Source organism: Triturus cristatus, chromosome 6 (assembly GCF_964204655.1).
Source record: "Triturus cristatus chromosome 6, aTriCri1.1, whole genome shotgun sequence".
NCBI classification, from domain to species: Eukaryota; Metazoa; Chordata; class Amphibia; order Caudata; family Salamandridae; genus Triturus; species Triturus cristatus.
This window is the reverse complement of record NC_140589.1, coordinates 1,867,338,801-1,867,482,979: the sequence shown is the minus strand read 5'-3', so window position 1 is coordinate 1,867,482,979 and position 144,179 is coordinate 1,867,338,801. Positions and strand designations below refer to the sequence as shown.

At 45.3% G+C, this 144,179-nt stretch overlaps 1 long non-coding RNA gene across 1 annotated transcript; it reads right to left on the bottom strand.

Annotated features, from left to right (window-relative positions):
• Nucleotides 1-28,631: 28,631 nt before the first annotated feature.
• Nucleotides 28,632-119,961, bottom strand: LOC146822230 (uncharacterized). Its single transcript, XR_014962824.1, has 3 exons — nucleotides 119,666-119,961; nucleotides 54,588-54,655; nucleotides 28,632-29,052 (listed from the first exon to the last, which is right to left on the bottom strand). It is a non-coding gene; the product is annotated as an uncharacterized LOC146822230 (long non-coding RNA).
• Between the last annotated feature and the right edge of the window lie 24,218 nt (nucleotides 119,962-144,179).

The following is a 144,179-nucleotide window of genomic DNA, read 5'->3' as shown; positions in this document are numbered from 1 at the left end:
TAGGTGTACATGTTCTTTGTCATGTTGTATGTGATTATATAAGGTAGCACGTTTATTCACGAGCAGTGGTTTCTCCCATTTACATATCGCTGTCTTAAAGAGGATACCGAAGTTTTTCTCACAGGTGAAAAGTGGGACCACAATGGCAATCATTCATCACTATGCAAGAATGTCCAACTGCACGACGCTTCTAAGCTTACAGCCCCCAATTGTGCGTGCTTTCTTAAAAACACGCCAACTCCCACAATCAGACCAACATTCACACAGCTTTCTAACGGCAGTTATCTCCTTCTTAATAAGATGTACTGCTATGCAATGTGAGCTGGCATACCGTATGTCCTTACTGTTTCAAACCGGATAACTTTCTCTTGCAATCTCTATCCCCACCCACACAAAGTAACTCCCAAAGTTCAACTTGGCCTTCAATACCTACTTTGAAAACAGATTTTATTAAACGGAGCAAATACTTCTCCAAAAGTAATTTATCAACTGCAGATAGCACGAACTTCAAGTAAAATACACTCCCTTTTAAAAACGAACCTCCCATTACACTTTGTGAATTGTTACACAATTTTCAACACATCTGACATTTAAGGTCTGGCACACTTTTTAACATTGTCTCCTCCGGCCTTCTTACAGGCTTTCAAACTGTTTTTAGTCTAATACCAGACTTCATTCATTCGATCATCTCTGGAATAACAGGAACAGTGCCCATAATTCTCGCTCTGTTTGCAGCCATCCTACTATTATTTTTGCTTGTAAAAAATGGCGGCGCTCCCTGTGGTAACAATCATGTCCAACAGAATACGCCTCTATGTGAAGCTATCAATATCGTGAAAAAATGGAACGACTTTTCGGCTGTCTGCCTCTAACTATTATCAGAGCCAGCTACAACATGACATTTATTTACACATAAGCAATCTGTGTGCAACCATCTTTTTATTGCAAAACTTGCCCATTCGACTGGCAAATGGATCTATGCATTGCCAACATCCCAACAATCGCTCCCGATATCCTGTAGGTAATGGAGTATCTTGAAAACCATGAACTTGATTGTTCGGGCAGTGGAGCGATGGCGGATGCAACGTAAAAAGGTATCCAGGCGGAATGGGATTCCTGCGCAGCCGCGAAAGATCTCCTGCAATGTGCAACCTTTGACAACATCGTAGATTGCCTGCCAATTCAAATTGCCGCTCCAACTTTCGAGGAACATTACTGCCCCTTCGAGGATATGAATTGGATTGATTCATTTTTCTCACACGATGGCTACAATCGCATCTTGGAACAATACGCATGTCAAGCCGCTGAAGAACTTCCGGACTGCAATCTCCAAGACTTGTAAGAAATTCACGTTATCCTTGGATTTACTTTTTCCAACCTTTTTGACATTTTCCTATACATTTTTTTAATACACTTCAATTGAACTATTTTCATATAATAACTTTCTAAGTATACTCAGGCATTTGAACTCTGTTTTCATTATTGACCCTTACGTCTCCAGACTAACCAGGGATGGGTGATGTACGGCCTATGCAAATACGCTATATACTTGCTTAATAAGCCTAAACCCGACATCCATTTTGAAACCAAGTCTATTCTTTGTGCACCTGTGTCACATGCTGTCCTGACTCTGCCTGAGCATCATCCTCCCCTGTGGACTGTGTATCAACCTCCAGTGGTGGCAGTGGTGCCACAATGGTGCGCTTTCTCAGTTGGATAGGTGTGGTCTCTGTGGTATCGTCGGAGTCCCCCTGCCCTGCCTGCTCATCCATATGTTCAACCTCCTCAGCTCCTGCACTGTCATCCTGTGTCCTATGTTGTGCTGTGGATGGAAAGGGGCATTTTGATTTTGTGACATTGTCTGCATTTCTCACTCAATAAAGATTTCTCAATTTGTATTGGCTAACTGCTATCTATTGCTTTTTCCCTTCACAGGAATTCACATACTGCTTCAACATTGCTGTGTCTCATTGCCCCACTGTTATGCATCTGACTACGTCTCCCATGATGCATTGCTGTGTGTGCTGGAAAAAGTGGACCGGAGTGCAATGTGTAGTTTGTGTTTGGTGCATTCCTGACTGTGTGAATGGGATGGTGATGTGTGCGGCTGCATTTGGCATGCATCTTACCTTGGCTGGTGGTTGCAGGGTCGGAGCTGTCTATGTCAGTCACACTACTGACGCTCTCGGGCAGGAGGGTGGACTCCAACTCCTCATGGGGTGTTGAGTCGGTTGCAGTTGATGTTCCACCCCCAGTCTTCTTGGCCTCTGCCAGCCTGGCTTCCACCTTTTCCTTGGACCTTTGGCGCATGTGATACCATCTCTTCCTTAGCTCCTCAACCATGCGCTGGGTCACACCAACAGCATTGACCTTCTCCTGTATATCCAGCCAGATCTTCCTTTTTCTGGCCTCAGGTACACGGAATGCCTTTTTGCCAAATAGGAGTTCCTGGCTACACACCATCTCCTCAATCAGCACCTCCTGCTACTTCTCGCTGAAATTGTACTTCCTCTTTCTCCCCGCCACCTCCTTGTCCTTCTGTTTGTCCTGTGACTCCATTGTAGCTGTTTGGTAATGCTATGCTCACTCCTCTGCCCCTTCTCACAGCCTCTGACTCTGCCTCAGGCAATCAGGTGCAGCATCACACTCCCACTTCCTGGGTGTGATGTCATCCATCTGCACCTGAATTGCAGATTCCCTAAATTTGCGATATTTTATTTGTAAATTTTGCAAATAAGGAATCACAAAAACAGGATTTGCTTTATATTCTGCGATATTTTTAGAAATCGCAAAATGTTTGCAACTTTTTATTTACATTGCGATTCTCAAAATGCAATTCAGTTTTTTGATACATATGCCCCTTAGAGACATATATAAATACAACTCTGCGCCTTCCACCGGATGCAACTCCATATGTAATTAAACTGAGAAATGTCCCTAAATGAATTCCCTGTGTAACAGAAACATGGATTGAACTTAAAAAGAAGGTGATTCACTGGCTAGCCAAACAGTTTTCGAGTACAAACTCCCTTTTCCAAAAAGTAATAAAGGTCGGAAGAGTCGTTTGGCTAGGCCCCTCTGGGAATATTGGTCAAGGCAATTGTATCGTTGGAAGTTTTCAATCACCTAAGTTGACAAAAACTTTACTCTTTGGTTTGAGTTGTAGGTTACGTCCTGAGAATGCTAGACAGAACATTTTTGCTGAACCCCTTGGCTTTTTTTATAGACCAGGAATGTTTTCTGATAGGGGTAGTACTCCCCCCCCCCAAATAGGGATATCAGCAAACCAGAACACTTCCCAAAAGCAAATAAAATCGAACCACAGACCATTAACAGTCACAACTACAAATAGGTTCTCTACCCTCTCCAATGACGATAAAAAGGATTGACAACCGGGTGGGGAGGGAAGGAAGGGTCATAATCCAACTGATACACACAATGTAGATTGTGAATCACAGAAGATAGATAGGGGTATACTGACCTGTACAAAAAAAATGCAAGCATTGACTTCGTAATTAAGACTTGGAATGTTGCGGGAGTAAAAAATAAACTAGTGGCTGGAGACAATCAGTCAAACTTAGTCTGCCTACAAGAGACATGGACAACTGACAACTTTCATGTGGAGGGCTTTACTTCACTTCTAACCCCAGCAAACCCATCAGAGGGAAAGCGGTGTAAGTGGGGCATCGCCTTTTTAATATCTAAAACAATACCTCTGAAATTGAGTTCCTATACGTCTTTCCCCTACTTTCAACTATTCCATCTGCAAATGGAGGAAAAGTGAAATCTGGCTTTAATTAACTTTTATAACAATGTTTTCGACAAAACCAAAGTTAATGTTATTATGGATTTAAGTAGGGAGACTGGATCTTTCATTAATCATATTAAGGAAGAATATCTACTAATATGGTTAGGGGATTTTAATATAAGCTAATGTAATCGGATGGGATCTAAAAACTGTGGCTATAAACAGTGGCGGCTCCTCGAGGGAGTGCTGCAGATTGGTGAGACTGTCTTTTTATAGTCCTTCCTAGCGCTCTGGACCAAGTGGCAATCTCATTTTTTAACAGCAGCTATCAGGGTACATTTGTTTTGTCTACACGCCGAGTTATACCATAAACATGAGACTTTAAGGGACTTATTGAAATTACTAGAGGTTGGTGATGCCACAAAAAAAGAACCCATTGACTCAACTCTCCAGATAGATATTCCCAATATTAGGGGGTCCACCCACGACGCTACATACTGTGTGCAGTTCCTTGGTTTTAGCCCGCAGGACATTTTTTATAGCATTCAGTTTTTGAGCATCACAGACAATTTTCGGCCATTACAGATACCTCCTGCAGTTAGAAGGAACTACCTCTTTTGAAGACATGATGCGATCAGAACAATAATGAGAGAAATCAGAAGACCATGGATTCTTCATAGACAAACATAGAGAATTTTGATCACTTTCAGTGGTAGGAACTATGACCAGATCCACTAAATATCTCCATAATCTACGATCAATTAGGATATAATCGAGATGGGCATGATACTCTATTGAAGGTGTTAGCACCAGGGGTATCAGAAGGCATTCTGCCGTTAGCAGCTCTTAGGCCAAATTCAAGTGATAGAGCGTTCATTTGGATGGCCTGCTGCGTCCACTTCTTGATTGGCGGTAAAGTGAGTGATGGTATGCCCCACCTGGTATCCTCAACCTCTGTCTCTAGCAGATCTTCTGATGCCAAAGGTTCGAAGGTGCAGTTCATATCCCCTGCCACCAAAATTAATGAGTCAGGCGGATAGGAGGTAAGTTCGTCACCCAGAGCTGTAACAAGTGGCGACTTCTGACCACCCTTCGTACCTCTGACATAAACATTAAAAAGCTCGATGACAGGACCCCCTCTTGACCCTGTCAATGTTAGCCGCATCAAATCCTAAGATGTAGTCTGAAGATGTTTTGCTCTACAATTAAGGTTAATACTAACCCAGACAATGAGGCCCCCCGAAGGTCGCCCACGACCAATAGAAGTTGCTGGTAAAAAAAAACAAGTAAAGCCGGATTTATATAATGGCACAAGGCTCCAGGTCTCCTGAAAAATACATATATCTTGTTCTTCGATATAATTATTCCAGTCTGGCAACAACAATTTATTACATAAACCCGCAATATTCCATGAAATTATTTTAAGATTTGAAGTGGAGAGCATTAAGATGTCATCAACATGATCAGACATTTCACACGATAAAGAATCACTACATCCATCACCATTATCCTCACAGAAAGTGCGGGGTATAACTATGTTGTTATGGGGTTGAGCTAATGGAATAACAATATTAGAATGCGCAACTAAGGATACAGAAGTAAGTCAATCATTGTTGTCAAGAGTAGATTGGCCCTCTTTCAATGGATCTGGTTCAAAGCCCCTTGATGTTAGTGGTTCAACAAGAGGAAAACGCCTAAACTGAATAGGCGAGGAACCTGGAGAAGAAGTTCTAAATTCCAGTGCCAAGAGACCCTCAGCCAATGGGTGACTGGCCAAGGTAAGTTTGATAGTATCAGTAGAATTATCTTCAGATCTATACCTTTGGGCTCTAACTATATCCTCCCTTATTAAAGACCGGCAGCCCCTAACGTGGCGGATCCAATGTGTAACCTTGTTTATAAGAGAACCTTCATCTTCACCTCCCGTGTAAATAGGAACACGAACCATGAATACAGTAGGCTGCTTGGGGACAATAGGGATCTGGTTCTTAAGAAAGGGAAAGGAGGAAGAAGGCTCAGAAGGCTCAGAAGTGTCACTAGATAGTTTAAGCGGTCTGGACAAATTTGTCGTGCTAGAAGACAGAGAAGGCTTCATAATTGGTTTGGGGGGGTAAACCCTCGAGTTACCTATATGCCTTTAGTCTTTCTTACCATTGCTAGATGAAATAACAGAGGGGAACTCTTTGCCAGCGTGATTTGGAAGTAAGAAGTGAGATTGTAAAGAGGAGGTAGAGGAGGGCCCCCTAGACTGGGATCAGAAGTATTCAAGTGTTTTTTTTTTCACAATAGTCAGCAATTCTAGGATCAGTAACTTCATCTCGCCAACTTCTTGCCTATGGGAAGCAATAATTTCCATAACATCAGATGCTTCCCTTCCACCCACATCAGGGAGATTCCCCACCACACCCCTGAAAACCGTAGCTCGTGGATCTAAATCCTTAACTTGTTCAGAATCATCTGATACATCAAGAGTATCAAGTGCATCAGCCAAAACCGCTTAGCGGTTTGCACACACAACGACTAATGGTTCAAGGGGTATGTGATTATTACCATCTAAAGTTGTATTAGGGACAGGAGAAGCTACCTTGGGGGAAATCACATTTTCACACATATCTTCATTACTAGAGGCTGGATGGCGGGATGGCAATTTACAAAACATTTGCAGAATTGTCACTGAACGGAGTGGACTTTTGCTCAAACATACGCCAGTAGCTACATTATTCAACAACGGGTGTTGATCAGAATCAAGAATCACTTCACAATCATTAACCAATGACTCGATACGGTCCATTGTCCCAGTAGAAGTTTGTTTTTTAGTAGGCTTCCTTGCCTTTATCCTTTTGGCAGCCCCACCGATGTTACTAGGGGCTCTATCAGATGCCTCTGGCGATTTCCTTTTTTCCATTATAAACAACCACTCTTAAAAAGGACAATACAACACCCGCCACCAAGAACAGGGTCTATCACAAGACCTCACTGGTAACTGGACTGTATGGATACAATGGCCCTCACGTACAACAATAAAGTACCTCTCTCTGTGGTCGTATACGGCTACAGATGATAAGCACAAAGCACACTTGAAAGAGGTGTGGCCCAGTCCAGCCTCAGACAGCCCCTGACGGCAACAGACGGCCCGCCCTGGTCCCGGGCTTCACCCGGCACGTCCCGCGCGCTTCCCGCGGGACGAGGATCCAACCAGTCCTTTATGCGCCTCCTGGTGCTACCAGATGGCGTTTGCGGCGTCCTCGCCAGGGGATGACGGGAAATGTAGTGCCAAGGAGAACGGCGGAGCCAAACCCGGCCCGGAGTTCTGCGCCAAGAGGAAAGCAGAGAGCAGGAAACAGCTGAAGGTGAGCCAGGGGTCCAGGGATCACGGGTAAAAACTAGGCGAATCCAACCCGGCCCAGGAGAACGGCGGAGCAAAGCCCGGCCAGCAGCAGAACCCCCAGGAAAAGTAAAAGAATCGCGAAGGACTCAGCCCCAACCAGTCCTTTATGCGCCTTCTGGCGCTACCAGATGGCTTTTGCAGCGTCCTCGCCAAGGGGATGACGGGAAATGTAGTGCCAAGGAGAGCGGCGGAGCCAGGCCAGGGCCTTAGTTCTGCGCCAAGCAGAAAGCAGAGAGCAGGAAGCAGCTGCAGGTGAGCCAGGGGTCCAGGGATCGCGGGTACAAACTAGGCGGAGTCCAACCCGGCCCAGGAGAACGGCGGAGCAAAGCCCGGCCAGCAGCACAACCCCCAGGAAAAGTAAAAGAATTGCGCGTGTGTATCATTGTAGGCTTTTGTAAAATAAAGGCAGAAATATCTGAAAAACTAAGCTACACCACCAGAAGCAAAGGAAATAAAAGTCAGGGTTGATTTGATAAGTATTGTTCCCAGACCAACAAAAAACTGAGAAAAACCTTACGGGATGCCCCGAGAGATAGGGACACAATTAGCTGGCTAAGAGCCAAGTACAAATCTGCCCGGGATAAAAGGAACAGAGAGATGAAAGATAAGATCTGGGATGATCTATTACAGGCTAATGATAATATCCTTTTTTGGAGGACAATAAACTAGCCCTTCTTGAATGATATAGCGGATCCTAGGGTAGAGGTATTTTTACAACAGAGGGACTTCATAGAACATTTTGGGTCTATTTGTAATCCTCTATAGAGCTACCCACCACAACTCTATATTCCTCTAAATATCCCATCAATAGGTTTAGAAGACGTCATTAATGCCCTAAATAAAGCAGCTAACGGAAAGGCTTCAGGCCCCGATGGAGTCCCAATAGATACCTTTTAAGATACATAGCACTTTATGGGCCCCTTTGCTAACACAAGTGTGTAACACAACAGTTAAAGGTTTCCTCCCTTCTACTTTGGACAGAAAGCACAATTGTTCCAAAATTCTAAAAAGGATACAGAGGGGACCCAAGATGCTACCGCCAAATATTCCTCCTGGACTCCAGTGCCAAGTTAATGGGTAGAATTCTCTTGGAAAGTCTGGAACAGTGGGTAGAGGAAAAACATATCCTCACTGATACCCACTACAGGTTCAAGAGGGATGTTGGCTGGATATAACAATGTGTTAACTTGCATCTGCTTGTTAAGAAATATGCAGTCTCAAAAGAGAGGCATGTCTATGACTTAAGCAGTGCGTTCGGGTAAACCATAATAAACTACGAAAAACTCTCTTGGACATGGGTGTCCCAATAGGTATTATTATTTATCTGTGTCAATTGTATTCCCATCTGACTGCACAGGTACGCTATGGACCGAAAGGGGAATGTACCCAAAGATTTAATGTTGCTCAGGGGATTACACAGGGGTGTGTCCTTGCTTCTCTGCTCTTTTCACTCTATATAAATGGGGTGGTTGAGACTACAGAAAATGTAGGCCGACGCTCCCAAGGTTGGATCTCGCCCAGCTCCAATACTACTAAATGCAGACGATGCTGTCCTAGAACAGCAAACGGTTTGTAGCTCCTGATTGCTAACGGTGGAAAATAAAGATAAGAAAATAAATCTAGAGAAAACATTTATCATGGTGAGTGGAAAAGGAAGGGCAAAATACAGGACACACCATCTTAGGGAGGAGAAAATAGCCGAGACCCAATTATTTTTAGATTTAGAAGTCCAAATTACTGCATCAGGGCACTGGGAAAGCCAAATAAATACCTCCAAAATGAAATTCCTGAGAGCCACAGAATCCATCTTTATCTTTGTGACTAAAGTAGGTCACAAACTGATTAGGGAAATACTCATGTTATATAAAAGTAAATGCCTCCCAAGTGCTGGTTACAGTTTTGCACTGTTGGGGTGGATACATTGTGCCCCTTTGCAAACCTTAGAGAACCTGTTTATAGCTCGATTACTGGCTGTGCCAAAAACTTGTTCATCTTATATTACTAATACAAAAGTAGTAGTTCCTTTTCTAGAGGATCAATCAATCAATCAATCATAGCATTTGTAAAGCGCACTACATAAAAGCTGCTACTGTTCAAAGAACCAGGTCTTGAGGAGTCTCCTGAAGAATAGAAGGTCTTCGGTCTGCCGCAGGCGGATGGGGAGGGTGTTCCACGTCTTGGCGGCGAGGTGGGAGAATGATCTGCCGCCGCCGGTCACTCTTCGGATGCGGGGGATGGTGGCAAGAGCATGGTCTGTGGAGCTGAGCTGGCGGGCGGGTGGGGGTGTAGAGGCTAAGTCGTCTATTGAGGTGCGCTGGTCCTGTGTCGTGGAGTGCCTTGTGTGCGTGGGTGAGGAGCTTGAAGGTTATCCTCTTGTTGATGGGGAACCAGTGCAGGTCTTTCAGGTGGGATGTGATGTGACTGCGGCGGGGGATGTCCAGGATCAGGCGAGCGGAGGCATTCTGGATGCGTTGGAGTCGTTTCAGGAGTTCGGCCGGGGCTCCTGCGTAGAGTGCATTGCCGTAGTCAAGTCTCCTGCTGACGAGGGCCTGGGTGACCGTCATTCTAGTTTTGGTGGGGATCCACTTGAAGATTCTGTGAAGCATGCAGAGGGTGTTGAAGCAGGAGGAGGAGATGGCGTTGACCTGCTTTGTCATGGAGAGTGTGGAGTCGAGGATGACCCCTAGGTTTTGTGCGTGGTTGGTGGGTGTAGGGGGTGTTCCTAGTGCCGTCGGCCATCAGGAGTCATCGCAGGCCGAGGGGGTGGAGCTGAGGATGAGGACCTCCGTCTTGTCCGAGTTCAGCTTCAGTCGGCTGTTCCTCATCCAGTCGGCGACTGCCTTCATTCCTTCATGGACGTTGGTTTTGGCAGTGTGGGGTGAGCAAGAGGATCAGCTGGGTGTCGTCGGCGTAGGAGAAGATGTTTAGGTCGTGCAGTCGGGCGTCGTGGGCGAGTGGTGCCATGTAGATGTTGAATAACGTTTGGTTGAGAGATGAGCCTTGGGGTATGCCACAGATGATCTTGGTGGCTTTGGAGGGGAAGAGGGGTAGGCGGGCACTCTGGGTTCTTCCGGAGAGGAAGGAGGTGGTCCAGTCCAGGGCCTTCTCTTGGATTCTGGCGTCGTGGAGGCATGCTCTTAGTGTGCGGTGGCAGACTGTGTCGAAGGCGGCTGACAGGTCCAGGAGGATCAGGGCTGCGGTTTCTCCATTGTCGAGCATGATCCTGATGTCGTCGGTGGCAGCAATGAGGGCAGTTTGGGTGCTGTGGCTGCTTTAGAACCCTGACTGGGTTGGGTCCAGGATGTTGTTCTCTTCGAGGAAGCTGGTCAGTTATTTGTTGACCTTCGCCGGGAACGGGAGCAGGGAGATGGGTTGGAAGTTCTTGAGGTCCTTGGGGTCCACCTTGGGTTTCTTTAGTAAGGCGTTGATCTCTGCGTGCTTCCAGCTCTCTGGGAAGGTCGCTGTCTCGAAGGAGATGTTGATGGTTTTCCGAAGGTGGGGTGCGATGGTCCTACTGGCTTTGTTGAAAATGTGGTGTGGGCAGGGGTCTTCCGGGGATCCAGAGTGGACGGTGTTCATGATCTTGATGGTGTTGTCGTTGGTGTTGGTCCAGGCGAGCAGGCGGTTGGTGTGGGTGGTGGTCGTGGGAGCGGGGGTGTCGGCTGTTGTCAGGGTTGTGATGGCGTCGAAGCTGTCGTGGATGTCTGCGGTCTTGCGGTGGAAGAAGGTGGCCAGCGAGTCGCACAGTTCTTGTGACGGTGGGATGTCGTTGGTGTTGGAGCTGGGGTTGGAGAGTTCCTTCACAATGCTGAAGAGCTCTTTGCTGTTTGTGCGTTGTTGTCGAGGCAGTCTCTGAAGGCAGACCTTTTGGCGGATCTGATGAGTTGGTGATGTCGGCGGGTGGCGTTCCTGTGGGCTGTGTAGCTTTCCGGTGTTCTTTCGCGGGTCCAGTTTTTTTCTAGTTTTCGGCAGGTTCGCTTGGTGGCCTGGAGGTCTTCAGTGAACCAGCTGTCTCTCCTGCTGGTGTGGGTGTTGTGGGGGTTTCTTGAGCGAGGCGAGGCGAGGGAGTTGGCGCAGTTGTTGATCCATTGTTTGAGGTTGCGGGCTGCGGTGTCGGGGTCAGTTGGGTCTGTGGGTGGGCTCTGGGCGAGGGTGGCGGTTAGCTGGTCCTCGGTGATCTTGCCCCAGCTGCGGCGAGGCATCTGCTGGGTGTGGTGGTATGTGGTGGGTTTCCGGAAGGTGAAGTGCATGCAGCAGTGGTCGGTCCAGTGGAGTTCGGTGGTGCGGTCGAAGAAGACGTGGGTGCTCGCTGAGAAGATGGGGTCAAGCGTTTGGCTGGCAGAGTGTGTGGGTGCTGTGACGAGTTGTCTGAGTCCGAGGTTGTTCTCGAGGTGGAAGTTCAGGTCCCTGAGGAGGATGTAGTCCGTGGAGGCAAGGGCGTGTGTGCGGACGAGGTCGGTGATGGAGTCGCTGAACTGTGGTCGGGGTCTGTAGATGAGGGTGCCTCTGAGGGTGGTGTTGGGGTCGGTGTGGATCTGGAAGTGCAGGTGTTCAGCGGTGCTGAGGGTGTCGTCGGCGTGTGTTGAGATTTTGAAAGTGTTCCTGTGGACGATGGCGATTCCTCCTCCTGTTCCATTCGTGCGGTCCTTGCGGGTGATCTTGTAGCCTTCCAGGATGGCTATGGCGATGCCGGGTGCCGAGGAGGGGGTCAGACAGGTCTCCGTCAGGAAGGCGACGTCTGGGGAGGTGGAGTCGAGTAGGTCCCAGAGTTCAATGGTGTGTTTGCGGGCAGAGCGGGTGTTGAGCAGGATACATCTGAGGAAGTTGGCTTCCATGTTGGGTGGGTTGGCGGGCTGGATGCCTGTGAAGCTGCAGTTCTGGTAGGAGAAGGGTCCTTGGGTGTGCTTCGGAACGGCCAGGCAGCAGGTGCGTGATCGCCCGGCGTTGAGTGCGTGGAGGGTGCTGGAGTCGTAGCGGAGGCGGGCGTTGTGGTCCGTGCCGGGGCCAGGGTTCCTGGCGCTGGGCGTGGACGGGCACAGACGGGCTTGCCTTAGGCATGCCTTCACCGCGCGTCCACTGCGCAGCCGTGCAGTGTCCGGCATATATGGGGAGGTGGGAGGGAGGACAGCTGGGAGGTGGGATTAGCGAATGGGCAGTGGGCAGTCAGGGGGACAGGGCCGCAGGGTGCACAGCGGCGGGGGAGACGAGGGCACAGAAAGCAAAATGGGGCACAAAAGAGGGGAAAAAACAGTGGCACAGAAGGCAAAAATCAGGGCAGCAAGGGGAAAAACAGTGGCACAGAAGGCAAAAATCAGGGCAGCAAAGGGAGAAAAACAGTGGCACAGAAGGCAAAAATCGGGGCACCAAAGGGGGAAAAAAAGTGTCACATAAGGCAAAAATCGGGGCACCAAAGGGGGAAAAACAGTGGCACAGAAGGCAGAAATCGGGGCACCAAAGGGGGAAAAACAGTGGCACAGAAGCAAAACAACGGGGCACCAAAACGGAGGAAGCACACTTACGGGCGAGATCTTAGCAGCGGCAGTTGGGGCAGGAGTGCACAGGCGGAGCTGTGCGGAGGGGGAGCGACCTACCAGGAGGGTCAGGGGTCAGAGAATGCCCTACATGCCTGCCCTGTCCTTTTTTGGTGCAACATTTGGAGCAAAGTAAGGACAGAGTTTACAAAGGATATAATATCAGACTGCCTAACTTTAGACGCATGGAGAAAAATAAGATGGCTGACTTCTATAGACAACCACCTACGAAAAGTGGATAGCAGTATTGGAGCCATGGATTCAGTTAAAATTTTACAATACAGCAAAACTTAGGTCAAATCCATACTCTGTAGAGAGAGAGAGATAGAAAGAGATACTCATCTCTACAGTGTGTAGATACCTGTCATGCCCCAAACAAGTCGGCCTGCAAAACTATCTGTTAATGGTGAAGAACACCCAACATAGGTTCAACCTCACCAGATTACATCTAGGAACATTGTACTTGAGGGTCGCCTTTACAAAAATAGCGGCCCGGGTTGATATATTACCAAAATGACCATGTTATGGTTGAACCGGCCAAAGCACAATGCACTTTATTCTGTTTTGTACCTTTTATAAGGCTCTTAGGAAACAATTCCTAGCGCCATTTTTTAAAACTGGTAAATTGATTTACTATCAGAATGTTTCAAATTATTTATGTGCCTGAGAAAATGTGGACATTTGTCTTTCTATTATTTCATTCATTATATTTGCCCTGGGTAGAAGGAAACATCTTGCACATTTTGAAGTTCTTATTATTGAGACCGCATTATAGATCCTTTGAAGATACCTCATATGTGCCTCTTAAAAGACTTTGTTTCTAGTAGAACTTTTGAATTCAATCAATCTTTGTATAGCCTTACATTCAGTGGATTATTCATCCCTTTTAATACGGATGCCTCTATCTAGAGCAAAGAAACGGCCATTATATGTTGCTCTCGATATAAATATAGTTAATCCACACACATTTGAGCAGCTTCTGACTAATGAAAGGAGAAAGTGAGTGAAATGTCTTTTAATTGACACAAATGTTTAAAATTATTAGATTATTTGTTGGATTTTGGTGTCTCCGATTATAATGATATCTGATTGATTGAGCAAATTTATTTGAACATGCAAGGAGAGCGCCGGGGGATTATAACCATCAATATGGCAGACCACTAAGTAGGTTTTTGTCTTAGGTATGGAGAGCCTGTGCTGCTATATACAAATGTTATAGGTTCTGTCGTTGGGAGTAGGTATTGAGACATGAGCTATGTCTCCTATTTTAATTTACCAATTGTATTGCTTTTATTGTGTAGTTTTATGGTATTATATATGTAAACCAAATAAAGAAATAAAATCAAAAGATTAGAATACTGTGCAATTACACAAGATTGCAGGGTGAATTAGACTCAAATCTGCAATCGGAACCCCAGAACCAGGTGAAAGGTCCCCCGCCTTCTGAAATAGCTACTGCCATGTAGTTCCTACAAATCTGTAGGATCTGCGCATTGTTTAGACAACATAAGCCAAGAGTTTTGTGCCTAGACTGATTCCAGCACTCCCACAGGATATTTTGTCCTATAGACCAGCCAGCTCACAGTGCCACAATATGCCCCCCTAACGTGACCAGGGAGCAAATGGTCTCTGGCAACCATTGAACATGACAACACTGATCCTTCATGGAAACAGTATAGAACCTTTCACTTAGTAGCTTGTGCTTACCTAATTCTCAGAGAAATATACAGAGAATACACAGTGCGACGTTTTCAATATATTTATTGAATTTATTGTATAAAATATATTTGCTGCAATGATTAAGGAGACAGAAGCAAGTAAAAGTGATTAGGAGCCTCCAAAAGAGTGAAGAGTAGATACATTTCTACCATGGTGCGGCAGAAATTAATATATATGCAGGCTGTATGCAAAATAGTAATCTAACTTACACCTATGCTGCGGACCCTACTCTAAGTGTAATGAGTACAGGCCCCAGCTAGGCCCGCAAGTACAAAGGGTTCGCCCTTTTGTGTACAAAGTACTAGAGGGAAGTTGGCACGGAAACTGCAAATACAAAGACAAAGTTTATTAACCTTCAAAGGTGGTCCTACAACCTATACAACACTTTACAGTATTGCACAGAGTAGCACAAAGAACTTGTGCACATGGTCCCCTTTTATACACAATAGGGGGGGCTCATAAGTAGGCGGATACAACATGAAGCAAGATTTATGGCCTTATATGGACATGTTCAGTGCATGATCAATACATGGGTGGAGTTAACAGTTCCTGAGACCCGCGAAAACACATTCAAGCAAAGCCTAATCAGTGACAGTTGTGGTCAGTTCTGAGCATGCACTAAACGCATAAAGGAGTTATTCATAGACTGTTGCTAGGCAGGTCTCGGGAGTGACTAATGAAGAGGTAAGAACCTTCTCGTGCAGAGCACGTGGTTTCATGGCCATGCAAAATGGCAGATGGCTAAGCAAAATGGAGTCTGAACATTAGTCAATATAAAGCAGAAAACGTAATTCAGACGTGAAGAGCACATGTCTTCAGTGAATTCTTAATCATATCGCTGTTTTATTTACAACAGACGACCCTTTCAGCATTTCCTGAAGACATTCGGCTTGCTAGGATAATCGAGATAATCATCATTTATATCGATTCTCATCATCTCAGTTATTTCCTTGTTTATGCTCTTTTGATAGGTGACATCGGCAACAGCTTTCTTATTGGGGATACAGAATGAAACACATAGGGAACATATCATAGGACCACATTGAATACACATACAACATGTGAACAAAATTGCTACAATAATACATAGACCAGTAAGAACTTTCCATCCCCATGTAGTAATTAAGGTCCAAAACCATCCAGAAAAGGTCCAAGTGCCATTTTCTGTATGAAGGTCAGCAGCAATTTTATGCAATTTATTAATAGCTTTATAAACTGATGGTGTGTGATCAGGGATGAACACACAACAACTACTTCCTATAATTCTACATGCTCCACCTCTATCTGCTAACATAACGTCTAATACCATACGGTTCTCTAATGCAACAATTCTGGTGATCTGCAATTCTTCCGTAATGTTCCCGAGAGCAGCAGCAGTTTGATTCGTCACAGCCTCTACAACCCTAGTTAATCGTCGAACCTTCCTACTATTCAGGGCAGCTCCAACAAAGAAAAACAGTCCTAGATTGAAATCAATATACTGTTGCAAACTGGTATCCGTCTGGTCAACGTCATCAACAGATAGAGTGCGTTTATACCTATGTACGGTTACATTGTTTAATAACTTAAAGTCTTTATGATAAGATGCAGGTGCTAAGAATACAGGGGGTAATAAAAATGCCACATAACATACCCCGGACCATCCGGCAGGCAAACGATAGTAACCTTTATTACCACACACAAAATAGGTATTGTGGGAGGCCAGAAATGTACTGTTATTTAATCTGTCTATATTTAGTACAACAATACAATCACTGACACCAACAGGAATATGACCAACGCTTTGGATACACATGTCCACTTGGGCTTGTGCCACTGAAATTACAAATTTCTCGTTTCCATTAGTGTCTCTAGTATTCGTAAAGATGTAGGGAATCGATTCATTGTCTGGTCGATATTCTTCCCATTCCCTTATTGTTCCATTGGCTTGTGGGTAGCCTTCTTTATCCTGATGACACTCTTTGTTAAGTCTGAAGAGTAATCGTCCCACTGTAGGTTTTTGTGTGGCAAAAAGCAAAGTGTACCATGCTCTACAAGAGCCATTATGGGAGAAAGGGAGAGGTATAAATGGTGTTCCCCCTTTCTTCTCATGGGCTGGCATCATACCACATATCCAACAGTTTGTAGCATTTGTAGCAACGTGGGTATGATGCAGCATCTGGATGAAAGTATTATTCAGATAGGACTGGCGATGCTTCAATTCTTGGTATGGAAGGGTGTAGAAGTAGTGCTCCTCAGGCACTGGAGTAGACACAACAAGCAACTCACGGGCAGGAATTACATCCTCAACAAACCACGTGGTTGTAGCAGCAATTGCTATAACGAAACCTGTCGCACAAAAATTTTTCTTCTTCTCCATTTTCAAACAAATATCAATATCTTCCTGAAACTAGAAAGGTTGTCAGAACTCTACCCCCTAGGCAGCGGTTGATTTCTTCACCATCGGGCCAAGACGGGTGTCGCTACACTAATGCAGGGCTGATCCCCCCCCTTGCCTCATCGGCTCTCCGTTTCACTAACCCAGGGGCTGCTCTGACAACGTATTTTGATACTCAGAAATTCACTTCCTCGGTCTGAGGTGATATCTTCTTACTTCAGGGGTCGCTTGGTCCGGGAAGAGCTCCTCAGTGTCATCCGGTTCCACAGCACGGCCTTTCTTCGCAGTCAGGATTTCTCGATGGTCGGTCAATACAGCAGGCTCCACCAATCCGGGTGGCACTCTACGACAGTGTATAGAGTGGATCCAATTTTTACGGTTGGAGACCCGGACAGCCGTTCTTGTGGCAAGCAAGACCTGCTCGGGACCGCACCACCTCGGCTCTAGACTGCTCGCTCTCTCAAACGATTTCACCAAAACAAAATCTCCGGGCCAGAGATCGTGGCCTTCACCTGTGGACCGGTCAGGGAGCGCTTCTCGAACCTGTTGATGAATAGAGACCAACTTATCAGTTAACTGTGCCAGATAATCACTCATCATTACACAAGGTACATCATACACTGACTTTGGTTTCGGTGGGCCCCAAATGTTCATCGGACGTCCAAACACGATCTCATATGGCGTGAGACCGGTTCGAAAATGCGGTACTGATCTGATTGACAATAATGCCAGAGGTAAAGCATCCGGCCAAGTCAGAGAAGTGGAAGCTTGTATTTTCGCTATCTTAAGCTTCAGAGTGCCATTATACTTCTCAACCAATTCCGCAGACTGAGGGTGAAACACTGCGTGGAATTTCTGTGTGATTCCCAATCCTCTCAGGACATACTTGATAACGTCTGCTATAAAATGAGGTCCGTTATCACTCCATAACAATCTACAAACCCCATATCGAGGGAAGTGGGTGTTCGCAAATCCTCCTGCTGGAGTTCGTGTCCCTTTTCCTGGATTGTACTTTAGGCAAATCATGCAAGTCTGCACCACTCTCTTTGCCGTGCTAGCAATCTCTGGATGCTCCCAAACTCGTGTGAGCAATTTTATAATTGCGGAAGCTCCAACATGAGCTAGCCCATGTGCCATCTGAACCATAGGTTGTACAAAAGCTATGGGTAACTTCCATTTATCCATCTGCTTATTTCTCCAACAACCTTCATCGTCCAATTCTCCGTCATTAGACCATTGCTCCCAATCTTTATCGGAAGCTGTCCTCTGTATCTCTAACACTTCTCTCCTAGCATCGTGCCATCTTTCTGCCTGTGACTTCACAACATACATTGCAGTGGAGTCAGGCTGCATCGCAGTATCTCGTGCTACTCGATCTGCCAGAGCATTCCCTTCTCCCACTTTATCTATCACTTTTTTATGTGCATTGCATTTAACTATGGCAATCTTCTTTGGATATGTTAATGCAGTCAAGAGGTTGTGAACTAACTCTCCGTTCATTATCTGTGCTCCATGTGACGTTAGAAACCCTCTCTCCTTCCAGAGTAGGCCAAAATCGTGCGCTACCCCGAAGGCATAGCGGCTATCTGTATAGACATTCACACACAATCCTGCACTAAGCTCACATGCTCGTGTTAATGCTATCAGTTCCGCTGCTTGAGCTGATTTCTGTGGTATGCGTGCTGTCTCCACTACTGTTTGTAATGTGGTGATTGCATACGCCGCTGAAGTCGTAACATCTGGTAGCTTCAGGCACAACCCATCCACCCACAGTTCTCCATCTACATATGTAAAGGGTGTATCCTGGAGATCAATGCGACCCTTTGTCTGTTCCTCAGTTACAAAGATGCAATCATGTGCTTCTTGTGCCTCTGGCTGAGTCTCCGGAAATGGCAACAATGTGGCTGGGTTTAGTGTTGCGCATCTCTTCAATGTGATATGAGGAGCCAACAACGTCAGCTCATATCCTATTAGACGAGCACTAGTTAAGTGCTGCGTCTTTGTCTGATTCAACAGGGCATCAACAGCATGGGGGACCAGCACCAATAGCTTATGAGATAACACAATTCCTTCGCTTTGGCGTATTGACACAGCTGTTGCCGCAACCGAGCGAAAACAACAAGGCAAGGCTCGGGCAACAGGATCAAGTACTGCCGAGAAATATGCACAAGGGCGCTGCTTGTCGCCGTGCATCTGCACTAAAACTGATAACGCACATCCATCTCTTTCATGTACATACAATGTAAAGGGCTTCATATAATCAGGGGTGCCTAACACTGGTGCTGAACAAAGGGCTTGTCGTAATTGTTGAAAAGCATTTCCACACTCGTCTGACCAGGGAAGGGGAATTGGAGTGTCTTTCGTCAGAAGTGCCAACAGCGGTTTAACTATGTGTGAAAAACCCAGTATCCATTGCCTACAAAAAGAAGTGAGTCCCAAAAATGCACGCACGTCCTTCTGTGTGGAAGGTACTGGTGTGTCCAAAATTGCTTCAATGCGATCTAATGTGAGTTCAACCCCCTCCTTAGACAAAAGGTGACCTAGGTAGGTTACCTTTGGTCTACAGAATTGTAATTTTTTCTTTGATACTTTGTGATTGTGCGATGCCAAAAAGGAAAGCAAGGATAACGTGCACTTTTCACATTGCTCAGGAGTATCGGCCGCCAACAAGATGTCATCGACATATTGTATGAGGGCCACCCCTTCAGGTAAAACAAAGGAATCCAACTGTCGTTTCAATGCTTGACTGTAAATGCTAGGACTTTCTGTGTAGCCTTGAGGAACTCTACAAAATCGATATGAACGATTATTCAAAGTGAAGCCGAAAAGGTTTCGGCTATCAGGATGAATAGGAATCGAAAAGAAAGCATTTTTCAAGTCAATAACAGAGAACGTGGTCGCCGTTGGCGGGACCACAGTAAGCAATGTCGTGATGTCAGAAACCACTGGGTATTGAGGGATCACTATCTTATTCACCTCCCTCAAATCAATAAAAAACGATAAATCCTAGTATCAGTGTCTTTCTTCAAAATCGGAAGGATAGGACTATTGCAGACATTGTATGGAACTTCCTCCACCACCCCCAACCTTAATGAGATCCTGCACTATCTGCGTGAGTGCCTCCTCCCCCTCCTGTGAAATGCGATATTGAGGTAGGCGTGGTAACGCAGCTCCCTCCTTCACCCTAATGTGTACTGGTGGGATAACATCTGTCCCACATCAGTGTCCGAGGTGGCCCACAGAGTACGGGGTAGAGAAGCCAATGCGGTATCCTCTGCCACCACACACATCCTTCCTGTCATGGGATAGTTATCGTTTAAAATCACATGCACTCCTTCAGGGGAGCAACGGATTGTGGCTCTGAAATGTTTGAGCATATCCAGACCCACAATGTTATCAGGCGTGTTCGGGGAAAGCAAAAACGGACAGAGTGTAGAAAACTTATTAACATGAAAGGCAAGGGGTTGTGATAATGGGCTATGTGAAGGTGTGCCATCGAACCCTATCGATGTAACCGTTAAGCCAGACAGGGGAGCCCTCGGAACCAATTGTTTGGACAGAGCGCTACGAGTAGCTCCTGTATCAACCAAAAAACGATCAGTAGAACCCAAAACATGTGCTGTAACATAAGAACCCCTCTGATCTACTGGCACTTCAACTGATTCCTACCCCCATCCTACGCAATCCTATGCATGTTGCGAATCGTGATACCCAGGGCGTTCATAATCGGACATTTGATACTGGTTTCGTCGATCAAACACATTAGACCCATCACGTGGCCGCATATTAGAATCAAATCGAGCACGATCATTTGAATGTCCTCTAGGGCCCGAAAAACCCCCTCTACCTCTCACCGGCCCCTAGCCACGCCCCTGGCGCTGTGCGTGTAATACCGGACAATCCCTGGCCCAATGACCCAACTGTTTGCAATACGCACATTGATCCTTAGTTACATCTGGGCGACCAAAAGGGGGGCCCAAAAATCCTCTTCCACCTCTCTCAGAACCCCGGCGAGGCGGACCATACACTTGCGCAAACATCACCTTTGTTTTTAAATCTTTCGACTTCTTCTCTTCGTTACCCTATGCTTCTTGTTCCTGACGCTCGTAATACTGAGCCATCGTCAGGAGGGATGCCGGAGACAATGTTGTCCAAGAGCTTTCACTCGTTTTTAATCGAGCTGCTACTCCTGGCAATAAATTCGTCACATATTTATCAACAAAAAGATGTCGACCCGTATCATCCGTAAGTGACTGACCGCTAAAATCATGAAATGTTTCCTCAAACCGCGTAAAGAAATCAGAAACTGATTCATTAACCTTCTGTTTGCATGAGGCTAGTATATTCCAATGGATCTTTTTAGGGGGGTAATCGTTTTTAACTTAGTCAAAATAGCAGCTGGGAGATCTAAAATAACCTGGGGCGGCTTTTGCGCGGGTTTTCTCTCTCTCTCCTCATCTTCAATGTCAGACCATTTCGCTTTAAAAACAGCTAGATCATCTACTTTTCGTACGGATCTCCACATATCCAGTGGTAAAATAAGCCCAAAGAACAAATCTATATCTGCTAAGGTCATAGTACAAGAATTTAAAGCTCCCTCAACTTCCTCATAAAAGGCGGCAGGATTCTTTCGGGGATCGGGTAGTGCATTCTTCAATGCCATAACATCAGCCCTATGCCAAGGAGTATAAACCCAATTGTACACAAAATATCCTCTAGCATCGGGAGAAGACATATCCGAACTAGTTCCCGCTCCCTTAGGAGGAACGTACAGAGGCGCTGCCTCTCGCATCGGCTTAGCATGCACTAGTTCAATCTTATCTGAATGAATGATAGACGACTGCTTTCCGCCTGCATTTGGATTCGATTGCTGCTCCTCCTCTTTTTTTTGGCGCGCTTTTTCTTTGAGTTGAAACATCGCGTCCCGTAACGCAAACAGACATCGAACCGCATCGGGTACCTTAGAGGGATAAAGGACACCGTTACGTAATGCTTTAGAATCTAATACTATATCATCAGGCTCAAAAACATCAGAGTATTTCCGAAAAGCAGTAACCACTTCATCTGAAAAGGTTTCAGCAAAGTATAACTTTTCCCTATCCTGCCATCCTTCCAAAGACGACAATAATTCAGCGAGAGATAGTTTATTTTCAAGCGCACGCAAATAAACTTTCCGAAGCTCACCCATGCGATGAGTTGATAATATGGACCGCGTGTCTACCTTCTCCTTGAGCAATCCAGAATCCTTGACTCCCGGAGCGGACGGGCCAACATAAGGTGGCGGAGAACGATCTAATAGAGAAAAATCATCTTCAAGATTAGTAAGGACAGGATAAAGAGGCTGCCGAACAGCATATTGACCCGATATTTGCAACCTGTGCTCTTTCTCCTGTTTTTCCCCCCATTCTTTTTCCTCACGCTTTTTCGCTTCCTGTGCTTTCACATGGTCCTTTTTCTGTTGTTCTTTGTCACTCAGCGCTTTTTCACGTTTCTCGCGCTCACGCACTTCTTTCACCCACAATCGTATACATTCAAAGATGTCTTGTCTTGCACGCCACTTACATATACACTGTTCCACATACTCAATCTTACGCATATCAAACGATCCATACAAAGGCCATCGCAACTCAGGATCCTTCTTGGTATATTTCCTCCACAATGTGCTGTACATTATAGGGGAAAGACCGTGCTTCACGTACATGTCCCTATTAGGAGTCCCCTCTGGGGGGAAGTGGTTCAGATTCCTCAAGACTTAACCGGTTTCCAAAGCAGCAGCACCACTTACGGAGTGCGCTCAAAGCAGGCATGTTCAAGAATAGTGCAAAATATGCAATATTATCCCAAAAATGGCACTTAAACGTTGCGCCGTTCAAATTCAAACAACCCTGGAGAAATATCTCCACATTACCTGGCTATATGTGTTGCAACGCATATATTTTCACATTACTTATTTCAAAATATGACCGGTCATCACAAATCAAATCCTTGCCAACCCAGGCTTCACAAAAGCTCGCAGCAAGTACCGTACAGCGGTTCTTACCAATCAAGAGCGTCCAGATTCCAACTGCCAAGTTCCAAATTCGCCCAAAACGGCCATTGCACGGCAAAACCGACAGAAGGGGTCTCAGTCGAGGACCAGCGCCACCCAGATGGTCAGCTCGGAAGGAAGAAAGCCTCTGGATGCCAGGACTAAAGACGCCGCTGGCAGTGATCACCTCCCCGGCAAGGTTCCACTCCTTCGTCACGACCAGTCCTTCGAGCATCCGAGTCACCGATGAGCCCCACTTGACGGGCGCCAACTGATGAGTACAGGCCCCCGCTAGGCCCGCAAGTACAAAGGGTTCGCCCTTTTGTGTACAAAGTACTAGAGGGAAGTTGGCACGGAAACTGCAAATACAAAGACAACGTTTATTAACCTTCAAAGGTGGTCCTACAACCTATACAACACTTTACAGTATTGCACAGAGTAGCACAAAGAACTTGTGCACATGGTCCCCTTTTATACACAATAGGGGGGCTCATAAGTAGGCGGATACAACATGAAGCAAGATTTATGGCCTTATATGGACATGTTCAGTGCATGATCAATACATGGGTGGAGTTAACAGTTCCTGAGAACCGCGAAAACACATTCAAGCAAAGCCTAATCAGTGACAGATGTGGTCAGTTCTGAACATGCACTAAATGCACAAAGGAGTTATTCATAGACTGTTGCTAGGCAGATCTCGGGAGTGACTAATGAAGAGGTAAGACTCTCTTCGTGCAGAGCACGTGGTTTCATGGCCATGCAAAATGGCGGATGGCTAAGCAAAATGGAGTCTGAACATTAGTCAATATAAAGCAGAAAACGTAATTCAGACGTGAAGAGCACATGTCTTCAGTGAATGCTTAATCATATCGCTGTTTTATTTACAACAAGTGTGCCTAGAGTCTGTGCAGGTGTAGATCCAAGAATCCCCCCAAGGGAAATCCAACCCAATTACCTGATGGGAGAGAGTGAAGGACCCTGTCCTGGTCTCAAGTTGGACACTCCTCACGGAATGTCAAACCGGTGGGGATGACTTCTCAGCAAATAAAGACCTTTGGTGTCAGCACAAGGGCTGCCTTTACCAATCTATCAGGATGCTCATTATTTATGATAAAAAGCAGCCATGCGCTGTGCACGTTAGATTAGTAATGTTGTGGATATGTAGATAGCGTTGTTACCTCATGGATGAAGATAGGATGACTTTTGTACCTAGGGCCCAATTGCAAATCATCGTTAGAAAATGCAGCTGAGTGCTCTAGGGCAGCAAGCAAATTATGGATAGTTTAAATGTCCCAATCAACAGAGAGTGTACTAGAGATGATGATATCACTTAAAGAAATTTGAAACAAATATCAAACTTGCAAACATTTGGTAGAACTATACACATCATACGATACCCTGCCCCACACTATTCCTTCAGGAACTGGAACTGCTGTAATGTTGAGCAGGGACAGGTCCCTCAGTTCACGGTGTGATGATGCATGTGGTTTCAGAACCAAGGTTATAAGTTGGACTGTAGAGCGTTCTGGGAGATAGTGTCCATTTAGAAGTAGGAAAAAGACAGTTACCAAACGAATCCAGAGTACCAAGAAAAGTAATCCAAATGTAATTTGAGTGATATATCCAGGGAGCAACAAAGTATGTATTTTTCAGCCAAAAATAGAGAGAATAAACTCGTAGCTTCAAAGGGAGTGGTTGTGTTGGCAATTCAGGTTCACTTGGATCCGATGCAAAGTCATCATAATGCACAAAGTTGCTAGACGCCGTCTGGTCTATTCTTGGCAGCTCAGCATGTTTTATACAACCAGAACGTGACTCGATATGCAGAGTATTCATGTAGATATTGATTTGTTAAAGATATATTGCTAGTTGATTGCACAGTTTTAGTTGTTTTAAGAGGGAGAAGTATAGTTTCAGTGCTGTTCACTGCTTCTCTTTGGAGAATTAATTTTTAATTAAAGCTTCCATCTGAACTTCCTTTACGGTAGTGAGAGTACGGTGGCTATGCAGGAGCCCACATGTCCTACCTTTGAGAATCGGCCACATAATGGGGTTTGATCAAATCAATGGAGACTCACCTAATGCCTCAGCGGCAGGTAAGAGGCATCAGAGGTACAGTTCTGGTACCTTCAACAGCCAGGACAGGTACAGGCGCTCTGTGACATAACCCAAATTCTTTCTTGTTCACTATCGTTTCTTTGACCAGGTCCCCAATCTTCAGGCCTAGGTGGGACTTGACAATACTGCTTTCACTTCCCCAGTGGTGATGTGTTTTACTTGGATATTGCTTTGTAAAGCTTGGTATTCTTTTAGGTCCTGTAGAACATCCAAACGAATGTTGATGTCAAATGGGGTTTAAGCCAGCACTGTGCTGACACTGTCAAGGCCTGATACCCACATTATCACCCCAAACAGGAGTTTATAAGGTGTATGACCCCCAGGGATTTTCTTGGCATGTTATTGAGTGTCCACTGGACCCCATATAGGTGATTGACCCAACTGCGTCCCAAGCCTAATACTCTTGCTGTTGTGGACGCTTTAAGTCACGGTTCTTCCTCTCGACTACCAAAACCGAGGAGTACTGCAAGTCCACACCCAAACTTAGCGTGACTTCTTTGTAAGCCTGAGCGCTAAACCCCAGACTCTGGTTAGAATGAAGTGTGCCAATTGCATATGTCCTGATAAAAACATGCACATTTTATAACAGTTTGATCGTCAGCCCTGTGGCCAAACCCACAGGAATCTGGAGCATGAATCTACTGCCACCAAGAAGTACTTGGAAGCCCTGTCGGAGTGTAAGGGGCCACAGTGATCCAACTAGATACATGTGAGAGGTTTGTCGGAGATCAATAAAGGTGTTTGTGGTAGACGTGCTATGGTAGAGCCTTTCATCTGCTGACAGAATTAACATATGGGTACAAAGTCCTTGATCTGTTTAGTAAGACATGGCCACCAATAGTGCTGCTTTAGTACGGATACTGTAGCAGTAATCCCCTGCATTTTCTGCACCCAAACCCTCATGTGCTGCTAGTATTAATCTCAGTCTACGGTTAGTGTTTGGTATTACTCTATTCCCCACTCCTATAATCTGAGTTTACGGAATATTTTGTGCAGCTAACTTGTAGGAGTACTTGAGTGGAGAGCCTCTCTGCAGTGCTGAGCTGTTGCGCATGGCATTGACAGCTATAATAGTTGTTTCACCTATCCTCGTACTAGATCGAGTGATTACAGCAACAAAAGCAGTATGCACTGTTGCCTTGGCAGCTTTATCGGTCATAAAATTCCCTTGAACATGAACACCAACACGCTGATGACTCAATATATAAATAACATGAGCCCGTGGCAGGTCTTCTTTCAGCTTCGCCACCTGTTCCCAAAGCAACTTGTGCTTGATTGTACAACCCTTGGAATCTGGAAATCCCTTTTTGCCCAAATAGTGAAGATATTCATTATAAAAATGGACACAGTAAAATTAACCATAGACAATAAGTGTGAGGAATGCGCGATCGTAAATTTGTAGTGCCAGTATCAGGCCATTTAATTCTGCCAACTGCACTGTGCGAGTGTGTTTTTCATTAGGCAGAGGATATTCTTTTCAGTACTGCAGGAATACTTGTGTTTGTAATGTAGAGTCAAATCTGCAATCTACATCTGTTGCAGTGAGAGAGCCCATTGAATCCATCTTGGACGTGAAGCTTTAGCATTTGGAATGGTTGCTTTTGTAACAGCCTCTTACTGGGGTAACGACAATTATTTGTTTACCCTGAGCCAGTACTCTCTCTCTCACTACAGCAGTCTTACCGCTGTGAGAATTTTCTCAGTGGGTGAAAACGCTTTTCAGAATTTGTGTACAAATGTGATTTTTATGCTAAAGGTACTGCATCAACTTAATTGAAAGTGGTATAGGTGTACCCGGTTGGTCTAGCGATTACATGGATCACCAGTTTAGGAAGCTGTTATACCAGCTTGTATAGAACGTACAATATCTGTATGTTCCTGTGTCCGATGATGCACTGAAAAATCAGATCTATTTAAGTGGTAGAATGGCCTTACGTTTTCTGCGTAATCCAAAATGTAAGTTCTGCAAAAATTTAAAAATCCTAAAATGTCTTTCATCGTTGTCCGAGGTTGGCCCAATGCACATTTTTCTACAAAATGTTTTGCCAGGCTCTTGCATTCATTTGATAACTCATATCCCACGAACATTTAATTTTTGTAATCGAATACTGGACTATATGAATTATCGGGTTTCATTATGGGAAACGAAGGATTATTCTTTGGTGAGGTGTAAATCTCTATTACACTCTGGTACTCAAGTTGATCTAAGATCTTCCTGACTTGTTTCTTTGCCTCATATTTTATTGGGTACTGTCTCTGTGGTTGAGGAACGGATTTTAATGGGATTCCATGATGAGATGACTCATCATCTCAGCCACCATAATTGTGGTAATGTGCAGGAGCTAAGGCTAATATCCACTCCTGACCGTATGAATTTTTAACTGATTCTAGTACAAGGTTGGAGAAGGCAGGTAAATTACCTCTTGCCCCATTGGGCATTCCATTATGAACTCAGGTGGGCAATCTTTTTCAGCCAAAATAATATTGTAACCATATGTCAGGTCCTCCTAAAAGAGACCCTTTTCTAGTCTTTGTATGTTCCCCTCCATTTGGAGCGGTATGTCATACAAATGATGTGGGACACTTACTCTTGTATCTGTGCTGTCCAGCATCGTCACTCCCAATTCCCCATTCAGAAGCAGTGTCCTCCGCAGCCTGGGCATTTCTAATCTTTATCCCGGGTACCTTCTCCTTTTTTAAATGAGGTTTTGTGGATTTTAGGGCCATATGTATCAAACCCCCCTTTAGCGAATCTCAATTTGTGATTTTTAGCGAATTGCAAGTTGAGAATCGCAAAACGGGATGTAAATAAAAAAATCACAATTAAATAGTGATTCCGTAAAAATCGCTATTTAATTGCGAGATTTTAAATAGCGATTCCTTATCTTTAAAAATCGCAAATTAGCGAAATTCGCAAATTAGAGAATCGGAAACTCAGGTGCAGCATGATGACATCACAACCAGGAATTGTGAGTACCCATGCTGTACCTGAGTTTCTGAAGCACAGTGTGAGAGAAGGAGTGGAGGTGAGGGAACTCTGCAGTGCAAGAACCAATGGCAGACACTGGAGACATGGCCAGCCAGGACAAACAGCAGCAGGGGGAAACACCCAGTATACGTTTTCTGAAATTGGACTGGAGGTCCTGATACAGGAAATGGTGGTAAGCCATGAACTGCTCTTTGGCAAGATGTCCCTGAGGGTGCCGGAGACACGCAAGCGTAGGATCTGGTCGGACATCCAGCGCAAAGTCAATGCAGTAGGCATCACCCACAGGAGCGTGGAAGATCTAAGAAAGCGCTGGTATGGTATGCGCCAGCACTCCAAGGAGAAGGTGGCTGCCAGGTTGGAGCAAGCAAAAAAGACTGGTGCTGGGACCTCCACCACCACTGACTCCACACCACTTGAGGAACTGTTTGAGGGGACCCTGCTACCAGAGAGTGTGATGGGCGTGTCTGACCTGGACAGCTCCGACCCCCCGGCACCAAGACAAGGTAAGAAGCATGCCATCACCCCCCTGATCCCCACCAACTACCCCACACATCCAGTAGCGACCTATGGGCAGAACAAAACAAAAACTCCACTGCAGGTACCCAAGCACACACAGAAATGCATTATGGGAGATGTAGTCACATGCACATTACAGTGGTGCATTTACACCCAGCCAGTCCCTAACAGCATATGCCCATCAGGAAAGGCAAAATACAGACAGACAGGACCCATGTAATTCCAAACAGTGAAATTTAATACATTACAAGTGCAAGTCTGGACAGAAAATTAATGTGTGCATTTACGTCCACAGCACCATCAGAAACACAGGGGGTAGTCAGAGGAGGAGAGGACGAATCACCAAACCCAGAGGCAGCAGGGCAAGAGGATGAAACGGAGCAGATGGACAGTCCAGTAATCCCTCCAAAACGCCTAAGGCGTATTGTACTGCCACCACTGCCCCATTGGAGGATGAAGGCCAGGACACAGATGGCGATGTACAACCAGTCCCAGCACAGCCAGAGCCACAACACCATGCTGATCCGATCCCGCCAGTTCCATCAAGGTGCAGGGCACGTACATCCACCAGTCGAGCAGCCCCAAGAGTGGACCCAGTCTTCGGCAGACTGGAGGGGCAAATGTTGGCGGTACAGCGCCTGCAGGCGAAAAACATACGTTCATTACAGAGGAAGGTCAGGGCTGGCTTCATGGGCATGACAGGTGCCCTGGAGGCACTCTGTGTGGAACTGAGGGCAGATCGTGCTGCTAGGCACGGGGAGATGCAGCATCTAGACCTGTACACACGGGCAGTTAACCGGCTGTCCTCAGCAACAAATGTGCTGTCACGGCGAAGCATGTGTATGCAGCGTGAGGTGGCACACAACAGCCAGGACATGGCAAGGGCCCTGGTACAGATCACATCTGCTGTGGATGAGCTGCGGGCAGCTCTCACTACTGGAGCAGGAGTCGTCACTCCAACAGATGAGGACGCACAATCAGGCAGGAGCAGCATCACCCCCCTGCCGCTCCCGGAGAGGTGCCGTAGTGGGTGTCACAGCAGGGCTACTGGGACATGTGAGGAGGGCACTGTGCACCCCCTGCCAGGGGCTCCGGCACGACAGCGCCGCGCTTGAGCTGTACTAAGTTGGACCAGGAGTTGGGTGCCTCAGCCCAGTTCACATGGACACTTGCTCCTGATTGTGCAATCGCACTGTGATTATAACATGTGCTGTGCATTTGACTATACATTGTGTGGACCACAGGCTGTGTGCCATCATTTATCCTGAAGTTAAGGAAATAAAACACTGCCTCACAACTGATATTTAGCATTGTGTCATATATTCTTACCTAGAAATAGTTGCGTGTAATCTCATCTCACCTCTGGCGCCCAGCAGCTGCACCAACTAAACCGGCTGGCATGCGTCCTGGCGCTGGCCCCTCATTATCGGATGAATCCGATTCACTTAGCTCCACTGGGGTGCCTTTCCTGGTGGCGATGTTGTGCAGCATGGCACATGCTACCACTATCTTGCAACAGGTCTGTGGGCTGTATTGTAGTGCCCCTCCACTCCTATGTAAGCATCTGAATCTGCTCTTGAGTATCCCGAAGGTCCACTCAATGGTACATCTGGTTGCTATGTGGGCACTGTTGTACCTCCGCCCCCCATCGTTGGCAGGATTCAGGTAGGGAGTCAGAATGAAATCACGGACCGCATACGCACTGTCACCTGTGGAGTGGGAGGAATATGGTTAAACACTGTCCTGCCAATGCTATCCTTTACTAGTGTGCCCTTTGTACAAATGCATTTACCTAGTAGGTATCCCTCACCAAACTCCCCACTTGTGAGTCGACGGTGTATCCCATTGTGGCGGAAGATGAAGGCGTTGTGCGTGCTGCCTGGGTATTTTGTGACAATGTCGGTGATGATGTGCTTGGCATTACACACCACCTGTATGTTCAGGGAATGGTAGGATTTGCGATTCCTGAACACATACTCGTTCTGTGAAGGGGGGGATATTGCGACATGTGTCCCATCTATGCATCCAATGACGTGGGGAAATGGGGCTATTTGATAGAACTCCTGCTTGGTCTGGTCTTGTGCCTGTGGTGTGCTGGGGAAGTGGATGTGGTGATGCAGCCTCTGGAGCATGGCATCAAGGAACGCGTGGAAAAAGCACGACAATGCACTCTGTGAGACCCCTCCTGCTGAGGCTATCACCCCCTGGAAGCTACCTGATGCCAAGAGGTGCAGTAAGCACAGGACCTGGATGTGGATGGGGATGGTGTGTGTCCTTTGTGTGCTGGTTTCAAGGATAGGTTTGAGCTCCTCAATTAAATCAAGAATGCTCTCTTCATCCAGCCTGTAGTTTGTATGGATCTCCTCCTGGAACAGGGTTATGCGCGCACAAAAGATCCCATTCTGGCGTCTCCTCCTCTGTGCAGCAGCTCTGATTCGCATCCTCCTAGCTATCACATACAGCACAGCCATTGTGGAAAAATCTGTTGCATTGTGGGCCTCCTTAAATAGTTTGCACCCGGTTACCACCTGTTCAGAGTTGGTGGTAATTGCGATTCTCTAATTTGCGATTATGATGAACTCGCAATTTGCGATTTTTTCATACATTTCATTGCGATTACCAAAAAAGCGATTTTTCATATAGCGATTTTCGCATGGTGCAAATCGCTATTTTGGAACTCGCACCAATATTCGCAGAATTTCTGATTCGTAGTGTGATTAATCACTATTTTAGCGATTCCTTATATTTGCGATGCGCATCGCGCATTCTGCTGTTTTTTTGCGATTCGCAGCGTTTGCGAGTAAAATTTAGCTTCATACATATGGCCCTTAGTTTCTCTTCTTGTGTGATAATCTAGTCTGAAGTGCGATGTGACTCTCCAGCTTGACTCACTCGTCTGATCTTTGCTCTGACCGTCTGCCTCTTTCCCCCCAAAATTTGGATTGATCCTGAAAGGAGCAAGAGGAACATTTATCAGTATCCTGATACCCGTCAGGCTTCCTAATATTATCACGGTTTCTTAAATTATATCTTGGTGTGTTCCTGTTGAGGAGAAGCACCCCGTGACTGTTGTTTGTATTTTTTTTTTTGTTATCCCCTTTCTTCTTAGAAGAAACAGGTGCTTGCTTAGAGCTATCCTTTTCAGAACTGCTCTTAACCATTGGTTTCCCAGGTCTCGCTTCCAGATTATCTCTACCCAATGAAGCGCATGTTTCTTTGATAATCTTGGGCAACTCTCGCAACTGTTATATAGGAGAGAATTTCCTCAAGTGTTGGCGTATAGCCACTGCTGCTGCCTCCCCTTTTATGTTACTTAACATAATTGCATAAACCTGGGCAAAATTACCTATTAGTTTCATCCCCAAGTCCAGGGCAGGTTCTGCCCCGTAATCATTCTGTATTTGTTTCAATACCTCTGGTATTACCGTTATTGAAGGGGTACCATGAGTTTTGATATAAACAGCACGCAGATTGTTAAAATTCAGTGTTTTTCCTGCAGGCCCATATGGGGAAATACTGCTTCAAGCTGTGCTGTTTTTTGTGCTATCCAGAATGGGATTTGCTCCTGACTAGTGGGAGTTTTTCCCATGATAACATTCAGTGTTTAAGGGCTAATACCTCTAATAGTCAATTGAGGTTGTGCAGCCTGAGCAGTCTTCGCAGGTTGAACTGTGAGTGTTTGCATTATGAACTGTGTAAGATTTCAGTAAATGTTTACTAAATCTTTGTATAGCGTCTACAGTTGGTAAAGTATGAATTCCTGGATCTGGTGTACAAGAAGCTAAGACCGGCTTGATCACTCCTTCCTTACTGACTGCACCGAGTCTCACATTTTCTACAATGTGGGGGACGGCACCTTTAAACCAATTCATGTGCTCTTGGTAAGTTATCGGGACTTCTATGTCCACATATGCAAAATATTCATCTGGCGTCTCATCTTCAATGTAAGTGTGAAACAATGTTGTTCGTACATCTGCATCGGGGAATCTAACCCAAGAGTAGAATACTACTGTCCTGAATGTTTCATGTGTATCGACCACTAAGATAACATCTCCAACCGTTGCCAGGAGACCATGTTGTAGTAATTTAATAGTAACTGCCTGTCTGCTATTTTCTATTTAGAGCAGCTACTTGATCTTCTCCATGTTCGGACATTGTTAAAGAAAAATAAGGTATTTTTAATAAAAATGAATTTATTGAGATTTGCTTTGTACAATGTACGCTACATCTGATCAATCATGACTGGTGCAGATCACCTGCCTGGGAAGAAAGTTCCCAATATATATAAGAATTGGGTGAAATTGCATATTGGAACGGTTTGGCAGGTTTCTACTTGTGATGACTGAGTGATATCAGAGAATGACATTGCTTTCTGTTTGTTTTGTATTAATGAGCTTTTTCTCAAAAAAATGAATGTCTGCACACTAAACACAGGAAGGAGTTATTAATGTGCTTTTGACATGCTCTAAGGTCCTTTTGATTGTTGCTCTGTTTGTGTTCTGTAGGGATTAATTTCCTCACTACAGAAAATTTCAGTGCCTGCAATTGGTCACTTCCTGATGTTCTGTGGCCGTGATATTCATCAGGTGATGATTTTAGACACATTTGGGCCACATATACGTAGGTTTCGTTTTGTGAAATTGATAACAGTGGATTTTTTTGATCTGCTATTGGGAAATCGCAAACACCTATGTCCTAATGTGTCCTTGACACATTTAGTGATTCCTAATGGGTTCGCAATTGACCTACCTCAATAATTTTCATGAGTTAGGTCGCAATTTGCAGCCCAATGGGTATCACTAAAAACACAGCGATGATGGCCTGCTGGGGACAACAGACCACCATATCTGTGCTTGCTTTTAAATAAAGCACTATTTTTTTTTAATTCAGACAATTTTTCTTGAAGGACCACTGTCTGGTCTTAAAAAGCGTTTCTACATAACACTGCGAGCCACTAATAATAAAGGGATGCCCTTAACATGCCGCTTCCTAATACTGAATCACTAATCCATTTTACTAATCAGAAAATGGGTTTGGTACATGGGAAAATTCTTTTTCAGGTCACAAACAGCCCCATTTGCAACTGGGAAAAACTCTATATAGATGTGGCCCTTGGTCCTGAAGAGGAGTGAAGGAAAAATTAAGACTTGGTAACAGCAGGTGGGCGGAACAGGACTCAGGTATTACACTTGGTAGCTTTCAAGAAGAGATTAGAAAGTTTAACAGTGTGTTCAGAGGGACCGGACTGTGCTTGTATATGTTGTTGACGTCCTCACTACAAAAGTCAAACTCAGAATGTTCATTTGTACTTTAAAAGTGAAAAAGAGAACAATGATAAGAATTTGCAACTTATTTATTTTTAGAAGAACGCTTCGACTGTTCTACAAGATAATTCATATGTAAGTACTGTTATAGTAAGTTGGATGATAATAAAATGTTAACAACAACAAGTTAGAACTAGTTTCAATTAAAAAAGAACTTCAAGATTTAATTGTATATAAATCAATTCTCATCCAATGTAAACATCGATTTCAAGCTATGATCCGTATGGAGCCAAAGACAGGGAAGTTACCTCCAACTGAGTTCCAGAACGGTCTTAAAGGTAGAGTTGTGTATTTCACATTAGATTTCAAGCAGAATATTGAAACTGTAGGGGTGCAGAGAGATTTGGAAGGAGGACTTGTAACTTCAGTCAATGGTCTCCCCACCAACAAGTCATTAGATGTTAGTAAATGTACAAAATCAACATTATATCTTGTACAAAATAACATTTACTATAAAAATGTAGATTTTCTTCAAGATATTACACATATGGAGGATGACATATTACCATCAAGAGGTCAGACTGAAAAAGTGTATTGTTCCAGGAGGGAAGAAATGTATGAACACTACAGTATTCATCCTCTACATTTTAAAGAGGTTATTGCTGGGGCGTGGCCAAGATGGCGGCTCAGTAGGACATGAAACTCTGTCCCTATGGCCTCGCCGATCCATAGCATTGTAATTGCACCATCCCCCGGTACTCCGATAGTCGAACACGGAGTAGAACCGGTTTGTGCTTTCTCCGGTGCAAGTGCCTAGGATCTCAGCGGCCGTCTCAGCGCTCCTGATGAGGTGCCCGCCTTGACCGTGCCGGAGCTGGAGCGGGTGCGGTTTCATCGGCAGCAGCGCCTCTGGTGAGGCTCGAGGGAGCACTGTACCAGCACCGAGTGGGCGTGCATCAGAGACACAGACGAGAGCTGGACCCGCCCAGAGACTCGGCCGCAGACAGCAGAGGGTGAGCGGTCTTGCCACGTTGAGCGCTGTTCCTGGCTGGTGGGTGGCTTGTCCATTGTCCGCCATCTTGCCTCTCCTCTGCACGGGCCGGCACTTGTGTGTGATCCGCCCAGGGTTCTGCTATTCCAGCCACGGGGCCTGTGGGTGCACCTGGTCCGGCGACCCACCCTGCTTTGCATGAAGCCTGATGCCTGACACGGCAGGGGTCTGCAGTGACTCCTCAGAGAGAGGCCGGCCTCCCGTCCGCCATTTTGTCCCCTCTCCTGGCCCTACTGGGCCGATGCGCTCTTGACTGTGTAGCCTGGGGACTTCTGCACACGGAGCACATGAGAGCAACTGCCCCATCAGCTCACCCAGCTGGGAGTGATGCTTGGCTCCAGCTGATGCTGAGAACAGGCTGACGAGCACCACACCAGCCCTCTGGACCCCCGGTGAGTGCAGCCTACACCCCCACAGTGAGCCTGCCAGCACTTATCTGATATCAGCACGACGCAGCAGCGGACACCCGTAGACCCATTGAGCACCCCGTTCAGCTGTTGGTGGTGGAATTCCTGGTCATGATGGCTGGCCCAACTGGGGGTACAAACTGGCGCAATCCCACGCAATTGACAGGGTGGTAAGTCCCACACTGTCCATCTAACCAGGGACGTCAGTCGTAGATACGCAGTGACTACCTGCGCAGATGTGGGCTGCTACCTGGGGAGAGGGCTCATGCAGTAAATGAACCCTTTCACGAGAGGGGCTCCAACAGCATCTTAGCTAGGCAACAGACTGGCAACTGACTGTCTGACCCAGCGTTGGAGCGGGCACCCGCAGTTGGGGCTGCTCTTTGAGGGAATACCGCTTTGACCACCATCATTAACAGCGGGGGAAGACATGGCAGCCACCCTCGAGTCTGGCCTGGGCAGGGGACGGCTTACATTAAGCACCTGGCTTTAACCGTGGGGGCAATGCAGCTGGCACCCAGACGCCCCCCAGAGCCTCTAACGACTGTTCATAGCCACCATCTGGGAGACGGTTCCCCTGGACAGGGGGAGGCTTGCCCTGCCGGGGAGTGGACTGGGAACGACACCTGGACACTGTACCAGCCACCCGTTTGCCTCCGACACCACAAGGCCCCTCCTGTGCTTGCGGCCCAAAACGGGCATGGGTTCTTCTACTCACCACCCTGTCACGCGAGTGCTGGGTTTAGTGGACCAGGAACATCACGCTGGACACGCACAGCCCGGCGGGAAAAGGCTGGAGAGTTTATCCACTGCATACCCCCAATCTACAGTGACGCTCGCTGCCGCTGCGGTCCCTAGGCGTGGACCCCGGCCTGTGCCTCGATACTCTCGCACCCCTGTGCCTGGTGGACTGCTGGGCGTCATCCTAACGGACCTCCCGTTGCCCCCCCTGCGAATCCAGCCCACAATATGACACAGCCATGGCGAAGAGGGAGAAGAACATCAGGACTTGCTACTGAAACAGTCCTCGGGCCCAGACATAGCATCCACAGCACCCCGGGACTTGGGGCATCCGGAGCAAATAGAAGGCGGGGACGGTCCAGCCACAAAGACCTTCATGATCGAGCTGTTCTCCACCATTAAAGAGGACATATTAGATTTGAGGGGTCAACTCTTGACCAATCTCAAAGAAGTCCGACGAGATGTAGATGAAGTGGGAGAGAGAGGGGCTTTTCTCGAGGACCACGAGCAATGCCGTGAAAAAGACCTGCACCAGCTACAGCAGGAAGTGCTCCGGCTGCGAGACCAAAATTTAGACCTCCAGGCCCACGCGGAGGATCTGGAGAATCGCTCCCGAAGGAACAATATCCGCATTCGAGCGATTCCATGGTGAGCAGAGGGGGATGACCTGAGATCCTATGACCTGTCTCTCTTTCGCCAGATCCTAGGGGACGACGGCCTGCAAGAAATACAGATGGACAGGGTGCATAACGTGGGTCCGCCCAGGGGAGAGAAGCCCCCCCCAGATGTGCTCGTCAGTGTGCACGTCTTCCAGCTGAAGGAGCAGATCCTCCCCAAGGTTTGAGCGACTCAGCCGCTCCAGTTCCAGGGGCACTCCCCGGCCCTCTTCCAGGATCTCGCCGCGTCCACTCTAGCCAAATGGAGAGACTTTTGAGTAGTCACCTCCGTGACAATGGAATTCCCTACTTACGGGGCCATCCCTTTTGCATCGTATTCAAACACCTAGGGAAATTGCACCAGATCCGCTCTCTTACTGAGGCTCTTGAGTTGCTTCGACTGGACAACGTAGCGGACGCCGAGCGAAACCAGACACGGTGGAGATGGCGAAGGAACGGGAAGCAGTGGTTTCCTCTCTCTCGCAGCCACACAACCGTCCCTGTTCCCCTTGAGCACCCCAGTTACACATATCGGGATGGGTGTCATGGAGTGAGACTGGAGGGGCTCCTGGGACGATCATCCTTTTTCACTCAGTGGAATGCCCCTCTACTGTTCATGGTTTTCCAGACTTTACCTTACAGACGGACTTATGTCAAATGTTCCCTTATGGGACTGAGTTATCTTGGATTGTTTTTTTTTGCTTACGCGTTGAGGTTCTTTCGGAGTTGCCTTTTAGTTTTTGGGATGCGGAGGGTTCCCTCTCCAGTGAGCCTTTTTTTTCTTAGCCTTTCCTCTTATCCGACGGGATCGGCCTCCGTCCCCCATGGGGCCTCTCCCCCAGTCTTGCCCTCCTGTGCTTCACCCATGGCCTTCATAGTTACACTAGCTGGCTTGTCCCCTACAAATGGAGCTCAAGGTTGTTAGCTTCAATTCCCAGGGTCTTAATAACCCCGTCAAACAGAAGGCGGTTCTTTCCCTGCTTGAGCACTCGGGTGGGGATGTTTGCCTTCTTCGAGAAACCCATTTGCTTCATAATGACACACACAGCATGCACCACAGCCACTTTCCCTTACAATGTTGGCCCTCTGGGAATAATAAATGGGGTGGGGTAGCTATCCTACTCTCCAAACGCTTCAGGGGTTCTGTGGTGGGTCTCATTGCTGAGATCAAGGAACGCCTCTCAGCGCTGCGCTTCTGTATGGGGCATTTTCACCTCACTATAGCATTTATTTTTTCCCCAAAGTAACGACCGGAGAAATTCCTATTAGATGCCTATGCTGACGTTCTACACATGCCCGACCCTATAGTGGTGGTGAGGGGCGACCTCAATTTGGTGATGGATGCTGGATTGGACCTTTCGGGCTCGTGAACCGGGGGTGCGGCGGCCCTGTTGGCGGGCAGGGGGACTGGCTATGCGATGCACGGATTTGAGACGCCTGCTGCTGCTTACACCCCGACGAGCGGGACTTTTCATACTACTCAGCGGCCCACAAGACCTATCCATGCCTTGATCACTTCCTTGTTACTCCACACATTACTTTGACCATGCGTTTTCCCTCAGTACAATCCTCCCCCACTGCACACTAGCGCTTGCAAGATTCATTGCTCCGGTCCCCAATTGTGCTAGAAGACATCAGACGTTGCCTGACTGAATATTTAGTGACAAATGATGTTGGGTCTACACCACTAGCCTCCGAGTGAGAATCACTTAAATTGGTAGCAAGGGAGGCACTCATAGCCAAAGCAGCTTATCAAAACAAGACCAGACAGTCGAAGCGCACACTCTTAGAAGCTGCGGTTAGGGAGCTGGAAGCTATTCACAAATGCACGGGTGCTCCTAGAATGTGGCGGCAGCTAGAAAAAGAACGCCTTCAGCTAGGGCGCCTAGACCTTGACCGAGCGGAGCATGCAGTGGTACGACTGAAGCACAAATACTACGTGGGTTCTAATAAAGGGGGACGCATGCTAGCTCATTGCTTGTGCAGCCAGCATGCAGCGCAGGCTATCACAGCGATTTGGGAAGAGAGCGGGTCGGCGATCACGGATGATGTCAGAATACAAGTGGCCTTACGCTCTTTTTACAAAACTCTCTATGCTGCTGACCCTTCCCTGCTAACTGACCCCACTGAGTACCTCCAAGAAGCGGCGGTCACTCCTCTGCCTCCGGGAGAGGCAGAAGCCTTGGAGGCCCCTATATGCATTGAGGAGGTGATTTCTGCTATCACCTGACTAAAGACCATGAAAGCTCCGGGCCCTGACGGTTTTAGCGCTCTGTTTTTTAAGACCTTCTGTGTCGAGCTAGCCCCGCTGCTTATCCACTTGTTCAACTCCTTCGCTGATTTGGGGTCCCTTCCAGCCTCAATGTTACAGGCCTCTATCTCGGTCATCCCCAAACCGGGTAAGGACCCGGAGCTTTGTAGTTCCTATTGCCCAATTTCACTATTGAATCTAGATGCAAAGCTGTTCTCTAGCATTTTAGCGTACCGGTTGAACCCTCGTATGCAGGGTTTGGTCGACCGGACCAATCAGGTTTCATCCCGGGTCGGCAGTGTGGGGACAATACCAAACGACTGTCACTTAATCGACAAGGTGCAGCAGTCCAAAGAAGAAGCCCTATTGCTAGCGGTCGATGCCAAAAAGGCTTTTGACCGTGTGCATTGGCCATATTTATTTGCTGCTATTGAGCGTTTCAGGCTTGGGCCTCGTTTTCGTCAGTGGACCGCAAGCATCTATAGTGCCCCGACAGCAGCTGTTCGGGTCAATGGTCTGCTTTCACATGGCTTTGCGGTGGAGAGGGGGAAGAGGCAGGGCTACCACCTCTCCCCATTGCTCTTCACCCTGTATATGGAGCCCTTCGCTCTAACACTTTGGGACAACCCCACAGAGCAAGGTGTCCCCTTCTGCTTAGACCACCATCTCGTCTGTCTCTATGCAGATGATGTCATCTTTTCGGTGGCTCATTCCTTGACCTCATTGTCGGCTATTGTGGATGACCTACGTACCTTCAGCCAGGTCTCTGGCTTTAAAATTAACATGCAGAAACCACAAATTCTCAACCTCACCACAGCCCAGCCTACGGTCGACGCCTTACAGGAGAGCTCCGACTTAGACTGGGTGACGGACGGGATTACGTATCTTTGATTGGTCCTCCACAAAAGCCTTGCAAAAACAGCAGACGTGAACTATGCGACCCTTCTTTTGCGCGTGGTTTGGTAGGTTGTCTGCTGTGAAAATGAACGTATTGCCACGGGCTCTGTATTTGTTTCAAACTCTCCCCTTAGAGCCCCCACCGCATTCGCTTCGTCATACTCAGGCCGCGATCGAGTGCTTTGTGTGGGGTCCGATCTCCACTTGTTTGCAGAAGACTTTACTACAACGCCTTAAGAAGGAGGGCGGCCTCGCCGTCCCTAACATCACCCGTTAATTCCAAGCGTCACTACTACAGTACCTCATGGAATGGAATCATCCTATGACGGAGAAATACTGGGTCTTCATTGACCTGATGTTGGCAGTGCACCACATCTGGTGTTATGCCTGGCTACTCGTGCCTGGGGGCTCTACTCCTCACCTGTCACCTCTCTACTAGTCTGGGACAGGGTCTCACTGCTGGCTAATTTGACTATGTTTCCCTCACCAATGACTCAGATTTTCTTGAATCCTGCCTTCCCGCCTGGGATAGAAAAAAGATTGCGGCGTGTTGGTTAGAGGGTGGTTGCAAGCGCGCAGGGCATCTTTTCGACATCTAGGGTCTCATTCCCTTTAAGGACCTCCAGGAGGACTATGGCCTCCTGAGCTCTGATCTTTTCATCCATTCCCAAATGACACATTGGATATCAGGAGCCACAACACACCCCCTGGCACACCGACCAAAGTGACCGTTCAAGAGATGGCTCACTAGTAAAAAGACTATCATGGTTATCTCTGAAATCTACCCTTTTCTCACTCTAGGCATCCAGAAAGTCCATACTGTGGGACAGACACTGGGAGGCGGAACTGGGGCGCAAACTGTCCAATAAGGAATGGGAATATATTTTCAATAGTATTCGTCACACAGCATACTCCATGGGTCACACCGAAACGGCCTTTAAGATTGTATCCTATTGGTACTATGCCCCACCCCTCGTAGCTTAGTGGCACTCTCGCTGTGACAGCCTCTGCTGACGTGGTTGTAGTAGCCCTGGTAACCTCCTCTATCTGTTGTGGCACTCCCCAAAGCTTACGCGTTACTGGGAGAGAATACTGGATGACATTGATAGGGCCTTCCACACCACCATCCCCAGGCTTCCGGCTTACACTCTCTTAGGCCTCCCCAATGCACTGACCTTCCCCCTGCACTCTATTAGAGGGAGACAGATAGCGCTTGCGTTGAATGCCGCACACTGGGTGATTCTGGCTGGGTAGAAATCACATAGGACCCCGGACCACACACAATGGTTGCATCAACTCTGGTATCTTTTAGGTATGGAGAGACTCTCGATGGCCACCTTGGGAAACTGCGCAAGTTATGCATAGATTAGGGCCCCCTTCATAGCTATCCTCTCCACTGAATTCCGGGAACTTAACTACCCTATCTATCTCCGGATCCTGAAATTGATTCCTGAGGACCATACCCCCACCTAATCCGGTAGCCCCCGCTGGACTTATAAATCCATTGAACTAGTACAGGTCCCGCATTCTACAGTATCTACAGGCTGGACACTTCCCTTTTTGCTTGTTTCTTGCTCACTGGGGACGGGGGGAGGGGGTGGGAAAGCGTGTTGACTTTTTCTTTCAGTTATTCTTTGTCTTTTGTCAAAAGCAGAACCACCACTAAGCTTCGATCTGTCACAGGCTGTTGGCTCCTATTGCTCACATGCTTGGCAACACACTGGACCATGTGACTATCCATCCGTAGGGGAGGTGGTTGCCGACTACCCCTCCTTTTTACAGATGCGGCCGGCCCTCTCCGGGTTGTAGGCGACATGCTGTGTTAACTAACAGTTGGTTTGCTTCTATTCACTGTCTCGGTGTCATGACCTGTTCAAATGTTAGCCGGCCTGCTGGGTTGTAGGTGCCATTGTCTTTGCTTTGCCTTGCCTTGGGTTCTGCCAATAAAAATTGATTTAATACTAAAGAGATTTTTGCTGCTGCTATTGATCTCTTTCAAATGAAAGGAGCTCCCTTAAGTGTGTGGGAAAAAAGTTTCGAAACTCGCTGTTTTTCACATCTGTTTCCAACTGGAGTAGGTGATAGGTATGATAACCAGTCTGTGAAAATACAAAAAGCTGTAGAGAACAACTAGACTTTATTCAGAAGCACCTACATTTCGCCAGGGTATCCCCAATACATTTCATCTACTATTTGAGGGCTATCTTGTGCAGTAAATCACATTCTCATAACAGGACGCATCCAGTAATTCTGCCCCATGCGTAAACAACTAGGGCCAGAATATTCAACAGAACTCGTAATCAGGCCCCTAATGTGCTATTTAGTGCATGTGCTTAATCCCCCACCCTGCAGGACTGCTCTGCTGCTTGATCCCAGGATTACCAGAGTGACTTCAAGAGTTAGTTGGCTCACCTCCTGATAAAAGCCTCAGGGGCAGAAAAAGCTCCAACTATCTTCAACCCACACCTGGACCCAGCCTGAGTGAGTCCTAATTCCCCAAGAGGTTCCCTTCCAGTTCTGGATCTGTGGTGATGTTAAAGGTACCCAGATAGCCGGAACCTAAAACTTGAGAGTTATAACATTTTTGGCTAAAAACTGCTCTGAGAACCGAAAGAAGATCGGTAACAACCTGCTTGTCTATCAGCCCAAAGTGCATCGCCAGTCAGCCTACTTTGCAGCAGCCCCTGCTACATTCCTGCTACGTTCTTGTCTGAACCAGCCAATTCTGTTCAGCGGGCGATTGCCAAAAGGTTAGCCGGCTTGTGGAACTCTTATTGGCTACAGCCTCCAGCTTCGTCCCGCTAGAAATTTGTGACTTCCAAAAAAGAACATGGAAATCTTCACTGCAAATTCGCCCATGTGGAGGGGGGTCGTCTGCCCTTGGAGGGAGGGAGAATGCTGCGTATGCTTGGCAGCAGGTAGTGAGTTGACATAGTTAGGAATTCTAATAAAATCCTACTTTACGTTAAAAAACCCTAGCAATTCACTAAAAAGCCCAAAGATAAAAGTGATGTAGTAGTTTAGTTGTTACATTTAATGCATCAATAATGTAACATTAGTCTTTGTTTTTTTTCAGTAATACGAGTCCCTACAAAACTTATTTATTGTGACCTTTTTCAGCATTGGTTGATGATGAAAAGTTTTGCAGTGATTAGTTAAGAGGTGCAATCTAAAATGGGGGACCCAAAACACATTTTTCCAATGCATTTTCCATATACTTTTTCATCACACTTAGAGCTGAAAAAGAAGGAACAGATTTTGATAAAAATGTACAGGAATATAGCTTATTGTGTGGAAAGGGTCCTTTTTGTTGTTTGAAGTAATTTTATTCAGTAGTTGTTACGTAATAATACTAAGGGCAGTATACCCCTGTACATGGCAAGGATGACAAAACCCTATGGGACATATTCATGCTTTTAGTGGCACAGTGCAGTGCAGAAAGTCACCTTGCTGTGCTGCCCCATTACAGGGAAAGGGCAGAATGTACCTTATTTGTCTGATACAGCGCATTCCTCTGCTTTTTCCTTGTGCTGGTCCCATTTTGGCAGCCTAATGCTAACACAGACCCCTTTGCACCAGGGTGCAAGGGAGTCTGTCTTTTAGGCAGGATTTCTTTTGCAGGAAGGGGCACCTTCCTGTATGAAAACAATCCTGAGAGGCATTTTTCTTTTGCTTTGTGTGCTGAGAATGCAGCACACATAAAAAGAGGTAGTCACGAAGAAAAATAAAGATATTTCCTCTTATTACGCCTCTCCTGGGGATGCATCTCTTTTGGGCGCGTTCCAAGGTTTGCAAGGTCTTATACATCAGGGAATGCGTAAAAAACAATGAGTCGCGTAGGAATAATTAAGAAAGAAAGAGTATGCTGTTCCTCCTGGTCAGGGGAGGTTGTGTGAAGTATACACTCTACCCCAAGGTGAAGACAAAGTGAAAGAAAATGTCTAAACAGCCTGAGGACTTGAAGCACGTGGTGGGTGGGGGGACCCACACTGGTGGAACTAAAACCCTCACACACCCAGCAAGCTAGGTGTCATGCTTCATCATCTGGGTTTTGCTCCTCGTCGGGTCGGCGCTGCAATTCCCAACGGGCACCCAAAGATGGGGCTCTTTATCGGAGATCTTTTGTTCCTCGCCGAAAGTTGAGTGCAAGTGAGGGCCAGGTAAGTGTAGACATTGGTGGGTGTATTTTAAAACAGGGTTGGTTAGTCTGAATAACGAGTAAACCACCCTATTAAAAACGATATGAATGGCGGTAGTCTGGACACAGTGGGTCAAAGACTCGCTCCGCTCAACTCAGATGGTCAACATGTTTCTCGCCTAATGGTCAGGAGGATCCAACGGCAATTCATCAGGACCAATGTGGTGTAAACTATCTACAAACGTGAGGGTGTATAACAGGATATCAAATTATTGTGTTTGTGCCTGGACAAATCTACCCTATGAAAGTGTGGAAAAATCTAACACTTCCGCATAGGAGTGGCCTAAAGGAAAGGGAGAAAAGAAGCATAACAGGCCAACACGAAACATTAAAATACACTTTGTCGTTTATATACATGGTAATATGGAGCCGAAGACTCCTCGTATGCATATCCTATACATGAAGCAATTGTGCTCGAATATAGTGATCATGCATAAGTGGATGCAGTGTCAAACAACGTGTCAAGTGATCTAAAAGACTTCAATCCAGGGCACCCTGGATTATAGTAACGAGGTCTAAAACGCTCACCTAAGGATTGAGCTAGTGCCGCTCCAGTCGGTGCGTGGCGAGCCTCTTGGGATGGCATAGTAGCCTGCTGTAATGTGCATTAAAACAAGAGACTCAACTAGGTAGGTATATAAATACAATACACCTGCTGGGTGCTAGGTGCTATCAAGGGAACAGGTAGGCACGATCCCCCGGATCCCCGGTAACCGGGAACCACCGCTCGAGGAACGACCCACCCCTGAGCCTAATGTGCCGCCCACAGAAGTCGGCAGCCCATGTCAGCGTTAGGGTCGGTCAGTCACAAAAACAGCGGTCACCCGTCCACCAGCGTCTAGGGAATCCCAGACCGTTCGATCATTGTTACGTGATCCAGTTAGTAGTTTACTTACGGTTCTGTTGCCCAAGGGTGGTTTGTAAACCTACCCCGCTCCGCCGAAACCGGGAAGTGGTGTTCACTATCCAATGCTCCAATAAGAACTGGTTCGGTCAAGTGTAGGCGTACACTGATTGGGCGTCTAGTGTCAAATGACTCGTGTCGGAAGACCCACCCCAGCATTGTAACTATGGGCGCCATCTTGGAACGGGGTGCTAGTTCAGTATCAGGTCGTAATTGGTATTTCTCAGGGCTAAAAGGACCCCAGAAGGAGTAATGATACTCACTTCACTATGGTCCTGTGTTATATAATTTATAGGGTAAAGGTCAACTCGACAGAGTAGGTAATGTGGGTTGTATGCATCGTGGAGAGGACCATGTAATGCGAGTTGTACCAAGGTATCTCCGGAGTTACTGTTATATTGTTCACGCACCAGGGGAGTCCAAATATTGGTGCGGGACATTAGGGGGTCACTGCCGTGACAGTCAATAATTCAGTCCACCCATTATCTGTCAGGGGCGGTGCAGGGCTGTAGGGTCATTGACAATACTGTGGAAGATTGTTGATATATCAGTGTGTTAGTGTACCCCACGGTATATCTTCATTCAAACCTCTCGTATCAGATGAAAGTCTGTACACCCATCTTTGTTCGAGTCTAAACTAAGGGTGGGCGTAGTGGGCGTAGTGGGGCTACGTGAAGCAGCACGTAGTGTGCCCAAATCTACGCACACTACGCGCTTCGCGTAGCCCCACTACGTGCCACCCACCTCCCGCCCGCCCTTCTTTTAAATAATATCAGCAATATAAAATAAATTAAAGTAAAGCGACTTACCGTAAGCGCGGCGTCTCCGGGGCTCCCTCTTCTTCGTTTCTAATTTCTTCTGACAAATGCGCATGCGCGGACGCCCGCGCATGCGCATTTCTCGCGAGAAATGCGCATGCGCGGGTGTCCGCGCATGCGCATTTGCCAGAAGAAATTAGAAACAGAAAGAGGGAGCCCCGGAGACGCCGCGCTTACGGTAAGTCGACTTACTTTAATTTATTTTTCATTGCTTATATTATTAAAAGGAGGGCAGGCGGGAGGTGGGTGGCGGGTGGCAAGCAGCTACGCTTCGCCCTCGGCGTGTGCGTAGCGCTGCCCTGCTTCGCCTACTTCGGAAAGTGCGAAGCAGGCAGCGCTACGTACACTACGTGGGCGAAGCGTAGTGCTACGCCCGGGGTTAGTCTAAACAGTGCTTGTGCAGTGATTCTCGGATGTGACTCCAAAACGAGCCATCTAAGGGAGTCTGGTGTATGGTGTAAACTCTTAAAGTGGGTATACAGTTTTGTGGTCTCCTTCAAGCATCTTATATTACTTTTATGCTCGGTGATGCGTGTTTTAATAGCTCGTGTCGTCATCCCTATGTAGATCAGTGTACAGGGGCATTGTAATAGGTAAATGCAGTTGGTGGAGTTACAATTCGTGTGGCGTGTCAGTGACCAAGTGAGGGTGTCGGACAAGGTAACCTCCTTGGTAGTGATCGTCTGTTTACAGGATGTACAATTACCACAGGGGAAGTGTCCAACAACAGGTGGAAGCCCCCATAGAGTGCCCTGGGGGTTCTGTGTTTCTTTTCTGGCAGGTCTGGTATGGATCAATATGTCTTTCAGATTCTGTGTCCTCTTAAAGGCGAATCTGGGTTGAGGTAAAGAAAGTTCACCAGAAGCTAGGATACCCCAATGTTTTTTGATCACCTTTTTCATTTTATTTGAAGAAGGGGTAAATGAGGTAACGCAGGTCAGGATGTCAGTGTTTTCCCTAGTCCTGGTCTCAAGCAGTGCTTCTCTGGGATTATTCCTAGCGCGTTTCATAGCTCTTGTAATTGTGTTAGTTGGATAACCTCTTTCTTTTAAATTGTTTGCTAGGATATCCGCCTCTTTTTTGTAGTCCACTATTGAGCTACAGTTTCTCCTCAACCGGAGAAACTGACCGAAAGGTAAGTTATCCCTCAATGCCTTGGGATGGTGACTGCTGTAGAGCAAGAGGCTATTCCTGTCGGTTGGTTTTTTGTAAAGGCTGGTTGACAGAACCCCAGAAGCCAATCTGATGTCTGGGTCCAGAAATGCTATGTGAGTCGTGGAGATGTGATTGGTAAATTTCAAATAAGGGTTCTGCACATTAATCCATTGACAGAAATCATCACATAGTGTACACGGTCCTTTCCACAAGATGAGGACATCATCTATAAAGCGTCTCCACATGATCAAGTTATCACCAAAAGGATTGGTGGGGCTCTGGATGATCTCCTCTTCGAATGCGGCCATGTAAAGGCAGGCCAGACTAGGGGCAAATGTACTACCCATTGAAGTACCCTGGCATTGGTGGAACAGCTCATTCCGGAATTCAAAAAAGTTCTCCGTCAATGCCAGGGACGCCAGGTCCATGATGAATGACACAGGTGTGGGTGATGTCCATTCCTCATTGCGTAGGGCCGCTTCAATCACTGTGAGGGTTGCCTGTTGTGGGATATTAGTGTACAGAGCCTCCACATCTAAAGTAGTTTTGAACTAGGCAGTGGTATTTTTAATAGAGACTAGGCGCTTGTAGCGAGTACACCTGGTATTAGTGACGTTCTAAATCAGTGGCGGTGCTCAAGGGTAGGGGAGAACCACTAGCCTCCCAAAAGGATTGTGGTCAGATCCACAAAGGTCAACAACAAAGGTACCCAAGCACACGCAGAAATAAAGTTTACAAGAATTAATGCGTTAATTAGAACATGTAACACAATAAGTGAATCTCCGTTTCTTTCTTCAATTTAATATTCTTGTTCTCATAGTAATTTTGCAGTCTTCACAGTGGTTTCCAAGCCAACACGTGTTTCGTCGCCTCTAGTATTATTGTACATGCGACTTGTTCACGGCTGAACACTGTCTAGTTATCAATCATTTATGTATGACGATAATTCCAGGTCATACAGTCAATCGACGGGGGGGGGGGCCCAATCCTTGTAAGGTAGACGAATTTCTTCGGTAGCTGTGCTCAATATTTATGGAAAGTTCCCATCTCCGAGTAGTGGAGAGTGTATCTGTTGTCAGCGACTGCCCCCATCCGCGTCTGGCTCAAATTGAGCACAGCTACCGAAGAAATTCGTCTACCTTACAAGGATTATCGTCATACATAAATGATTGATAACTAGACAGTGTTCAGCCGTGAACAAGTCGCATGTACAATAATACTAGAGGCGACGAAACACGTGTTGGCTTGGAAACCACTGTGAAGACTGCAAAATTACTATGAGAACAAGAATATTAAATTGAAGAAAGAAACGGAGATTCACTTATTGTGTTACATGTTCTAATTAACGCATTAATTCTTGTAAACTTTATTTCTGCGTGTGCTTGGGTACCTTTGTTGTCCACATCTAAAGTAACCAGGAGGCTAATCTCCCCATTCGGTTCAAACCCTTCAATAGTTCTGAGGATGTCACTGGTGTCTTTGGTGTATGACGGTATTTTTTGGACCAGTGGTTGTAGGAAGTGGTCTACAAATCTGGACAAAGGCTCAAGAACAGAGCCTATCCCGGACCCAATAGGTCTGCCCGGGGTCGGTGAGGTTCCTTTGTGGACCTTGGGCAACGTGTAGAAATATGGTGTTACAGGATCACGAACATTAAGGTAATCTGCTTCTTTCTTGGTGATCCAACCATTAGTCTCTGCCTCAAGAGTTAGACTAGTGATGGCATTCTTCAATCTTGGCGTAAGATCTATTGTGATTGGTGTCTCGTAGTCAGAGGTGGACTGGATGACTGTAGCACCACCTTTGTCTGCCTGTTTAATCGTGATCGCGTAGGAATACCCATGCAACGCCCACAGAATGCCGACTCAGGGCAGAGTAACACAGAGCAGCATTTTGTGCTGCGTTGCTCCAGATTTTTGGAGCCACTTGAACCGACAAAGTGGCTCTGCATGGCTTTGATAATCTGACTTACGGTTTGTGTCACTCTTGCACCACGTTGTATGGGGCAGGGGCAAGAGCAACGCAAAGTGGGTCATAAATATGGCCCTATGTTATTGGATGATGAAAGGCCTCACAAAAAAAGCAACCATTTTGTTTAGACCATACTTTGTACCTGTTGTGTGATATAAAGTAAAATGTTCATTTTTAGTATGTTTCTAATGTGTATTTTTTTGTTGTTGTTTTTGTTGAGTTTTATGTAGCGTGAACTAGACCCTGATGACTGATGACATCTCAAATGACATCACTGATGACATCATCCAGTGAATCTGTGTTTTTCTGAAAATTAAATATGTTTTATATGTGTATATCTTAAGGTTGATGGAAGAATAAATGGGTATATACGTGTCTAAATGGATGTTTTTTTTCTGAAAGATTGATTGCATAACTGACTGATTAAGTGTATCTTAGTGCATACATGGGTTAGTGAGTAATGTTTAAATATGTAAATATCTGTAATAGACTCTCACTTTGTGTATAAGTGGGTGCATGGGTTGGTGAGTAGCTACATGAGTGTCTATATAGATTATTAGTTGGTTTTTTGAGTATTAGTATGAGTGTCTGAGTGTCTGTGTGATTCGGTGGGGGTATTACGTAGGGCATAGATGCATGAATGAGGGACTCACTGTTTGTATGTGTTGAAGAGAGCATGTGTGCAGGACTGTAAGGGTGGATGAGTGTGTGTATTGGTGTGTTAGTGAGTGAATGTCTGTTTCAATAGTGTCTATATTAGTAACTACATATATTTTAAACTATTATATGTGAGTAGTGGTGTATATAAGTGAGTATATGTGAGAGTTAGAGATTTGAAGAGGTCCTATATGAATAACTATGTGTTTCTATTAGTGATTGTTTAAAATAGTAAGTATGTGTAAGTTTCTTTATTAGCATGAGTGACTATGTGTGTGAGTAACTCTAAGGACGAGTGGCGGTGTGTAACAGGATGTATAGGTGTATGAGTACATATTATGTGTGAGTACATATATGAGTGACTATATAGGACTGTTGGTGAATGAGTGCATGTGTATGCACATCTTAGAGTTACTGAATTGGTTGTTGTAACTGGTTTTGGTATGTCCATTGTTTTGAAGATTTTAGTTTCTATTTCTGTATGTGTGTATCAAAGGTTATATAAGGGTAAGAGGAGGTCTGCCACTCTATCACAAGGATGATGTCATCAGTGATGTCATCAGTGATGTCATGTGAGATGTCATCAGTAATGTCATGAGTGATGTCACTGACCATGTCATGAGTGATGTAATATGTGACATCATCAGCAGTGGATTGCAGGCGCGCGAGTTATAGTTAGCTGAACTAACTATAACGGGAGAAATTCAATGGTTTTGTATGAGGGAAATGTCCAGCTAACTATAACGCCCCTGAAACCTATGTTTTTTTCAGTGAATTTCTATGGTTTTTTAAATGCTAATTCCTAACTATAACGTGCCTGAAACCTATGGTTTTTTCAGTGAATTTCAAAGGTTTTTTAAAAGCTAATTCCTAACTATAACATACCTCAAACCTATGGTTTTTTAAGTAAATTTCAAAGGTTTTTTAAATGCTAATTCCTATCTATAACTTATCTCTAACCTATGGTTTTTTACTGAATTTCATAGGATTTCTAAATCTGTATTTTTCAGTGTATCAATTGCTTTATTAATGTTTTTTATACTGTTTTTCTTCGTTTTTTAAAGTTCTTTTTTTTACATATTTTTTTTTTTAATTACATGTTTGTAATGAAATTTGTAAAAAAAAATATTTGGAAAAATGTTTTAACTCTTTTTTTTTAAAAAGTGTTTTTTAAACTATATTGTTAATATTTTTTTTTTTTTTTTTTTGGGGAAGTCGCGTACCCAATGCGTACTGTTCCCGAACAATACGCGGAACCTAGCCGCCAATTTACCACTATTGTTCAGAATCCGCGTAGGGTGAGCGATGAATACGTATTTACCTGCGCGATTGCTATGCGATCCATACACGACTTCAAGCACATACGTGACGCATACGTTGTACGTTAGGCGACACTCACACGCTTCCGCGTGACGTCATATACGTATTTGACGCGGTGGGTGCGCGGTTCCCGCAAAATATTTTAAATGTCAAAAAAGATATATATATGTATTTCATATAAATATTAAGGCAATACATAATCTAAGCTACTCATAAAACTAATATATTTTTACTTTTAATAAATCTATATTACTTTTAAATGCAATTTTGCGAATTCGCGCTCGGTGCCTGCTGCCTATGCGCAGGGTGTGCGGATCCCATGTGACCTGAAAAAAGAGATTTGATTGGTTCATTAGACTTCGAGGAGGGAGGCCATGCAGCCCCCCCACTCAACACATAAAGCCCCGAGGGGTGGTGGTCCCCGGGGCTTGGGGGGGCCGTTGAGCCCCTCCACCCATTTATTTTGTAGCCCCGGGGGGTAGCGGTCCCTGGGGGGCCCTCCATTACATTTTACGGTTTTTGCCCCGGGATTTGGCTCACCCGGGGGCTAATTATTAAACAAGGGCGGGAGTCGGCACTTCGTTTTTTTTTTTTATGGCCGAATCCGTGCACCCTGCGCGCATTTTGCCGTTTTCTCAACAACAAAAAAAGGGGACCCTGAGAGTCCTTCTGGGACCCCCTAAGCAGGTCTAGAGGGTCAGAGTATTTCTAGCCTGCCCCCTCTATATGTTTTACACACTTATTCCACAGACTTCTTCAGCCTCACTTTTACCGAGGCACAAAATGGCTGCCAACAGTTCCTGGTTTCGAATGTTGACAACCACTTGACAGCCAATTAGCATTCAGCGCGTGATCGGGAGGGAGTGTGCAGGGTGCGCAGAGGGTGCGCTGAAGGAGCGCATAGGGTGCGCGGATCCTCACAGGCCATAGATATATATGTACTTTTAACTGTAATTTTCTCAGGAACTACTCAACAGATTGACACCATTTAAGCAAAAGGCACGAGTCTGAACTGAGGACTACCTCTTTGCCAAATTTGGTGTAATTCTGTTCAGCAGTTCGGGCTGTAGCTGCGGCTAAAGGCCCTATGGGAAATTGCATGGGGAAAACATGTTTTGGGGCCCCCCCTTTTTTTCTCAGCCCCCGCTTGACGAATCACCCCGAGACTTTCAGGATAGGAGTGGACCGGAGCTGGCCAACAGTTTGGAAAATTTTGCGAAGATTCGTCAACCGGCGCCAGACTTATTGGGAATAGAATGTTGCAGATTTCCTATGGAAAATAGGTCCTAAGTATAACTACCTACTGGCGACCGCAGGTAGGTAATATATATATATATATATATTACCTACTGGCTATATAGTTAGGAGTTTGTTCCCATCCATCTTTGGCGCCGTTTTACGAATCTTCGCGAAATTTTAAAATCTAATGGTTCGCTCAGGTCAGCTCCTGTCTTGAAAGTTTCAGAGGTATTCGTCGAACAGGGGCCGAGAAAAAAGGGGGGTCTTGGTTCAGAAAGCGACCTTCTTTTAAATTGTGTAAATCTGTTATGTAGTTCCTGGGAAATGAAAAAAATAGAAATATCGATATCTGGTGGCCGAGGAGGATTCGCGAACCTTCCCGAGCATGAGCTTCATTTTCATTGGCTGTCAACACTCCAAACCAAGAAGTGTTGGCAGCCATCATTTGACTCGGTAAAGCTGAGTCACAAGAAAACAGTAAAAAAAAAACTCTCTTGCCTCTTTCTGCAGTTCTCTTGTCTCCTTCTTCACCTCAGTTTCTTCTCTCTGCATTTCTCTTGCCTCTTTCTGCACCTCTCTTGCCTCAATCTGCACCCCTGTTACCTCTTTCTGTACCTCTTTTGCCTGTTTCTGCAACTCTCTTCCTTCTTTCTGAACTTCTCTTGCCTCTTTCTGTACTGAAATGAAAAGAGCAAGCTGTCAAGTTTAAAAGTCTGCTTGTATATGTATTATTACATGTGTTATGCATCTGAAGATGGCAGCTCAAAAAGCGGGTAACTTCCCCTGTAGGTGGTCACATTTTCTCAGTTCTGCTCTTTCATTCTGTTGCACAGCCAGACATTTCGAATGTAAATAGGTGTTATAGAGCTCCTCAAATATACTATTGAATACCCATGTGCCCTGTATTGTGAGCAAAAAGAAATGCATGCACTTTTTTTTACACAAATTTACAGAGTATGCTGTTTGAAACACAGGTATTCAAGTATTTCTATGTTTATTTTAGGTAACATGTCACTCAAAAGCAGGGACGAATCTTTGCGAAATTTTCAAAACTAATGGTTTGCTCAGGTCAGCTCCTGTCATGAAAGTTTTGGGGTGATTCGTTGAGTGGGGGCTGAGAAAAAAGGGGGTTCCAAAAATTGTTTTCTCCATGTTAATTTCCATAGAAAATTTTAGACAAAGCTACAGCTCGAACTGCTGAATGGAACTGCACCAAATTTGGCAAAAAGGTAGGTCTTGGTTCAAAAAAAGACTTTTTTTTAAATGTTGTAAATCCGTTCAGTAGTTCCTGAGAAATTAAAAAAATAAAAATATCGATATCTGGTGGCCAAGAAGGATTTGCGAACCCTCCCGAGCAGGAGCTTCATTTTGATTGGCTGTCAACACTCCAAATCAAAAAGTGTTGGCAGCCATCTTGTGACTTAAAAACGGTTAAAAAAATAAATAAAACAGGGACCCCCAGGCCCAAAAAAAGGATTTTTTTTTTAATCGGCAGAATTCACGCTGGGTGCGTGAATCCTACCAAAACATTTTTTTAAACGAAGCACGGTCTCCCACGCTTCATTTTAATCAGCCCCTGGGTGTGCCAGGTCACGGGGCAATTAAAAAATATATGTAGCTGGGGCCCGCTGGGCCCCCCGCAGCCCCGGAGCTTTGATTGAAAATTGAGTGGGTGGGCTCCTGCCCCCCATGCTGCCCCAGGGACAGCCACATCCCCGGAGCTTCAATGTATCTGAGGCAAGGTGCCTCATGGGCCCCCCAAAGCCCTGTGGACCGCTACCTCCCCGGGGCTTGATTTTAAATAAATAAGTGTGGGAGAGTTCTTGCCCCTCACACTGACCCAGGGACCACCACCTCCCCGGGGCTAGTTATATGTTGGGAGGGGGGCCGCACGACCCCCTTCCTGGAGCCCTAGATGGCACTGGGAAGTGCCACCACCCAGGGCCAGCTATAGCAATGTCCCGGGGTGCCTACCCCAGGGACATTGCAGTTTGAAATGACAGGGCGGTAGCACTGCAAACTCTGCTTTGCTTTCCTGCTCTCGCTTCCATAAAGCAAAGCAGAATTGCTTTTGGACAAGGGGAGTTGAAAGTTAGCAGCTCTTCTTGTCCTAAAGCACTGCCAGGTCCCGCAGGAGGTGGGGAGCCAGCAAGGACCAGGGGGGCATAGATGCTTGTTTCCAGACCAGGGAGGACCTGGCTTGGCAGTTTGGGCTGGACTGTACCCATGAGGCACAGGGTCAAGACTGATTTGCATATGGCTGGGTTCAAACTGGAATGGCATGGTGCGCACAAAAACGATGGATTTAGGCCCAGCTACATATATTTTTTAATTGCCCCGTGACCTGGCACACCCAGGGGCTGATTAAAATGAAGCGTGGGAGACCGCGCTTCGTTTAAAAAAATGTTTTGGTAGGATTCACACACCCAAATTGGAGTTTGGCGCTCAAGTGCAGAGTCAATGCGCAGCATGAGAAGCGCACCGAAGACTGATTCCGATCCGGTCTCTAACCGGGATCAGAAGGACGCACCTCGCGCTACGTGCGCGAGCTACGTGAAGAACGTTCTGGGTGTGGCATGAGTATATAATGCCACACCCAGCCATTTCCTATCGCTTAGCCTTCCGAATTCGACGAAGAACTCACCTGGATTTTATCGTTGCCTGTCTTCCGTCTTCATCCACAGGAGGGCGTCACAGCATCATAGAAGAAATCTAAGGACAAAGAAAAAATAAGAAGAAAGAGAGCTAAGTGTTAATATTTTGTTTCTGGCGTCCATCGCAAGAAAGCATGAAACTACTTAACTGCTGTTACGTTTCAACAAATAATTTTTGGAACTTTTCATTTACAAATTAAGTAGGCGAAGACTTCGGACATCGTTTAAAAGAAAAGACTTTAAAAAATTAGATTGTATGAATCTTTGTATTGTATAGTTTTTTCCTTATTCCTCATAGATCTGGTGATGGCATATAATCTTACTGGCGTAACCCAACAAGAGTAAGTTAAGGAGTAGATAAAAGAGAAATTATAGAAATTTATGTTAAGAATATTTTTATTTGTGGGATTAGAAACTAAATGTTGTGTTTTATCATTTAGATAAAAATCATTCCACATCAAGCATTCACAACTACACGCCACCAACAGAATCTCATCGCCTTCACAAGACTACTGGACGCATTCCACGAAATCCCTAGATCGCAGGTAGGAAGAAGAATCCTAATACTTACCTTTACAAAAGAGACGATTGTAAAATAGATAGCATTAGCACAGTACTAAAAAGATAATTAGGATTGCACCACTTATATATATGTTTTGTTGACTCGCAGGTCGACAATAGGACATCATCGTGCGTCCAGTATCTGGCCCTCCTCCCGGGGCTCTATTTAATAGCCTTGTGTAAAACAAAATTCATAGGTTATCCAGTAGAGTTCTTGGAAGTTGGTTCATAGCGTCTCTGCGGAAATATCGTCAAGCGTTCTTAAAGGTAAGAGAGTGCTTGCTAACCTGACACTAGGTGCATCAGTTCAATTAAAGTTCCCAGCTCTTCTTAAAGTTATGTTGAATAATGAGATGCACTCCTTTTGTTTTGTGGAGGAAGTGGATAAGTTCATAGAGCAGGTAGAGGCAGGAAAGGAGCATGCAAATGAATAATTGGACGCACAGGATGTAGAGATACTTTTTATTCAATTTTGTTTCTGGTTGAATAAAACCACACGCCAAGGGAGGCGCTCATATGGCTTTTGCCATGGGAGTTTGGTATGGGTTTTCCAGGGGTGGGGAGTGGGGTGGTAAGGGAGGGAGTATGGGAAAAAAACATAAAATGATACCTCAAATGTTTGCTTTTCATAGTTTTATAACACAGGGTGACGGTGAGGGTGATGAGTGTTGGAGTTTAGAGGATGACAGGGAATAACAGTAGAGAGTTAAAATGTTTGTCATGGAATGTGAACAGACTGCGGGTAAAGGCCAGGAGGGATAGAATAATGCAATATCTGAAGGACTGCCCGGCTAAAATTATCATTTTACAAGAGACACACCTGACGGAAAAGGAGAGTAGGGATTTTTTCAAGACACAGAGGTGAGTTGCATATGCGATGTTTACGAGGCACACAGCAGTTACTAAGGGTGTGGCGGTATTAGTGAAGTATTCTGCAAATATATTGATAGAAGGGAATGTTTCTAGTGTTTCAGGTAGATGGTTAATTGTTAGGGTGAACATACATAGGCAGAACTTTAGATTGGTAGGTTATTATGGCCCTAATCAGGACGATACTGGTTATTTGGAGGAATTAGAGAATGAGATGTCGGGTTGTACTGGTCAGATTATTATGGCAGGGGATTTCAATACAGTTTTAGACCGTAATCTAGATAGAACTATGAATAGTAGAGCTGCTGTCAATTCTAAGATGTCAGATAAGGTACGTTTAATGATGCATCACTGGGGTTTATGCAACACATGGAGATAAAAGGCAGGCTCAAAAAAGGGATTTACGTATTATAATAAAAAATATAAACATAAGCCCTGAATAGATTATTTTTTAGTGGATCGTGCGATAAAGGATGATGTGGCAAAAGTGGAACATGTTGGGGTACATCTTTCAAATCATTCAGCCATTCTGCTATGTTTGAGGGTAGGGCAGGAAAAGATTACTTCAAGATGGAGGTTGGATCGTACGATACTGTGTGAACCTGAGACAATCGGTATCTTAAGGGACGAAACGAAGGACTTTTTTTAGAAAAATCTGGGTTCGGTCAAAATTGGTATTGTTTGGTATGCGTATAAGGCATTTTCGAGGGGAAGGCTTAGTACTTTAGCTGCAGAGAAAAGAAGAATATATTATAAAAAAGTTGCAGATTTAGAAGAACAAATTCGGAAATTGGAAGAAGCTATAGTAAGATCTGAACACCAGGATACAGGCGAAAAGGAGAGAGATGAAATAGTAAACGTAAAAGTGCATCTGGCGGAAGTATTAAGGGTACGGGTTAAGGAGAAGTGGGATGCTAGTCAGCTAGCGCATTTTGAATATGGTGAAGGCTGTAGCAAACTATTAGCCTGGAAGGCAAAAAGTGACAAGGTGAGAAATTTTATTAAAGAAATTAGGAGGGTAGACTCAGAGGCGATCATTAGTGAAGATAAGGGAATAGTTTGAGTTTTCCATGATTATTTTGGAAAGGAATATAAGGAAAATCTGATTAGATGACATTGCGCCATTATCAGATGAGGATATGGGTACTTTGAATAAGGAAATTTCCATAGGTGAACTGGAAGAGGCTATAAGGGGAGGGAAGAAGGGAAAGGCTCCTGGCCCGGATGGCTTCCCAGTAGAGGTATACAAAGTACTAGCCAGTGAGCTAATGCCTATGTTGAGGCAGATTTTCAATGCAGCTTTCTGTTTCACTTGAGAGTTACTGGACTCTTGGAAAGAGGCAAATAAAATGTAGCTCTTTGCAAAAGTGATAGCAGAAAGGCTAAATGGGGTAATGCCTACATTGATACATGAAGATCAGAAGGGATTTATTAAAGGTAGAACCCTGAAGGAGCTTACACACTCTTTGATAGGATCTATAGATATGGCCATGGCATAGGATCTTCCCCTGGCAATAATAGCTTTAGATGCAGCTAAAGCTTTTGACCGAGTAAATTGGCTTTATTTGTAGACACTGATAAAACATCTAAATCTAGGTGGACATTTTTGTAAAATTCTAAATGCTATTTATAACGCTCCGAATGCTAGGGTGTTAGTTAATGGAGTGTTGTCACAACCGGTGTAGATTGAGAGGGGAACTAGGCATGGGTGTCCTCTGTCTCCACTCATGTTTGATCTCTATATTGAACACCTGGCCAGAAAAATTAGGAGCTGACAGGGTATAGTGCCCTTTAAATTTCATGGCTGGAATAAAAAGATGGGGCTTTATGCCGATGATATTTTAATTTTCACAACTAATTTATAACAATCGATGGGGTATCTGCTGGAAATAACAAATGATTTTGGAAATATTTCAGGATATAGTATCAATCAACAGAAAACAGAAATAATGACTTGGAATATGGAGACAGAGGGGATGGAATATAAAAAAGAAATAACATATCTGGGAGTCAGGGTCACTCAAAATCTTGTAGACCTGCCTTAGGTAAATTTTGATAAAGTTAAGAAAGAGATTATGGCGAATTTAAAGGGGTGGATGCATCTCCCACTCTCACAATGTGAGCGAGTAAACTTAGTTCAAATGATTGCTCTGCCAAAAATAACTTTCTTGTTTGAAACGATTCCCCTTACTTTCCAGAAAGAATTATTTATAAAATTGCAAGGCGAGATTAGCTCTATTATTTGGGCGTCTAAAGGTCCCCGGCTGTCATGGAAAAAACTGAGACAAAGACTGATAATGGGAGGTTTAGCGAGCGGACTTGTTACTCTACTCTTGGGCTTTCCTTTTGAAGAATGGAAGGATTCTATTTAATTCCCCAACAAATACAGAGATAGGGAGGATGTATAAGTACATGCTGAGAGAAGAAGAGGGAGCAGAACTGGGGTTTATGTTCAAATTTGCTGATCCGAGGTATTTTAAGAAAGTCAGATTAAAGGTGTTAAAATCCATGGCTGAAACTTGGTACAGAATTCGGAGAGCTTTAAAAATCTCTTATTTCTCTGGGTCAGCCCCGATCTGGGATGCGCCAGGCTCTCCACTGTGGACTAAGGATCTCTTAACTCGACCACTCAAAGAGGCAGGCATTTTAAGGTGGATGCAGTTGTTTCCAGACGGGCATCTAGTTCCGTGGAACAGATGGGAGCAGGAGTTTGGTGTGAGATGTTCAAGATTTAAGTTTCTTCAGATCCAAAGTTGGCACACGGCCTTGGGGGAAGATATTGGTGTCTCAAATGAACTGGGGGATAAGCTTCTCTCTGTTGCTATTTTTAAAAAAGGACCTGCACTTTGGTACTGGCTGCTGTTGGAGACGGAAGATGGTGTATTCACGCTACCTGAAGATCTGTGGAGAGGATGCTTGCCTGAGTCGGCGCTGGAAAATCAATGGCAAGTATCTATGTCTATGCTTTATAAAATAGTGAAACCTGCATATCTCAGGAGGAACCATTCTTTTACCATGCACAGGGCCTACTGGTCCTCACGAAGATTATCGAAAATTGGGTCAAGAGGAGCGGTGGAGTGCCCTAAGTGCAGCAGTCTAAATGAAGATGATATCCATATGTTCGTACATTGTCCGAAGATTCAATCCTTTTGGGAGGCCGTGAGTAACTCTCTATACAATATCTTAAAAGTGCAGATTAAGGTAAGCGTAGAGTTGATAATATTTGGAGGATTAGACAACCAAGGTGGTATTACTAAGGATGGTGCAAAGTTGATATTTTATGCTATACTCTTGGCAGGTAGAGAGATATGTAAACTTTGGCTTTCTTCTGCTTCTCCAATGGAAGGTGGCTGGCTGTAATCAATGAAGTATATTGCTAAGTTGAATATCTCGATCAGACGAGAAAGCAACATGAGTTCTGGGCCCCCTTTCTGGCTTGGTGTGGCTGATGTTTGGGGTTTTTCCTTAAAATGGTCCAATGATTAAGCCTTCCATTCGCCTCAGCTGGTTTGTAGTCTCTCCTGCTTAATGCAGAGGGACATGGGGATTGGCTGGCGTTTAAGCAGGAGATGGGGCCTCCCTGAAGGGTTACTAGGGTGTTTTTGTGGGAGGCCTCTGTTGTTATTCTTGCCTTCCCTGTCTAGCATAAATGAGGTATGAATCCCTGGGGCGGATACGTTAGAAGAGATGTGGAAAGAAGGCAAATGAGGACAAAAAAAACCAAAACAATACAGCCACTGATAAATCCACTCATACACCCATATAGATACTCACACACTGCCACTCACCCAAAGAGTTACTCAAACACTTAGGGGTATATTCTCAAGAACGTGTGATAATCATCGCAAAAGTAACTTAACGCAACCTACAATATTTCAGTCTATCACGGGAAATTTATGCCGTGTTAACCAAGTATTCACAACACAGCGGTACCATGCAATAGTCACCAGATAACGTGTCAAATGGGCGCGTTAAAATCAACGCCACGCCGCAAAAATGTGAAACACGAATGCAAAAAAAGTTGCGATGATGCCAAGCACGATACAAAAAGCTGCGAAAACCAGCCACAGGCCTGAAAATCCCACGCGTCTGGCGGGAAAATGCACTATAAAAGCAGAACAAGATAAACACACCAGAAACACTCCAAAGTGTGCAGCACCATGGATTCACCCTGACCGAGCGAAGAGGCCAACGCGAACCCCACAAGCCCCACAGACCACCAGCAAGGTACAACGGGGTTGCGGAAGGCCAGGGAGAAGAGGGAGAGAAAGACGAGGTGCAGTCTGCAGCAACACAAAACCAGCGTCACAGAGGTGACAGAACACTACCAGCAATTGTCCCACAATCAGACTACCTGCAATGCAGCCGGAGTGTCGAGCAGGACAATGGATGACGCCAAGAGGTGCTGGCATGACCTAAAAAACCTAAACCAGGCACAAACCCGCTGCCGACATGAAGGCAGCAATGGCAACAGGAGGTGGGAGTTCTGCGCCACAGGAGGAACTGGAGGAAATGGAGGCCAGTCATCAGTGTGGAGACGGTGCAAGGAGGTGGGAGTGCGGACACAGCTCGAGAGGAGCCAACACAACAACAACAGGGTGAGTAACGAACAGGGACTGGAGGGACGGGGGAGATGGGCACCATGGTAAACATGCACAATCAAGTATAGCACACTGCACACCCACAATGACCCAGGGTCATGTCCCTCATCCCCGTGGCACACTGCAGCACACACACACAGCACCCACAGCACATCCCATGACAATGTGGCACAAAATGCGCAGAAACAGGCCAATCACATTGGACAGAGCAGGGAACTGTGAGATGCAGATGCACGGGTACAACCTCACATCCGTCATGTAGTCCCAATGTCCACCCTCCCCCCAAATTGCCTGCACCGCCCAAACAGTCACAATGTACATTGTCACACAGTTTGTATGTAAACAAGAACAATGTGCAAACATAATTGTCAACACAATGTCAACATGTATCTCTCCTTCACATTGCAGCGGTACAAAAAACACCTCCAGCAGGTCAGACCAGACAACTCATCAGTGATGCCGGAGACGACCACCACACCTCTGACACCGACGCCCTACAACAGCTCATGAACTTCTCAGGCAACACACCCCCAGGAGCAGGGCAGACAAGCTACATAGAGAAGACCCCTGCCCCTGCACAGACACACAGCAGGAAGCACCCACCACCATGGCTGGCTCCCAACACTTCACCGAGGCACACTTCGCATTCCAATGCCAGGTGTCAGAATGCCAAAAGGAGGTGGCCGAACAGGTGCCGGTGGGCTCAGAGGTCATGGAAGCCAAAGTAGATCACATACGTGGGTGTTCAAGTCCCATCAGGGACCACCTACACCCCACAAAGGAGACCCACACTGCAACAGATACACATGCATGTACACATGTCCTGCAATGAACCATGCCCAGAGCCACTGAGTCATCATTCACACCCCGACGCTGGTCCTCCGTACAACGGCTCAGTCCACTCCTCTAATGTATTGAGTGGCTGACGACAAAGCTACATGTCCAAGGTCTTACCCGCTGCCTGCGGTGACATGTCTGTGTCCGCTGTACACAGCACAATGTAATGTCGTAGGGCCCAGGGCCCTCATGCATACAACAAGACCACAGGGACTCATGCATATATCATGTTGAAATGGCTACGGGCACGTGCACCCAGCCCCTTTATTGGCAGGGCAACATGTACAGTGACGCCTGTACTGGATGTGTGTGGGGTAAGTATAAGCCAGCCCGCACGGAGTGTTTAGTGCTGGCAACAACTTGAACAGTGGACACCAGTCTAATGGAGACAGAAAACACCTGCGTAACAGAGTCAACTGCTGAGCAATATGGAGGGAGCCGGAGCAAGGACAGTGGTCACCCAACATTTAAACAGAAGTGTCCGTGAGTTGCAGTCCACTGAGGTTGGGGCACTAGAGATGAGCGTGCTCATGTGAAGAAATTGCTAGGATTGTGTCCCTTCGGGTTAGTCCTGATGTAGATGCAGTGGGGTGTGTTACACCTGCATCAACTTCCTCCACGACGGTTTGAGCAACTCCGTTAGTCTGCCAGTACCACTGTTTCGACTCTAGCAGATGGTGGATGGAGTTGGCCCTTGTGATGGTGGCGTGTGCCTCCTGCGTTGATGCGACGTCCGGTCCGTTCCGGTCAGGACTCAATTTGATGTGTGGGCCCTGGTGGTAAGCAGTTGAGGCTGGAGCCAGCGGAAAGTGCAGGGTTACATGCACATGGCATCGATGACCCCAGGACCACTGTCACAGAGGTCATCCAATAATCATTCAGACAGGGTCCCCGACATGAGCTGCACAGAGTTAGTGGCCCCGAATGCATAGCGGTCGGCACAGACACACTGCCACGGGACGGTGACTTGCGGTGCACTGAGGTAGGGCCACGTGGACTGGGCGGGTCCTCATCGATGTCCGAGGTGAATGTGGCGGAGGGTTGCGGGGGACAGTGGAAGGTGTCCTCCAGGGCATGATGCAGAGGTCTGATGTTATACGGAAGCAGCAAATGGAGGAGTGGAAAGTGACAGCCTCTTTGCCACCACCAATTCGGTGACAGCCACATATGGATGAAAACTACCCCCTAGTCCATAGACTCAGACTGCACCAATGAACGACCAGAGAGTGTCCATGAAATTTGGGAAAACAGACTTAGTGGCACCGGTGCTGGGAGGGGGTGCAGTCTGCGATGATGCCGGTACACTGATATGAACTGTGCCATTGCTAAATCAAGACTGTGTCCTACTGGACCACAGTGTAGGCCGGAGGCAGCAGTCAGCAGTGGCCCACAGCCACGTGTTGTTGGCTCACGATGCACAGAGTTAGTGGCACCAGGGCAGTTGTCGGTAGTGTTTGATCACCTCCGTAACGATAAGCCTATTCCCACCGGACTACAACGTGTTATCCTCTTATGCCTCTCCTTGCGTGCAATGATATGTATTCTGCCTTTGAATAATCGATGTTCAGTTCCAAATCTGTGACCTACTCGTGCGCAGCGTAGGCCGAGGGCAGTAGTCCACGTAGGCCCACAGACACGTGTGGTTGTAATGCTATGCACAGACTTGGTGGCACCTCATCGAAGGGAGTATAGTGACATAAACTCTGCCTTAAATAATGTTCACTGCCATGGTGTAATCAAGACTCAGTTCCAAATGTGTGACCTAGTGTAGGCCGGATGCAGCAGTAGAGTACGTCAATGAGAAAAGAGTAAAGCGGGCCTGTGTCGTGGAGGCCTGGATGGTCTGAGGAGGCTGCCAAGGTCGCTGGCCTCGGGCTTGGAGCTTGCACCGGCACGTGTTGAGCCCTCCATGACACATGCCAGTATCAGCAGGTGATCAGTGTGGCCTGGCTGCACAGGGGCAGGCCTGACGGGTTCAGGGTCCAGCAGGCCGGGGTACGGCAGGCACAGAGGATCGCAGGCAACTCCGCTCATGAGGACGGCATCGGCCTCGTGGCGGGGTGGGAGGCACCGTCCTGGCAGAGACATTGGGCATTCCGGAAGAGGACTACGCCCAGGGCTATGTGCTTTTTATCCACACCCCTATGCTGGCCTGGTGTACGCCGGGTCATCCCACTGCGCTCACGCTTACGGGGGGGGACATCACAGGCAACATTTCCGCGAACTCCCCCACTGGCTCGGGTGACATGGTTGTGTCACTGTCCACTACACTCCATACACCAGCGGTGTATGTCGCCATGGATATGGGTGTGTTATGCATACTGCGGTTTGTCAAGCACATCGCCGCCACTCTTGGCATTGTATACTTTCAGAATAATGGTGTGGCTGAGGTGCATGCCGTTGATGGCTCATGTTCACGGCTTACCCAGGTTACCATTGTAAGTTTTTCTGTTGTGTCTGGTGAGTAGGCATGTTGTTTTGCATGTTGTATGTGATTTTGTGATGTGTGCATTGCCAGAGCTGTGAGTTGCATGGTTGTGGAATTGAGGTGTGTGGGGTGTTCATTTGGACAACGGGCAGTGCATTCCCATTGGTGCCATCCTGGAAGCGCTGGTTGATGATGAACTGTCAGAGGATGAATGAATCATGCACACTGGCTGGGTATTTGGCGACGACGTTGGTGAAGATTCAACGGTGTTCTGATGTTGCCTGCACATTGATATGAGACGTGTGCTTTCTGTTGTGGTGATTGTGTGCTGTGTCTCCAGGGGGCACAAGTAGGACATGTGTGTTGTGGATTGCCCAAACACGTGCGTGCATCCAGCTATGGCGTATGGTCCTTGCTTAGTGTCCAGCATATCCTGCGCATTGTGGTGGACGTATAGATACTGGGGTACCAGGCTGATGATGGCATCCAGGACAGGTGTGAGGGACTTGAATGCGGCTGGCTGTGAGACTCCGACTCTGGTGGGTGTTGGTTGGGGGTACCAGAGGCCAACAGGTGCAGCACAGCCAGCAGCTTTGTGTGGGGTGGGATATTGGTTGTCTGCTGTGTTGGTGCCGTCAGCCTGTTGGGCGATGTTGGTTCTGGATTTGGAGGATGGTTTTCCTTTTGAGCCTGTGGTGGGTAATGACATCCTCTGGTGTTAAGTCTGTGAGGCTGGTGTGTTTCATGTGGGTCCACTGTCTTTGTCCGTATTGCCTCTGTGGTTGTCAGGGGGGATTCCAGGGGGAGTTGTGATCCTGGGTGTGGTGGTGGTGGGTGTTGTTGCCCTTTTGGGTGTCCGGCACGCATGTTCATTGGCTCCATGGCATCTGTTCTTCGGGTGTGGCTCTGGACTGGGCTCCCTTTTCTGTTGCAGGCTGCCGTCAGAGCAGGTGGTAATTTTCTGCTGCTAACGTGCCTTATCACATATTTCGTGGTCTTTTCGCCGATGTGGTTGGTCGTTGAGAATGTTGGGGAGTGGTGTGGTCATGGATTTTTACACAAAAACTACTCTTCATCTCATTAACGATAGTTGCCAGGGTCATCTATGGCGAGGTCTTTTGCAGCTGCTATCGCAGGTAAACTGGTGCTACGGGCTTGTGAATGGGGTGATACATTTATCGCGAGTTTGGCTGCGCTAAAGTGTTGTTAACTTGGCGATAGCTCCTTGAGAATATGGCCCTTAGTCAGTCACACAAATAACTAATTACACTGCTATTACTCACCTATACAGTTATACACACACACCATCTCACTTATTCATACCGATAGTACCATATACGTGCTCTCTTCAACAATTACTGACATAAGCACCCACTTATCCATGCAGCCACTGCCACAATCACTCACTGTCACATATATTGACTTATATACTTCAACACTCACATATACTGCCTTTCACATATGTAGTTACTCACACATATACCACTAAGACATCAATCCACTCACCAAAACAGCTATACGTACTCTCACTGACCCATGCAGTCCCTAACATGCCCACTCTTAAACCCATACACCCAGTGAATCACCCACTCACACATCCATGCAGGGAGTCACATACCCCCCACCAACACAGACACTCACGCACCCATACAGGTACTCAACCAATCATTAATCCATACAGACACTGATGTAGCTACTCACCAACCCATGCACACACACACACCAACTCAAATTCACACATATTTATCATTCACCCATGCATTCACTACGACACCTTTAATCACTCACTTATACAGTCAGTCATGCACCCACTAAATCAACCATTCAAACACTCATACACTCACTCATTCTTCAATACACCTTGGTGTGTATATATATATATATATATATATATATTCACTGAAAAAACCATAGGTTTCAAGGGAATTATAGTTAGTTGGACTTTTCACTCGTACAAAACCATTGAAATTCCCCCGTTATAGTTAGTTCAGCTAACTATAACTCGCACGCCCGCAATGCACTGCTGATGATGTCACATATTACATCACTCATGACATGGTCAGTGAAATCACTCATGACATCACTGATGACATCTCAAATGACATCACTAATGACATCACTGATGACATCATCCTTGTGATAGAGTGGCAGACCTCCTCTCCCCCGAATATAACCTTTGATACACACATTCAAAAATAGAAACTAAAATTTTCAAAACTATGGACATACCAATACCAGTTACAACAACCTATTCAGTAATTCTAAGATCCACATACACATCCACTCATTCACCAACAGTCCTACACAGTCACTCATACATGTACTCACTCATCATATGTACTCATACACCTATACATCCTGTTACACAACGCCACTCATCCATAGAGTTACTCACACACATAGTCACTCATGCTAATAAAGAATCACACATCCATTTACTTGCATATATAGTTATACACACACCACCACACTTACTTCTACAGAAACTTACACATACTTAGTCTTTTAAACAATCACTTATAGAAACACATACTTATTCATACAGGAACTCTTCCAATCTCTCACTCTCACATATACTCACTTATATACACCAATAGTCACATATACTATTTCAAAACATATGTAGTTACTCATAAAGACACTATTGACACAGTCATTCACTCACTAACACACTCATGCACACACTCATCCACCCATACAGTCGTGCACACATGCTGTCTTCAACACATACAAACAGTGAGTCACTCATTCATGCACCTATGCACTACGTAATACCCCCCACCGAACCATACAGACACTCAGACACTCATACTGATACTCAAAAAAACAACTAATAACCTATATAGACACTCATGCAGCCACTTATACACATAGGGCCATAGGTAGGTAACATACTATTTACCGATTCATAAATACCGAATTTTACCGAATCGGTATTTATGAATCGGTAAATAGTATGTAGGTAAACATTCTGTAAAATGTACCGATTCGGTAAAATTCGGTAAATGAATACCGAATCCACAATACCGGCCGGAATCATGAATCGGTATTTACCGAATCGGTAAATACCGAGGTGGTATTTACCGAATCGGTAAATACAGAATCGTAGTTTACCGAATCGGTAATTCAAATATACATCACTTGATGAATCAGCCAATCCTGTGCAAGGCCAACCCCACCCAACCAGGAAGTGGCCATACCCAGGCAGGTGCACACAATCAACAGACTCTGGAGAGGCTGGTAGTGCAGAGTAGAGCAAGGGTGCCAGTGCCTGATTGTGAAGCTCAAACTGACAATGTCCAGCCAGGAGACAGAGAGAGATGGAGGGGAAAGGAGGAGAAAACACAAATTTAGCCCAAAGGAACTGCAGGTACTAGTGGAGGAGGTGGTCAAGCAGCACCAGAAGCTGTTTGGGAAGCAGTCCCTACAAGTGCTTGAGTCGGAGAAAAGGAAGATCTGGCTGAGAATCCAGGCTCAGGTCAATGCAATTGGAGTGACCCCCCCGGGACATAGACGTGCTGAAGAAGCGGTGGTACGACCTACGTATCGTCACAAAGAGGAAGATGGGGGAACTGCAGAAAGAGGCCAGCCGGACAGGAGGGGGAAGGAACAGGGCACCTGCCCTGATAGAACTTGAGGAGCTGGTGGAGACAACAATTGAGCCAGAGAGTGTCGTGGGCATTGGGGATGCAGACAGCTCTGCCAGAGCCGCCACCAAACAAGGTAAGACGCATGCACAGCAATGTGGCCCCCCTACCCCTATCCCAACTCCCCAAATGGGCAATGAGAATCCCACTCCAGTACAGGTGTTAGTGCATACTAGCAATGCATTATGGGAGATGTAGTCCCTGAAACCCCAAACATGAGACGAATAGCACAGAACAACAAGGCATGTTACACACATTAGCGAGAAGCAGGCAGAGGACAATGAGAGAGTGTTTCAGAAATGTATTGTGATGCTAGCAATGCTGTGCTTCAGGTACACGTAGCTGATGTTGCATTTCTGTCCACAGGCGATACTTTGCGCAGAACTGCACATGAGAAGGGAGAGAGGGCACACCGGAAGGACAGCTCTGAGAAAGCCACCACAAGTTCTGGCCAGGGATCAGCACCACAGCCAGCCTCACCACCCCAGCCAGCATCGCCACCCCAGCCAGCATCGCCACTCCTGCTGGAGTCACCACCATCATCACCACCTGCATTGCCCAGGTCGAGGAGGCGTGCTGCTGTCAGGTTGAATGTATCGGAGTCCTCATCTGAAGACTCGAGGGGGCGGAAACGTCCCCTGTGCCCCTGGATGTTAGCCATGCCAGTGTGCCCTCCGCCTCTGAGGGAGCACACACAGGTGCCAGACGTCGCCGCAGGGCTCGGGTGCAAAGTCCACCTCCACAAGGTGAGAGCCATGGCGTCTTCTCGGGGCTTGAGGCCACCATGGTCAAAATACAGCACCTACAAGCAAAGGCGGGGCCTCAGCGCTATGGCTGAGGGAATGGGTGAGATGGCTGCGGGCATGCGGGACATGTCCCAGTCCGTCATGCTGCTGTGCTCGAAGCTTGATGAGGACAGGGCAGCACGGCGCCGGGAACGTCAGAGGAGAGACCCTCACACAAGGGCAGTGAACCGGCTGGCAACTGCCACTTCGCTGCTCTGCAGGCGCTCGGTGGCAATGCAGGAGGGCCTTGCGCACTGCAGCACTGACGTGTCAAGGGGGATGGTGGAGGTCACCAGTGCACTAGAAGTGCTGCTCACCAGCCAGTCTGCCACAACTGGTGCTGTGGATGCTGGGGACAGCGAAGAAACCACCAGCAGGAGCAGCATTACCCCCCCTGTCCCAGACACACGGAGGAGCAGCAGGCGGCATGGGGCTGGCACTGGTCCCACAGCCAGTGAGGACACACACTCAATGGCATCCCGCACTGGAGTGCGTGGGCGCAGACACTAATGCTGCACACAATAGCATGAGACAATTGGGTGAAGTAACCCTTGACTCACAAATAGTGATTGCACATTATTGATGGGACAGGTTTTCCTTTGTGTTGTGGCATAGTGCCACATGATTAAACTACGTCATGGCATCCTACTACTGGCTGTGTCCCCTTACTTAATCAGAAATAGTTGCATGTGATCTCTGCCCGTCTCTCTCTCCCATCTGTTGCTGTTGCCACTCCTGCTGCGTTGGCCTCTGGCTGTGTAGACTCATCATCATTGTCCTCACAATCAGTTATTTCCACCTCTGTACCTCTCTTCGTGGCAAGGTTGTGCAGCATTGCACAAGTGGCAATGATCTTGCAGCAGATGATGGGTGTGTACTGGCATGCGCCTCCGCTTTTGTGGAGGCAGCGGAACCTGATTTTTAATAGTCCAAACGTGCGCTCCACAACGTTGCGTGTTGATTTGTGTGCCACATTATATCGTCTTTCACTCAGGGTTGATGGGTGTAGGTAGGGAGTGAGGATGAATGACCGCACGGCATATGCACTATCGCCTAGGTGAGTAAGAGAGTAGCATTAGTCACATGCCTCAATACACAATCATTTGCAATCAGTATTAGGGAGCATCACAGTGTATTACCTAGCAGGTATCCTTCTCCAAATTCTCCGGCAACCAGGCGTGTGTAGATCCCACTGTTCTGGAAGATGTAGGAGTCGTGGGTGCTCCCAGGAAACTTAGCCACGATATCAGTGATTATGTTGCCTGCATCGCAGATTACCTGCACATTTATGGAGTGGGTGGACTTTCTGTTCCTGTAGATGTGCTCAGTGGCTGCTGGTGGGCAGATTGGAATGTGTGTGTCATCAATACAGCCTATGACATGCGGGAACTGTGCCATCTGGTAAAAGTCTGTCTTGGTTTTCTGCAGTTCAGCCTGTGTGTTTGGGAAGCTGATGTAGTGTTGCATTCTCTGCATCATGGCATCCAGGAACTTCCTGAAGAAACGGGACAGGCAACTCTGGGATACCCCGCCTACCGCAGCTATCACCCCCTGGTAACTGCTAGATGCAAGTAGATGTAGGCTACAGAGAACCTGCACATGTGGTGGTATGGCATGTGCCCTTGTTGTTGGCTGGTCCAGGAGTGGGTGCAGGTCCCTTATCAGGTCCATGATGGTTTGTGGGTGTAGCCTGTACCTTTCATGTATCTCAGCCTCAGTCTGGTGAAAGAGTGTGATGCGCTGTCTGTAAATGCGTTCCTCCCGTCTCCAAATCCTCAGACCTGCTGCCTGTAGACGTAGCCGCCTTGCAATCACATACAGAGCAGCCATGGTGTCCACGCTGTTGCATTGTGGGATTGCTTATATGCACTGTTGCTGATTACCACCTGCTTTCAATCTGTGTTAATTACCGACTCTTAAATACCGGATTTCATGGATTTCTTAAATACCGAATTTACCTACATCTCTTTTCTCGTTTTACCACTTCATATTTACCGAATCGGAAAATATGTATTCGGTAAATATGAATCGGTAATTTAGAATTCGGTAAATATGAATCGGTATTTACCGATGCATCATCATCATCATAATCTTTATTTCGGTCACTTGGACCATAAAAGAATGCAACAATATTACAATTTATAAATTACACAATAAAATGATTACATTTAGATGAACAAAAAGAAGGTCATAAACAATCTGGTTAAAATCCTCAGAAATATTCATATAACCATGTTAGGCTTAGTGCAACGATTACGGATAAACCACATTGCTGTTAGGAATTTAGCAACTGCAAATACAATTTGGCCGGATGAATCTGTCTTTAAAATTCTGTATGCTGGAAGGTAGTTCCTAAAACCCAAATTTTTGAGGAGAGGGACAAGCCAGTAATTCCGAGGTCTTTGGTAAGCTGGGCAGAAAAATATAATATGCAGATCATTCTCTCGCGGGTATGCACATGCTGGGCATTGAACTGTGAGCTGGAGTTTAGTCCAGTGGTCAGTGTATGCCCTAACGGGAAGAGTACCATAGTGCCACTGCATATATAACTTCCTTGTTTTTGGCGGACCTAAGTCATCAAAGACGGGCTCTAGACGATATGAAACTTTAAAAACAAGGAAGAAATTAGATAAAGACCCCTCACGTGTGCTCTCAATAGAGACCCGTAGCTTGTGCTCATAGTAAACCTTTGATAAAGATTTGCGTGAGATCCTGCAACATGCATTTCCTGGATTATGCCACAAATCTGGTCTTCCTAGTGTTTCGAAAGTTTGCTTAATGTACTTTAACCATGGGATTTGTGCCGCTTTAGGTAGGCGCAAAATCTCTACGAGCTCAGCCCTGTAATTAGATAATTCCGGCGTGCTCCAGACTTTGCGCCAAAAGGTTAGGGGTTTGAGTCCCAACTCCTCCGTAATAGGTCTTAGGCCCAGGTCTAATCTCAGTGGGAGAAGTGGGGTACTAGGCGGTAATGCTGCCAGTTGCCTTATGAAATTATTCTCCGTGATCTGCAATTTCTGGTCAGCTGTATGCCCCCATATTTCGCCCCCATAGGTTACTGCCCCTCTAGCCTGTGTTTTATAAATTTGCAGGGGTGGACCAAAAGGTTTATAAGTCGACCTGCTTGTCATCCTGCATATACCACCCGTTAACTGTGCCAATTTCATATTTGCCTTGGTTCGGTGCGAGTCCCAAGTCATAGTTTGGTTAAGTGTAACCCCCAAATAATCAAACGTAGTGACCCTCTCTAATCTGACGGAACCTATCGTCGGATTTGGGCGAGTTGAGGAGGGCGGGTTAAAAATCAGATACTTAGTTTTTGAAGCGTTGATTTCCAGTCCACGCTTCACACAAAAGTTCGAACACCCATCCAACACCCGTTGTATGCCCATGGGGGATTTAGAAAGCAGCAGGGTATCATCTGCAAACATGATTGCAGGGACCCTGCTGCCATTTAGCTTAGGGGCATCAGTGTTGTTCAACCCAATAAGATGGTTAATAACCCCGTCCACGAAGAGGCAAAACAGGGTTGGTGCAAGCACACAACCCTGTCTAACCCCCGCGTCAACGGGGAAACCATCCGAAAGAACTCCCCCTCTACCACACCTGACCTTAGCAAAATGTCCTTGATGTAATCTCATCAAGATTGATAAGATATCGGCAGGAACCCCTAGGTCCATTAAAACAGTCCATAGTTTATCCCTTGACACTAGGTCGAATGCCGCTCGTAAATCCACAAAGACCGTGTACAAGGTGCCACCCTCAATTAACGCGGTCTTCCAATATAGAAGGTTCAGACGAAAAATCTGGTCTGTGGTTGAGACACCCTCTCTGAACCCTGCTTGGTACGGGCTCAGTATAGCACAGTTCTTCAATCCAATTTTGGAGGTGGTTAAGTATCAATCTGCCAAAAATCTTTTGGGGAACATCGATAAGACTGATGGGTCTATTGTTGGCTGGGAGCAGGGGCGATCCCTTTTTAAATATTGGGACAATCTCTGCGCCCAGCCAAGTATTTGGCACCTCCATACCTCCCAGAACGGAGTTAAATAATGTCAGTAGATAGGGTGCCCAGACATCAGGTTCATGTTTAAATAGATCACCCGGTAGGCCAACTAAACCAGGTGCCTTGCCTGATGCTAACCGTCCGATGGCCTCTTGGACCTCCCATAATGTAAATGGGACCCCTTTCAAATCATCACTGTCAAGATGGATAGGATCGAATCGTGCACCTTCGACTACACTATATAAGGACTGGAAGTGGTTTTGCCAAGCCTTAGGTGAAATGTTGGGCTCTATTGCAGAGGTCAGCTCCTCAGATCCAGTGTTCACATAGCGCCAAAATGTACGCGAATCTCCACGTGCCAGTGAGGTGGTAAGTTTTTCCCATTTATCATGCTCCCATTCACTTTTTGCGTGACTGATCAGGCGCTTATAGGCCCTTCGCCTGGTCCTGATCTCCTCGCTCCCCTTCCCCTCCTTTACCGAGGCCAGGAGATCAATGTTTGCCTTACGGCATGTGATGTTATACCAGAGGGGACAAGTGGTACGTCCGTTAGCCCTTTTTGGGGTGGAGAAAAGGATTTCAGACACTGATTTAATGAGGTCCTCATGCAGCAATCCCCACAGTGTATATGTGTCCTGGGTGCTATCTTGCTCTGATAATGCAAGGGCCTTTTCGAGTGTGGGGATGACCCGGGCATAAAGCCTGGATATCTTCTCTGGCTTAGAAGCTAGTTTCTCCCACTTCACTCTACGTCTGTTGTTCGTAAGGCCTAATCCCACCTCAGGTGTCACCCTCTGTTCCCTCCTAGCTTCATAACCAGGGAGGTCATATTCCATTTCCAGTGCGTTGTGGTCACTATCTACCCTTGGGGTTACCCAAAAGTCTCTGATAAGTGACCACGAAGCCAATGGAACGAGAATATAATCAAGTCTTGATTCCCTACCCCCTCTATTATATGTATATTTTGGAGGGATGTTAGAATTTATCCGACCATTACAGGCCCGGACACCATATTTTAAGGTTAAAGATGTTATTTGTATAGCCAAGGGCGTCCACGCTCTTGGGCCCGGCGCCTCCAGTGGGGGTATGGACCAGACTGCATCCTCCTCTTGGGCTAGACCATCCAATGAGCCGAAAAGCGGCTCAAAATGACAATTTAGGTCTCCTCCTATTAAAAAAGGGGTACCCTCAGGGATTTCACTTAGGACGTCCGCAAGCTCCTCTATAGTACGCGACTCTTGCGTGATATTCACTGGTCTAGAATAGACATTTACCAACAGAAGCCTGTGTGAATTTGGCCCTTCCAACAGTACAACAAGAATATCCTCCTTACTCAGAGGGAGGACAGCGGCCCTACATCCCAAATCGCTAGCCACCCAGGTTGCGAGTCCTCCCGAGGGGCGCCCCCTACCCCCCCATTTTTCATGTATAGAAAATGCAGCAAAACCGGTGCAGTTAACTTCTTCACGCGCCCAGGTTTCCTGAAACAGGCAAATATCTTTGCCCTCAATATATGAGTTCCAGTCCGGGCAATTCAATTTATTGCCCAAGCCCGCCACATTCCAAGATAGTATCTTCAAAGAAGAGGTGATAATACTCTTGTTTAGTGGGTTTGGGAGCGGACCCAGACTGGATTTCGGGCCCAATGGTGTATTGGTATCTATACTACTATCTAGGGGCACTGTCGCCTCCCTTGCAATGCGTGGGGGAGAAACAGGCCTAATAGCTACCTCTCCATTATTGTATTTCTCCTCGGGGTTGACCTTCTCTCCGGGGGTAGCTAAGCATATTTTGGTGGCGTGAACGCCATTATAGCCTCTATCCTCTCCACTCCCTATCTCGTTCAGTCAGTCTACCATGTCTAGGTTGCTGAATCTATTATTGGTCGGGAAGTAGTCATAGCGCTGTGTCCTGGGAGGGTGGGGGGTCCTACTTTCTCTAGTACCCCATCTACCCCCTCTTCTCTGTACAAATTCCCAACCTTCCTCTTCCTGCCTGTGTCTTGTGGGTGGATAGAAGAATGATAGAGGTAGCGCTTGAATGGAAGTCCCCTTGTCACAATATGGCCAGCTACATATATATGAAACAGTCATGGGGTCCCTGAAGTTGACCAGAACACAGTCTCCGTCGATGGATTTCCTGATACCACCCAGCCATGGGACTCTTCTTACCATAAGGACCTCACTCCTTATTCCTTCAGGGAGGGGCCTATTTGTAGAGAGCCAATTAATTACCTTGTTTTTTAAGGCTTCAACAGGTTCCCGGGAGGATGGTTTTAATTCGGGAATACCTGTTAAGATAACTGTATACGGACTTGCCTCTGGTGGCAAATTGACTAACCTGTGTTTATTGACATTGCCATTGCCCAAATCCCCATTTTCACGCGCAGCTGACTTCTCCTGGGAGCTTACATTTACTAAGTGATTTGGGGCTGATGAATTAGGCTGTGATATGGGATGTTGAATTAATGTAGGGTTGGGTGCAGGGCCCATTTCCTTAACTGCAGGCGCTGTTTTAGTCTTCTTGCCACTATGGCTCGGCCCTCTTCCTACTAATTGGCTGTCTTTGTTAGGGGCGTCTAGTAGGTGTGCAATTTCCTTTTCAATATTCAGTAGACAAGTTTCCATCTTTGCTAATCGCAGTTCCAAAGGATTGAGCATTATCCTCATAAGAGTGCGAATGTCAGAGAGAGTAATATCCTCCTCCCCAGAGTTTACATTTGTACTGGGGGATATCTGCCTCGGTGTGTGAGAGGGTGGTGCCCTTTTTTTCAATGGCGAGGTTGGCCCCTTACTAGGTATGCCATTTTTCTTGCCCTCGCACAAGGTGGTGTTCTTTGCAGTTTTAGACTTTCTTTCCCTACAATTTTGTTCCCTTCTTTTCCTTTTTGGAATAGCTCCCTCCCTCTCCCCCTGCCTTAATTGCATAGACTGATGTTCCCTGGGAATAGTTCCGTCCATAATGGACAAAGTCACATTAGGTGCAGTTGAGGGTGGGGGGGGCTTAGGTAAAGGTAAAGGTAATATACTGAAATCTACTGGGGCCGAGAGATCACAATCAATTTACCGATTCATATTTACCGAAACCTTCTTTTTGGCCTCCTAAATCTCAATTGACTAAATACCGGTCGGTAACGGGATATTTACCGAATTTCGGCCGTTACCGACCGGTATTTAGCTACCTACATATGGCCCAAAGTGAGAGACTGATACAGATATTTAGATATTTAAACATTACTCACTAAGCCATGTATTCACTAAGGTACACTTAATCAGTCAGTTATACAATCAATTTTTTAAAAACAAATCATCCATTTAGACACTTATATACCCATTTATTCTTCCATCGTCCTTGAGATATACATATATAAAACATATGTAATTTTCAGAAAAACACACATTCACTGGATGATGTCATCAGTGATGTCATTTGAGATGTCATCAGTGATGTCATGAGTGATGTCACTGACCATGTCATGAGTGATGTAATATGTGACGTCATCAGCAGTGCATTGCAGACGCGCGAGTTATAGTTAGCTGAACTAACCATAATGGGGGAATTTCAATGGTTTTGTACGAGTGAAAAGTCCAGCTAACTATAACGCCCCTGAAACCTATGGTTTCTTTAGTGAATTTCTAAGGTTTTTTAAATGCTAATACCTAACTATAACGTGCCTGAAACCTATGGTTTTTTCAGTGAATATATATATATATATATACATACACATATTATCTACTGGCGGTCGCCAGTAGATAGTTATAGTTAGGACCGAGTTTCCATAGGAAATCTCAAAATTCTATTTTGAATAACTTTGGCGCCGATTGACGAATCCTCGCAAAACTTTCAAAACTAATGGGGCGCTTCGCTCCGCTCCTACCCTAAAAGTCTCGGGGTGATTCGTCAAGCGGGGGCCGAGAAAAAGGGGGAGTCCCAAAACGCGTTTTCCCCATGGATTTTTCCATAGGGACTTTAGTCGCAGCTACAGCCCGAACGGCTGAACAGAATTACGTGAAATTTGGCAAAGAGGTAGCCATAAGGTCCATGAAGTGCCTTTTGCAGGTTTGGTGTAAATCTGCTCAGTATTTCCAGAGAAAATAGCATTTAAATCAATATATATATCTGTACGCGCGCAGCGTGCGTGCTGGGTGCGCGCACCTTGCCGTGCGCGAGCGCAATTCTGATTGGTTGTTAGATCTTAGTAAACATTCGAATCGGTCAAAACCAGGAAGTGTCGGCCGCCATTTTGTCTCTTGCACTCTGAGGGGGTGAAAAACGAATGTGGAGAACGTGAAAAGGGGGCAGGGTGGACAGTTCCTGACCCCCTAGCCGTGGTCAGGGGGTCCCAGAAGGACCCCCAAGGGCATAACATTTTTTTTTTTTTTTTTCGAAAAATCGCCGAGTGCGCGCACCACCTAAACGGAAAAAATTTGCGCGCGCCGAGAAAAAGTTTTGTTTAAAAAAATATATTAATAAATACATAACTTAGCATTTAAAAAACCGTACAAATTCACTGAAAAAACCATAGGTTTCACACACGTTATAGTTAGGAATTAGCATTTAAAAAACCTTGCAAATTCACTTAAAAAACACATGTTATAGTTAGCTGGGCATTTCCCTCGTAAAAAACCAATGAAATTCCCCGTTATAGTTAGTGCAGGCAACTATAACTCACGCGACCGCAATCCGCTGCTGATTTTGCAAGGTTTTTTAAATGCTAATTCCTAACTATAACGTGTGTGAAACCTATGGTTTTTTCAGTGAATATATATATGCCGATAACTTCGCCACAGGGATCCCAGCAAACCCGAATCACAGGAATCAGGAACAGACGGGAACAGACCCAGTTGTGAGTGCGATGTGAGTTTATGAACTGCTTTGCATGCCCGCCATGATGTGTTTCAGCCTTCCAGAGGCCTTTATCACATGTCGCCTTAGGCAGACCCTCCAGGATTTCACGAAATCGGCACTTTTGTAAAAATGCCGCGATTTTTACAAAAGTGCCCGCGAAATCCTGGCATCCTGGCGGCATCCCACACCCATCCAGCAGCAGACAGCAGACCACCCGCCCCTCTTCCTCTTCTATTGGGCCAGTGGCTCTTGCCACGGGTCCAATAGACCAATAGAAGGGGGGTAGGGGGGGTCCTCACAGCAGGCAGTGCTGACGACTCGACTCACCTGGTCTGGAGCGGCGGTCTGGATCGTCATCGTATCGTTGTGGCTGGTGCTGGTGGTGGATCGTCATCTCAGGAGGCCCAGAGGCCCAGGTAAGCTGCTGTGAGCTGGCTGGATTTGGTTTGGATTTGTGTGGTTTGGTGTTGGGAAGGTTTGCCAGTGGTTTGGCAAAAATCGATCCAGATTTGGCTGATTTTGGGGCGATTTTGCATGTTTGCGGGGGGCGCGTGTTTGACGCAAAAGTCGTACCCCTTCCACTGAATGGATTTGTGTAATGTTTGCTGAGATTCTTCATAATCGCTGGAACTACTGTTCCAGTGCGTTTCAAGAGGATCGAAGTAGGGGAAGTGCAAAAAAAACGCTCTTTTTTGAAAGGGTCGAAATGCCATGTTATCCAATGGGCGTTTTTGGGATGGTGGAGAAGTGTTTTTTAGGGTGTTCCACTTGCTCGAGAGGAACGGGGCTGCTGTGGGTGGTAGGGAGGGGGAATTCATGGGTGTGCAGGAAGATTGGGAGGAATCGATCGATGGGAAGGGTGTTTTTAGTCAAAGTCGAGGAAGGAAGGAGCTGCCATAGGAGCCCATGTTAAATGTGAGTGTTTACATGTTTTTGGGGTTCGATTGCAGGGTGTTCCAGGTGGTTCTGAGTGGATGCTCTTAGCTTGGATCAGAGGTGGGAATGTCTAATTTTGATTGCAAGTGTTTTGAAGGAAATCTATGGAGGGGAAGGGGTGTTTTGGGCCTAGTTTCAAAGTGCATTTTTGACGCGACTTTAGGCCTTGTGCGAGGTCGCGGTAATGCACGTTTTTGGTATGGTAATTTGGGGTGTTCTAGGGTTTTGGGAATGGGTTTAGGGGTTTGGGAGCAATGATGGGAATGTCTAGTTTATGGGAAAAATAGCAGTTTGGTTGTGGGTGGAGGGGATAGTGTAATTTGGGCCGCAGGTGAGATGAGATGCAACCTCTTTTTAGAACATTTCAAATGATGAATAGTTTTGCTCTTTCCTATATTCATAATAAAACATGTTTATATATTTATGTGCTTATGCAGTTATGTATACATAGCTTCATGGTGTTAAATAACTCACAAAACAAAGAGATCTGTGTTTGTTGTAGGATAAACTGCCAAATAAAACGCCGCAAAATTGCCGCTAAATTTCCATATTTGTGCCGCTAAATTTCCATATTTGTGCCGCTAAATTTGCTAATCTATGCCGCTATATCCTGGGGGGTCTGCTTAGGAGGAGTATACCAGTATTTAAAGTGCAAAGTGCAAATAACATACAACGTGATTGGTTGATGGCACCAACATATGGACATAGAAGAAATCTTACGGTGCAAAGAATAATGTTTTGATCGATGCACATGTCAGCACTTAAAAGTGATACAGTAATATGAAACAATTTTTTTTAAATGTAGGTAAAAAATCAGATCTTAAAACAATGGAATGCAACTGTGCAAAATATGCAAAGAAAATAGAACCCCTGTGGGTTTTTTAGCGAACTTGTCTTAGGCTGGAAGTAAACACATTTTGTTGTTGCCCACTACACACAACTCTATATAAGGCATCGAATGATTGCCATACATCAATAGTGAGAGGTGTTGTAAGGAGCATACATGACAATTAACTTAGGGTTAATAAAAACTCTAATAAAAAGTCTCTACTAAGGCAATGTATTTTCATGTAATGTATATACTGTTGATTGGACTCCCTACAAGCAGAGAAATTGTCTGATATACTGGAATATTGCATTGCTGAAGCGGCAGATGGAAAAATGCATGCCCAAGTTGGCCCTATATAATACATCCATATATATATACCTATGAAAAGTACTAGTGCAATAAAGTGCGAAAGGTGCATAAAAAAATACAACATTTTGTTAAAACAATATTATCATAAGTTCAGGAGGCAAGGCCAAGAGAGTGTCATAGCAAAATGTGCAGCAATATAACATCTATAGCCCTATTGAGAAGTTGGCCTGGTATATGCTGTCCACTAATTATAGTGGGCACCTTGCACCAGCCCAAACAACCCCTTATTGATGATAGGTTAAAGACAACCTTTATTGAAGGTTATCCTAGTGGTAGCTATGGAGAGCAGCCTTCAGCCTAAGTCTTGAAGGAATGTAAAGCAGCTTGTTTTACCAGTCTATAATCTCTTGAATGACCAAATGAAAGGGAACCACACCAGGTATATATATAAAATATATGTATTTATTTCTAAACACACCCTACTAGTCTATTTATGAGGCTAGAGGTCTAAACACATACGTCACACTTCAAATATTACAGTAAAATATCACAAATACACGTCAGGCTCTAGGGGCAAGCCAAACCATATACTAAAATAGTGGTATAAGAACCACTACTTAACTAGACAAGGCCTAGAGCCTCTAGAATCACTGGGACCCCAAGAAACCACCGAAGGTAGTGACACAGGGGACCCACGGGGGCCGTGTGCAGTGTGAGAACACAGCTGCGAGCTCCAGTTGGGGAAAGTCGTGGTTAGATTTTTAAAGATTAGGGACACTTAGAAATGAGTCAGGACCAAACCCTTTGGACATAGGAAGTTCTAGGGTCAACACCCACGGGAGCACCGGAGTACTCAAGTTACCTCACCCAGGGACGCCGGGTGCATAGGTGTCAAATGGTGTCGGGTTGCGTCGTCATTTTCAATGGGAGCTAGCAAAGAAGTGCTGCTGCCGGGAAGATGCGAAGTGTACGAAGACATCCAAGCCTGGATCAAAGTCGAGAAGAACCTGAAAGCAGAGGGGACAGAGCCTGGGTCACTTGCCAGTGACCAGGGGCATGATAGACGAATGCCCACCGATGTCGGGTGTTTCAGGTGAAGAAGTTGAAGCTTGACTATTCAGCCACGAGGACCAGGAGGCGTTGAAGACAACCAGGAGCTGGATTCGAGTTGCCCCACGAAGGAGGTCGAGTGCTGCAGCATCGGTGTGCGGATTGGACACAACAAGCCTTGGCAACAGCAACCCACGCAGAAAAGAGAAAGATGCTTTGGTGCAGACCAGCAAAGTCTGGGGGACTCACCACTTGGTAGGGAGTCAGGGGACGTCTGGAGCAACCAGGGAAGGCCAAGGAAAATCAATGTTGCCTTCCCAGGGACCCACCAGTCGACAGACCAGGGATCGCGAAGGGACCTCGAGAGGAAACTCAAAATGGTAGCCCAAATGGGATGACTAGGCCAACAATCTTCAGTGGATTCTCTGCTCAATGTGGGGGCTACAAGTAACCCCAAGCACGACTTCAAGAGACGTCGATAGTCAATGCACTTACAAAAGTGCACGGTGACCAGGAATTCCGGTTCCATGTTACTCATGAGGGCTGCGCATCTCAGCTTTGCTGGGGACTCGGGTCGGCCTCTGAGAAGTCTGGAAATCCTCTTCCTGTGTTGCAAAGTCTTCGGCGTCCGGCAGGAGCTTCGGAGATGCAGACCGGCAATTGCTTTGTTGGTGCCTGCCAAGCAGAGGAGTCACTCCTTGACCCCAAGGGAGATTACTTCCGTCCTCTAGTCTTGAGTAGAGAGTCGAAGTTCCAGGATTCAGTTTCAGAGTTTCGAAAAAGAGTGTTACAGCAGAAAAAAGTGGCGATAACCATGTGAAGCAGATCCTACTCTCCTACAACAAGCAAGTATAAAAGTCCTCACTGACGTTCAGACCTAGCGGTGCCTTGGTGTCAAGTTCTAGAATGTACTTGGTTTCCAGTGCTTGCAGAAGAGCTTCACGGTTACCTCCTCGTCTGAGGGGCAACACTGAGTCGATTACAAAATACTTTAGAAGCTCAATCTTGTTGTCATGGTACTCCTTGAAGTGGCGTGCCACCGGATACAATGCATCACTACCACTGATTGCTCTAATGTGCTGGAGTATCCTATTGTGGACCTGCAGCTTGGTGCTACCAACATATTGCAGGCCACACGGACACTCCAGCACATTGACCGCAAAGTCAGTCTTACAAGTGAACATCCTATAGATGGGTATCGGGGCATCGCAAAAGGGAAATTTATACTCAGTTTTGTTGACACCATATCTGCAGGCTTTGCAGCTGGTGCACCTTCTGAATCCCTTACTTGAATTGACCCATTATTTATTAATGACTAATTCTGGACTGGTCTTAACTAGGGAATCACACATAGGCTGTGCTTTCCTGAAAGTAATCTCAGGAGTGGCTGCCATTAGATCCCCAATGACAAGGTAATTGCGCACCAGACTCCAAATTTTCTTCAAGATCTTACGAAGAGCCTGATGCTGGCGATTGTATGTTAGAATTAGTCTGGTTAGCTCTTTACCATGTACAGGAGAAACACAGTTTTTTTTATTTTCCAGGACAACCTGTCTAGGAATGTGGTTAGCTTTGATGATAGCCTTGTAAATCATAGTGGTGGCATACCCTCTAGCCAGAAATCTCACATTGCTGGCATTCTGTGCTGTGATGCATTCTGACTCAGTGCTACACATGCGTCTGATGCGCAGCATCTCCACGGGGGGGATACTGCAAATCAGATGCCCTGGATGGTGACTTGCAGCGTGTAGAACGGTATTGCCTGCCGTGGGCTTTCTGAACAACCTAGTCTCCAATTTGCCATTACTAATGAACACCTCAACATCTAGAAAACAGACTAGCTCTTGCCTCAGGCTGCCTGTAAACTGTAGGTTGAGTGTGTTAACATTGATCAATTTGATAAAGTCTAGGGCCTGTTGTTCTGTGCCTCTACAAATCAAAAAATTATCATCAATATATCTATACCAATGAATCACATGTCTGGCAACGACTTCATGGTGTTGACCATGGAGGACCTGCTCCTCCCACATGCCCATATGCAGACAGGCATAACTCGGGGAGAAGCAGGCCCCCATCGCAACACCTCTGACCTGATGGAACAATTGGTTAAGAAACATAAAAAAGTTGTTGTTCAAGCGTGTTGCAATCATGGATATTAACATCTTATTGTGATTACACATTTGGATGGGTCTCTTGCCTAAGTAATGATTTATGGCTTTTAGTCCATCCTGGTGGTATATACTAGTGTAAAGGGATGTAACATCCAGAGTTATTAACCAATAGGCAGAATCCCATGAAATCTCTTCCAATTGTCTCAGGAAATCACCTGTGTCTTGGATGAAAGAGGGCAAGGCCCTCACATGTTCCTACAGAAAGGAATCGATGTAGACAGACGTATTTTCAGTCAAACATTTGTGCGCCGATATAATGGGCCTGCCAGGGGGTTTATCAGCACATTTATGTATCTTGGGAATTAAATATATATTTCGGCGTTCCGTCTTCCCAACACCACATGCAGCGGTACAATCCAGGAAGGACAGCATTCAAGGTGTGAGTTCTATATTTGATTTTTCGATAGATTTATGTGTATTCCGCAAAATAATTTCTCAGACGACGCATTTCGGGTGACTCCTTCTACTGGCTCTCACCCGGTTACGTGGTGTGAATGATTTTATTCTTTTTAATATATTTTTTATTGAGTTTTTAAATTTTACACTTTCATTTCCGACAGTTGAGACATTTTGCCACAACATGTAGCGACAAATTCTATAACATTTCTAATCTTAACAGTGTACTTCACATATGCTTTTGTAGCCGGTATGATGATATGTCAGAATGTGCATCTTACATTGTCTGGCCACGTCATATATGGCCCATTACATTATACATCCTTTACAGATTTGTTACATAGCGAGTATCGCGTCGAATCTAGTTCGGCTTAGGTTCATCTGACATATTGTACATTTGATAAGAGAAGGGGGGGGGAAACACCCGAGATGGGGTACAAAACTTGGAAGAGAGCTGAAACAACCCTACAGGGCTGCTGGTATTTGTGTATGTGCATGCCACTTTATGTGCCCCTGTTGATTGCCTTGCTGATTAGTGTCTGGTGCGCTTGCGCTCCAGCTTGCCATTGCACGGCGTAAGGACAACGAGTCTAACATCTATGGATGGTTTACGGGTGTTGGACGCATGCGTGGAGTTACTCCACCGGGTCAGGTGTTTGCAGGGGCTGATTTGGCTGATCCGCACACTGTTTTAGCGCTGCCAGAATTGCTTCCCAACTTGGGGAGATAGGTATTTTCCTGAGACCCATGGTTTCCTCACGTCGAATCGCCATACCTTCAGCTCTTGCCCACGCAAGAGTAGAGCGCCTCCATGCTTGTATGTGCAGGGGATCAGGTACCTTCCATCTTTTTGTGATTAGCCTCTTGGCTGCTACCATGCCAGGTCCAGGAAGCTGGAGGTGACTTTAGTGTTTCGTGTCCTACGGAATATGTGAAGTAAGTATGTTGGCCAATCAAAAGGTATCTCTCTCTCTCGGAACAGGCGCGGAGTGTGGTCACTACCCCCTCCCAGTACGTGCCCAGACTGGTGCAGCCCCAGAGCATGTGCACCAAGTCTGCATCTACAGTAGCACACCTGGGGCAGGCTGAGTCTGCATGGTAAAAGTATCTGTTGATGTTGGCTGGTGTGAGGTATGCCCTCTGTGTTATGTAGTGTTGGATTTGTTTATATCTAGCATTCCTGGGGTCTGAACTGGACTGTCCAGCGCCCGCTCCCATTCTTTATCTGTGAATTGATGGCCCAGGTAGTGTTCCCATTTGTGGCAGAGGGGACATAGATTTACCGCTGCATGCTGTCACGAGGCCCCAAAACCACTGCATCAAGTGCCTACCATGTCCCATGACATGTATATATTGTACAGTGAGATATGTTTGTGGTTCAGTTGCGAGGTCTCCTCATTTCACGGAGAGCGTAGCCATCAATGACTGGTGCAGGAGGAATTGCCCTGCAGGGTGTCCTTTGTCGACCACTAGTGTAGTGTAGGGAATAAGCGAGCCTTCGCAATGAAGATCACCTAGGGTTTGTATACCTGCATCGTGCCAATGCTGTAGTTCGGTGGCTGTAAGTGTTGCCTGGCCCATAGGAGCAGCCTCCAGGGGGAGCACGGGGGCACAGGGCACTGTTTCCCGGGTTAGGTAGAGGCTTCTGCAGTAGCACCTGTATGCTACGTTCAAGAATCATGGCTCAGAAGGACACACCCGTGTGCCAAGGTGGAAGGACGCAATAATCTGGGGGAGCGTATACAAAGGGCATGTAGTCGCCATGTCATCACGCTGACGGTCTGCCATCTATCTGGCGATCCACTGAAGTTGGCCTGCCAGGTAGTAATGCTTGAAGCAAGGCGCTGCCAGGCCTCCCTGGTCAACGGGATGATATCGTTTTTTTAATCGCTAGCCTGTGCCGATTGGGACCCCAGAGAAAGTCTCTGGCCATCTTTTCCAGTGCAGCAAAAAAAGAGGTGGGGACATAGATGGGCAGATTGGCAAAGTGGTACAGGAATCTGGGCAGAGCCACCATTTTGATCAGCGCCACTCTACCGACTACAACGAGAGGAAGCGTACTCTAGAATTGCATCTGGGATCTCATCCCCATCAGTGCTCTGCCTAGGTTTCCATCAAAAAGGTCCAGCGGCTGGCGATACACACGTATGCCCCGGTAACGGAATGTGTCAGCTCTCCACTGTACTCTCACGTCATTGAGTGTAGGGCTTGGGTTGTGGCAATGCTCTTTAAAAGCAGTTTAGATTTAGTGACATTTCCTTTTAACCCTGATACAACTGCAAATTCCCCGAGGATTTAGGCTAGATCGTCTGCATACAGTGACACCTCATGTGTGCCATCACCCAACGGTATGCTATCAAGTAACTGCGTTCTTAGTGACTTTGCTAGTGGATCCATCATGAGCCCAAAAAGGAGAGGGGACAATGGGCAGCCCTATCTCGTCCCCCGCCGCACCGAGATGGCAGCCGAAACGTATGGTCTCAACTTCACTCTCACAACAGGGTTTGTATAGAGTTGGGGGTTAGCTGTAAAAAAATCAGGACCTAATTTGTATTTTCCGTGAGTTGCAAACATGTAATTCCATTCAAGAGAATAGAATGCTTTCTCAAGATCAAGTACCACACAGCCTGCTCTCGGCCATTTGTATATCGAGTAAGTTGCAACTTGAAAAAAGCGACTCAGATTGAGTGAGGTGTTTCAGGATTGTACAAAGCTGTTTAGGTCAGCATGCACCAGGGTGGGGACTGCCTGCGCTAACCTCTCTGCTAGGATTTTCGCTAAGATTTTATAATCCGTGTTGAGCAGGGCAAGGGGTCGATATGAATCCATGTCTGTTGGGTGTCTTATCGGAGTTGCGCAGTGAAAACAGATGCGCTTCACATATAGCGTGGGAGGGAGCTGTCCTTCTTCCACAGTGGCTGCGTAAAGGACCCATAGGCGTGGTACCAATGACACTTGATACGCCTTGTAATATTCTGCCGGGAGGCCGTCTGGTCCCTGGGTCTTCCCCTTGGCTAGGGACATAATTGCTTCTCTAATCTCCTCTGCCGAAAACTGCGCGTCCAGTAACTCATTGTGCATTCACTATGCCTCAGGCAGTTGCACCTGCTCTAGGAAAGTAGAGAGGTTGTGTTGTACATATTGACTTTGGGATTGATACAGCTGTTGATAGTGCAGCATCAGGGCCTCGTGGATGTCCTGCTGCATGTGCACTACAAGCTTTGTGCCATCGCGCAGTTCATCTATCAGTGTGCCCAGGTGTTCTTGGTGGATCAGCCAGGCTAGGAATTCACCTACACGATCAGCAGTGGCATGAGCACGGGCCCGTGTGCACGGTGTAATGATGACAACTCTGCATGTTGTGTGCGCAGTGTCCCCAGATGATGACTGTCCCTACCCTCACCCTCCCCTTCTGTCTCATGTCGCAGTAGCTCTAGTTCTATTTTGCTCATGGCTTTGAAAGCTTCCCATTCTTTTAGTGTGTCCCCTGTTGTGTCGTCCTTAAGCTCATAATATTCGAGGATCGCCGTGCCCAGGGAGGAGCTAAAAGGTGGATTTTTGAGTGAGGCTGTTCGTTGTCTCCACATGGGGGCAGGGGGGTGCTCAGGTTCCTAGGCAAGTTTCAGTAGTTGGGGGTTGTGGACAGAGTGCATCCGGCCTAGATATTCTATATGGTGGACCAAAGGGAGCAGCACGGGGATCCCACTATTTTGTCTAGACGTACATGCAGGCGATGCACCACTGAGTAGTGTGAGTAGATCTGAGCTTCTGGATTGATGGCGTGCCATATGTCTGATAACGCCCAGTGTGCCCCAGTCTGTGAGAGCCTGCGCGTTGGACTTTACTGCAGTCTTGGACAAGGGCGGGAGCGATCTGTCCAGATCTACATTGAGCACAGAATTAAAGTCTCCCCCCAGGAGCGAGGGGACTCTGCTCCACCCTGCTAGAATTTTTGTGAGGCCTTCTAAAAATGTGGGTTAACTGACATTCAGGGCATAGGTGGACCCAAGTAGGATCGGTAGTAGACCATTGAGCCTCCCGCTCACGAGCGCATATATGCCTTCGGTGTTGATTAGTGTCTCTTCACTTGTAAACGGGACCCCTGTTCTCACCCAGTTGAGGGTGCCTCATGCGTGTGCTGAGTAGCTGTTGCCATGTATTTGTCGGGGCGCCCCAGTTCCACGTGGGACATGTGTGTTTTTTGGAGCAGCGCTATGTCAGTGGCTCTGTGCCGTAGATAGGCATAGATCGAATAACTACATGACGGCATGTGTATACCATGTACGTTCCATGTGACTACATTGACCTGTACCATGTTTCCTATTATGTTTACCAGGTTGGCATTGGGGTGGCAAAATGCTGAAGTTCCTGGCCTGTGGGGATGTGCTCCAGCTCAGTGCTACTAAAAACAGGGTACATGCGTGAACTAAACTATGCATAACTATGAGGGCAAGTTCCGAGTGGAAGTTCGTCCAATCTGTATTGCCCAACCTAGGGCTTAAAACGTTTGTAAAACTGTCATGTGGTGTGGGTGTGTGTGGTGGGCCGGATGCAGGGTGGTTTGCCCCTTAATGTCGTGTTGCGGTTGACTATCCCCTCGCCCATTCTGCAGCGCGAGGGAATAGGATGCGGGTCATGCATGTCCCCCAACATGGTGTTAGGTATGTGTTGGGCATAGCAGTGTGTGAGGCAGCGCCACGCTATGCAAAAAACAGGGACATATTCAACATATTATGTAACACAACATTTTGTCGGCATGACAGGTACTTGCGTGGGTTATGTTCAATAGTTCACAGGAGGCCTTGGTAAGAGTCATGCAAGGCCTTTTCCTTCCTGGCACCTAAGTGGTGGAATGCCCTCCCTTTGGAAGTAAGATCCAGTCCCTCTCTGCAAACTTTTAGATCCGCGCTTAAGACTCACCTTTTTACACGTGCATTCCCGTAGTGGTGCTTTGTATATTCTGTTTATTGTTTATTGATTTTGATAGGCGCCTTGATACCTTCGGGTTTAGTCTGCGCGTTATAAGTTGCATAATAAATAAAATAAATAAATAATGTCATCGGTGTTGCATTGCAGTTCCCAGTATCGCGGCCACTTGTAGTGCCTCTTGCCTTTCGGCCCTCCTCTGTGCTATGTCAGGGGCCGTGGAAGTCGCCACGGTTCCCGAGCAGTGTCCACTGTGTCTGCTCCAACAATTTCTTTTCCTGTTGAATTTTTTAGGTTCTTCTTCCATAGGCGGACTGGGACCCTTCAATGTTCCTGATTCTTCTAGCCAGTCCCAAATCTTGGTGGGTGAATCAAAGAAGTGCGCTGATCCTTTTGCAACAACACGAAGTTGAGTAGGAAATAGCAATGAGTAATTTAGACCAGGGTCCGGAGCTGATTTTCATGGCTGTATATGCACTTCTGCGGCGTTGGACTTGTGGTGTATAATCTGGAAAGACCATGATTTGGCTGCTTCCAATCTTTATGTCTGCCACTTTGCGGGTTTCGCAGAGTATCGAGTCGCTGTCTTTATAGTTGAGAACTTTAAACAGGAATGGGCGCGGGCGGGCTCTCGGCAGTGACTTTTGTGCCGGAACGCGGTGCCCTCTCTCAACCACAAAGTGAGGAGACAGGGTACCAGCGGGGAGCAAGTCTCTGATCCAACGCTCAGCATAGTCCTCAGCTGTCGTCCCTCTTCACCCTCCGGAAGTCCCACAATACGAATATTGCTTCGGCGCGAAAACCCCTCTGTATCTTCTACTTTGTCTTCAAGGTCGTGCACCCGGTCTATTAAGTCTTGGAGGGCTGGGGTGTTCGTATGTGTGACTGGTTTGAACTCCACGAGTGTTTGTTCTTGGAGGCGCACTTTGTTCCCGAGTTTGTGCTGGTCAGCTTTCAGAAGGGTAAAATCTAAGGTAACCTTGTCGATTTTGGACTCCAGCGAATAGCGGGTCTATTCCTGCGCTGATCTCATCTTCTCCAGCGAGGCATGAATTCCTGAAACTTGGACTTGAAAGTGTGGAGCTATTCAAACTGTGACTTACGTCCACCTGTGAGGGTGCTAATGAGTGAAGTAGCGTGAAATTAGAGCAATTACTTGAAACTACGTGAGGAGGGACCCTTATTCCGGCGTTATCCGATCCAAAGGAATGAAAACCACAATGTGCAGGTCAAGGCTGCCATGCGAAGTATGAATCTTCGATTGCCGATTATTTGCGATTCAGGACTGCATTAGTAAGCCTGACAGCAGAGAGCTGAGAGAAGAGCTGTGTGTCCTGCTTCTCCGGAAGGCGCATTGAATGTGGAAGCCCACTGAACTAAGTCACTGTTGTATGGCATTCCTCTTAAGGCACAAGGTTGAAGCAGAACTGTGAAAACTAGAGGAGGTGGACATGATAGATAAAGTGGAAGAGGCTACGCTATGGGTGTCCTCAATAGCCGGGACCCGCAAATCAAAACAAGTTGGGTAGGTGTGTTTATGTGCGGACATGCGAATTCCGACATAGTATTTAAGAGGGAGAGACACATCGATCCTACAGTTAATAACATTGACTGTGAATTAAGGGGGGCAGGGTGATTTTCAAAGATAGACCTTTGATTAGGTTACCATCAGTTGATGCTTGACCCCTGGTATTGCTGCATAACCTCTTTTATGATGCACCTGGGACTTCAATGCTACATATGTCTGAACTTTGGCATATCTATTGTGGCTAAGGTGTTTCAGAACACCTTAGCAGAATTACTAACTGGGTTAAGAGGTGCATCAATGTGATCAATGACATCTTATTGTATACATCATCATTAGAAGAGCATCACATGGCACCATCACCACCCTCTCCATGGATATTGTTCATCACCGAAACATGGCTCACCCCTCGTCAAACCCCCACATCATCACCGCCACTCCTGAAGGCTACAAGATGATACACCAAGACCGTGCCAACAAACAAGGTGGAGGCATCGCCATCATCTTCAAGGAAACCGTCAGATGCACCATCACCATGATGACTCCACCTCTCTCATGGAACACCTCAGCTTCCTAATACAAACTGACGAAAAGTCCACTGTTAGAAATGGGGGTTTCCAGTTGGCAAAGGTAGGTACCTTTATCCAAATAGGGACCCTTGCTTCTAGTCAGGGTAAGGGGAATACACATTTTAGATAACCTCTGCTCACCCCCTGGGTAGCTTGGCATGAGTAGACAGACTTATCTCAAAGGCAATGTGTAAAGTATTTGTACTCCAAACACACAGTAATACAGTGATAACACCACAAATGGACACCACACCAGTTTAGAAAAATTAAGTATCGTTATCTAAACTCAACAAGACCAAAACAACAAAAATCCAGCATAAAAGTATTACTAAAATGACTTTAAAAAGGTTTTAATCAACTTGGTCCTTAGAAAACTATGGATCTGTGATTTCTCTCAAAGTACCTTTTGTTGCAACAAAATTCACAAGGCTAAACAGCGATGGGAGGCATCGAAAAACAAAGAGATGCGTTGTTTCCTGAGACATTGAGGATGTGATGCAACAGTTCTGCTGCACTCAGGAGAGCGGTGTGTCGTGCTCGGTCTGTAGGGGGAAATTGATGCGTCAATTCAGAGGTGACTCCGATCCGCAAGTGATACATCGGGAAAACGTGACACACAGGAACGATGCATGGAAATCCGGGGTGTGTCGGTGATAGATGCTGCAACATCGAGCTGCACTGAGTCGGTTTCTTCAGCCGCAACCCCTCGATGTGTCAGTTCTTGCAGCGGCGGCTGGCGCTGTGTCGATTTTGGCAATGGTGCGGCGATGCGTGGAGATTTTTCTCACACTGAATTGCTGCATAGGGAAAAGTGCCGCAAGAAGAGTGCATCGATTTTCTTGGAGTTGTGTTGCTTTTCCAGCTCCCACCAGCAGAAACAACCTCCAGAGGCCCAAGACAGTCACAGACACCTCCTGGCAGGTCAGAGCTCCCAGCAAGGAAATGCAGAGGAGTGGGGGGGGGATAGTCTTTGTGTCCCTGAGACTTCAATATAGGAGGCAAGTGATCCAGCGCATAGCCGGATGAAAAAAATGATTTATTCGGGAAAATAACATACACCAATATCCTCCCTGCATCGCAGACCCTTCGTTACACTAGTTCATTCATACACGCAATCATTGGTGGGGCCCATAACACCAACACTCACACAATACCATTCACGAGTCTGCACAGAGGAGGGATGAGTGATTCAAGCGCTGGACATGCGGGGGAATACCTTATAAACCTATAGGGAGAGAAAATTATCTTACAAAATATACATTTTCATTTGTCACTTATAGATCCCTAATCCCAAACATCAAGGCACTCCATCCACCTGGTCGACGGACCAATTTAGTTGGATTGGTTGATGGTGATTTTAGAACCAGCTAAAACACGTTTTAAGACTCAGAATCTATTATTTTCTTTATCGAAAAACCACAAACTCATAATTATGTTAATCAATATTTATCTAGATTTTCAGTCTAGTTTATATTCTCACTTGTCTCATCAAAATTAAAAAATTTCTAAATCATTTTTATTAAATCACGGAACATCAGATTGACATAATCTGGCTATCTGGGGCTTCTCTAATTCATTGGCTCTGCATAACTGAATTTTATCATCGATTGGCTGACTGTTCTGTTTCTTGTGAACAATCAAGTCACCTCTTGTGATAGCGATTAGGAATTGTGACTATTAAGTATACCCCATCGTGAGTATTTAAATAACGGTGCATTCTGCAAACAGCCTTTTCAGATAGATAGTGTTGATTAGTGATAAAAAGACATTCTGTTTTTTAAAAAAAAACACAATTTAGCTAGAGACATTCTACCGTTTAGATTACGACCATGAAATGAGTTTACTGTTTTTCCATCCCACGTGAGAGTACCTTGTCTGAATCTCGTTTTTGTTAGCCAAATTAACTGGAAGGCTACAATTTGGGCGTCATAACTAGGAGCCTGATTTTGTTTTCCTTCTAAATAGAGCGGGGCCCCCTTCCCTGAGTCAGGACCAGGTTGAGGTGAGGGCGCAACCCAATGATTATGGGTAAGTGCAACTTAATTCAATTATTAAGTGCTTTGTAGCATTACTGAATGCCTTTGTTTGAGTCATCTAATAGATTTGACCGATTGCTGAATCTTAGTACACCAGGAGGATTGTTATTACCAACTGTTCTTTTGTTCCCCTAGGTATCCGGTTCCGATATCTTGAAATTCAAGAATTGACCGGTGCGGTAGGATTTTTATTCTAGAAATATTTCCATTGTAAATATTTTTTTGTCACGTTTTTTTCACTTTAAATAGCAGCATTTAAGGTCCTGAGGAAAGCCCAGATACTTATAGATCATAGTGGGCAGAAACATGTCGACCCTATCAATATGGACAATAGCATAATCTCCCTTTAGTTCTATCTGTGTTACTGATATACCGAGTAGCTTCCAGCTCCTGTTGGATGAACTATCCTTCTCTCTACTCATGTTTGTAGGCAGTTTATTCCAGACAAGTGTGTAGTTCAGACTACTGCTAAAGGGTACTACTTGGATACCTCTCAAAATTTTCCAGAGCCTCACTTTGTTCGAACTTTATGGCTGCTGGACGAGGTAAAACGGGCTGCTCTTGGGGACAGCATTATTCTCTTAGAACTGAAGAAAGTTATTGTTCCTGTCCCCGCTCAGAATAGGGGCATGTTACATCCCTTGTCCAGAAGTGCTAAGGCGCATTTTGAATGATAATAGACCTGAGGTTCGTCAACGGGTTTTGTTCAAGCTGTTCCTTCCAAGTTGAACACTCTATGTCGATTTATAGCCTTAATATCCAAGGAGAATTTTCTCATGAAAAGAGATCTACAGGACACCTATTCACGTGTGCCCATAGCTCCTGTCCATCAGAGGTTCCTCATATTTCTGATAGATAACAAGCATTATCAGTTCCAGGTGTTACCATTGGCCTTAAGTCATTATCTTGAGTTTTCACAAAGTTCTTGGCTCCAGTACTAGGTCTCCTGCATGAACCGGGGTTAATGGTCCACCCATACATGGATGACTTACTAATACAGTCCTCTTAACTGTCTCAATCAGTAAGGAATAAAGCCCTGACTACAGAGACTCTGAAAAATGTTAGCTTCCTCATCACATCACAGAAGGCACACCTTGAGCCAAATACCATCCTGGAGTATTTCATACCAGGTTCAACACGACTCGAAGAGCCATGTTTTGGCCAGAGTCCAGACGGACCAGACTCGTGAACCTTCTGGAGAGGATATTTTCAAGAGATGAAGCTCCAGCGAGAGAATGGCTTTGCACATCATAGCATATAGTAACTTTTAGCCTTTTACCTTTCTTCCTTTCTCTCTCATAGTTCTTTCTTTTTGCCTGATCATGGGGGACTGTAGACTGATTTGTTTCTCCTCTTCCTTTCAGACTGCGACAGTGGATATCGCCCCTTGGTCCAGATTCAGTTTGGGGCCGTTGGTGATGCACATTCTACAACATTAGATCCCTCACCCGGAGAACTATGATCAGCTGATTCCAGTTCCTCCCCCTGTAAGAGAACCTGCTCTGGTGGACCAGACCTCTGTCCTTAAACAGGGGAGCTCTGTTTTCTTGTCCCAATACCATCATTCTCACAACTGTTGCCAGTGGTCAGGGTTGGGAGTAGTTTTGGATGTAAAGTCAGCTCAAGGCCTCGGAGCAGAGGAGAGCAGTTCCAACACTTTAAAAACAGTTTACAGGGGAAGGCAGTGACTGTCCATGCAGATAACACGGTGGCAATGTTGTATCTGAAGCGTCAGTTCAGCACATGTTCTCATTTATTTATTTATTTTTATTTAGTTGAGTTTTATATAGTGCTGGCTAGACCCAGAGGTATCGGAGCGCTTTACATGAGGAGAGTTACATAGGTTACAAATTACACATTGTTACAGAAGGTACAACAGTTACAAGTTACATCCATTGGTTCGTGGCATGTAGAGTGGTAAGGGGGTGATGTAAAAGGGGGAGGGATATTAAGTAGAGCATAGGCATAAGGATAGACAAAGCAGGCAGGTGGAAAGGAATTCAGGGGAGAGAGGAAAGGAAAAACGGAGGTAGCCAAAGAATGAAGGGGGGAAGCGGAGGTGGAGAGGATAGGGGACACAGCGTGGAGACGGGGAAGTAACTGTGTCTGACGTCCGGCTGGGTGGGAGACGGCTCCCTGCGGAATAGGGATCATTCTCAGTCCTCAGTTATGTGCGATTCCCTTGTCACGGTGGACTCTCTCAGCGGGGTCGCTGAGACTCCAGGGCATAGATGCTGGATCCCTCCCCAACAAGGGGAGAGGAGTGCTTTGGTCACGGGCACACTCTGAAGAATGAAGGAGGGAAGAGGTGGGAGAGGGGGTAAGTAACCCAGCGGGAACACAGTGTCCAACGTCCGGAAGAGTAGGGGATAGTTCCCAGTGGTAAGGGGATCCATCCCAGTCCTCCACTATGTGTGACACCCTTGTCACTGAAGACTCTCTCAGTGGGGTTTCTGAGACTCCTGGGCAATGATGCTGGATCCATCCCCAACAAGGGGAGTAGGAGTGCTTTGGACAAGGGTATGGTTATGGGGTCCATTTAAGGGAGTCAAGCTGGAAGAAAAAGGCACTCCCTGTAAAAGGGTCTAATGGCATTGCCTCTTCCCACTTGGCTAGCGCCACATTGACAAAGCACCAAGTTGTCAGGCTGAAAGTAGGAGCTCTGTGTTGCTCGTAGAGTCGCCATTATAAGGACAGATCGTGGCTCCCCTTATTGAGTTCGCTGCCGCCAATTAAAGGTCAGGCTTCATCCCAAAAAGAGCAGCGCTGAGTTGTTGGCAGGAGATGCAATTTAGCAAACACCAAATCTCTTCCCAGTTGAAGCATGCGCTGTGGTAATATAGGTGTTCACATGTCTGCGTTGCAGCGCTAGTTGTCAATGGGAAGAAAAAAAAACAGTGCCTGATTAACACATCGGATATAATTAAAGAGGATGAGGCAATTGTGAAGTAATCCTAGCGCCGACATTTTAAAGTCAGTCACAGGTCAGCTTGGAAGTCATCAGGAATCCATAAAAGGCTGAGTGACATGCTTACATGACGCTTGCAATCAACTCACTTGGGGTACGCATAGCAACAAGTCCAGTAAAATATGCTCTGCATTGCTTATGGAGCCGCCATCCGGGTATAGGCAAATTTCAGCACTCGAACATCAAAAAGAGACAAGAACCAGCTGGCAGTGCAAAATACCTGAACAAAAGTGAGTCCGGTCAAGGTGTTGAGGATCAGACATTAGAGGGAGTAACCGCGCCTATAAAAGCCTCAAAGTAAAGAGTGGACGAAATCCACCATTTTGGAAGATCGGATTAAGAATGTTTCGTATCTTTCTGGGAGCTCGGAGCTGTCTCAGATGCTGTGGCAGAAACTGGTTAGAATGCGGGTCAACAATCCTCACATATCGGTCACAATCAGACGATATGATCATTTAATTCACTTCTCAAACCGGTGATCTTTCCGGGACCTTCGGTCCCCTCTGATTATATATCAGTGCGATTCAGGCAAGAGGGACCGGCCCCACTCACCGGCACTCTCCGCGGGACACTTAATCGTGAGGGAGAACCTGGGTGCGGGACTCCGGCAATGAGCGAGAGTTAGTTCCGAGGTCAGGCTGTTAACCAGTGGACCGGGAGCCGATGCGTGGGACTCCGTCCATCTGTCTCCTATGTGGGACTCCGGCAATGATCAAGAAGCTGTTCCAAGGTCGAGACGTTCACCCGTGGTCTGGGGGCCGATGCATGGGATCCCGTCTATCTGTCTCCTGTAATGGAATTCTCCTGTGGACACTCATTCGAGCTTGGTCGGACAACGGGTCGTCACCAACACAGCCACAGATCATGCTGCCAGGAGCCCTGTAGAACGTCTCTAGTGAGTATCCGATCGAAACAATTGCTAATATCTGTCCTTAGCAATGTACTGGTAGGGCCAGTGCGGGCCAAACAGGGATATTTAGTCAAGTTTCGATTCCCAGCCAGCGGAGCTCACTTCATTGAGCTCCTCACCCGTCGCCATCTTCACAAGGAAAGAATTTCCTTTCCATTTCCTCAATCATTTAGTTTTGAGGATTTTCAGATGGGTAGAATCACACCTTCTACCTCTCAATGCCATTTTCATAGGAGGTACATTGAATTCTCAGACAAACTCCCACAGCAGGATCTTTCCTTTTGTTCTGGGCTGCCAGATTTTTCAGTTGATATGCAAGAGGCGGGGGATATCCCTAGTGGACCTTATTGCAACAGGGACAATCTCTCACTTTCCTTTGTTCCACAGAACGATGGGCATAGATGCCGTATCCAGCCCATGGCGAGGGTGACTTCTTTTCACCTTTTGCCGTATCCCTCTAATACGAAGCTTCGAGCCAGAGTTCAGCGAGAAATAGTGGAGATGGTCGTGGTGGTTCCATTTTGGACAAAGAGACCATGGTTTCTGTTTCTGAAACTTCTTCAAATAGAGCCAGTGTGGATCCTTCCATTGTCGCTACCTCGTATGGCCTCCCCCCCTCTTCCTCTACAGGTCTTTAACCTGTGGAGTGTGACCCCCAGGGGGGCCGTGGAGTCATCAGAAGGGGGGTCGCACATTTACAACTTCACTTCTGCCTCAAATCCAAAACGGTTGCTCTTCATTTTGGATTCGAAATACTGGCATCTCAGGAGGCTCTCTGATTGGAGGACATCGTAAAAGAAGCCACTAATAATATGGTGACTGTCCTTCAGTCAGAGATACTGCAGCATGGGTATCAGGAAATGCCCACAAACTGCATCCATAAAGAGGCACCAGCACCTCTGGAAGGCAGGCTGTACTTTGAGGGAGTTCTGCAATATTCATTGTCACTGCTGCCTTCCACTGCATCCTGCTGCCTTTCTTGATTGTTGCTGCTGCTGCTTTCACCTTATTTCCTTTTATACTTCATCTTCGTGGCTGCTTCATGGCTTGTGGCTGCCTCTGCACCAGGATCTCCTCTCTATTTCCCTTGCTGGTTTCCAAGGCAACTGAGGCTTTCTAGAACTAGTAGGTAAGCTGCCCCTACCCCACCTCATCCACCGTATCCTGGCTTTACACCTCTCCGACATACACTCAAACTATCATACACGCACGCACACACACAAAGATTCCTATTTGTTTACATGATTGAGCCATGTGGGGGTAGGGGAAAGGCTCCAGTTAATTTGTATTCCTTTGGAATGTTGTGAATTTTCGGTGTTCTTTCTGTTTTCATTTTTGAAGCAGCAATTTCATATGATGCCTTGTTCAGCTACGGTTTCCACCCTTCCCAAATAAAAGTACTGGTCATTTGTTCATGCTTAAAATTCTCTACAGGCTTGGGCATGATATTTCAAATCAAGCTCATATAAAATTATTTGCTTCACGCAGACCGAGATGAACAGTCGTGCTGGAAAGGGAAGGGTAAAGGTGAAGATTGTGTACACCTTGTATTTGGTGTGGCTGGAGGACATTTTTCGAGATATCTTTGACACACTACAGCACTGAATGCTTTGCAGACTTCAGCTCATATAGAAATCATGCCTCCATTTGTGCCTGCAATGAGATTTTGTGACTTAAACTAAGCACATGTGTCTCAACGCGTAATGTTATCATATATATGCTACTATCATTGTGGTATTAAATGCCAATGTGTGCCAAAACTGTTTTCTTGTGGCATCATTTTCCATGACTGGTTTATGAGGGCGTCAGCAATAAATTGGCATAAATCACCCAGGTACCGGGAGGAGGGAAGAAGGAGATGACAGAGTGCAAATAGAAACAGCTTTCTGTCTCATGTCAAGGCCGGACTCTCACAGAATCACAGTGTGTGCTGATTTGGAGGCTACCCAGCTCCTTTACGACTACCTGTGTGATCTTGAATAACCTAGTTTATCTGTCCTCTTAGATTATGGTTGGTAGTTGGCACTCAGAACAATGAACTTCACCCATAAAAATGAAACGACTGGTGCCTGTTGGCTACCATCTCTAAACAAGTGTGTTTTGCTACCTTTCACAACCTGTCTTCTGACCCTCACCCTGCGAAGGCCCTCCCAAGATGAAGGGTCAAGTGAACCAGCCTGACTGCAACATGTTGCCCTCCACCTACACCAAGTGCATGGGCAGACATGTTCACAATGGATGCCATTCGCCTTCCAGACACTAAGCCTCCCAGTGTACTGAATCTCTACCATGCAGGGAAGGGCACTTCCAGGGGCAGTGATATGCACTAGGCTGCGGGTCACCTGCTAGGGGCACCAGATGCGCCATGAGTATAGGTAATCTACTTCAAGATGAGCTCTGTATATAGCCCAAACACACACATCACAAGGGCATACCGCATGGCCATCCTTTTCCCACATGAACATAATTATAGAGCAGGTGACTAGACACAGTGGCAGCCAGCCAGTTTGGGTCACTAGATCTAGAAGCTAATAAGGCCTCCTGTGAGGTGGCATGAAACCTTTTGGGTGGGTTGGGTCCTCTAGTGAATAAACTTACTAATAGTGGTACACCCAGTCTTAGAGAACTGGCCAAGCACCTTAGTTGGAGATAGCCTCTAAAAACCTTGTTTAGACTGGCTTTCTGCTGGTGACCAAAATCCTATAAGGGCAGTGGTGATGAATGGATGGGAAATGAGAGTCCATACACCAAATCTGGATGGACATTTTACCTACTCTGGTTTTAGAGGGGATCTGGCTTATAAACTACCTTCCATTATTTAGAGTACACACGTTTGATTTTTTTACAGGGTGTGATGGATTTAGAAGGATTTAGAAGGTAGTTTAATTCTCATTAGTTGATTTTTTCATTAGTGGGTTTAGGTTAGTGCATTATGGGGATTTGAGCCTTTAGATAGAACTTTGACAAACATCGCGTGCAGCAGTAAGGAAGCAGCCAGGTGGTGGCAATTAACATCGACTTCAGTTTATTTAAGAGCTAGCCAGCACGAGGAGGAGGTAACACGGTCAGGAAGTACGTGCGATCGACGAGTTAAAGGAGAGAAGCATGAGGAGGTGAGAGTGCAGTAGTTTGCCGTTTGTAAGTGAAAACAGCAAGAGACTGGGTTAAGAAGGGTGAGGGGAGCACGGGAGGTAGTAATCAGATTGGTAAAAGAATGAGGATTAAGTCAGTTATCGGAAGTTCTATTTCAGAGAACAACACGGGAGTTTTGGTGTTAGAGAGGGAGGGGAGTAAGGGTGAGGGAAAGGCAGCACAATGACACTGCAAGAGCATGGGAATCGGAGCTCAGTGGGGAACTGGGAAGGTTTTGGTTTAGCTAAGTTTTTTAAGCGTTGGGGTATGAGTTGGCATACATATGTATTGTTTACACGCACGTAGCATGGAAGATTAGGCAGTGAATCTGTTTATTTTATCTGTTCTAGAACTCCCTGACGAAGAGCCTTTTAGACTCGAAATGCATTGGAGGAAAAAAAAGAATTTCGTGCTTACTTTCAAATCGATGTTGTGAATAATTTGCACGTACCGCTGTACGAAGCCCAGAATGGCATACAGACGGTAACGGAAGTGTTCAATAAAGATTGCAGATTGATACACGCTGTCTCCGTTATGATGAAGAGTACTATGGAAATACCAGAAAGAGGATTGGTGAAACTAATGTGAAAAATGGTGAACTTTGGTATACCGGGTTGAATTGGAAACATTGGCGGGATAAGTTCCCGGCTTGTGCAGTGCGTCAGTAATGAGCACGAGAAGAGTGCTCTGTTCTAGACACTCATGTATTTCTATGACATTTATGGATTCTAGACTGCTCTGACTTCATGTAGAATTGTTGTGAGGTTGAGAGGAGCCAGAGGCAGTTGGGTGGATGAGCTGTATTGAACCTCTACCCAGAAAATAAATATTAGGAAGAATCCACTACTTTCCAATGTCATTTTTATGAAGTTGTACTATTTAACACTGGCGACGACTGGGAAATGAAGCAGCTCAACTCCAAGAAGACAAGACTCCTTTTCTGTTTGCTACAAAGAAAGAACTGATTTTCTACTACTTTCATCAAGGACGAGCACAAGTTAAACGCATCTCATCTACATGCGCGAATGCATGAGAAAACAACCTTTCAACACATTCTTCAAAAGAAGTAAGACTGTTCCTTAATATTTATGGATCCATTCTATCCTAAGTGCTCCATAAATAACCGCTAAGCGCTTCCTAATTAACTGGATGTTGATGAGTGAGAGAACGTCCTTTGTTCTGGTGCAAGCGTTTATGGCTTACATCTATTTACTGTCACTGGAAACCTATTTACTGCCGCTTTCATCGTAATTGAGTTTTTTTTTTACTCGTGCGTTTTTTTTTGCCTCGCTAATCCTAGCGTCAAAGCACGTCCTCAGTATCTTTATTTCTCCTGTTGTACCTTTCATTTAACAAGAGTTGGTGCTCATTTTTGGGTTGAATGCAGTCGAACAACAGTTTAAAGTTGATGGCTTACTTTTGAATTTCATCCCCTAGGACTTTGCTCGCGCTGCGGGACTCGCGCTTTGACACCCACGCTCGTTGTCATGGGCGCATTGTCTTCAGTGTCTCTGCGTTTCAATCACCATCACCTTGCGTCATCTTCTTTTCCGTGACACGCTGTTCTGAGACGTCAGCACGTTACACGCACGTAATGTAACGACACGGAACACGTTTTCATGATGTTTCTGGCTGGTTGCTGAGCAACGAAGATTATATGGAACTGATCCACAGTTCCTCAATCACAGTAATACCTCGCAGGCTGGTTTTAACGCTGATGCGCACAGCTTGGTGCTCACAGTTTCTTGGTTTTTTTTACATTTTCAACGCTGATATACAACATTTGCACTGATGTGCACAGTTTTGTGGGCACAAACTCTAGGTAATAAAGAGATCTGTTTATACTACATTATTGCACGCTGATGTGCACAGCTTCACGTAACTTTCTGGACATATTTCTTATGTTTCAACGCTGATGCACAAAGCATGGTGCTCACAACTTCTTTATTGAAGTTTAGTTCAATAGACTTGTCCAAATTCTACGCTGATGTGCACAGCTTTGTGGGCGTAGTTTCTTCGTTAACATTATTTTTTTTTCTTTCTTTTTCATTTTTTTTTGCACGCTGATGGGCACAGTTTTTGCGACGTTTAAACGAGTTACCATAACTTTACAGATTCAGCTGGAGAACAACGGAATATACTTTATTTTCTTTGCCCTTACTGTATTCTGCTATTTAGAGTATTTGTGTTAGATATACACAATATTGACAAATCGTTTTTTTTTTTTTTTAAAGCGCAATCCACATACGTACATATTTTGCTTTCTTTCCATTTGATTTTGCATTACTCTTTCTCATTCCTGCTTGGTCAGCTCAAGAGTAGTCATGCAAAACGTCACGGCTGCTCCATTTATTTTGCAAACACCTGGTGATCCTCCCATAAAATGGTCAAAGTGGAAAAATGTTTTTGAAAGATATGCTCGTGTTTGTGGCACCTCCCTTAGCGTTGAAAGAAAAACAGCCTTACTTATGCACTGGCCTGGGTCGGAGGGCCAAGATGTATTTGACCACCTTCCAAATGTTCCTACAAGTGCAGCTGCAGGCCTCAATGAATTTGAAATCTGCATCTATAAGTTGGACTCACACTATTTACCTAAAGTCAGTACGATTCTTGAACGTTACCATTTTGGGAAACGTATGCAGAAGGAGGGAGAAAGCATTGAAAATTATGTCACAGATTTAAGAAGGCTAGTGTCAACCTGTAAGTTTGATACACTTATAGAGGAAAGGACTAGGGACCAGTTTATGTTGGGTTGTGTGTCTGAGAAAGTGCGTGATGAGTTATGGTTGAAAGATGAACCTACTCTTGACGAGGTTCTTGTTGTGGCTAAGAGAATTGAACATTCTGTTGAATGTGTAAAAGAAATCAAAAAAGACCTTAACAAAGATGTTTCATTTGTTAACACGGAGACGAGTTCTGTTCCTGATAAGAAATTGAAAGATGTTCAGACAAAGTCTTTAACTAAAGGTAAACAATTGCAGAAACCTCGTGTACAGTTTAATAAGGGCAATAAATGTTACCGCTGTAACAATACTGGTCACTGGGCTAATGATAAATCTTGCCCTGCATTAAATGCCGTTTGCAGTTATTGCAAAAAAAGAGGACATTTTGTTGTGGCTTGTAAGATCAAGTCTTCCAAGCAAAGTATTCATGAGATAAACCACGAAAACTCTTGTGATCAACATGATTTTGAATGTGGTCAAATTGTTGTCCAGATAGGAGGTGAGGGACCTTTGGATTATATTCTTGTAGAAGGTAAGAGAACAAAAGTCTTATTTGATTCTGGCGCAAAGATCACGATTGTTTCTTCAAAAAATTTTGATGATTATCTAAGTCAGAATGTGAACTTGCTAAAGGCAGATATATACCCTACTGCATATGGTGGTGATCCTATTGAGTTGAGAGGGTATTTCATTGGATTGATAGAATATGAAGGTCGCTACACTTCTGGGAAGGTCTATGTATCTAAAAAAGGTGATAGCATCATCAGTTGGTGGCATCAAAAAGATTTGGAGGTTATGTTAGATCCTAATAGCACTCCTTCCATAATCCTCAAAGAAAGAAAGGTGGTGAAATCTGTAAGTCATATTTCTTCCTTGCAGTCTCAACTCATGGAGGAGTCCAGCGTGTTTTTGGTGATCAGCTTGGGTGTTTTAAAGGATATAGCCACAAGATAAAATTAGTTCCGGGTTCCATTCCTGTATCTAGCAAGGTACGCAATGTGCCTTTTAGTGTCAAGGATGAGATGTTGAAGGAATTAGAAAAACTGAAGTCACAGGGTATCATTGAAGAAGTGGAAGGCACTTCCTGGTTGGCTCCGGTTGTGGCCGCGAGGAAATCTGATGGTTCTCTGAGGTTATGTGTGGACCTCAGACAACTCAATAAGTGTGTACTTGTGGATAAATACCCGTTACCTAATATTTCTGAACTTTTAAGCATGGTGCGTGGTGCCAAAGTCTTCAGTACAATTGATTTAACATCCGCTTATCATCAGATCATGCTTGACCAATCTTCCAGGGATCTGACCGCCTTTGTGACACCTTTTGGAACATTTAGGTTTGTGAGACTCCCTTTTGGGCTCGTATCTGCTGCCTCTGTTTTTCAAAGGGTTATGGAAAAGGTTTTAGTTGGTATACCTGGGGTCTGTGTCTATCAGGACGATATTTCAGTGTATGGGTGTGATGAATCAGAACATGGTTCGAGAGTTCGTTCCGTCCTAAATAGTCTCTCTAATCACAACCTTACCATTAAGTGTGAGAAATGTAAATTTGGTTTGGACAGGATTGCCTATTTGGGTCACACTATTACTGCTGATTGTGTTACTCCTAAAGCTGAACTAGTTAATACCATCAGGGATCTAACTCCACCGTCGTCAAAGGAAGAGCTCATGCGTTTTCTAGGAATGGCGGAGTATTTTAATAAGTTCATTAAGAATTTTGCAGAAGTCACTTACAATATGAGAAGTTTACTTAAGAAAGGCGCCAAATTCTTGTGGGATCAGTCGTGTGACAATTAATTTGTTGAGTTGAAAGGCAAATTACAAGCTGCTCCCAAACTGAGGAATTTTGATCCCTCTAAATGTTCTATTATTTCTACGGACGCGAGCCTTAAGGGTTTGGGTGCTGTTTTGTATCAAGGGGGCTCAACCCTGATAACACCATAATGTTTGTTTCTAGAAGTTTAAAAGGGGCAGAGTCTAGATACTCGGTGATTGAGAGAGAGGCGCTTGCTGTATATTGGGCCATTAAGAAGTTTAAAAAGTTTCTTTGGGGCAATTTGTTTGTGGTAAGGACAGACCATAAACCATTATGTGAGGTTTTGACTAACAAAGGAATTGACTCTATTTCACCAAGAATATCTAAGTGGATTGTTGGATTACAGGGTTTTGATTTTACTGTGAAGCATGTTCCTGGCTCAGAAAATTTTGTTGCTGATACACTCTCGAGACTAGTCCCTTTTAATCCCTCCGATGGTCAGGATGATCCAAGTTTTGGTCGACATCATGATTTTGTGTGTGGAATTGATTATAAGGTCATTTCCCAAAATCAGTGGTCTGCTGCTTTTCGTGAGGATCAAACAATTCAAGATGTATTGGATCTTATTCGTGTTGGGTGGCAGTACAAGGAACAAGGGGGGCTGTTGGTAAAAGATTTTTGGTCGGTGAGAGACCAGTTGTCTGATTGTCAAGGAATGTTATGGAGAGGTCATAGACTTGATCCCCCTGTGTCTTTAAGGAAAGAGTTGTTAGCTCTAGCTCATGAGGCACACCTGGGCATTTCTAAAACTAAGGAAAGGATACGTTCTAACTATTGGTGGCCTGGGATGGATATTCAAATTGAAAGGTTGGTTAGGGAATGTGTTCAGTGTTCCCTCAGTGAGAAATCGTTGAAGATCAGAACTCAACCGATGGTGAAGAGATCACGTCCGAGTGGTCCGTGGAAGGACATTGCTCTGGACATATTGGGTCCTGTACATGGGGATGGTTCTGATACTTTTGTCATTGTTGTGATGGATTTATTTTCAAGGTGGCCAGAAATTTCTTTTGTGAAGAATACTAACACTAAAACTGTGATTGATTTTTTAAAAGGTATAATCTCTAGGGAGGGTATACCAGAGACTCTTTTGACTGATAACGGAATGCAGCTTGTGTCCAAAGAGATGGAGGAATTTCTTATTAATTGTGGTATTGTCCACAAGAAAGCTGCCCTTTATCATCCTGAGTCTAATGGGACTGTTGAGAGATTCAACAGGGTAATAAAGAAAACCATTTCATTAGCAAAGCAAAATTGTCTTAACTGGAAAGAGGAAGTTTCTAAGAGAGTTTGTATATTTCGTTTTGCACTGCATTCTACTACTGGTAAGTCTGCTTTCCTTTTATTCTGTGGGAGGCAACCTGATACATTTCTAGAACCTCCATGGGTCAACAAATTTCTTGTAGACAAAGGTGTAACTCCTGATTTAAGTTCTTGGAAGAGCAAGGAGGATCACGTTTGTTTAAAAAGCAAAGAGAACTTTGATGTGAGACATGCTGTTAAACCCACTAAGGTGAAGGTTGGTGATTTTGTAAGAATTAAGAATCCTGGTTTTGGTGATTCTGGTTCTAAATTTTCGAAGCCTTTTAAAGTGGTCAAGGTTCTTGGTAATGCAATCAGGACCTCTGATTATAAGGTTTGGAACCTCAGCAGGGTTGCTGTGTGTGGTAATTCTACTCATGGGGAAACTAATTTCGACAATATTGGTGGGAATGGCATGGTGGATGGTTCTAACAGGCCTAAGAGAGATATACATGAACCTTCATATTTGAAGGACTATGTTACTTGATTACTATTTTATTACTCTTATGTTTATGTAGACTTTCTAATTTCAGGGACTAGGTCATGTAACTACTATGTTATTACTCTTACATTTATGTGAACCTTCGTACTTGAAGGGCTATGTTATTTAGCTGTTGTTTTGTTACTTATGTTTTTATGTTTTTTTAATGTTATATGACGCAGGGAGATTTGTTATAATGTTGCTCACTAAACTGGCTCATGTATTTCTATGACATCTATGGATTCTAGACTGCTCTGACTTCATGTAGAATTGTTGTGAGGTTGGAGGAGCCAGAGGCAGTTGGGTGGATGAGCTGTATTGAACCTCTACCCAGGAAATAAATATTAGGAAGAATCCACTACTTTCCAATGTCATTTTTATGAAGTTGTACTATTTAACACCCCCTTTAGTCACCAGCTCAACCTTTGCTCTAATACTATTATTAATTCCTCAGGTTGCACCTCACCTTTTCGATGTGTTGTCCACACTCTCTTCCATCTTTTCAGTGCTGAATTTGCAGAGACCTTAATTTGTCTCATCCCATGGGCATGGGGGTCACTAAAACAAATGTGTGCCAAAATGTTAACTAGGAATCCTAGGTATAATCTCTAGGGAGGGTATACCAGAGACTCTTTTGACTGATAACGGAATGCAGCTTGTGTCCAAAGAGATGGAGGAATTTCTTATTAATTGTGGTATTGTCCACAAGAAAGCTGCCCTTTATCATCCTGAGTCTAATGGGACTGTTGAGAGATTCAACAGGGTAATAAAGGAAACCATTTCATTAGCAAAGCAAAATTGTCTCAACTGGAAAGAGGAAGTTTCTAAGAGAGTTTGTATATTTCGTTTTGCACTGCATTCTACTACTGGTAAGTCTGCTTTCCTTTTATTCTGTGGGAGGCAACCTGATACATTTCTAGAACCTCCATGGGTCAACAAATTTCTTGTAGACAAAGGTGTAACTCCTGATTTAAGTTCTTGGAAGAGCAAGGAGGATCACGTTTGTTTAAAAAGCAAAGAGAACTTTGATGTGAGACATGCTGTTAAACCCACTAAGGTGAAGGTTGGTGATTTTGTAAGAATTAAGAATCCTGGTTTTGGTGATTCTGGTTCTAAATTTTCGAAGCCTTTTAAAGTGGTCAAGGTTCTTGGTAATGCAATCAGGACCTCTGATCATAAGGTTTGGAACCTCAGCAGGGTTGCTGTGTGTGGTAATTCTACTCATGGGGAAACTAATTTCGACAATATTGGTGGGAATGGCATGGTGGATGGTTCTAACAGGCCTAAGAGAGATATACATGAACCTTCATATTTGAAGGACTATGTTACTTGATTACTATTTTATTACTCTTATGTTTATGTAGACTTTCTAATTTCAGGGACTAGGTCATGTAACTACTATGTTATTACTCTTACATTTATGTGAACCTTCGTACTTGAAGGGCTATGTTATTTAGCTGTTGTTTTGTTACTTATGTTTTTATGTTTTTTTAATGTTATATGACGCAGGGAGATTTGTTATAATGTTGCTCACTAAACTGGCTCATGTATTTCTATGACATCTATGGATTCTAGACTGCTCTGACTTCATGTAGAATTGTTGTGAGGTTGGAGGAGCCAGAGGCAGTTGGGTGGATGAGCTGTATTGAACCTCTACCCAGGAAATAAATATTAGGAAGAATCCACTACTTTCCAATGTCATTTTTATGAAGTTGTACTATTTAACACCCCCTTTAGTCACCAGCTCAACCTTTGCTCTAACACTATTATTAATTCCTCAGGTTGCACCTCACCTTTTCGATGTGTTGTCCACACTCTCTTCCATCTTTTCAGTGCTGAATTTGCAGAGACCTTAATTTGTCTCATCCCATGGGCATGGGGGTCACTAAAACAAATGTGTGCCAAAATGTTAACTAGGAATCCTTTACAAAAGGTGTGGCCTGTGTAATTATGTGTGTGTGGCCCAAATCAGGTGAATTTGAAACCTGTGCTTGTGCCTCTATCTGGGTTTTCTGTTAGTTTATCTACATACATCTCACAACAACAAACACGTATACCTAAAAGAGGGCTGACCTATTGACTTTACCAATGCTTATTAGCTATGATTTATATTTTCATTTAATATCACAAAAATCAGTGGTAATTCCCTCCACATCACTGTTCTCTGTAATCAGCATTGCTCATATATATCTCGGGTGTCAGAGGACCGCACATCACTCACATATACAGAGACAAAGAATCATGGATTTTTCATCTCTTTAGCAGGGTTTAAGCATGTCATCCACCCGTGTTACCTATTGCTATAAATGCGTGTGTGCTCAACGAGAGGGGAACCTTGGTAATGGCTCACACAGCCTCCTCACGTAAAGAAGCCAGGACCATCACCTTCAACATGCGGCACAGTGGTTGGATGAGGGAGATAACTGGGAGAAGCGCCTACTCAGCGGCCAAGTGCAGCCAGAGAACCTACCTATTATATTGATGGGGGGGTGGGGTAGCAGATGAAAGTACAGATCTGCCACACATCGTTAAAATAATGACATACACATGGCAAACGTTTTTGAAATGTGTGCTCGGGTATGCACCATTTGACCGGGAGTTAAACATCTGGCAGTTGTCCCAGCGCATAAAATGGCTGAGAATATGTCCTTCCAGGCTTGGTGGGAGGGCGGATGTCTCGTCTTGGCGGATTTGAATATAAACAGCACCGTTCTCACATGTGAACAGGTTCGAGAGGAGTTCAGCTTAGAGCAGGGACAGTACATACCATATGCAGGCTTGAGGGAGCCGGTCAGGGTTACATGGCCTACATATCCAAATATGCCTCAGGTGACCGAGACTCTGGGCGTGCTGCTTGCATGGGGTAGCTGGCGCACGTTGGTTTCACTGCTATATAAAGCTATGAGGGCAGACTCTGGGTCTCTAGCCGTTAAGGCATGGGATGCTTGCAATGAGATTTTACAGTCACCATTGCCAAAGAAAAGCTGGATGAGGGCATGTACATTAACACGTAAAGTAACCAGTAATGCTCGACTAAAACTGTTGCATTTCCACTTCCCGCAGCAGGTGTACGTAACCCCAGTGAGGCTACATCGAATAGACCCGGCCTCTCCCCATGAATGCCCTAGATGTAACAGGGCCCAAACAGAGTTTCTGTATTTAGCATGGGATTGTTTGGAGGTGCAGCAGTATTGGGTTAATATGGTAGGAAAGGTACATGAGGAGACGGGTATCGGAGTGGATATTGCACCAGAGCATTGCATCTTGGGGCTGACACCAAAACCCAAGAAACAAAAAATGGCTTATAAATTGCTACAATTAGCCTTGGTACTGGGCAAAAGTAGGGTAGCTATCTGCTGGATGAGGGCCCGAGCCCTGACATTAGAGAGCTGGATAAGGGATGTGGGTGAATGGTCTCTCGCAGAATAATTGCACTCAAAATCCGGTAGAAAGGAAGAAAAACTGGCTGAGAACATCGCATTCTGGAGAGAATTATGCAGGGAGCTTCTTAACCCAATGGAAATGGAAAGGGTCAGAATGATACCTCTGATACTAATAGCGAAACATAAAGATAAGCACAGTGTTATACTGTAATCATGTACGATGTTCGGTTCATGCATGTTTGGTGTATGACCTGTGCTTACTTCCACATTTTCTTGTAGCTAAACATTCATGATTGATATGTCACTGGACTCTGCCACCATATGGAAATAACTGGAGGGAGATATGTTTAAAACTGTGTACAACTGCTCAGTTGTTGTTTAAAATTGAATAAATAAAGTATGTAAAAAAAAAAAAGAAGCCCGGGCCAGCTGCAATTTCTGTTTGAAGCATGTGGAAGGGACTTAATGTGTTATTTATGTTTTATACATTCCAGATACAAATATAAAGACATTTTGAGAACTACAAAGATTTTTTTTAAAACACAGCTATACCGCATGCAGCAGCAAGTCTGTGGTGTCCATTAATATTGAATTTTGGAACATAGTTCAAACACACATTTTACATGGATCATTTCCTGCTGCCAAAGGATGGTAGCGCTTTCAAATGAAAGGCCGAAACAGATGGTGAGGATAAAGCCGAAACAAATAGGAAGTATGATGCTTCCTATTTGGACTTTGGATTCACCTGCGTTACCATAACTGGCAAAATCAGGCCACTGTGTCTGGTTTGTGGCAAGACCTTGGCTAACGAAAGCATGGAAACAAGCACCACTTGGAAACTAAACACGGGTCACTGGCAGGAGAGAATAGGATGTTTTTGCCAAAAAGCTGGAAGACATCATCCACTAAAGACACTGAAAAATGTATTCTCCCCGCGAACAAATGCTTTGAAAACATCTTATCCATTGGCATACCACATTGCCAAAAACAATATGACTTTTTCAGATGGAGATAAAGTGATTCTTCCAGCAATTCTTGACATGGCCAGTACAATGCTTGGTGAAAAAACGGCGGAGAAGTTTAAAGTACTACCTGTCTCAGACACAACAGGTTGTTGACGCATCTCTGACATGTCAGTGAACATCAAGAGATAACTCATAGCAGGCTTGAAATGTAGTTGTTTTGCTTTGAAATTGGATGAAGTGACTAACTTATCTAAGGAAGCTCATTTAATTGTTTCTGTCCAATACTGCCACAAAAATGTAGTATTGGAAGATGTTCTAAACCAATCAAGGGACAGGCAGGAGCATCAGCCTTGCTTGATATTCTAAATCACTTCCTGTGTGCCAATGGCTTAAAATGGGACAGCTGTGTTGGGATCTGTACGGGTTTCTGCTACTCCATGTATGGGGATAGGGCAGGCTTAAAAGCCAAAGAGTTTTTTTTTCAAATTCAAATTCAATATCTTTATTCAGGTATTTGAAAATATCCATAAAAGATGCACAACATAAAATTTAACATACTTTTGTTAAAAACCACAATCAAGTATACATAATAACCCTAGAATCATCAGTTATAAAACCTCTTGGTGCGAGGTAATTAAAAACAGGACAGTCGAATACTATAAATCATTATCTACAACTTTCTCTTGGCAGTTGGTATGGGCTAAATCTAGGAGGAAACTTTCATTTCAATCCTAACAGTTAGTCCTCTCCTCTGGTGTTTCAAAGTCTGACTGCTATACGTAAAAAATGTACAGTGCTAAATAATACAAATGGGTCAGCGGAGAGTTTCAGAAATAAAAGGGCCACTTTGGCCTGCCTGATTTTTGTGCATTTCAGAATGTTTTTTAAAAACCGCTTCCTTGGGTAAGCATAAAAAGGACATAGTAGAACAAAGTGCAGGGTATCTTACCGAGATCGTTGATCGCAACCGCAGCACCCTTTTTGGCTAACGTCACTAGCATAACCAGCTGGGACTGATAAAATGTGGTGCAAGAGATTAAGTCTAAATCTTGTCATCAGGAATCTGTCTTGTCTATTATGTATGTTAGACAGATAAAATTCCATACCCACACATGTTTTTGTAAGCTGGTGTTCTCTTACAGTGCATTTCCGCCCTTCCCTTTCCTCTCTAGCACTGGCTGAGTGTCCTAAAAAATCTGCCCTTATGACACCCTTGTCTCGATTGAGTATTGTTGAGGGGTCATCAAAAAGATTAGCATGTCCCAAACTAGTTAAAGTGTCCTTGACAAATTTGAGCCAGGGTATTTGCAGCCCTTTGTCCCCCTTCATACAGTCCTCCAAGATTTGTCTACTGAGGCTTGCCTCGGGGTTTGACCAAATTTTGATCCAACACATGATGGGATTGAGGCGGGCCCTTTCGCTAATATAAGAGATGCCCAGCTCTTCATGGACTATAAAAGAAGGGGTGCTTTGCGGAACTTGCAAAAGTCTCCTTAGAAACTTATCTTCCTCCAATTGAATTTTCCCCCCGTTTGTGAAACCCCACACCTCACTTCCATACAGGGTTTTAGCACAGCAGACAGAACTGTATAAGTGTGCTATTTCGTTGGGTGACCAACGACCAAGTCTGCGTGCATAGTTCATTATTGATCCCACCGCACCCAGATGTTGGGTGCATTTATGACTTACAAGGGGTTTAAAATTTAAGTCTTTGTCAAAGACAATCCCCAGGTAATTGAAAAGTTTTACCTTCTCAAGTTTATGTGTACCTATGGTAAAGACACAGTTCATCTGGGGGGTTTTGCCCACTTCCATAATAAAAGATTTTGTGAGGTTGGGAACTAGATCAAGGTCTGCCATAAAACTAACAAATCCACCAATGAGGGCCTGCAAGCTCCTACCTGTACGCGCCAGGAGGACAGCGTCGTCTGCGTAGAGTAGGACGGGTACGCCTCTCCTCCCAATGCAGGGACAGTCTGCCTCCAGGACTCCAAGCGCCTTATCGAGGCCATTAATGTAAAGCGTAAACAGGAATGGGGCGAGGATGCATCCTTGCCTCACCCCGCCCCGACACTGAAAGTCCTCTGTGACGTCACCCTCGTTGGTAAATCTGACCCGTGCCGTGGTGTTTTGGTGAAGCATACGCAGAGCTTGGATCAGACCTGGGTCCACGCCCATGGCGCTCAAGATCTCCCACAGCCTTCTTCTGTTCACACAGTCGAAGGCCGCTGAAAGATCCATGAACGCCAAATAAACTGTCCCTTCCCTGACCAAGGTGTACTTTGCCACCAAGTAATGAAGGTTAAGGCATTGGTCAGTTGTGGAGCGCCCATTTCGAAAGCCATACTGAACGTCAGTAATGATATTATTTTCGTCAGCCCATGTCATTAGGTGGTTTAGAATGACTCGTCCCAAGACTTTCGCCGTAACATCTATTAGGGATATTGGACGATAACATTGAGGGTCTTTTCTGTTACCCTTCTTGAATATGGGCACAATAACGGCCGTGGACCAAGATCTAGGCATACCCACCTCAATGGCTGTGTTATACACCCTAGTTAATATGGGGGCCCAGAGGTCTGACTGACTTTTAAATAAATCAGGAGGAATCCCATCCGGCCCTGGCGCCTTTCTCACTACTAGGCCATCTATGCCTAACTGGACCTCATCCACCGGAATGGGTGTCCAGGCACAAGTGGGGGGTCCTATGGCTGGTATAAACTGCACCTCCGGCGCCCCACGATTGTACAGACTAATAAAGTGCGCCTCCCATGCCTCTGGCAGGATGTGAGACGCCACATGGGGTTTGTCTGCGGGTTGAAAACACGGAGCGTTTATGACCCTCCAGAAACTGCTCGTGTCTCTGAGCTCGGCTGCCTCTCTTAGGGATTCCCATGCCTCTGTTGGTAAGGCTGTTTTCCGCAGCTTGATCGCTTTTTTGTAGCGACTCCTGCATGCGGCAATATTTCCTTTATTCTTTGGGACCTTAGTTAGTGCCGACTTCAGGTCCCTGTGGGCCTTTGAACAGTTCTTGTCGAACCATCTAGGATGAAAGTCAGCCTGGGGCTTGGGTTTACTTCTTAGGAGGCTTTCAATATGTTGAGCAGAGCCCTCAAATGCTGTAATTAGGTCCGTCCCCTCTACCTTAGGATCTAGGCACCTCCAGGTGTGATTCTCAGCATTGGCGAGGAGAGCTCTATGGAGTTCAACACCATCAATGTTCCTCCATTTAATTCTCCTCCCCTGATCCCTAGCCTTGTATTCGCCCACAGTGGGTGTTTCAGCCACTTTGGTGCCTAGTGTATCTGTAAGTGACATAGCCAGGGGATTATGATCACTAAACACACTTGGAATAATCTCAAAATGGCCTACCCTACTTTCTAGCACAGTGGATATGAAAATATAATCAATAACTGAGTCCTTTCCTCTCCCCTTAAAGAACGGGATCAATGAGTAAGATGTTCCGTGCCCAATCATGTCCATCGTGTGAGTTAAGGCAAACTTGCTGACAATTCTACTTAGTGCCAGACCCTCTCTCGAGTGTTCCGTGTGCCAGCCCTTGGTGGAGGGGCAGGCATCCCACCTCCCACCTTCCCATTTCAGGTGGGGGCACTGATGGCAATTAAAATCCCCCATAAGAATTAGCTGGGTGCCTGCATCCCTAGTGTCATTTAAGCTAGTCAGCCTCTCCTCCAGCTCAGCCAAATTTAGTATAGATTGTCCTGCGTTTATAAGAATAATCTTTGTGCTCTTAATAGTAAATCTTACTCCCTGGAGGCAGCTTGAATCCCACCCCAGGTCTACCCACTTCCCGTGAAGAGCCAGTGCTACATACATAATTAGCCCTCCCTTGGCACGGCCCATAGTTGATTTCCTGGCTGCAACAGGGAATGATTTATAGCCTTAAATAAATGATGCATTATTACTTGTTTCCCATGTCTCCTGAAGACAAATAACATGAAATTTTTTAATGAAATCTTGCCAATCCGGATTTTGGATCTTGGTTGCCAGTCCAGCAATGTTCCAGAAGATCAACCTCAATTCATTGTGATTTGGGTCTAACCCCTTAGGTGCTCCGGGCAGGTGCCTTGGGCTGGTACCACTTGTTGGTCGGTTGGCTGAAAGGGTCCTGGGTTCAACTTCTCTTCCCATCGCACCAGCGTTACCAACAACTGGATCTGGGTCAGATGCCCCCAAACCCAAGTCAGGTACCCCTAGGGGGTGTGTGTCTCCAGAGGTACAATGGTAGTCAGATATTAGTTCTATCTCAGGCTCCCCGATCCCTGGTGTCGACAGTCAATCTTGCTCGTCCAGGGCCGACAAACTTGAGAGTGGGGCAAATCTATTCATTAAATTGCTGTGAGCCTTATCCCTTCTTTTTGTAACTGCCCCTAACCCCTGCCATCTTGTCCCGTTATCCTGTGCTCTATTCCTGTAGAAGAAGTGCAAGGGTAACATCCTGATACAGGACCCATTTCCTCCCTCCTCATAGCGATTATCCAACAACTCTCTGACTAACTCGGGGTGCCTATAATTGACAATCACACAGTCGCCCGCAAATTTTTTCCCAGTATTCCCAATCCAGGCTACTCTCCTGGCCATGAGGATATGCCTGTGCTGCAATCTCCTGGCAGATGTATTATTGAGTAACCAGTGTGAAGCTTTGTTAATCAGTGTGTTGGTTGTTTCTTCTTTGGCATTATTGAGACCAGGCACACCTACTAACACAATCGAATAGGGACTAGAAGCGGGAGGCAAATCCAGGGTCTGGAGACCTGGGGTGCTCATGGCGCACGCATTCCAGGTAATTTTTTCCACATTAACTTGCTCGTTTGAGCCCCATCAGGCATCCTTAGGGTCGGGAGGGGTTCGTGTTGTACCCTGGGCCTTGCCACCGGGGATCCTGGTGCTTGTGTTCCCCTGGTCCAGGGGAATTTCCCTGTGGTCTCGCATAACAGGGTTAGAGTTAATAGCAGCCTTTTTCCCGCTATCAGCCACTACTGGCTCCTCCTCCCTCCTCAGTGGATTAACCCCAGGGGGCTGACCACAAACTGGGTCTGCCAGCCTACTTATTTTTTCCACCAAGTTTAGGATTGCTTTCATGACTGGGTCTAAGTGTTGAGATAAAAGCTGTTCCATTTTTTTCCCAAAGGCTACCGTAATGTCATGCAGCCGCTCCACCCTATTTATGTTATGACAATCTGGGCATACTGTGTTCTCAGGGTTTATATTACCTCCTTTGCTAGGCTTGGTTTGCCCTCTACGTCCAGGCTTGCTGGGGCGATTTACAGCAATGGTTCCACCACTGTTTAATTGCCCTGTCACAAGTTGAGATCTTTTGGAGCGTGTACTTACTTCCCTAGTGAGTGGCTGTATGGATTCATTATTAGGCATTAACCGTAGTGCGCTAGTCGCCCCCCTTAACTCTTCTCCTCCCCGAGTGTTATTTTCAGTAACCAGCTGAGTGTTGGTATTGATGGGCGGCAACTTCGGGCTACCTGTATTGGTATGAACTATTGCTAATTGACCTAGTGAATCTGGGTCCCCCTGAGAACTGCTTTCTGCCACTATCAATGTGTCGGAGGACTGAGGCTGGGTTGGCTGGGTATGAGTTAGTTGAGACAAGCGGGTTCCTCCGCCGGGCGTGGGGCAAAGAGCTATGTTGCCCAATGAGGACCGTTTATTGGCTATTAAAGAGTCCAGCGAAAGCCGCTTCTCAGTTAGCAGGATCTCATGGGCTAACAGTGACTCGGCACGTATAATAAAAGCATCCAGGGTTCCCTTTACCCCTCCCTCTGTCCTTATTTGCTGGTTCTTTGATTTGACCATGATCTAGATAGCACTGCTCCACGTGTTAGTGCTGAGACCTTACTCAAGGGTAATGTGTCTTATGTGTCTACAAGGGGTACAGTGTCACACCAGTGCCTCTCCCCTAAGCCAACTAACAGCAGCACATGTCATCAAAAAGCAATGGTGGCATAAACAGGCTGTGTACCTCTACAGGATGCGAGGATATCTGGTTCCGCCGGATAGGACCGAGTAGTACTCCACACGAACAGCTGCTAGTAGAAATGCAAGGGACTGGGCCCAGCCCTGCCTCTTCCTGCCCCGGACGGCCACAGACGGCCCGCCCTTCGCCCGGCGCCGCCCGCGCGCCTCCCACGACGCGGAGGGAGCCTGTCGTTTAAGTAGCACCTCCGGGCGCACTGGTAGCAGGAAGTGAAGCGGGATGCGGAAGCCATGAGCAGAGGACGATGGGAGCTGTCGTCTCCCCCAGCTGCGGCCAACGAAGGTGAGTGGCGGCGAGGGAGACACACAGCGTGGGCGTCCCGTGAGGATTCCGCAGCGTTTGCCAAGTAAGTCCGCTTCCAAGTAAAGGTGAGATGTGGCCCCCGCTCCACCGAGGGAGCCTGTCGTTTAAGTAGCGCCTCCGGGCGCACTGGTAGCAGGAAGTGAAGCGGGATGCGGAAGCCAGGAGCAGAGGACGATGGGAGCTGTGGTCTCCCCCAGCTGCGGCCAACGAAGGTGAGTGGCGGCGAGGGAGACACACAGCGTGGGCGTCCCGTGAGGATTCCGCAGCGTTTGCCAAGTAAGTCCGCTTCCAAGTAAAGGTGAGATGTGGCCCAAGAGTTGAAAGTGGCTCTACATATTCTATGGACCCACTGTATGATACACCGGGAAGCCGTTGGAGTCTGAAAACATGGATAGAGAACTTGGGGGATGTGTTGAATTCAGCTGTGAAAATTGCAAATTTTATAAAGGGTCAACCCACTAGAGTGCATCTGTTTGAAATTTTAGGAGCAGAAGTGGGAGCTAAACATGATGGTTTGCTTTTCCATACAGACGTCTGGTGGTTATCTAAAGGGGAGGTGTTGTATCGCATTTTTTAATTGAGAAATTAAGTATGCCAATTCCTTCCGTATTTGGGCCCCCACAAACATAACAGTTGTGTAATCCCGTTGGCTTGTGCTTTTAGTATACCTTGCAGACATCTCTGATAAAGTCCTTGAATTTGTCTTTGCAAGGAGCTGATAGTACATCTTTCTCCATATATAAAAAAAATGTTTGCCTTCAAGAAGAAGCTGGAATTGTGGAGAAGACTAATTCAAGGTGGCCTGATTGAGGCATTATACAAAACACAAAAGTCTAAGGGTCTCTAACAGGTCAACTACAGGTATGATTCAGGCTATTGCTGGGGCTCAGACCCCTATTGGGTTTCTTTGATGCACCCACACGTCAGACCATCATTCAAGCACCAATAATGTCTAGATTGGACTATGCCTGCTCTCTGTACCTTGGCTCAAATAAGGCTGAAATTCTGAGGCTCCAAAGGGCCCAGAACGCAGCAGCAAGAACCCTGCTTGGCCTGCGCAGGTCCTGCCCGGTGTCAGACGCCATTCGCCGGCTGCATTGGCTGCCGGTGGCTAGGCGAATTGAATTCAAGGCGCTCTGCATCACTTTCAAAGCCCTGAAATTCACCACCCCTAGCATCCTGCTTTCGCCGTATGTCCCCACACGTCACCTACGCTCACTAGGTCAACACCTGGTGGAGGCTCCCAGGACACGGAGGGTGCGGGCTGGAGGCCGCTCCTTCCGCAGTAGGGCGGCCTACCTCTGGAATTCGCTGCCTACTCACCTCCGGGGCCTTAACAACTACTTAGAATTCAGGAAGGCCATTAAAACACACCTGTTTCCCGCCGCTTAGCCTGTGCCCCTGGTTCCTCCTAACGTGTTAGTTGCTCTTCTGTCAGCGCCGGGACGCCCCTTTGCTGGGGCAGCTGTTGCGCTATACAAGTTGTGGTAACATTAACATTAACATGATGACCCAAGTGCCTCTAAGTGCACTAGAGAAACTAACTCTACACAGAGAGTCCTACCTAAAAGGACGGAATCCCATCACTTTCCGAAGTGACATGCTTCATCATCTGGGTCCTCCTCCCGACTGTAAATCCTAGTACAGTCGGAGGCTACAACCCCCTCACTGAGAGGGAGGAGCACAGGGATGTTTTTTACTGTTATCCCTATCCTACGGGTCCCTAAAACCCAGAAAGAAGAGCTGATATTGTAGAATGTGAGTAAAGAGCGCAGTGCAAATTAAAGCAAAAACTGTGCTAATGTTAACTAAAACTGGCACAGAATACTTTAATGATTGTTTCATGATGTCAGGATTAAAAACAGTGCAAAAAAGCAGTTTTAACAGAATAACTGCAAACATGGTCTACATGTTTCAGTTATCATGACCTTATTGGTGTCTAGCTTTCTTCAGGACCTAGATATAAATTGCTACTGTGAGTGCTCAAAAGATATTAGTGTAACAAAAAAAGGAATTTAGATGGAAACAATACAACCTATACCACACTAGATCTCAGATCGAGAGTCCATGTGCATAAGTGAACCTTTGTAAAGAAAGTAACAGGGCATCAGCGCGGTGCCTCCGGTCTTAGGTAGGACTCTCTGTGTAGAGTTAGTGTCTCTAGTGCACTTAGAGACACTTAGGTCATCATAGCTGTAGTTGACCTGTTAGAGACCCTTAGACATTTGTGTTTTGTATAAGTAGATTGGGGATTTAGTCTGAGCAGGTCTATAAACGTTTTCCTTTGGCCCTTCCATCCTGATTTTGTATTACTGATTAAGGCATTCCCATGTTTAGCAGAAGCTCATGAGGACACAGGATATATACTTGAAAGTGCTGCTGAGGTCATTGGAAATTACTTGATTTCTCCCAGAGAAAGTTTAGAAAAGTACTTTCCTGAAGACAATGATCATGTCAATGACCGGGTCTTTCAACTTTTTCTACTGGATGTAGGTACTCATCTCCCAGTGCACCATCAAGAAGATCTAATTGATCTTCAGAGTGACCTTGTTCTCCAGAAGCAAATCAGCAAAATCTTATTCCAGGAATATTGACTGAAAATGTCTCAATAATATTTAGGTTTGTAGAAAATTGCAGTCGAGACGCTTCTGCCTTTTAGCTCATCATATTTATGCAAGATCGGGTTCTTATTGTCAGTATTAAAGATGAAGTACCGTTCTAGACTTAAAGTGGATCACAACTTGAGGATGGCAGTAGCAAAAATACATCCAAAGATTGACCATCTCTCTGGAGAAAAACAGTTTCATTCACCACATCAGTTTAGAAAGGCGTTATCACCCAAATGAGTGGTGTCAAATTATGTTTTGTTTGTGAAAAATAAAGTATCATTGTACATTTTTGGGCAATTCTTAATAGAGACTTTTAAAAAACAATACTGTAGCAAGCCTCTGCCACCTGAACCATAGTCACCCACATACCTTTGGTACGCTAAACACTGTTTAATATTATGAAGACCTCTGCTCTAGACTGTCTAGCCTGGTTAAGACTATTGGTCAGGAGGTTGGGAGGGAGAGGTTCATGAGTAAAAGTATTTCTATCTCTGTTCTTTCTTCCTTACAGGCACATAGGAGAATTTCTATCAACAAAGATGTTGTTTGGCGGGCAAAAAACTGCATATACTAAGAAATTTAAGTCGAGATTTTATTTTTAGGAGTGGGTTTTTACAGTCTTGTTGACACTCTTTGGATTCATTTATTAAGTTAAGTCTGGTTATACTACGTCCACAAAGGGTAAAGAATCTTTAACATGTGTTCTGCTTTTCATCTTTTCTAGGTCATGGCAGAGTCTGGGGCCCTTTCATCAATGCCCTTGAAAAAAAAACATATGCCAGGATAAGTCACTTTTCTTTTAATACTCAAAATAAGATAGGTTAGGCCGGCTCCCAGAGAGCAAATCACCCGTGCTCCTGATTAACCAACAAGAGGGTGGAGTTTATTCAGAAACTGAAAAGTCTTTGTCCTAAATTAATAGGGTAATACCATACAATAGAAAAAGGAAATAGAAGGTTAAGGAGAGAAGGCAAATAAATTGCTTTATCGTGTCAACTGACTTTGTTTATGGCTTCTAGGTATCCACTCTGAAACCACAGGTGAAGAGAAAACAAAAAGAACCCCAATAATTGGCTGTTGTGGCTGATACTCATAAGGCTATACCCTTCTCTCCTCCCGTTCTCCAAAGATTCAGCCCCATACCTGGCTCAGCTACATTTCTCCTGAAACATGGCAGGGCATTGCGTCTGGTCGGGAGCTCGGGTGCACTCTGCTACTGCGAGAACCCTGCCACAGTCTGCAGACGCGGGAGGGATTTGGGAAGATGACTTCAGGGAACTCAGCGGTTGCTTTTCCTCTGGTCATTGCACTGGGGAATTCTGATGTTTGAGCAGCATTGGTGACTGAGCTTTAGCTATTATCGCCCTGTGGGTTTTCTCTCTTCCAACCTCTGGTGGGAAAACAGGTTGGTTTTGGATCCGCAATGTTCTCACCAGCGTTTCTCTTAATTTCCGCATTTGCCGGCAACAACCATTCTTCCGTATTCCTGGGTTTAAAAGGACCTTCCTGCTCTCTGATTGGCTCTACGGGGACCTCGTGACTGGCCCCATCCAGCTCTTCTGAGGTTGCGGCTTCCTTTCCCTTTGAATCTACATCATGGTTACCAGGCTGCAGAGGAAGAGAAGAGTGTTCCGGTAAGCATAGAACATGCCAGGGAATGTCCAGCACATCTTCTGATTCCTGTTCCTTCTCCCGGTAACAAGCGCTTACTCCCCTCATTGGGCTTCTTTTGATACCTGGTGCATAATTGGGGGTTTCTCTCCAGTTACTACTCCCACTATCAAGATTCTTGACTTTTTGGTGTAGGATTTTGAGAAGGGTTTAGAAGTGTGCACGTTATGTTTTCAGTGGTCTGGGATAAGGGCATTTAGATCCCCTTGGGAAGACCTCTCATGTGCAGAATCATTAGGTACCAGATTATTTACGGGTCTGAATTACTAAGACCCAAGGTTTGTCTGCCTTTTCCTTCCTGAGATCTGAATTGAGCCCTATTTGTCTCTTCAGAAGGAACACTTTAAACCTCTTCACATAGTCTCTAAGAAGTTTTTTACATTGAAGTTATTTTTCCTTGGGGCCATTACCGCAGCAAGGTGTTTGGGTGAGCTAGGAGAATAGTTTTAAGACATCCTTAGTTAGGAGTATTTGAGGATCATATTATCCTCACTTTGGATCCGGGATTCCTTCTGAAGTTAATTCCACCTTTCATAGGAATCAGGAGGTTATTTTCCCTATGTTGCTTCAGCAGGAGGATGATCCTAACTCGTTGCTGCATTTATTTTTTGGATGTGGTGAGGGCAGTCACCCTCTGTTTAAAGAGATTGGCTGAGTGTCAGGTTTGATAGGGAACTCTTTGTTAAATTTGGCCCCTTCAAGAGAGGTGAGAAAACTACATCGTCCACTCTGACGAGATGGATCAAGTCAGTTATAACCTTTCCATATCAACTGGAGCATATGGCTGTCTGTGAGAGTTTTAAGGCTCACTCTACTAGAGGCATGGCTGCCTCCTAGGCAGATTGGTCAGGTGTCTCCGTAGTGGATATTAGCACGGCGGCCCCTTGGTTTTCCCCCTCCACAGTTATCCTCCGTTACAGATTAAATGCAGCCTAGGGTTCCAAGTTGTCTTTTGGGCAACAGGTTGTTTTGAGATCCATGTCCTTCTAGAGAAGTTGGTTCTGCTTCACAGTTTTTCAGTTTTTTTGCCTCAATGCAATTTGTTGCTCATGGAGGAGTAGTAACTGTTTTAAATAAAGTGTTCTGTCTTGTCTTTCATGTGTCTCGTTTTTATCCTATGAAAGAATGTTTGTATGGGCACTCCTCATGGAGTAAGTAACGAGACAAGGTAGAAGAAGAGGCAATAATGCTCAAATTATTTTCCGGTAATCTTCAGTACTCAGATTCATCATTCTCATCCCAGTACTTACGACCCTATGAAGTGGTGGGGAGGTTGGAGGTTTTAGGGGTAATCTATACTGAGTAGAAATAAAAAGCAGCTTGGAACAGGTGATTAATAGCTGGTGGATAGGCACATTCACGTCATGGAGTAAGTACTGGGACATGTACAAAGAATAAATAAGATTACAGGTAACTACTCATGGCATTCTAACAAGGCTAGAAGGAAATGTGCAAACACATGAGGCAAGGAATCTGCATATAACAGGGTAGATCAAGAAGATTGCAGACAGGAGAGTATAAACAATCGCTAACACAATTAACATAGATGCAGGAAAACAAGGTACAGAAATAGATTTTGCAAAAAATGCAAAAACTGTAAAATGGGTGAAGAAAATAAGGGAAACGGAATCAAAGAACAAGCCTGGAATTACAGCAGCAGGAACACAACAGAGCACAAGGACACTTAAAAACAGTCAGTTGCAACCCACTGACCTCTGGGCTCAAAGGGCTGAAACAGCTTGAAGCGAAGGGGGAAAGCACATGTGCAGGGAGAAAGCCAGATTCAAGGAATAAGCCAAGTGCAAAAAATTAGGGAACCACCAAGGGAAGGCTGAACTGGGACTTGGAAAAGGGAAGCCAATGGGAACCAGAAGACACATGACAGGGACTGGGTAAGTCCGGAGCATCAGGCCTTTCCATGATTCCAGGCAGACCGGCTTCCTTGATCTTGTCAGTGGAGGTCAGACATCCATGGGACTGTCGGAAGCTGTTGACCCAACTGCCACATTACAATGCATGTGAATAGGCAGTTTCCGACCACCCCGGTCCCTCCGACTCCGAAAGAAAATTACGACTGCAGTGGTGTTGAAAGAACCAATGAAGGTCATTGGAGAGCAGAACGCCTCATAATACAACTGCCAAATTACGATACGCCATTCTGATGATGTTATCGTGATGGTTCATCAGAGCTGGTGGAAAGGGAGGGAGAAGAGGGCCAAACCCACCTGTACCCTGGTCTGCACATACTGTGCTGCCATGGGACCATGGCACACATCCTGCCTCTGCTCTACCTGATCCACGCCATTCAAAATGCACACCGTAGTAGATGCAACCACTGGTAAGTCTCACACTTACCCCTGTACAGTCAGTCCACAGCCAAGCAATGTACTGGCAGGAATAGGACACGTTACAACACAAACATTTGCAATGCATGCCTTTACAACGCAGTTTTTACATCGCAACATCCATTACAACACATGATTTTACAACGCATGCCATCACAATGTATTTTTAGAAACTATATCTACAACGCATTCCATTACAACGTATACCATTACAACGCATACCATTACAATGCATAATACTTTTATGGCAACAGTAGGGTAAGTGTTGAATAGAGTTGGGGTAAAATTACTATTCCCACTCCAGTGAGTGCAACAGTAGGATAAGTGTTGGATAGTTGAGGGGTACAAATTACTATTCCCACTCCAGTGATTGCAACAGTAGGGTAAGTGTTGGATAGTGTAGGGATAAAAATTATTATTCCCCATTATTTACCTTATAATGCTTTGTAATGGCATGCGTTGTAGTGACATGAGTTGTAATGGCATGCGTTGTAGTGACATGTGATGTAAAGGCAGTTGCGTTGTTATGACTGCATTGTAATTTTTGCTTCCCACTGCCATGGACAAGCAGGGGTGGAACTTGCTCAGTGTGAGTGGGGGGGTGTGTGAGCAACATGTCCCTAAGTCATTGCAGGGGGAAAACATGCCAATACATATTGATTGGGGTGCAGGACGTGGGGGGTCTGAAGGGACAGTTAACAGAGCGAGTAGCCAGAGTAGCGTAGCGGGGCTTGAAGTGGTCGGGGGCCTGCTTGTGGTTACCAACTGCAGGCAGAAAAACCTAATACAGACATGCTTACCATCGGGCTCTCCATATTTGCCCTCATTCTCAGGGCGCTAAATTAAATCAACTCTGCAGCAGAACCTCTATAGTGGATGTAACTGCAAAGACACTCACAAAACTCCATTCCCAGTGTTGGATGCTCAATACTGAGGCAGTATCATAATCCAATGCAATGGTGGCACAGTAGACATCCTTAATAACTAATGCTACTAACAACCACTGGCAACTCCAACAGTCCTGGCTACATGTATGTGCAATGCAGCTCCTAGTATCACATAGCTAAATGTTTTGCAATGTCAGAAGTAGGACAAATTACTTAGCATCTTGGAAACTAAGCAGCCCCTCCTCATCAATGATATAGCAAATAATGTCTGTGATTCCATTACATTGCTCTCAAGCTATGTCTTGTTGCCCCATCAAACAGAAACAGACATCAGTATGGATGTCTCAGGAACATAAAACACACCTCCACTGCTGAATCACTGCAATGGGGCTTTACACTTTACCCACATGAAAAGGAAAGGCAGTGAAAAGGAATTCATACAGTCCACTCTTGCAAATATGTGAAGTCCACAATGTAAAGACTCCCTGCAGAAATGGGTTACTCAAACCAGGGGCCCTGATGGCAGGTGAAGGTCCAAGGCCACAGTCCACTTTGCATCAGCCTCACAGTCTCCATGTGCACAGGACCCGTAGCATGAAGTTAAGTAGGGATGCATGTGTGGTTATTGTGTAAGTCCTTAGAAATATAACATAGCAGCAGCAACAGTTGTCTGACATTTACTAACATTGTTTTGACATAACACACATGTAAATGGTTACATGTGCATCAAATAGGTATGACAATAAAGCGCACCCCATGTGTGGAGAATCAAATACAAACTTGGCACACATCAAACACATATCCAGCCTACATCCCATGTGTTAGTGCAAGTCCAAAGACCTAGACAATGGCCAAGCCAACTGCAAAAACTACCATAGCAGATACCATATAATGCAATGTCTTCCCCAATAGGAACTCTTCCCACATATACATCCATTGATCCTGGGCCCTCGGCCTCTGCAGCTCCATATCTTGTCCCAAAGTCTGCTTATACTAACCACTACAAATGGATCAGCTATCATGCAAAAAAAAAACACAACAGTAAACACATCCCAAAATATAGAAATGCAATGGGCCTGATTCACAGAACTAACTTAAGACAAAATCCTAAACTTACTACCATTTTGGTATTCACAGAAGGCACTTACTCATTTTGGTATTCACAGAAGGCACTTACTCATTTCGGTATTCACAGAAGTTAGGAGTCCTAACTTTAGCACTCCTAAATACCTTCTGTGACTACCGAAAGTCTTAAAATTAGGATTTTTCTCAGTTTAGTAGTAGTAAAGTTAGGACTCCTAACTTTAGGACTCCTAAATGCCTTCTGTGAATACCGATAGTCTTAAAATTAGGATTTTTCTCAGTTTAGGAGTCCTAAAGTTAGGAGTCCTAAGTTTACTACTACAAAAATGAGAAAAATCCTAATTTTAAGACTTTCGGTATTCACAGAAGGCATTTAGGAGTCCTAAAGTTAGGAGTCCTAACTTTACCACAACTAAACTGACAAAAATCTTAATTTTACGACTTTCGGTATTCACAGAAGGCAGTTAGGAGTCATAAAGTTAGGACTCCTAACTTCTGTGAATACCGAAATGAGTAAGTGCCTTCTGTGAATACCAAAATGAGTTAGTGCCTTCTGTGAATACCAAAATGGTAGTAAGTTTAGGATTTTGTCTTAAGTTAGTTCTGTGAATTGGGCCCAATGATTTGTATCAGTAACAATGGCAGGACAAAGGTCATTAACAATGAGAAAGTTTTTATTACAAACATGAAAGTTCAGCTGTAAAACAAAGGCCGATGTCCAGTCCATTGTCGTAAGTGTGTTCTAGCACACTGCTCTGCCACAAACTTTCATTCAAGAACACTGCCAGGGAAGCCTCAATGAATGTCACTCGGGCAGGCTGGGGTTGGAACTGGAAGGGTGGGTATCGGGCTGGGGAGGGCTGGGTTGGCCTGTGGGAGGGTGAGTATCGGCATGGGGAGTGTTGGTTTGGGCTGTGGGAGGCCTGGGTTCAGGATAGGGAGTGCTGTGGCAGACCAATTTTTGAATTTTATAGTCCTTCAGAGTAAGTATGGGTGTAGGTAGGGAGGAGCAGCGGTTTGTTTGCCTTTTTACTTGTTGAGGATTTGGGGTGGGGAAGAGGTGCTTTGGGATTTGAGAGAGGGTGTGTCAGTTCGAGGTCATTGACCCCTCTTCTTACCTTGGATTTTTGCACCGGTTTGTAGTGAGAGATGGGTCAGGGTGGGACCCCCTACCAGGGTTTGGGTGGGGGTCAGGTAGGTGTGGCAGAGTTCTTGGGGAGATGGGGAGGAGGTGAGACAAGAGGTGGTGTTTTGGAAGAAGAGGGATGTAAGGCCTGAGGTGTGGCTGTGTGTCTCTGAGTCTGATGTATGTGTCTTTGTGGAATGTGTCTGCTCTGTAGCAATGTATGATATGCAAGTGGGTGGTGGTGTTGTGGGGTCTGGGTGTGTGATGTGGGTAGTGGCAATGGCTGGTGGTGTGGTATCTTGCTGCATGGGTATAGTGTCTGGTGGTGTTGTGTCTTGCTGCATGGGTGTATTGTCTGGTGGTGTGATATCTTGTTGCATGTCAGTGAATACAGTGGTGAAGGGTACAAGTCCCTTGGGAGTAAGTGCTTGCCTGCGTTTTTCCTTGTTTTTGTGTGCTGTGTGGGGATGTTGAGGTGGATGCATGCTTATTTGTGTGTTTGCTTTGGGCTGGTTTAGGAGTAGGGATTGTGAATGGGGAGGAGGCAGGAGGTGCAGTGGAAAGTTGGAAATGGTGGAAGGCTGTCATGAGTGTGGAAGTGAGAGCCGAAAAGATCTCTGTAGGACAGACATGTCCACGAGAATACCTTCCAGATATGAGGCCATCTGCATCAGCTCTGTTAAACATAATGGTGTCATTACTACTGCCAGCTCCAGCAGCATGTGTGACCTTTTTCAAATCAAGCGACATGAGTAGCAGGTAAAATACATCAGTCTGTAAACCTAGGCCCTTGTAGCATACCATAGTTGCCTGATGTATTCAAAAGGAATGTCTACATGGAATCCAACTCTACCTATCTACACAAGGCACTGCAATCAGCAAATAGTCAGATGTCCCTAATCTACAGCATGGAGCACTCCTGGGCAGCTGCTACAGCTCAGTCACAGGAATGTCTGACTACCAAGAATGAGGTGACATGTAAGTGCACACTCCACACTGTTCACACTTCCCAAGCAACACTTACACATCTGACGGCTGACAGATGATGTTGTTGTAAGCTGTACATGAGTGGTTTAGCTAGGTGTCGCATGTAGTACCGAAGAGTGGAATGGAGAAATTGTGGCTCCAAGTGGAGTCAGATATCATCACAATTAAACATTATGCATGAGTATGGCTAGGAACCTTTCCAGTCTATGATGTCCCATGTCAGCAGACCTTTTCAACTCTGTGAATGTCAATGCTATTACAACACTGAAAGTACAGGAGGGTTAGGAAATATCCAGTCCAGAAAATGGTCTACCCTTTGCACAAAAGAAAAAAGGAATGTTGCTTTACCTTTCTAGCCTAGCAAGCACACATACTTATTTTGTAGTTAGTTCTTGACACACACATATGGCCCCAACATGTCAGCATCTCTCACCCTGATGAATGTAACCAGCCAGTGTATCAGTCTCCAGAAATGCACATGTCCACCACACCTCACTCAATACAACCATCTCAATGGCATGTAAACTCACATTGACAGATAGTACTGCACGTCTTCCCACCATGTCTGTCATTGCTGTAACAGTTTATTCTGCCCAAGGATATCCAACAATGTAATTGGGTATGTGTGACTCACCCACCCATGCCTCCACACCCCAGTATGTGATTACACCTCCTCTGTACATCCATCATGCAAAACCTATTGTCATGAACAAATTGACAGACGAGTCTGAGCAGAGCAGTGTTTGTACAGTGCTCAGACCATGTGATCTGAACATCAGTAGTGACATGGCTGGCAAGCTAGTATGGTGAAACAACACTGGCGCCTGTAGTTCCGAGTTAGTAGTACAGGGCCTCATGGTAGCTGTAGTCACGTAATTCTCTCCTACCCCCACGTGACCAATGGCTACCTGCCTTTGAGGTGAACTTCAGTGTGGATGAACAACACAGGTGCCTGTAGTTCAGAGTTAGCAGTACAGGGCCTCATGGTAGCTGTGGTCCTTTCATCCTCTCCTACCCACCCCCCCAACTTGACTACTGACTCCCTGTCTGTGAGGTGAAGTTTAGGTGAAAAATTCCCCTGCAGCGCAACACAAGCCAACCAGCTGTGTAGAGCTATTCGCATGGAGAAACACATTTGTTGACGTATATGTAAAACATTTTGTAGTAAGTATAATTTAAGGCATTGCAAAAAATATTGCTGTCAATACAAAACATTTAGGGGCCAATTACAATGAGTGTTGGAAAGCCTCTGACCTTAGGTCAGAGGAGTTCCGACACTCATCGTCGGTTTTGATTCCGACCGGCTGATACCAATACAACCGGTCAGAACTGAAACTGGCCGGTCGTTCCAGCTGGATTCCCATGGGCTCCAGGAGCCAATCTGTCAGTTGGAGACCGTCACGTAACCCAGAGGGAAGGCGTTTCCACCTTCCGGATTATGGTGCACCGTTTCTGGCAGGGTTTCCATACCGGCCCTTCTGACATAGAACCCCAGTTGGAAAGCGTGTTTGGGGGCCCCTAGTGGGCCACCCTTTCCCTTGCAGCCTTCGGTTGGGGCCCTCCTGTTAATCTCTGCACCATGTGGCAGGCACCTTGAGGTGTCTGCCACGGGGCGCATGGATTCACACAACCTCCCATTTCCATATGGGAGAAGGTACTTCATGGCTGTAACACATGCTTTCATGGGGAAATGTGGAAATGTGACCGTACCGGAGGTCAGTCGGTCCTGTTTCCGCGACGGTGTCCCGACACTGCAATAGACCCCCCTAAATTGCAAATTATATGCATGTAGCCTCAAAGTGCTGAGAGAAAACCATTGGTGGATTTGTTTGGTCTCTGTTGCAGTCCATGTGAGATAACCGGTCACCCTTCCATGCAATACATTTCAAAAAATGTGAGAGAAGAAAATCATTTTTATAAAAGCAGGTTTCAAGTTTCAAAAGCTTTATTCGACAGCATGTCATAAAAGCAAGTACATCCTAACAATTTCATAAATACTAGGCTAAAATATAATAAAAATACATTAAATCTTAATGCTGGCGAATAACATCAAATGAAACGACATCAATGGATAAAAAATCTTAAAAAGATCGAATACTGGATAAAAAGTTAGTTAGACATTTCTTGGTGATGAAACATTCATTGATCAATTTCAAGGGATTTCAGGGCACGAAGACGTAATATCCATGCCCACCCCAGAAATTTTGCAACAGCAATAGCCAAGCAGGGGGTGCAATCAGATTCTAGAATTCTTAAGGCTTCCTTGTAGCTACGTGTTCCCAGATTTAGACATACTGGCTTTAACCACCTATGGCGGGGGGCAATGTATAACGGACACACAAACAACAAGTGACCAATATCCTCAATCAAGTCTAAACAATAATGACATTTGTCATCCTGGGAAGATGACCATTTATGGGTAAAAGCTTTTACAGGGAGAGACCCAATTCTGAACTGGAAATACAGTTTCCTATCCAGGGGCCTCTCTATAATATCCCAAAATGCCTCACAAGATGGTAAAAATTTAATATCAAAAAAGCGACCAGTCAGGTTGGAGTCTTGGCCAGCACGAGAGGCAGATGTCAAGGTCATATCCCAGTACAATTTTTTGAGGATTGGCTTTGATGGAATACTTGAGCCGTTTGGATCATTCCATAAGTGCCCTAGCTCCAGTTTTATAAGCAAGTTCTTAATTTCTTTGAGCCATAAGATGGAGTGAAAACGGTCAGCCCTAGTAATATCTTTCAGGGCTATAGCGTAGTGTGCAAGTTCTGGCGTTACCATGATCCGCCGCCAATACAAAAGTGGACGTAGTCGTGCCAGGTCTTCAACTTTTTTCCTCCCTAGATCATATTTTAACGGAATCATTGGAGTACTTTGGGGAACACCTGTTAAGCTACGTAAGAACTTGTTTTCAGCCAGCCTTAAGCAATTCAAGTTGGCAAAGCCCCATAGTTCCGAACCATACAGGGACGCACTAATAACTTTCATGTTATAAATTTCCAGGGCGGGCCTAATTGGCTTGGTCAATGAGGATTTATGCTTAGAAATGATTGCACCTGCTAGCTGGTGAAACTTTAAAACAGTCATATCAATATGGTTTGACCATTTCATATTATTCTGAAGGGATATTCCTAGATATGTAAAAGCCTCAACCTGCTCCAGCGGAGTACCATTATATTTAATCACTCCTCTAAAATGTTGTCGCTGGTTTAAACACATAAATTTAGTTTTGGAGGTGTTTATCTCGAGGCCCCGTTCTTGGCAGAAATCAGCAAATATGTTTAGCGTTTTCTGTAATCCACTTGGAGTTCGCGAAACCAACAGCGTGTCGTCCGCGAACATGAGAACAGGCACTCTGGATCCTGCCAATATAGGGGCGTCCGTAGGGGAACATCCAAGGTGGTCAACTATCCCATTAATGTACAAGGAAAACAACGTGGGCGCCAAGACACAACCCTGTCGAACACCACGTTCGACAGGAAATGGGTCAGTCACCTCTCCCTGGCTACCCCATCTGATTTGTGCATAATTGTTCTGATGTAAGCAGACGAGTAAAGTTAGTTGTTCCGGGGCCATACCTGCTTGAGCGAGGACCCTCCAAAGTTTAGAACGGGGCACCAGGTCAAAGGCTGATCTCAGGTCTATAAAGACCGCATAGAGGGTCCCTTTGGTCAGCTTCACATTCCTCCAGTAAAGAGCTAAGAAATAGAAAACTTGGTCGATAGAGCTGGTGCAAGGTCTAAACCCAGCTTGATATGGAGATAAAATATTATTGTCTTCAACCCAAGATTGTAACTTATTTTTCACTAATCGACCCATTAGTTTTTGTGCTGAATCTATGAGACTAATAGGTCTATAGTTACTTGGGAGTGATTTGTCCCCTTTTTTGAAGACCGGGATTATTTCCGCCCCTTTCCATGAAGAAGGAATGGGTGCACCCATAGCTACTGAGTTGGCTAGCCATTGAAAATCTTGGCACCAAGATAATCTGTCTGTTAAAAACACATCCGCGGGTATCCCATCCATTCCCGGTGCTCGGCCCACTGTTATACTATCCAAAGCTAGGTTGACTTCTTTAATTGAAAACACCTGCGTTTGGAAATAGATGGTAGGGGGAAGTGGATGCTCTCCTACAGATGAGGCAGAAGCGTACTGTGGTTTAAAAAAGTCTACCCATTGGTTTTTTGCCACATTATTTTGAGGGGAGGGTGCAGACCCACCTCTACCCCACTTTACTGTAGCCCAAAATCGTTTTTGGTCTTTGGCCAAGCATGCGTGTTTCAAATCCTGCCACTGTTTCTCATCCCAATCTTTCTTGGCTACTAGCTGGGCTTGTCTATATAGGTTCCTGGCTGATCTCACATCTTCTGCATCTCTTGATCTCAAAGCAGCACTCAAATTCTGATGAGCTATTTTGCAGCTTTTGTTGAACCATCCCTCCTCTGGTGGACATCCCTTAATAGCTTTTCCAATACTAGAGGGCTTCTTAAAAAACCCTTGGAGTTTTGAGAAAAAGTTGTTATAGGCCTCAAGCATAGTTAGGTGGAAGTTAGTATTAGTTGATTTGGAACTTAAATTAGCCACCTCACAAATAGTCACTTTCTTAAGGTCCTCTAAGTTTCCCAACTTCTCTACAAATCTATCCCATTTAACATGCCGCATGTTGTTCGATACGACAATGTCCAGGGTTATTTTCCCTCCCCCAGTTTTGGATTCTCTAGGGGTATTTAATAAATGCAATTCTAAACAGAGGGGATTATGGTCACTTTCATCCCGTGGAATTATGGACATATCGTTCAGTCTGTTCCAAGCTCTAACATCTACCAGGAAATAATCAATACGACTAGCAAACCTGCCATTGTCAAACGTGCTTACGCCCAGGCGATCTGACTTAGTACGCCCATTGGCAGCTCTAAGCCCTCTTTCTAGACAAAGAGCTTTAAGTTGAATGGCTGCAGCGGACCATCTCTTGACTGGAGGGAGATCCAGTTGGGGAATACCCCACCTATTGTCCTCTTCGACAGCAAGAAATTGGTCCTCAGGGCCAAGAGGCTCAAAGGTCGTATTAAAGTCTCCCCCTACAATTTTTATCATTTCAGGAGGGAGCGCTGCAAGCTGGTGATCCAAAACAGTTGTCACATCAGATAAAGTTCCTCCAACCATCCCTCTAGCGTAAGTGTTAAAGATAGCCATGCCCTGGTCGTTGGGCCAAATGAGGTTTAAAGACAAAATATCTTCGGATGGAAAGTTGGGTTGAGTGATTTTACATCGTAATGATTGACGTGCCCATATTATTAAACCACCCGATGGTCGGCCTTTTGCTTTTTTAGTGGCAGGTATATAATAATTGAGAAATCCAGAGCGGAAGACTGGGACCAGAGACCATGATTCTTGGAATAAAATTATGTCAAATTGGTCAACAAAGCTGCACCATACGCCAGAATGTAGCTTATTGTTTATACCAGCAAGATTCCATGATAAAATAGTCAATCCTGAATCAATTGCAGGAGGGCAAGGAAGGATGTTAGTCAATAAGCCTTGTGTCTCGCCAGTTGTCCTGCTCAGATAGTCAATAGTAGAGCTTAAAGTACCTGGTGCGACATTTGCAAATAGATCAGGTGCTAAACTCGCCCCTCCATGGTTGTTAGGGAATATAAGCCCCAATGATTCAATAGTATCAACCTGAATTTCTCGTTGATTCCCTACTGTCTCAGTGTCTCTGGAGCTAATAAAGGTTGTAGAGGTGGCCACAGTATTGGACGATACTATGTTCATGTTCACCAAATTAATTCCATCTTCAAGTCAATCGCATGCATTTAAGTCAGATAACACCCCAAACCTATTTTCTAGGCTAATGTTCCAGTTGTTAGTGGAATCACTCCTACCCCCTTTGCTTAAGGACGGAGTCCACCCTGGTCTCAGTGATACTCTATGTACATCTCTATTTCTCTTATAGTAAAAGTATTTGAGAGTTAACGGGATGATAACACCCTGTCTTCGCTGCGGGGGGTTTATATTAGCCAAAACATTTGGGAGGACTTCAGGATTAGAAAAATTATGGACCACACAATCTCCTTTGAATTTTTTTGGATGATGCCCTAGCCATTGGACCCTTCTAGCCATAATAATTTCCCCTGCTAATTTCTGCTCACCCCAAGGAGACATCTTCATGTTGTTCACCAACCAGTGTAAAGATTTACTGATCAAAGAGGATGTAGTTTCTGTTGTATCAACAGTCAAAGCAGGGACATTGGCAAGAACCAATGTAAGGGGTTCAGCCTCGGTAATACATTGGAATTGGTCACTTGCCAATGTTAGAGCCTTATGGCTATCTATACTTGCCTTCTGAAGGGTTTTATTGGTTCCAGGTTGCTGGATTGGGACATTAACTTTCTCATTTGCTGCGATACTTTGTCCTCCATTTGGGGGCACCCCGTTTATAATATGTACATTTGGGGATAATGGTATTACTCTAGTGACTTCGTCCACTGGTCTATTTATTATAGCGTTCAACCTAGCTACCTCTGCCATAAGATGATCAATTTTGGCTACCAATGGAGTTATGATATTTTCTATTTTAGTATCAATCATGTCTACTATCTTCTCTGAGAGCTCAATCTCAGGATTTTTGTTAGAAAGTGACCCTGATACATCTTTTTTATCAGCGCTTTTATTCTCAATGGTTGCCCTTTTCCTCCCTAGACGAGTCCCATTGCTCTTAAACTGGGATTTTCTACATGCTCTAACTAACCTGCTTCTCAAGGGAAGAGCGGGAGACTGTGGGTCAGCCCCTTCCCCAACCTCTACTGTGTCTACGGCAGGGTTTAATGGCGAATTGGGAGCTAGGGATACGCAGGAATCAAAGATATCACTATCTAAAATCACTAGATCAGAGGACATGCTACTAGTAGCCTGAGAAGGAGAGTCCAACGGTAAACCAGACAAAGGAATCAACGGTGGGGAATTAGGAGAACATGTTAGCCCCAATGATGCCCTCCTATCATTGTTGATTTTACTAACAATCTGGACCAGGTAGTTGTCCATAGTATTTGTCGTTGAAGGATTCCTTTGTTTAGACATTATATCCGTGTGCTATGGTACTAGCTGCAGATAAATCTGGTGATAGTAACCCAAAGGAACAAATGGTTTCAACAACAACGATACCTGTAATGTATCAGTCCCAAGAGAGGTGGCACGTAGGCACAAACGTCAATAATGTGGCCCGACCCGGCCTCGCTCGACCTCGGACGGCCTCAGACGGTCCCACCCTTGTCCCGGGCTTCTCCCGGCGCCACCCGCGCGCGTCCCGCGACGCGGGAGAGAGGCTGAAATTTATGGCGCCTCCTGGCGCGATGCTGGTACTTCCGGGTTCCTGTCCCTGAACGCTTGGGACTCTGGGAACTGTAGTACCTCCACTCTGCGACCACAACAGAGAGCAGTGCGGCGGCGAGAGGCAGACAACCCTTGACGGGGACGGCAACACTTTCGTGGCAGGCAACACTCACAGGGCTATTGGCAAGCGAAGTAGACCCCCGCTCCCCCGGAGAGAGGCTGAAAGTTATGGCGCCTCCTGGCGCGATGCTGGTACTTCCGGGTTCCTGTCCCTGAACGCTTGGGACTCTGGGAACTGTAGTACCTCCACTCTGCGACCGCAACAGAGAGCAGTGCGGCGGCGGGAGGCAGACAACCCTTGGCGGGGACGGCAACACTTTTGTGGCAGGCAACACTCACAGGGCTATTGGCAAGCGAAGTAGACCCCCGCTCCCCCGGAGAGAGGCTGAAATTTATGGCGCCTCCTGGCGCGATGCTGGTACTTCCGGGTTCCTGTCCCTGAACGCTTGGGACTCTGGGAACTGTAGTACCTCCACTCTGCGACCGCAACAGAGAGCAGTGCGGCGGCGGGAGGCAGACAACCCTTGGCGGGGACGGCAACACTTTCGTGGCAGGCAACACTCACAGGGCTATTGGCAAGCGAAGTAGACCCCCGCTCCCCCGGAGAGAGGCTGAAATTTATGGCGCCTCCTGGCGCGATGCTGGTACTTCCGGGTTCCTGTCCCTGAACGCTTGGGACTCTGGGAACTGTAGTACCTCCACTCTGCGACCGCAACAGAGAGCAGTGCGGCGGCGGGAGGCAGACAACCCTTGGCGGGGACGGAAACACTTTCATGGCAGGCAACACTCACAGGGCTATTGGCAAGCGAAGTAGACCCCCGCTCCCCCGGAGAGAGGCTGAAATTTATGGCGCATCCTGGCGCGATGCTGGTACTTCCGGGTTCCTGTCCCTGAACGCTTGGGACTCTGGGAACTGTAGTACCTCCACTCTGCGACCGCAACAGAGAGCAGTGCGGCGGCGGGAGGCAGACAACCCTTGGCGGGGACGGCAACACTTTCGTGGCAGGCAACACTCACAGGGCTATTGGCAAGCGAAGTAGAAAAGCTTTACTAGTTTAACCTAATTTAGCACATACATTCTCAATGTTATGAAATACCCACCAGAGATTATATTTTCCTAGCATACAGTGTGGAATAATCATAAAGTTCTGTGCTGCAAAGAAAACAGGTAAGCAAAATTACATTTAAATGCACAAGTTTGCAATAGTGAAAGAGTTAATTTTCTAACTACGTGTGGTGAGAGCGTTACCAAACTGTCTACCCTCGTCAGGCGTTTAGAAAAGTCAAATCATCTTTCACAATGTAAATATTTTAATTGTGCAATAGCGCCTAGGGCCAGATTGTTCTGTGAGATCCTCCCTATTTTACTGCAAACAATTCATGACTGTTAATAGCCCGTAAGCAATCTTGTATGGGTATCTAGAAATACTGAAACATATTTCAAACAGGAAAACTGTTAGATACTGGGGTTTTTAACACTAAGGTTTAGTTGAGAAACCTATTGGAAAGGTCCACGGATTACTTTGAATGTTATTGATTCATCTTGTGTTTGTGAGCGTGCATGCGTATGTATATGCGTGTTTTAGATCATATAGACTTAATCTATTTATATGGTCTATCAGGTTTATTAAAACCAGAAAAAGAGCAGTGTTCATTGCAGAGCTGGAAGGTACTGTAATTCCTTGATAATGTAACTAATAAAATAGTTTTTATATCATGTTTAGGTTCTGGCTTTAATTGGGTTCTGAGCCTACTCTTGGGGCTCACTCCTTGAGGGAATGACATGTGGAACAGAATTGTATCCCACTCCTCCTGATTTCTGTGCAAGACTGGCACTTGCTTGAATATTTTTCCCTGAGTTCTTTATTACTAAGGAGGAAAATGCTAACAGTATTATCCACTCACTTTGAGGTGCTTCCCTTTAAAAATACTGGAGACCTCTGTAAAAATCATGTCCCGAACATCAGGTATATGTGGCCAGTATATTGTTTTTATTTTGGGTGTTAAACCCCCTTCAGTTTGTGTGTTGTGTAGTTAAAGTTACCCCTAGATGTGCTTTTGAGTTTATGGTGAACTGTGGTGACTTCAGCTGCATTAGCCAAAAGTGTTATTTATGGACTGGATACATACATTACATATATGCACATGTTGTGCACGTTCAGAAGGAACTTGTCGTATAAGTCATTTGTAGGACCTATTCTCTACGGGCCTTATAATGACTACGGTGGTCCATTGGACTGCCGTATTCATGGTGGCAGTCCTTGGACCGCCAGACTGGCAGTCCACTGGCCCTATTCTGACTATGGCAGTCAAACTGCCACAGAACCAATGCTGCCACCAGGGATCCACAATCCCTGGTGGTCCTGCAGAGTTGTAAGGCTGGTAATGTGCTGGTAGTGTCACTGTGGCACATCCAAGCATATTACAACTTTCCTCATTGCAATATTTTTCTTGGCTGTGGTCCCGCCATTAAAAGTGCTGCGGTGAGGAAAACGAGGGGGGCCTACAGGACCCCCTGTTGCCTCAGGGCCATGGGATGCATACAGGGGGTCACATGGCATGCCCCTCTGTGTACATGCACCCCAGTTCCTGCAGGGCATGGACTTGGCAGTCCATTCACTGCAGAAACTGCCTTTGATGCTCCCATTGCGGTTCCTTCCATTGCTGGGATCTATAGTATCAAACTCCACCCATAACTGAACTATTTCAAGTGGTATTCAGTGTATACATTAACCCTCTCTTTCTCTTAGGAACACGTCTATCAAAGAGATATGTGGGTGTGTGTGTGTGTGTGTGTCTGTGTGTACAGGTAGGGTGGGGGTAAGGAGGGGTAATGCAGACAAAATATTGAAACAAAAATATTCAGATGCAATATTAAATATATTGAGTTGCAAATATTGTGATGCACAAATATTATGTGCAAAACTATCGGTGACCAGAATATCGAGTTTAAGGTAAGTAATATTGATGTTAAAAAAATCTATGTTGTTAATATCCATGTTAAAAATATCAATGCTGTTATTATTATTTTAAAAAATATTTTTAATAATATCGTTTTTTAATACTTATATGTATTTTAGTATATATATTATTTGTATATGCCATAATTTGTATGATTGTTAATGTGTTTTAATATAGTTTGTAAATTATAAGTAATGAATGATTCATTTTTTATTAATAATAATTATTTAAATGATAATTAATAATGTTAATTGTGCAATCATTTTCTTTTACTACATTATGTTTTAGGTGTAGGTTGTGAGGTTTGTAGGGGTATAAGGTGGGAAATAATTTAATTTTTAAATAATTAATATCAAAAGTCTTTATTTCTGCCAATATGGCCAAAAAATCACAAAGTAAAATACAATACATTTCATTCAATTGAGTAAAAACAATCATTGCTCTATGTGAAACACAGAATTACACAAAAAGAGCATGTACATTACAGTAGAGTTACATGAATCACTCGGGTATCCTGCATGCCAGCCTCAAGGGTCCTAAAATTAACCTATAGATATAGCATTCAATAAAGTGTGTGTGCAATACATGAGCAGCCTAAAGGCTTTTACAGCTTTCAAAAACGGGTTTCATAATGCTAACATAGCGGGCCTCACCTGATAGCGTTCGAAAGTATAAACACATAGAAATAAAAAATACTCATTTAAAAATCATAAAATACTGTCATTAATGTTAAAAACAGACCGAGGCCCGGTTTATAAAGTATATAGTGATAGTCCAGCAAAACCTATAGACTCATCTTTAGGATGGCTCTAGATGCACACCACATAGAGAATAAAAAACATGAATTTGAGAACACAATGTGCATGTGGGTGTCATATTTCATTATCCTAAAAACCTCAGTGCAGTGGCTGGTTCCCATATTTCTACATAACTGTAAAAGCCTACGAAGTCTCGCCTTCTCATAGCAGAAAAGTATTACATGATATTCCGTCTCCACAGCATTGCTACAGGCTGGACTACCTAGATTAAATGAATTGGCCCATTTGTTTGTAAAGGCACACAATGGAAACACCCCATGCCTAGACTGTAAATATAACTTCTTGGCAAGGACCAGCTAGATATCATCCAGGGCAGTCTCTAATCTGTACTGATCTTTTATTTCTAAAAAATCCTGTAGACATTGAGCTAGACATAGACCTCCCCTGTATCCGGACGAGTTTATGCTCCCTATAACTCTCTATAGGGTCCTTCCTTGATGTTGTAGCATTGTTCCAAAAATTACACCTACCCATGGCCACAAGAGAGTTCTTAATGAAAGCCAGCCATTGTAGTTTGCACGTACCCTGTATAGACTCAATACTTCACTCAGCTCTTCCCTGTATGCAGCCAATTCTGGGGTACTCCACAGACGTCACCAAAATATGAGAGGTCTAAGAGCGACTTAGTCTGCGATTTGTCTAATCCTAAGGTCCATGTAAAGCGGTATAAGTGGGGAGCTTGAGGGAAGACCCACTAATTGCCTAGCAAAAGGGTTCTCGATTCTCGATATAGAGCCAGATGGACAGTTACCTCAGATTTCAGCTCCATACAGGGTGGCAGCCCTGGCTCGAGCTTTAAAAATTTCCAACACCGGCCCAACAAATTTATGTTTACAGCTCCTATATACCTTTGTCAGTCCCCCCCTGTTGTCTGGGCCAGCTTTAAACTTGCTTTCTTAGTTTGAGCACCCCAGTACATTCTTTAGGTGAGCGTGAAACCAAAGTATTGAAAAACAGACACCCTCTCCTGGGGTATCCCATCTAGGCGGGGGTATGGCCGGATACTATTACTTGCATTAAATACAATGTATTTGGTTTTCTGTAGGTTAATCTCCAGCCCCCTATTTTTACAAAAAACATGAAAAATGTCTAGGGCCCTCTGAATTCCCATGGATGACTTTGAGATTAGTAGGGTGTCGTTGACGAACATAAAGCAGGTATTTTACGGTTCACCAGCTTAGGGGCATCAATATCCTTCCCTGCAATCAACAACTCAACCAAACCATTAATAAAAAGGCAAAAAACAAATCAGGGCCAGGACGCAGCCTTGGCTTACACTTCTTTCTACAGCTATGGGGGTAGTGAGTTCACTATTTTTGTCATACCTGATTTGGGCAAAATTGCCCTCATGTAATCGTTTCAGCTGGTGGCAAAGGTATGCTGGGACCCCCATATCCAGTAAAATTGCCCACAGTTTGTCCCTTGGTACCAGGTCGAATGCAGATTTTAGATCCGCAAACATTAAAAAGAGTCTGCCACCCTCCATACACACTGATTTCCAATGCAGTAATTGCAACCTAAAAATTTGGCCTATTGTAGACATCTTCGCTCTGAACTCGGCTTGGAAGGAACTAAGTACATTGTGCTCCTCCATCCAGCTCTGGAGTCGCCCGACAGTACGCAGCTGATAGGTCGATATTTATCGGGGAGGAGCAGAGATCCCTTTTTATAAATTGGTATAATAATAAACAAAGACCACAGGTAGGGGGCCCAAATAGTAGGTTAACTATGAAAAAGGTCCCTGGGGATCCTATCTAACCCTGGATGCTTGGATGGTGCTACCCTGGTCAATGCATCAGTTATCTCCTTAAGGGAGATCATAGGGGCAGTAAAACAAATTAGCTTGGGGGGGAGCTCAGTTGACCCATCCTCATCCTCTACCCTTAAATATAATGATTCAAAGTGAGCCTTCCAAGCATCCGCCCCTATATTAGGTTTTATGGCTGGTTTTCCTTTTGAGGTGCCTGAGTTTACCACATTCCAAAAGGACCTCATATCATGGGCGCTTAAGACGCCTCTCAGTGTGTCCCATTTATGACATTGCCATCTTCTTTTTGCCTTGTCGATGGTACTTTTATAGGATACCCTTTTTTCTCTTATTAACAGCCTATGATGGAGCGGGTAGTACAAAATTTAGTATACCCCCCTATTCTGCATGAATGTATTAATAATATAATCTATTAATTGACATATTACTGAATGAGTGTGCATGTTCATTAATCAACCTTATTAATATACAAAATATACGTGGGATTTGCAATTTGCATGGCTAAATAATCTTTATGACTAAAATCCGTACGCATACTAACAGTAGTGTATGTTTTAATTAGAATATTGCATGATATATGTGGCTTTTGTATTGTTTTGTAATGTTGCCCCAGATGACAACTAAAGGGTGAATATAAATGCTTTAAATGTCGCTATACGCTAGATAAATATCTACACATAGAGGGATTAGTAAGGGGTTAAAATTTAAGTCATTATTTCTATGTATTAATTATGTTTTTTTTTTGTTTTGCTTAAGTTATCATTTGGGCCTAAAATACAAAATGGCCGCCGACGCGACACAAGGTGATGGCCACTATTCCACGAGGTTTGGAGCGAAGTGCGCCTGTGCGACATTTTGTTCCTGTGCCCTTGTCATGACCTGTGCCTTGGTGTTCCAGAACAAGGCCACGGTGGGATGGCAGCCAAATTGTAAAACAATGAACTCTTAACAAAGAACTAGAACGGACTGACTTCGTGATGTCATCTTTGAACTGTACCAAGTTCCCAAAAGACTCTGCCGGACGATCTCAACCAACCAATCAGGACTGCTCAAAATGATATATTGTTACTTCTTTACCCTTTTTTTAATTATAAATGACATGGTAGAATAGAGAGAAAAAACGAATCTTTGACGAAGACGATGGTGACGCTACGTGACGCTTCCACATAGGGTGACTGATGCGTTTCCTGAATCTTTGACCGGCTGAATGCTGCCCATTATCTGATGAACTGTGAACTTTCCTAAGCCTACGGGCATAGGTAAATGCTTGCACGTCTCTGGACCTTGTCCTTCTTTTGGGTCTGTAGCATGCTGAGCGAAAAACCCTGTTTTGCTTTTGACTAACTGACTGCCAATTTGACTACGCTAAGCAAATGACTTAGAGGACGCCCGATAGCCAGATTAGGTAAATATGATGTTCTGTGATTTACATGAAATTTGATTTAGAACTTCCTAAATGTTGATTTAACCTTTATGAATTATTTGATAAACAGATATTGATTAACAAGAAATGAGTGCGTAACTTATTGAGGGAGGTAAGATCGAAATCTTGAAATGTATTTTAGCTGGTTCTAAATCACCATCAACCGATTCAACTTATTTGATCCATTGATCAGGTGGGAGGAGTGCCTTGATGTTTAAGATTGAGATCTGTAGGCAAAAGTGTGTTAATGTACAGATTTGTAATATAATATTTCTTCCTATAGGTTATAAGGTATTCCCCTACAGGTCAGGCGCTTGAACTGCTCATCTCTCCTGTGTGTGCAGACCAGTGTGAACTGACGTGTGAATGTTGGTGTTATGGGCCCCACCTATGACTGTATGCGTGAATGCATTTGTGTGATGTTTGGTCTGTAACGAAGAGAGGATATCGGTACGGGACTCACCCCTTTTCCCTGTTACCTGAGGTTTCGGAGCCGCAGCACTATCCTTAAGTTTTATAGCAGCAATGAGATCTGACTTGGCCATACAGCAGCTATCACTATACCAATGGTGTCGAGCTTATTCTTTTGCTGGGATACAAATTATCAGCAATAGTAAATACTAGGTCTTGGTGATTATCAAAGATTTTAGAAGGCGAAGTAGAGCTGCTGTCCGTCAAAGTAAATTGATTCTCGGCCATGAGAAATGGGATGGTGGTTTAGTATAGAGAGACCAGCTTTTCTTCAGATTGGCAGAGTACCCTCTATCGAACTCTCTTCATGCCATTAGTCAGTGTTAAAGGATCACCCAAAAATTATCTGGAATGCTGAGCAGAAATAGCCAATCGGCCGGGAGTAGATATTTATCAGGGCAATTCTGAACTTTGTAGGAAAGATTAAAAAAATACAAAGAATGTCACGTGAGGACATCACTATCTCTTTCACTTCACAGCCCAGATGCGCACTGACCCAGGTACAGAGTCCCCCTAAGGGCCATCCCCTAGCCCCAGAAGTGGCTGCTATACTAAATGATGCATAGCCTAATCTATGCATGTCCACCCTAGCCCAAGTTTCCTGGAACATGCAGATTTCATATTGTTCTATGAATGCCCCCTAAACAGGGTTGTCCAATTTGGTAGTGAGACCTGCTATGTTCCATGAAAGTACCTGCAGCCTAGAAGGGCCCGCACAGTTGTCTGGGATTTGAGACTGATCACCGGACATTGATGTACCATGATCTTGTAGGAGTGGGCTGGTCATCTCCACACCCATTGGCCTTCAGCCATTGCTAGCAGCAGAATGGTCAAATATGGGGGATGGGGATTTTAAAGTCACCCACATTTGGCAATTGAATGCCTGTATGCACTTTTGTGATGCATTAGGCAAAGGTTGGTTGATAAGAGCCCCATGCCATCCGCCACTTTAAACTCCTCTCTCTGCAACAGTACACACCTTTACCTGTTGCTCTTCCTGCCTTGAATGCCCAAACCACTGTGCAAACTCCCCCTGTTGAGTTGGGCTCTCCAAGAGCTCCTTCTGGTGGTCAAATCTCTCATTCCGGGGCCCTATAGTGTCAAGTCAATCTACGGACTTTTGAGACCCAAATCTGTTTGATAGTGATAGGGTAAAAAATAATGGACTGGGTTGTTCAAGGCCCAATAATAATTAATTAAAATTGGATTTTTATTAACTATTTAATTGATAATTATGTAAATTGTGTAAATATTTCAATATTGTATTTACATTTTGGGTGCGGGATGTGGTCTATGTAGGGGTTAAGACTGTGGAGGAAACCAATTATGATAATAATTAATGGTAATTAGTAATTCATTATTAAATTGAAAATTAATTTGATAAATTGTGTAATTAAGTTATATATCAGGTGCGGGTTGTTTGGTTTGTATGGGTAATGGGTGGGAAGTTAATTAATTATAAATGATTTATTAGTAGTTCATAGTTTTTAAGTTTTTAATCAATAATGAATTATATACATTTGTAAATAAGATATTTTTTATTTATATATTATGTGTGTGTTGCTGCGTTTGCAGGGATGAAGGGTGGGAAGTAGATGAAATATACTTATTTTATTATTAGTTAATTACTATTAATTGACAATTAATTATGTAAAATGTGTAATTATAATTTTTAAGACAGATTTTAGATGTGTTTTCTTTAGCTTGTAGAGGTATAGTAAGTAAGTACATTTATTGAGAGTTCAATTATTTAAAATCTTTACAGTAAAATGGGCTTAAAATCTGCACCCCTCCACCCTTCCCCCTCCCTCGAACCCTCCAGCCACTTAGTTACTTAAGCCTGCAATTCATACTTTTACACCATTTGTTGGTAAATCCCTTCTTTGCTGTAGAGCAAGGTGTTATTTTTATATGGCACAAACTTTTCCTTCAAACCTGTTGAAAAGGCTGTGAGTTCAAAGTGCATACAGTTGGGCACAGGAGTCCTGGAAAGTGAGGCATTGTTGGTTGCCTTTCTGGTGTATGGGTGCTCTTCTCTGGTATGTAATCTTTGGCCGGGCCGTGAGATGTTCAAATATAGAGATCAGGGGTAAGGTGCTACTTCCTCGTGCCATGTTGCTTTTATGGTAGCACAACTGCCTCTTGTGATTGCCCTATGGGCACTGCTTAGAACATGTGAGCTTTTCCCTGCTGGGCACCAGTTGCAGTCCTCGTTGGAGGCCCTTTGTTGTCGGTATCCATCTGTTTGGTTTCTAGATCAGCCTTGCAGGGGGCCCAGGCAGTTATTTTGTTTGACTTTATTGCCTGCTCTCGATTCTGAGAGCTGTGGCAGGGCATCGAGTACCTGTCTGATTGCGAGTGTGAACTTCACCTGTCTTGCGAGCATGTAGGTTTTTGTTTCAGAGAAACGCCTGCCCGATGCCTCTTTGCAGTACCTTGTTCCCTTGATCCTAAAAATGTGGTAGGTTGATTTTTAAGTTAATATAAATGTAAACATAGTTATTTATTTTTCAAAAAGTGAGTTATGTATTATGTTATGTGTTAGTTTTGTTTTATTTTTTTGATTGTAAATAACATTTTATTTGTTGGTTGTTATAACTGTGAGAATATAGTGTGTTATTTTAATGATATTAATAATATGTGTTTTAATTTAAAATATTTATTTAGCATTGCAATAAATGTCATTTATTTGATTGTTTTAAATGTTTATATATATTATATA